Genomic DNA, 144,179 nt, shown 5'->3' with positions numbered 1-144,179 from the left:
TTATAATTATGTAAACCTTTGGCCGGTATTCTCAAATCAGAGTTACATCGGCCTAGGCCATATGATATAAAAATATATAGGAAAGAGAAAACAAGAAAAAGAAAAGGGGTAAGATGTAATAAATTTGATCATCTTGAAATAGGGCCTATACTATAAACAAGTGAGAAAGGGGTAAAGAATTAACCCTTTTTGCGATGATGTTGCAATTTTGCACATTCATTCAATTAAATTCAACAACCGTAATAATTAGTTTTCTCCCCTATCTTCAAAATCGATAAATTATCACAAGGCAATAGGACTTGAATAATATATAAATGATAATAACAAGTATCAATGGTGCAATATGGAAATTTAGATTTTTTTAAAGAAAATAACATGGAGGCAATCTCCATTATTATCCCCCAAAATTAATTCAGCGTGCAAAGAGTTAAAAGATGGCTAAATGGAACGGGAATTGATGGCGGCAAAGGGAAAACAAAGAGGGCAAAATAAACGAGAAATAAGGAAGAATTGAATGAGCAAAAATGCTTACATAAAATCTGAATCGAAAGGGGGTGGGGGGGGGGGATTAAGAACATGACCGGACAGCCGATTGAAAAAAAAAGAATTGGAAGAAAGATGGATGGCATAAAACATTGCGTATGTCTATTTTGCTAAATTTCATGAAATGAAAACGGTTGAATCAGGACAAAAAATAATGAATTTAGAGAGGTTCCAGACGTATGGTGGCCCTAAAGGGACATCGCATATAGACCAAATCGCGAATATTCACGATGAAATTGGCGACGAAATTCACGACGTCGCCAATTTCGTCGCGAATTATTCACGACGTCGCCAATTTCGTCGCCAATTTGAATATTGACGACGAAAATAACGACGAAATTCGCAACATCGTGAATTTCGTCGCGAATTATTCACGACGTAGTGAATTTCGTCGCCAATTTGTTTTGCTTGCATGGGCGGTATGCGGTCGGGTTGAAACCAACTCGCCTGCTGCTAATTCGTCCACTCACAACAGGGTCTACATTCATTTAGTATAATGCAAGTCTGTCCATTAACTTTTCGCCTAACAACCATGGTCCAATAACCTTTTATTTCAGTCATCTCTTCGTCTTATCACCAGTTCGTCTTTGACCATTTCGTCTCATAACTAGTTGGTCTAATATCAATTTTATTTTCCTTAATTTTGCCCAATTTACACTTGACATTACTAACCTTGGCATTAGACCACTTGAAAATAAACCATTGAAACGACAGAACGATGTCCACTGCTTTCCATATGCATAGGCGGATCCAGGGAGACGAGGGGCCCGCCCACCCCCATTGGCGGAGCAAAAATGGGAAAAAAGGAAAGAAAGAAAAAAGAGGGAAAAGATAGTAGAGAAAAGGAAGAGGAGACGAGTGAATAAAATAAGATGAGGGAAGACATGGAAATAAAAAGAATCTTTCATGTCACTATATGAATTTTCCGCTCGCGCTTCGCGCTCGCATCAATTGTTTAGTTACATAGCTATCCTGTTTACGATTACAAAAATTGATTAAAAATTTCCATTCTTTATGTAGAAATGTCAAAGTTTTTAGCTCGCGCATTGCGCACACATCAATTGTTTATTATACTAGTATACCTTTCCTGTTTAAGTTACAAAAAGTCCTTAGAATTCTCAATTTTAGGTAAAAGTGTAAAATACTCCAGCTCGAGCATCGCGCTCGCATTATTTGATTTTTAAAATATATAACGTCTTCGTGACTGTAACTGCATGCAGTCTTTAACAGGTACCTTCAATTTCCACCAGTTCATTTCTGCTCGCGCTTCGCGTTCGTAATAATTATTTATTTGCATGCACATCTTTTTTAGGAAAACAAACATTGCAAAGAATATTAAAATTTTAGGAAAAAATACATTAGATTTAAAAAAAATCAGCTCGCGTATAAATAAGGATTATGATATATATTTATGTTGATTTATAAGAATAAAGCTAAGAAGGCTCCCTCTTCACAGAAACCAAAAATCATCTTCGAGCGGCCGATCGGGGAAAATATGACTGAAAAATGATGCCCCCCCTATTGGCGAAGGCTGTTTTGCGGTCATTTCTATGACACTGTATACACAAGGAACTAGTGCTTTATTCATACATTATGAACCACGCAGGGTCCATGGTATTATATAACTCTCTACGCGGTTGTGAGAGGTAACCATGGGAACAGATTAGATAGGGTAGGGGATGGAATGTGCTAACCCAGTGAAAAGTCTGCTACTGGGAAATGATGACAATATGCCAATGCATGGGAGCCTATACAAACACAACAGGCTGGATCCGCCCCTGGAACACCTATAAGTCAATGCGAGCGCGAGCGAAAATTTGATATAGTGACATGAAATATTCTTTTTATTTCCATGTCTTCCCCTCATCTTATTTTTTTCACTCTTCTTCCTCTTCTTTTTTTTAATTCGCTATTTTTTTAAATTTTTTCTTCCCTTTTCATGTTTTATTGCTCCGCCAATAGGGGGGGGGGGGGGGGGGTGGGGGGAAGCGGGCCCCTCAGCCCCCTCCCCCCGGATCTGCCTATGCATATGGATAGCAGTGGACATCGTTCTGTTGTTTCAATGGTTTACTTTCAATTGGTTTAATGTCAGCTCGTCTGCTATCATTTGGTCTACCATCAGTTCGTCCATTATCCACATGGTCTAATTGCCATTTCGTCTAATAATCAAGTTGGCCCAATTACCATTTATTCCATGTGCCATTTGGTCTAATTGAACTAAGTGTTATAATTGGGCGAAATTAAGGAAAATGAAATTGATATTAGACCAACTAGTTAGGAGACGAAATGGTCAAAGACGAACTGGTAATAAGACGAAGTGATGACTGTACCAAATGATTATTGGACCATGGTTGTTAGGCGAAAAGTTAATGGACAGACTTGCATTATACTAAATGAATGTAGACCCTGTTGTGAGTGGACGAATTAGCAGCAGGCGAGTTGGTTTCAACCCGGCCGCATACCGCCCAGGCAAGCAAAACAAATTCACGACGAAATTGGCGACGAAATCCACGACGTCGTGAATTTCGTCGTGAATAATTCGCGACGAAATTCACGATGTCGCGAATTTCGTCGTGAATTTCGTCGTCAATATTCAAATTGGCGACGAAATTAACGATGTCGTGAATTTCGTCGTGAATATTCGCGATTTGGTCTATATGCGATGTCCCTTCAGGGCCACCATACAGATGTCCCACTCAACCCAACAGATAGACATGCCCTTTCAGTTACATTATTAGAATTTCATTTTCATAAGGCCCAAAACTTTCTCGCTCGCTTTGCTCACTCGGGACATCTTGGAAATGTCCCATCTTTATTATGTTTAGTTTATATAATGCCAATAAATCAAAATGGCTGACTCTTTATACAAAGTGGCTCTTTCCCTATCCGAACTGGTTCTCTCCTTACTCAAAATCTCTCTCATTCTTATTAGCTATGTCAGTATCATAATAGACCAACTATCATTATGTGCCAAATTAAATTAAAATGGCTATGGAAATATCGACGATCACTCCCCTTCACCCCATCACCAAAACAAATCGCCACCATTGTCCTCCGTGCTAGATCAATTTGTTTCTATGTGTGGGTATGTATATTATGGAAGTAATGTAGCATTTAGTATAGTGTTAGTATGTTCGTGAAAACTTGCAAAAGATTGTTTTGGGGATGCATATTTTCATTGTTACATTTCCGTGTTCATAAAATTGTTCAATATTTTCCGGTTTGGTCGAGTCGTGATTCCTATGTAGCCAAGGTCCTGGGAAGCAGTGGTGCTGGGTGTTTTATTTTAGGCAGCCCCCTGGAATCCCGGTAGGTGTGTCATATTGGAGATATTTAAGGAAAATAGCCAACATATTGTGTTGAGACCCATACATGTATTCATATTTTGTTTGCGTGTTAAATTTTGGGGGACCAAAAAGACCTTTATTTTGTAGTGATTTTTTTTGCTTTGTCAAGTTTCTTCGGACTAAAACTACTTTCATTTTGCATTCAAACCTTTACTTTTTTTCTCTGTTGCTTGCTGATTAAATACTTTAGCACCCCCGGGCCCGGCAAAAAAAAAAAAAAATCACAGGGCATAGTACAGTGTACGTAGCCCGAGCGTGCACATTTATAATACCTTGGTCACATTTGTTCTACGACTGATTTAAAACAGCTGTTTTCGACTCGTCGTACGGCTGCCGTAGAGCAAATGTGACCGAGGTATAAGTTAAAAATACCCTTCATGAATATGCACCAGATCGCACAGTTTCAAGAAAAAAAAGAAGAGGGAACATCATACAAAACGATAGAAGGCGTACTCCGTAAACCCCGTGGAGCAGGATCAGGGCTCCGTAACACAAAGGTTTGCGATGAATTGCAAATATGAAAGAACACTTCTGATTGGCTCCTGGTCAGTATTTTGCGCCAAATTTGCTTGTAAACTTGATTTTGATAGGTCAGTTCATTTATCGGTTGATCGCTAATCTTTGTGATACGGAGCCCAGATGGGGTATAAGTTTAAAGGTCTCAAAATGGGTACAACGCTGGTGAAACGTCCGGAGGGAGGGGCTAAAAATTGCCATTGATCAGATATGCATATACTATGTCAAACCCAGAAAGTCAAATAATTAACAGTTAAATCGTTTTTTAGTTCAGTTATTTTCATTTTTTTTGAGGGGGGGGGGGGGTGGGATAAGGTCCGCCTTGTACGTAGAACGTTGTCAATTAGCGTCGTTCGGCACTCTGATCTAGAAAGAGTTTCTACTTGTCTTGTCGAATTCACCTCCAGCCTCATGCATTTGCTTTATACCGATGAAGAGTATATTTTTGTACAAATTACTTTAACTGCAAATCAGAGTTCTACAGTGCGAATCAAAAAAAAGTTTACACTTTGAAAAAACCCTGGGAATTAAAAAATATATAACATGTGGGTAATTTTTTCACATACACTCTTGGGTTTGGGTCTCATCTATCCAATGAAAGTAAAAGTTTTTACAGAATGTTACACTTGAGTGAGCACTGTCCGTTTTTGTAAAGCTCGCAGAAATCTGTTTGCGCAGAATTGCCCGTTTTCACGCTGTGTCAAGGGGAAAGGGCAAAATCAAACTTACCCTGCACAACGTTTCTCACACATTTCCTTTGCAATTTTAGTCAACTGAAATTAAACAGATACATTCAAGCATTTTGTAGCAATTTTGCCCCCAAATTAAAATTTCAACACTTAGTAAGCACAGCCTTCATTCTTTTTTGTGCCAGCTGGATCTGAGGACATAACTGATTCTGAACAAAAGTTTATATCAGACATCTCCAGCATTTTTCACTAAGTTTTTATCATTTATAGTGAGTTTACATTCAATTTTTCATTTAATACTAGTTCCTCCACACTTTTTCCAATCTTGAAAAATTGTTAACAAAATAAAAATCAAGCCTAAGCAATTTCATGTAAATGACAGCTTAGTGTAAAGCAAATATCGTCACGATGGCCTCGGTGTGTGGGGGGAGTGGGATGGGGCTCAATGCACTCTTCGAAGTGTTTCGGGTAAGGAAACAAGTTTAAAAGGGTAAAAGATATCTTCAAATCAATTTTACAATTAGATTCCATGTGTTCTCCATGATTATGGTCTACTTTTATTCGCATAACTATTTCAAAGTTCTGCGCAAATCATTTTTCACTAACTTTTCAAAAGAAAGTGGTGCTCACTCAAGCGGAAATATTTTTTGACAATTATATCGTCATTTGCTCAAACGGATCTGTACCAATGATAAAATATGGAAAAATCTTCAGAATATGACAAATGTATGATTTACAGCATTTTTTCTAAGTGTAAACTTTTTTTGGATACGCACTGTAGACGACGTTGTCTTCCTGCGAAAAAACTGCATTTTGCACTAAATCACGACCAAAGGCTACACATCGGCAAACCTCCGACTTCATGATTAGTTATTGCTGCCAAAATACTTTGTGTGAATTGGAAGTGAATTGCACAACCAAGAAAAAAAAGAGGATAATGGCGCAGTAAAAACCTCACCGATAGAAACAATACATTTGATTTGCTTGCATTTTTCAGGAAAAAAAAAACACGTCATACCCCATTGTGGAGTTACCATCCGAAGGTTCGTATTCCAAATGTTCGTAATCCTGAAACACGTAAATTGCCTATACATGTTCCTCGATATCCGTTAATCCGAAAACGAAAAGGGGTTCGTTATTCCGAAGGTTTATTACTTCGAAAAGGAAATAAGGTTCGTTCCTCCGAAAATGAAATAAGGTTCTTTATTCTAAAGTCTCGTTAATCTGAAAAAGAAATGAGGTTCGTTAATCCGAAAATGAAGTAAGGTTTGTTTCATTTTCAATTGAGGATGGGAGGCATGCGCGGGGCAGAAAGCATTTTTTGATATTTTTACCATGAGATTACACTGTTAAAAACCCGTGCATTTTACAGAAAAAAACAGAAGATTTTGCAGAAAGCAATAACAGAATCATTCTGTAAATTCATAAAAAAGGAATTTTCTGCAATTTAACATAACAGGTCTGTTAAAAAAGGGGAAAAGGGTGTTTTATTCAAGGAAATTTGTAAGATTTCATACACCAAATACCAAATTCCTGTAAGATTACGCAATTCAATAAGATTACAGATGATCTCGAGACTCTGCTGCAGGAACTTCTTTTATTTTAAGGATAAATTCTAACAGTGTATTACAGTATCTGTATGGTGTATTTGTGTTTGTTGCACTTATTTTGAGCAAAGCTTTTTTGTAGTGTCTTCTGATTATCATTAATGTTATATTTAGGTTTTTTACGCGGTTTGGAAAAAAAATCAAATCTGAACTTCTAAAACTTGCTTATTACTCAATGTTATGGGTCTAATTAGGCCATACTGTTAAAAATGCATTCCGCGCGAGATGTTGCGAGCTCCAATCGCAAGCTAAAACTTTTGGGCAATGAAAAATGGAAATTAAACATTCCGAGCGGTTCACGTAATCATGAACAAGATGTGTATCTAACTAAAGATTTAAAGCGAGCACGAAGCGCGAATTGAAAAATTATGAAATTCCTACCTGAAAACTTAACATTCTGAGGATTTTTATAACCGGAAAAAAAGGTTGAGTACCTGCTCTTCATGAATTCCTAAATTCAGTCCTTAAAATATCAATTTTTGTGTTCTCAGAATAAAAAAAATTGTTCGAGGTTCGCGCTCGCATCATTTGGTTAGTGAAATACGTACGGTCTTAATGAATTTCTGCAAACAATCCTTAGAATGTCTCTCTTCAGGTCTGAATTTCCTAAATTTTCAGCTCGAGCTTCGCGCTCGCAGTATTTGTTTGTGAGATGTGTATGACTATGACAACAACATGTGCTTCTTGGATTTAGATGTAATTCTAACAAAATCAGAAAGTGCTTGGCACTTGCATTAGATGGTTATGGTGAGATACTCTTAATGGATTCCTAAAATAGAACAGTCCTCAAATTTTCCAGGTTTGGGGTCAATGTATGAAAGAAAAATCAGCTGGCGCTTTATTTGCTCAGTGAAATACGTACGGTCTAAGTGAATTCCTACAAACAAGCCTTAGAATGCCCCTCTTCAGAAATCTGAATTTTCTAAATTTTCAGCTGGCAGTAATTGATTAGTGAGATAGTGAGATGCGTATGATTATTATGATTACAATGGCTACAAAAAGTGCTTAATGTGTTTAGATGTCATTCTAACAAAATCAGCAAAGGATGGCACTAGTATTAGGTGACTATGCTAAGATATGTATACTCTTAATGGATTCCTAAAATATATTCTTCAAAATGTCCGTTTGGGGTCAGTATATACAAAACTTTCAGCTCGCGCTTTACGCTCACATTATTCAATCAGTGAGATACATATCTATTTAATGGCCGCTGCATGTCCTTAAATGTCTCTATTATGTCAGTATACCAGGCAACTGAGCGCGCTTCGCGCGATTGAGCTCGATTTTTTTGCTGGTGCCCCCCAAATGCCGTGACCCACGGTACGCCACTGGGCATGACTGACAATTTTCCTAGATTGTCACCAATGCGAGCATCTAAAAAAAGTAGTGTTGGTCTAGCAGTGAGGTTTTATAAAATTGTATCGGACTCACGGACCCATTTTGTGTAATTACTGTCCGAATTTGAGCCATCTCTAATCGTGTAGTGCCTGCCGGACACGATAGTCCCGACTCGTAGACCGTTTTCATTCAATGTCAGATTCGCCGGCCTTTGTTTACTGTCATGTCGAACTCGTGTATTGTTAAATTATGTTTTGAAAAATTATTTCAAAACAATGAATTTGAATTTTCCTTAACCCTAATTTTACTGGGCTATTTCAGACAAGGATACTGCTGCTGATTGCTCGATCGCCTCGAAAGTTCTCAAGCGCACGGAGCAAGGTATAATCTACAAAGACTTTAGGCCTTTAATGAAATTTTCAAAAAATAATTGTTTATATTTTTCATTTTAATAATTATGCAATAAGCGTTAATGTGATATTTCGTTAATGCTTTTGCCTCTAACTGACAAAGCTAGTAGAGTGCTAATTTCTGGTAAATATATGAATTTTTACATTTCCATCAAAATATTAAAAGCATTACCATGACATAAGCAATTATTTCGTATGTATTTGCTTTAAAATAAAAATGGCAGAGGCAAAAGGGTAGAGGTAAAAATTGCGGAGTTAAAAATAATAGAGGTAGTTTTAAAGATGTGAGAAGAAGTGGCAGAGGTAAATATGGCATGCTCAGGCGCGCCGGAACACTTTCATTTTTTTTTTTGGGGGGGGGGCAAAATCCCGAAGGGGGCACAATATTTTTGACAGTGTGAGATACCGAAGCGATCAAGTGGGAGAGGCTGTGGGACCCCCCCCCCGTGAGGACTTTGTGTAAAAATGGAGTATAAAAGTTGCGTTTCTATGAGCATTCAAAAATAAATTTCTGAGAATTAAACAGTCTTGAAGTTCTTTTTGCTCCTTCTGTTTCCTCACTTCTGACCCAGACTGGTGTGTCTTCATGATCATGGTCGCAGTTCCAGCAAAATACGAGCCTTATTGCAAACGAAATTTATTTAAACCAATGTAATATCATGAACATAGGCCTTTTAAAGACTTTAAGATGGCAAACGTGACCATACGCAGCCGGGGGCCGCCGATCGAGAGGGTAAAATTCACAAAATTCACCAAAAGTGTGCACGAGATCCTTCAATTTTATTCTAGAAAATTTTTAAGCTCCACCATCACAAACCCCCTCGCTCTTAAGTTTCTTCAAAGAGTTAGGTCTTGCAGCCCCACCCACTCCCGGATTTTTTTTCATTTTTGCAAACGTCCATGAATAGCAAAAGCTGGGATGAACCAGAGAACATAGCTGCCATGTCGATGTGATTAGTAACAGGTAATGGAAATAAGTTTTGGAATCTAAAATACATAAGTGCTATATCATATGAGCTGAAATAGTATTAGATAAAACTCCTTCCAATCATGCCAATGAAAAGGAATGGAGGAAAAAACAGGGCTGTGAAAATATCTTAAGATTTTTTTTTATAGTAGAGCAGTACTGTAACGCTTATTTTTATTCATATCTCGGATAATATGAGTCCGGTCAAGCATAGGCGGCGGAAGCGGGGGGAGGGGCGTGTCCCCCTAAATTTTAGGTGGGGGGGACGGCCCCCCTAAATTTTTATTTTTTTTGCTTCTCAATTTTTTTTTCCATCGTCCCCCCAAAAAGTCACGTGGACCCCCCCTGAAACGTGTATTGTCCCCCCTAAAATTTAGGTTGATGACCTTTTTTTTTTGCTTGTCAAAAAAATTTGGTTAGCCACTCCTAAAATTTACCAATTTTTACCTGTGTCCATCCCAAAATTTCAGGCGGACACCCCTTAATTTTTTGGCTTCCGCCGCCAATGCGGTCAAGAAGACACTTTAACAGATGATGTTATTTTTTCATGTCTAAACATTATCTCAAGTTGCTTTCGAGTGGAATTCACCATTTTCACAAATAATATATTATAATCCTCTATACATGAATATTCTGCGTGTAATTTTCTGATGACATGTCTATATTGAGTTGAAATGACATTGGTATTTTCTTTAGGGCACTGACTTGTTAGCACTGTATTAACTCAATTTATATTTAGTTGAGAATGAAATCATTGAAACAAGTTTCTCGAGATGTTATGGTTTCTGGGCTTGACAGCTATGACATAGATTCCATTATGTTGCTCGAGTAACTAGCGTTCACGCACGTTAGTGATATCGGGTCCGGTCTGAGCGTTTCTGGGCGACCGCGCGTTTGTTAGACGACACAGCCAGCATCATAGAGTTATAAACCTAATCAATGGTGAACCACTATCAATTTGCCATTCGCTTTTAGTCTGAAATATATTCATTAAAAGGTTACACGTTATCACACTGTAATATAATGGAAAAGGAGCTTATTAAGGGTATGTTTCACAGAGGAACTGTTCGTCGAAAGACGCGAGGCATACTATGATAATGTATTTGCCCCTTCAGGGGCCAATTTTTTCATTTTTGACAATGGAAATGACAATTTTCAGGCAGAAAAGTGCCTTCGTTTGCTTTTGTCCTTAAATAATTTATCCTTTTTCTTCTTTCAGGGGGGCACATTGGGGGTGGGGGCAAAATCTCGTTTTGCCCCCCAAAAATTTTATTGGGGGGGGCAAGTGCCCTCCTGCCCCCCCGCTTCCGGCGCCCTTGGTCATGCTACATCAACAAGGAAAAGGGAGAGCCTCTTGCCTTTGAACCGACTCTTGTCGACGAAATGAGTAATATGAACTAATTACATACTATTTGTGTTATTTCTCATCAGATCTATAATTTGTGATTATGACTGAACTCAAACATTTTCTCGCCAATTTGTTTTTCAATTAGTGAGTGATGAAAGGATTTGTCTTGGCCCGATCGTAAGCAGAACAGCGCTTCACATGCATACCCAAAGATTTTTAATGTTAACACCAATGTGTGCTGCAATTAACCCACTAAAATAGACTGGTTCGGGATTACTAATAACATAACCGCAGTATTACCTCTGCCATTTTTACCTCTGACATTTTTACCTTTGCCATTATTACCTCTGTCTTGGCCATTTTTTCCTCTGTCATTCTGACCTCTCGCATTATTACCTCTGCCATTTTAACTTCTGCCACTTTCATCCTTGCCATTATTGCCTCTGCCATTTTTACCTTTGCCATTTTTAACTCGCCATTTTCACTTTTGCCATTATTACCTCTGCCTTCATTACCACTGCCATTATTGCCAGGGGTCGTGTACAAAAACGTAAAAATGACCATATGATTGTGATTTTCTGCATGGTCAGCCCTCCCCACTTTGGCTTAGCCCCCACCCCACCACTTTGAAAACCATTCCGCGGCCCCTGATTAAATCTGCCATATTTACCTCTGCGATTTTTAACTTTGCCATTTTAACATCTGCTATTATTACCTCTGTGATTTTACCATTTCCATTTTTTCCCTCTGTCATTTTTACACCTCAAACCCAAAGCACCACTCTCTACAGTAGTATGTATTGAAAAAAACGAGAAATTACACTTACATGCTGCTCCGACAAACATCCAACAGAAAAACAAAGGAGTCAACATGCTGGTAGTAGGCCCAGACGTGAGTAGGACTTCCAATTTATTAGTCCTTTTCCATTAAGTCTTAATTTGCAGAAAACAACCACAAACTATATCCTTATTGAGCGTTTCTAATGGGCTGGAAATAACAGCATTCGATATTTCTGCGTGATATACTAAATAAAAAGATTTATGGAGCGATATCTGCGGGAAAAAAAAAAAACACGAATAAGTTTTCGTTCGTAAAATCTTCCAAGACGCTTCCAGACCTAATCCAATTTAGAGATTAGATCGAACAGTGTTTAAATCATAGAAAGAAAATGACTGTATCGGTTGTTTGCAGCTGTAATCTAGTTATCAATTTTCCAGAATATCAAGAATTTGTCAATCATTAACCTGCACATTCGAATATGCAAATAACTTTGTAACATACAGACAGTCACGTTTAATCGCTTTAATCACAATTTGTTTACGGAGGTATCGATATGAATATGTTTATCTACTGATAAGAAATAAGTATATGACTTCTGATATATAGTTTCTCGATTCCTCCTTTTTTGATTGCAGTGAAGTACTGAAATGAGTTTATGTGTTAGCAATATTATTCTTCTTGTCATTTCCCAGTGGTAGATTTTATCGTAATTTGTTGATGTTATATGGGTATAAACTTATAATCTGGAGTTTTTATATGTTTTACACGGGGGCATGTAAATAAGTAAGTAAATACAAGTAAGCAGGTGGGGAAAAATAAAAGTTTTCATGTAATGAGGATGCAATTAAAATAGCTAATATATCACGAAATAAAATACAAAAGAAATGGTGAGTAGGTGATGTCATCAGTTCGCTCACTTGAATACCTGATAAGGGTGTGCATACAACTTTTGTGCGAAATTAAGCGAAATTGAGCTAAATGCCTTAACTTTTTATTTACATCCGATTTTGATGAGATTTTCAGTTTTATGCTTGTTAGAGCTTTCCCTTCCTTTTCAATTAACTAGAAGAAATGACCTTCAATCTCAGAGTAACTTATATACAATTAATAATTTGGTACCCCCCATTAAAGATAATTAATTTGTCAAATAGACATGTGATATGATTTTCGTGAATAATAAAATGAAAGTGAACTGAAATAATTAAAATAATTAAAATCATCATGACGAGTGGTTTGCAAATTGGTATTTGATTTTCTTGTTACTATAAAATATTAAAATAAAACGATGTATTCTAATCTAACTGTAAAACTACAAACTGCCCATCACAAAAAATTGTTCTTTTTCTAAAAACTGCTTATCAGTCATGACATTGAAATCTGTTATTGTGTTCCGTTTTTGTATATACTTTATTACACCATTTGTAGTCTAATGTAAACCTTTGGCTTATCATTATTGCTAGTAATAGAAGTAATGATTCTAAAGTCTTCGTTACCTTTACCCAGGCAAACCCTTTAGCTTGTTATTCTTGTGTGCTTTTACTTGTCAATTATTAACATGCACAATCCAAATATGTTGTTTGATAACTTCATTATTGCTAGGAATATCAAATGTAATCAGCCAATCAATAATACTAACATGGCTAAAGTCCTCAATTCCTATCACCTAATAAAGCCTTTAACGCCCTTTTCTAGCCTCCTCTTTCTTGTGATAAATTTCACCGAAATAACAAGAGTTTGGAAATTATTTACCTGCTCATTCCGACTTTGCAAAAAATCCTTTGTCATATTCAAACAGTCATATCAATGGTTTTTTAAATCATAATTTATTAAAAGAGGCAAAATATCAGTCTGTTTATTGAAGCAAAGTTTGTTGATTTACTCGATCTTCGGCACGTACCTCTCGAGCTTTGGAAACGCAATGTACAGAGTGAGTCAGAAAGAATGTCTCATTAGCTTGAGGTTGTCTTGTCTGAAGTATGAACAATTTTATTAATATGTCCTGGTAGAATTATCCTCCCTTCATAATTTGATATAATTTTCATAATGATATTTCCATGACTGACTGACTACGAAAAGGACGTAAATTTTTAGTTGCGCCAAGTGGATGGTGAAGATGAAACAGATTGTGAAAAGATTAATTGATGCAAGCGGAAAGACTCCTACCCATTATTCCACCCCATTAACACACACATCCATGCATGACACATTACCTCTCTCTCTCTCGAGCACACACACCCGCACATCAAACTATACTCCCTCCCCTACCCACACAACGCTTCATAAAAACTTGTTAAACACTTCATAAATCAGTGCTTACATTTCGTAATTTCCCTTTATTTCATTGGTTACGTTTTCATTGATCAGCAATTGCCAACTTCCTCATTGTCTAACTTTAAAATAGCATGCCTGATATGGAAGCATTTACTTAAATTCACAAGTGCACTCTAAAAAATGAAGTGCTAATTTAGCTCTTAAAGAGCGTGTATAAGTGACTGCACTTCGGAGTGCTGATTTGTCTAGTTCAAATTGAACTAGACAAATCAGCACTCCGAAGTGCAGTCACTATACACGCTCTTTAAGAGCTAAATTAGCACTTCATTTTTTAGAGTGTGTGTGTAATCTAGGAAAGCGTGTGACAGGTGGTGTCAGTGGAAGAGGTGATGTATTCTACAAGAGTGTGTGTCTACGTGTGAGAGGGTGTGTGTTAAGTGTGTGTGTGTAGGTGTGTAGGTGTATGTTTGTAAGGATTATAAGGTGCTTTTAAATTATTATAAGGTGCTTTTAAATTATTAAATTTAAAAGCACCAGTGTTTTATTTTGATATGTTAAGGGCTTGGCAAGATATGGAGGAAAATCGGAATTTTAGTGCAGGAAAAGCTAATCCAATTTTTTTCAATAATAAAGATTATATTTTGAGAGGTAAAATGATTTTTGATGAAGACTTGTTTAAGGAAAATATTTATCTAGTAGGTCACATTCTCGAGGAAGAGCAGGTGAGAACAATCGATTATTTTCATAATTTAGGTTTGAGTGCTGAAAATATCATGGAAATTTGGAAGTTAACTGATGTAATTTTGAAAAGCGGAAAATATAATGGGAATTTCCACCATTTATGCTCGAATGACGTACACAAGTACAATATCTCTTTGAAGATGTTTGGAAAGATAATTTTACTGAAAGATGTACCTTCTAGAAAGGTTTATGAAAATTTTGTAATAAATTTACAACATCTCTATACTTTACAAATAAGGGATGGCCACAATAATTTTGATGTCTCGAAAAAAGAAATCTCAGGAATATTTATAAGACCTAGAATCACAATAATCTTACCAAAAGTAAGAGAATTTCAATATAAATTACTTCATGGTGCAATATACACCAACGAACATTTGTTCAAATTTGGTTTTAAAGATACTAATATCTGTTCATTCTGTAAACATAACCCGGAATCTTATGAACATTTATTCTGGCTTTGTAATGATGTTAAAGCTTTATGGCAGAGGGTCATTGAAAAACTTAGTTTGATAAAGCTTCAAAATGCAGAGTGGAAAGATATACATGTGGGAATTAATGGATCCGATCTTGAAGTGAAATTTTGTAACACGGTAATCTTTTTAATGAAATATATCATTTTTAGATCAAGGTCAGAAGGTAGAGTTCCTACTCAAGAAGAGAGTATTCAGAGAGTCGTAGAATATCGAAATGAAGAAAAAGCAATAGCTATTAAAAGGAACAAGTTAGACAAGCATTTATTAAAATGGGAGAGAATGTACCGAAATGGCAGGACTGAGGGCGATATCCAGGTGTGATTTGGGAGAAAGTGACTGTGTAGGTGTGTGTGAGGGTGTATGTGAGGGTGTGTGTATGTGTGTTTTGGGGGGGGGGATAATGAAGTTTTCCTTTGGGATGGGTGATTCTTTGGGATGTTTTTTTTTATTTATTTATTTATTTTTTTTTACTTGTCGATTTCTTTTTTTTTTGATTTGCTTTGTCTTTGATGAGTGCAAGCCAAGTAATCTCATATAGTTTTAAATCATTGTTGAATATTTGATACATGAAAGGAAAAGTGTTAGGCATATTATATGTATTTTTTAAGGGGATCCTAGTGTCAGTATATCTATTTGTTAATTGGTTTGTTTTGGATTTGGGTCTACTTTGTTTTGTTCTTTCTTTGTATTCCATGTATAAATAGCCCTCCACAAATGTGCAAGGGAAGACTTTTTGATTGGGGCGGGGGGGGGGGGGAGGAGTGGTGTTTCAAACATTTTTATAACTGATTTCATTGTTTCTCCTTTAAGTTATATATGATTTATGCTGGTATTAAGTTAGTGAAAAATGTCCAAATATGAAATGTAAAATATTATGTGTTTTGAAATGTTAATTTGAAATGTTAGATATTTTTGTTCATGGAATCAGAATAAAACAATATGAAAAAAAAAAAATGGGTAGGTGTCTTTCTGTCTGCACGCATTTTTTTACACCTTGTTCTATTCTTCATCCAGAAACTTGGCGAGACTAAGATTTTACGTCCTCTTGAGATCATCTCGTGTAGTCAACTATGCATGCTAAAATCTTTATAAAAATGTTACCAAAATAACAGGGGTGATACTCTATCAGGACATCTCAATAAATCAATGATTAAATGTTCTTACCACAGACAAGAAAACTTTACACAAATGGGACATTCTTTTTTCTGACTCATTATGTAGGCGTATGTATGCATTGTAATAAAACTTTTTAGAATAACGATAATTTGCAGATTACTAACACGCACATTTCGAATATGCAAATAAACCTTTGTCATATTGAAAGTCACGTCAGCCATTTGATAACAATTGATTATCTAAAAAAAATATGATTAGTTTATTTACTGATGTGGCAAGGCGTGCTGATTCGTCAATATTGGCTCTTATATTCCGAACTTTCGACGCGTTCTAAGACATATTTAATAACATGAATTGTAAGACGTCGACTGTGCAATGTGCAATGCCGCACAAAGAAAATATCTGAAGGGGGATCGGGGGGGGGGGGGGTACTTCCATTGACGAGTGGATATCATGCACAACCTAAGCACCCTAAACACATATTTTCAATATTCTGAAAATGCACCCCTTAACCATAACAAATATTGGAACCGTAGCGACACTTGCCAAGTATTCCCTGAATTGACCCCTAAACAAGTACAGTGATATTTTCATGGTAATATCGGACGTTGGTCGTCGGCTTTACCTTTACCTACATCACTGGAAGCCCAATAGTCTAGGAGCCAGGGGGCTTTATTCAGAATTTTTGGTGGGGAAGGTTTGACAAGCTTATCCGGGGTAAAATTGTGCGCTGATTCCAAAAATGCCACTCTTATTGACCGTACTCACGCCATTTTGGTCATTTTGGCCAAATTTTGGCCAAAAATGACCATTTTGAGCACTCTCGGAAAATCGTCCCTTAACAGACTGCTTTTGTAGCCACATGCAATTAAAAGGGTCTATCTTTAGTAAAAATGCACACAGATTCCAGATATAGTGCTTTCATTTGCCAAATCACAATAGCAGAGGTCATTTTGGCCATAATTTGGCCAAAAATGACAATTTTCATGATTTTTTGGCCGAAATGTGTTACAAATATTGATCAGAGCTACGACTGGATGTTTTTAGAAATCCACATTTATTTTCAAAATGTGCGCTGGATCATAACCATCAACCTCATGTAATTTATTCCGTCAGTTTTGACCTATGAGGGTCATTTTGGGTACTTTAGACATAACTGACCATTCGCGCAATTTGCATTATTAACTGTTCAAATAGGCAGGAAATTGAGGTCTTCAGCATGTTTTTCTTCTTCCTTTATAAAATGAGAATGCATTTAAATGTCCTTAAAGTGTAAAATTTTATGCTGATTCCAAATACATCATTCATAAATACCCTATCTAATAGCTTGTGGTAATTTTGACCACTTATGGCCCTCAAAATGGCCAATGACATCAGTTCATTTTACCCCCAAATATTTCGAACGTTACCAGAACCATTAAGGTGTGCTGCGACACCTAACATTGGTGTGTTATTCCTTCAAATTGAACATCTCACAAAGTATTTGACCTTATGTAATTTATTCCATCAGTTTTGACCTATGAGGGTCATTTGGGGTACTTTATACATAACTGACCTTTTAGGAAATTTTGCATAATAAATTGCATATATACATGTAGGCAGGAATTTGAGGTCTCATAGCGTGATTTATCTTCTTCCCAATATAAAATGCAAATGCGTTCAAAAATCCATCTTGTGTAGAATTTTATGCAGATTCCAAATATGTCAGTCTTATTGAACCTTTTCAATAGCTTATGGTTATTTTGGCCACTTATGGCCCTTAAAATGACCAATGACATCAGATCATTTTACCCCCAAATACTTCGAACGTTACCAGAATCGTTACAAGGGTGTGTTGCGACACCTAACATTGGGGTTTGTTAATCCTTTAAATTGAACATCTCAAAATTATTTTGACCTCATTCCATCAGTTTTGATCTATGAGGGTCATTTTGGGTACTTTAGACATAACTGACCATTCGCTCATAGGCAGGAATTTGAGGTCTTCAGTGTGTTTTATTTTCTTCCCTTATAAAATGGTAATACATTTAAATGTCCATCTTGTATAGAATATTATGCTGATTCTAAATATATCAGTCTTAATGACCCTACTGAACACCTAATGGTCATTTTGGCCACTTATGGCCATAAAAATGACCAATAACATCAGTTCAATTTATCCAAAATACCTCAATGTTACCAGAATCGATGTGCTGTGACATCGAACATTGGTGTATTAATCCTTTAAAATGAACATTTCAAAAGTATTTTGACCTCATGTAATTTATATCATTAGTTTTGACTTTTGACCATATTGGGTAACTGACCATTCGTGCAATTTTGCATAATAACTGTGCAAATCGGCAGGAATTTGAGGTCTTCAGTGTGCTTTATCTTCCTCCTTGATAAAATGGGAATGATGTATATGTCGTTCTTGTGTAGAATTTCAAGCTGATTCCCAATATGTCAGTCTTAATGACCCCATTTAACAGATTATGGTCATTTTGGTCACTTTTTGGCCCCAAATGACCAATACCATCTGTTCAATACTTCAATTTATCCAAAAATACTTTGAATGTTACTATAATCGTTACAAGGGTGTGCTGTGACACTAACACTGGTGTATTAATCATTTAAATTGAGTGTCCCAAAAATATTTTTGACAACCTTGGTCATTTTGGCCAGATTGTCCCCTGCCCAATGTGTATACTAAATTAGCCTATAGTCATGATAGTGAACATAGTGAGGAGACAATTCAGGATTGTGTTAATATTAGCATCAATTATTGCTAAATTGGAAAAGTTTTAAAGCTTTGGGGTGAAAATCGATGCAATGATTCCATATAAATCAGTGTTATTGGCCGAACTATTGGACTTTGTGGTAATTTTGATCACCTTTCCTCAATAATTTCTCGTGACCACACATTATTTGATTTAAAATAGCTCAAATGTTGCTTTATATTACTACACCAATATTCAAGAGTTTAATGAATGTGATAAAAACCTTTACATCAAGTACACATAAGGTTGTTTGACCATTCACTTTGGTCATTTTCATGATTTTAGGCACATTAACCATTTTGTAATTCATGGAAACGAATTCAAGAATGATGTTAGATAAGACATATTACAAAAACTTTCTGCACCAGATTAATACAATGATTTAGAATATATCAGTCTTAATGACTACTTAGTGGTCATTTTGGTCCCTACAATTAGCAATGACAATTACATGTATCAAAAGTATTCCAATATTCTTGCTCTATATTTTTGTAAGATTTGTTGTATCAATCATTTTCAATGACAAATTATTTAATTCAATATGATATTTCTAATAGTACATAATCAAAATGTGATCACTTTGGCCACTTTGACCGTTTATCCAATGTGTGAATTTTGAAATAAACATGACTTAGCAGCAATTGTAGGTCTATGAACATGATGAAATGCGTAATCCCTTTTCATGGGAAATATTAAAGGCTCACCTTGAGTAAAAATTGTGCCAAATATCATGTGACTGTCTACTGTGGCCCCTTTGATCACTGTATGTTCATAAACAGCCAGAATTATTTTCCTTCTTTAAAGTCAAATTGTAATGAAAATCATTACAAAGCAAAATAGGTCACAGTGAAGTTCACAAAGAGTTTTGACTATCATTCATTTTTACAATCTTTGTTTTTTCTTGTACAGTGATTCACAAAGCTCACATTGGCTTGATTGGTGAGCAGCAAACTTACCCTTAATTCTTTTGAAGACGTACTGGGAAATAAAATACATTCTCTATATGAAATTATTCTCTGTGCCGAATTTTGGTCACTCTTTAACAATTTAGGGCAAGTTTTCCACTTTCAACTTTACCAATCATGTCAATGTGAGGTTTGTGAAACATTACACAAAATGGCAAAGGTCATAAAAATGCACCATGGTTAAATCTATTCGTGAAATCCACTTTGACCAATAGCTTTGTAATGACGCCCCTTTGAGTTCAGGATTAGTGCCTTCCTCTAGAATATAGTTATCTGTATAATTTAAATATAAAAGGAGGGAATGATGTTATGGCTACTCAATGACCACACAATGACCAAATGGTGAGGTATTTGGCACAATTTTTTTTTACTCAAGGTGAGCTTTTAATATTTCCAATCAAAAGGGATTGAACACATTTCCACAATTGCTCCTGTCATGTTTATTTACAAAAGTCATATATGCGATAGATAGTCAAAAGGGCCAAATTAGTTTCAAAATTTTGATAATGTGCTATTAGTCATATCATATTGAAATCAATAATTGATATAATACATCTTATTAACAATACGGAGCGACGCACAACATTTGAATCCTCTTTGATACATGCAAATGTGATTGGTCATTGTCGGGACCAAAAGCGACCAAAATGACCACTAGCTCATAAATGTTCATTAAGACTAATATATTTGGAATCATTAATCTACATTAATCTAGAAAAGTGTCTTAAAATAACATGTAAATGATGCTAAAGTGTCTCATTCCTGAATTTACTGCCCCACATATGTGAGGTTTCCATAAACATTTACTGTGTGGTCAAGGTGGCTAAAATAATGTAAATGACCACAGTGCCATGGTCAAACAACCCTATGTATGCACGATGTAAAAGATTTTATCACAATTATCGTCACTCTTCACCTATTATTGGTAGCTCATGCTGATAATGATACTGACCGGCATTTGAGCCCTTTTTGACTCATCAAAGCATGCAAGGTCTCTCTCTTAGCTGGAGATTCCTAGGGTCCATGGTCACTGGTCAATATGAAGGGAAACGTGGTCAAAATGACCACAAGGTCCATTAGTTATGGTCTGTGTGGAATAATTTCATTGATTTCTACCAAGAAGCTTTCAAACTTCCCCATTTAACAATAATTGATGCTAATATTTACGCAATCCAAAATTTCTCCTCACCATGTTCGATATCACCTAAATTGACATACACAATGAGCAGGGCTGGCCGGGGGTCAGGGTGGCCAAAATGACCAAGGTAGTCAACTTTGGGGATGCTCAATTTTAAGGATTCATTCACCAGTGTTGGGTATTACAGCACACCCTTCTTAAGATTCTGGTAACTTTCGAAGTATTTCTGGATAAATTGAACTGATGTTATTGGCCATTTTAAGGGCCATAAGTGGACAAAATAACCTAAAGCTGTTAAATAGGGTCATTAAGACTGATATATTTGGAATCAGCATCACATTTTACATAAGATGAATTTTTGAATGCATTTCCATTTTATATGGGAAGAAGATAAAACACGCTGAAGACCTGAAATTCCTCTCTATGTGCAGTTTATTATATGCAAAACTGCGTGAATGGTCAGTTGTGGCTAAAGTACGCCAAGTAACCCTCATAGGTCAAAACTGATTGAATAAATTGCATGAGGTCAAAATAATTTTGAGATGTTCAATTTCATGGATTAATACACCAATGTTAGGTGTCACAATATGCCCTTGTAACGATTCTGGTAACATTCAAAGTATTTTTGGATAAATTGAACTGATGTCATTGGTCATTTTAAGGGTCATAAGTGGCCAAAATGACCTTAAACTGTTAAATAGGGTCATTAAGACAGATATATTTGGAATCAGCATAAAATTTTACACATGAAGAACATTTAAATGCATTCTCATTTTATAAGGGAAGAAGAAAAAGCACGGTGAAGACCTCAATTTCCTGCCTATTTGAACAGTTAATAATGCAAATTGCGCGAATGGTCAGTTATGTCTAAAGTACCCCAAATGACCCTCATAGGTCAAAACTGACGGAATAAATTACATGAGGTTGATGGTTATGATCCAGCGCACATTTTGAAAATAAACGTGGATTTCTAAAAACATCCAGTCGAAGCTCTGATCAATATTTGTAACACATTTCGGCCAAAAAATCATGAAAATTGTCATTTTTGGCCAAATTATGGCCAAAATGACCACTGCTATTGTGATTTGGCAAATGAAAGCACTTTATCTGGAATCTGTGTGCATTTTTACTTAAGATAGACCCTTTTAATTGCATGTGGCAACAAAAGCAGTCTGTTAAGGGACCATTTTCCAAAGAGTGGTCAAAATGGTCATTTTTGGCCAAAATTTGGCCAAAATGACCAAAATGGCGTGAGTACGGTCAATAAGAGTGGCATTTTTGGAATCAGCGCACAATTTTACCCCGGATAAGCTTGTCAAACCTTCCCCACCAAAAATTCTGAATAAAGCCCCCTGGCTCCTAGACTACTACCTCCCACATTTCGCGCAAATCGTACTCTTAACACGTAGCTTTCCTAGCGAAAACAGATACAATTTTTCATTATTTGAGTGTTTTTGACACCCTTATTACGATACGTAAGTAACGTGCCCCATCCTGAAAAAGACACCCCTTTTACGTGTTTTGGGGGTCGCACATGGTATCCACTCGTCAATGTAAGTGTGTGTGTGTGGGGGGGGGGGGAGATCGCACATCAGAGGTTAGATGGTGGTTCACAGCGGTTGGGCTATTCGCCGAGCTCCGCTAAAGAACACGTTGACGCTGTTCATAAAACCTGGACATCCGTCACTCATCCGCTATAAATCTTAAGAATCCTCGGGAACTGCCAACGTAATTAAACGTGTTTTTTCGTGTTGATCTTGGCTTTTTGAAACTGAACTTGTTCTAATCCGCCAGTCAGATTTACTTTCTCTAATCTTCACGATGTAAATACGGTATGAGCGCGAATATAGTAGTTGCTATGGTCACACCGTGATTTGAGAACTGCCATAAACATGATAAACCACTATCTTACATGTCTAAAGGGGAAGCTCACCACGACAAAAAATTGGTTAGTGAAGATTTGATGAAAATCCATCACAAAATAAGAAAGTGATTAATTTCTGTTACCCATTATATCATGTAACATAAATTCCATGAATAAATTATATTTCATGGCACAAGAAGTATATTATTCATATATTTGTTGTAATGAAATGGGGGAAAACACAAAGTGTCAGCTTATACATCCGGCGCATTAACGAAGTCACTTTTGATTTTCTCTTTATTTGTTGAGGAGAGTGCATTTTGGGGAATTGATATCGCACGACATATTACAGAGAAGCTGCTCACCTGTGACGTCACAAAATAAGAAAAAATCATTCATAACTCCGTTATTCTAAGGCAGATTTTTATCGAACCTTCACCAATATTTTACATTATATCTACTATTTTATTAAACCCAGTTGTCTGACCGCCCCTTAAGACGCCCTTTCAGATGAGATATCGCGTGTGAAAACGATATTTGTGTGCAGGAAAAACCGATAGCTTCCTTGGTATGGGTCTGGGTATAGGGTTGGTGAAGATCCATTGGATCTTGAACTCCTTTGCTGCCCCCACCCCTTTCCATTCTTTCTCTTCAGAAGTATCCTATGAGTATGTATACATTACCTCATTGAAAATTTGTTCAGATACAGCAGTGTCATTTTGTGAAATGACAACCCGACCCTAGATTCTAAATTCGAGTAAGGGAATTCTGAAATTTTCCCCGCCCCACCCTCGGATCCAATTTACGAGTTCGGTTTTTATTTATGCGCCCTCTGGTGTGACTTCTTATCGCATTACCATGATTTACCATGATTTTCAGAGCGTTTGGTAAAGAGAGTAAATTACTCTTTCAGAACATAATCTTTTCTACAAATTTCGAAAATATAATTAGTATTTTATAACGGAACTTATTTACTTTTGAATTATTAAATTATGATAAGTGCACGTTGAAAAAAGAATTTGGTTAAGACGCAACTCATGCATTCAATCGAAAGTCCCGAAATGCACTTTTTATTGGTTTGAAATAAAGTTGCGTTTGATTTTTCAGTTAAGTTTGATCGCATCTCTATCTTATCTTTCCATAATAACGATAATTATGTCTCATTATATTATTTCCGAAACTAAGACACAGACATAGGTCATACATCTCTTTGCACTATTGATCACTGAAAAAAAAATCGTATTTTCAAGAATAAACTGAAGATATTAACAACAAGTGTATTTTAGCTTTACGTTAAGCCACATCTTACGGTGAAAATACGAACTAAGCAATTTACGGTAAACCGTGAAAAGATTGGATTGAAAGTTTCGCATCAATTTGCCGGATATTTACGATTAAAACTTGATAATTAACCATACAGGGCTCTGGGAACGATTTTTAACAGGGGGTGCTAGTGTAAATTCGACAATCATGAAAAAAAGGTTTTCACTACAAAATGGGGGTTATGTTTGTCCCGAGAATTGTTACCCCCCCCCAAAAAAAATGTCACTTTGCATACATTTCCTCTTTGTTTAACACCTACCAGCATTCATAGAGGTACTGAATATGGAAAATAATACACACAGCACCCCATCTTCCCAGGGCCATGTAACTGTACTTTCCGTTCAGTAATATTTTATTCAAAGAGATGTCTACCTCTCACACACTGACTAGCCCTTCCAATTTCATTTTTAAGGGACTAGATACGAGACATGTAGGTCAACAGTTAATTTAGGAAACACATTAAAAAATGCAAAAGACATGGAGAGTACATTAAAAAATTGCATAGTGATTTGGGTAATTATGATGGCATTATTAGAATTTTAGGATTCAAGGGGTATAGTTCTGAACTTAAAAAAAAACAATTATAAGTGATTTCATACGACAGATCAATATTCCATCTTCATGTTTTTTTCCAAGTTGTAAAAATATAAATATTGTTTTATTCATAGCCAAAATTGTCAGGGGTGTTAAAATCAAAGTTACTTTGAAAGGGCCGTGTGATCGTTAACATGCTTAACAATCTTTAATATTCCATAGTTCTGAAAAATAGAAAATAAGTTTATTTGCAAAATCAATATTTTGTGATTTTTCATAATCCTGATCCACTCGCTACAATGTCATGAATTCGATGGCTACCATTATACAGATTTTCAGAGCGTTTGGTAAAGAGAGTAAATTACTCGTTCAGAACATAATCTTTTCTACAAATTTCGAAAATACAATTAGTATTTTATAATGGAACTCGTTTGACTTTTATCAGAATAGGTGTTTGGGAGTTGGCCCAAATATCACATAAACTACAAATCCACTCGAAAAAAATACAAAATTTATTTTCTTTAAAACGTACATGCACTCTAAAAACAGTGAGTAAAATTTTACCCAATATTGGATGGGAAGGGAGCATGTATGTTTTCTGGGTATGATTTTACCCCGTATTGGGATATTTCAAAGAAACATTGTGTAAATTTACAAAATCTTTTTACCCAACCAACATGCATGTTTCCATTTTACCCTATATTGTGTCAATCTTTTTTTAGAGTTGTTGATTTATTGCAAAATACAAGGTCCAATGAGATAAAATAATCTTAAAATTTAAATGCATAACATTGGTTTTCCTTAAGTACCATTTATAGAAAAAAATCTTTAATCATGATTCGATTTCATTTCCTTTATTTCAACAATACAAAAATTCACTTGTATGTTGCAAATTCAGAATACAGCATTTCAACTATACATTGAAATAACACGGTCGCATACATTTACTGCATTTAACGAATTCAACAAGTATAATGACGTTATTGATGGATAGTTCTGGAAAACTTTAAAAGTCACTGTTTGGTAATCAGGTTGGCAAACTTAATGGTATTCAAATAACCAATTTGGGTACGGGTAGTGCCGTTGCACAGCAGTGGTCTCAGCGAGCGCGCAGTACACAAAATCATATGGATCTAAAATTCCACGTAATATTGACTGAGTGATCGATATCAAACAACTCATCAAATGACAAGGATCTATCTCAGTGCCATATAATGTCACTACTATTCAAATAAGAATATACGAAGATCAAACAATACGAATTAGAATACCAAATACAATATTGGAAGGTGGCACGATGAAAAATATAATTGTCTATTTGTGCTGTTGGGTACTATAATACAGTTTTCCCCATAAACATGCTCTGCACGACTACCAATGTGTGTGTGTTTGAGTTTGTCAGACGTGTATCAATCAGAAATGATTATTTACGTCTGGGATCGACCTTTAACGTCACCATCCGAAAGGCGTGACCAGGGCTCGAACCTCTGCATCAATTTGTAACTTCCCCACAGCTTGGATTACAGGCACACGCCGCAACGCCCAGTTATAAGCTTTTAATTTCAGTAGTTGGTCCATGCATACGACCACCAGTGTTGCAGGGGCGACATATTTATCGCAAATGACATCACAGTTATCATTTGAGGATAATGATAACGTTTTTGAATACACATCGAACTCATTGATCCATTACTAAACAATCGGATAATTATGATATAAGCTTTTAATTTCAGTAGCTGATCCATGTATAAATCATTCATTCTGAAAAATGTTAAGATTCACATTTCACATCTAGCTAATTTATACATAAATCTACAAGACTATAATGTTGTAAGTTATTCATTTTCAATAGACAATGAAGAGTTGGTGTGTCTAAGCTACCTCCGTGGTCTTAGCCAAGTCTCTGTGACTAACGATTTCTATCATTCCTTTTTAAGCGGTCTTCTGTATAAAGTACCAAAAAACACACACGTTACGTGCAGTTCCATTATAAGTTTTCTTAATTCTGTAGAGATAACACACACGAGGAATTTAAATATCACATCCATGAATCATTGCTAGAAAATTAAAAGGACATTCTAGTTCATATACACAAAGGCCTACATTTATTATACAGTAGTACAAATGCATGTCATGTCAATCATGTCAATACACAGAATGTGTTTTTAAAAATGTGATTAAATACGGAGCGATATTCTCACCATGGTATCACAATATAACATACATCTGTATCATTATTTCAATAATTACCCTGTGTAAATACAGTATAATATGAACAACCTGTGCCCTGTATAGTAACACAAAGGTTGCGATGAATTGGAAATATAAAAGAACCGAACTGATTGGTTCCCAGTCAGTATGTTAAACAGACTACGCTTGCAACGATGATCATGATTGGTTTATGTGTTTTTGAAGAAAAAATCCGTGGTTCAATAAAGGTGGCTATCTTGAATTTTCCAAGGTTTTGGGGGTCTGCCCCATACCCCACATACATGGCACTGATGTACAAATTGAAGGCATTTGGGGGCGTGGCCCCGGAAAGCTCTACAGCCAAGAAAAAAAGAAACAAAAAGAACCACAATGAAAAGAAGGAAGAATAGAAAAAGGACCGGAAAAGTGTAAGATATGACATTTTCTGAATGTAATGTCTAAATATTTTTCTAAGTAAAAGTTCAAACAAAAATTCTTGCATGCTTCGCATGCTCGGGACTTTAAGAACCTTTTGCCACAAGCTCCTGCCATACCCCCTCATTAAAAAATAATCAGCTTCACACCACCGGTCACGAAAAATCATGTTCACCAGAGGCATACACATGAGGGGGGGGGGGCTCAAATCAATTACAACCAAGCCCCCCCAAAAAAAATAATAAGAAGAAAATAAAAAAGAAGAAAGAAAAGGAAAGATAGAAAATTGAATATCGTATAATTTTCTGAATGTTATATTATTTTCATAATTAAAATATCAACATTTTTACTAGGTCGCAATTCCTCCATAAAATACACAATAATTGCCCCCTCGAGATTTTGGGCTCATAATGCCACTGCTTTTCACATCATGATATGATTTTTTGGGTCTTGCCCCCCCCCCATTCTACGCCTCTGGTTCAAAATGCGGGCCTTTGTGTTAAAGATATAAGGGTGGGCTCAGCATGCTCGACACGTAATCTATGCTGCCAAAATATTGTGATAGAAATGTTGATTCTGATAATTATTATTATTTTTACATTGAAATTATGTGTTTGTTGAATTATAAGAATTAAATTGTTGCTGAAAAACATCCAAATAAAATATAACACTTCAAGTCAATAAAAATTTACTAGTACACAACAAATCAATTACCACACCGAAAAGGGAGCATATCTAAAAAATAAATTATTTTGACGTAAAGAGTGCTACATGAGATAATCAATCAGTGAATATTTTTTGGACTTAAATAATCAATTGTTGAATTCTCAGGGAAAAATTCTTAAAAATAATAAATACAGGACAGATTATAAATTTTCGTCAGGTCTTCCAGACATGCGTATATAAGCAAATATTTCTTGCCGTTGTATGTGCATTTTGTACAATTTCGATGTTATACATTGTATCTAGGGTCAGGAAAATGTTGACGTATGAGGCGTGCCGTCATGCAGTTCGCTCACTGGTTTTAAGCAGTCTGGATAATGCAAATTCTCTTTTGATTAATATTAATGTTTCCGACTTAGATAGACTACAACGAATTCAGAATCGTGCAGCTCGTATTATTTCAATGGCTAGAAAATATGATCATGTGTCTCCTTTGTTAAAAGAACTTCATTGGTTACCGGTAAGAAAGAGAATTACATATAAGATTGCATTGCTTGTTTACATGTCCATGAATAACCTAACACCACAATACATATCATGTCTGTTTTCTCCAGTTCAACAAAGTCAATATTCATTACGTTCTAGAACAGACCCTTTTCTTTTACAAGTCCCAAGAATGAACTCCAAGAAAGGTCAACAATGCATAGGTTTCACAGGTCCCAGTATTTGGAATAATCTCCCTATCAACATCCGCTCATGTCCTTCACTGCAATTATTCAAAAACAAAATAAAGACCTATTTATTTTCTTTGTAATATCCATTTGATTTATATTGTTAGCACTTGGAAGGCAGAATATTCAACATAATTATCATATGATACTGTAAAGCGCTTTGAGCATGTTTACATGGAAAATGTGCACAGTTGAACAGGGAGGAAAGGAACAAAGCGATGGAGAAACACAAAAACACAGTCGGCTAAATTCGGTTATGCTGTTTTCTACAATAGCAAGGACCAACGTAGAGGTAGACGTAACAATACAACAGTGAGTTTAGTCATCCGTATCATCATGATCGTGGCAGAATAATAATGTTATCACATATCGTGGTTGATATGTACTCAATGATGTTGATAAAATAATTCATCTATCAACTCCCTGATTACATGTAGTGCTAAGTGTGTGTAAAATATCCGAAAGAACGTATAGTCATAGTTTAAACTTTATGGATTGTTTTAATGACTTTATTATTGCATGGACATTTATTGCTTAAATTTCATTCATGAAATATTTTTCAAGAAAAAATTATAAAAAGGGCGGTGAATAAGAAATATATTTATTGGTTTATTCAGAAAAGAGCAAAATCATTAAGTGGGTGGTAAATGTTTCAAATTAAAACAGATGAATGTGCAACTATCCTATGTCAAAAAAAAAGAGAAGAAGAAATGAAGCCTATATACATACACCTTATCGATCAGAAATCACATGAAAAGGGCTTTGTTCAACTTCATTAGAACAAAACATACAACTTCTTCACGCAGATGATAATCCCATGATGAAAATCATCCGTTTGCACCTAAATGCCCATTTCGACATAATTATGTCGATGCCTTTTTTGGCTTTGCCCCCATACGAAAATACGTTCCACTGCGTGTGGCGTCTAGTCCGGTCAAATGTCGTCTAGTTTTCCCCATTTAGGCTTTCCATGTTTTCTTTGTAGTGCAGCACCACTGCATACCGGTTTGACTATCGTCGTTTTCCACATACATGAACAAGGAAGTCATGATTCCAAGTATATTCATGTTCTCATTCTGCTTATTAAGTTTATGATATGATTTTGATTTGCTTTCGATATTCATAATTACATGTACTGTAATATTTTACTATGATACCTAAATTTTAAGTCATAACCAAAAGTGAAGTCAGAGTTGTTTTTAGGAAAACAATGGAATTTTGAATTTCCAATAATTTTACTGATTAAATAAAACATTGCCTGAAACTATTATTGATATGCACAGTTGAACAGGGAGGAAAGGAACAAAGCGATGGAGAAACACAGAAACACAGTCGGCTAAATTCGGTTATACTGTTTTCTACAATAGCAATAACCAAAATAGAGGTAGACGTAAAAATACGGTTACACTTCGTAATTCCGAAGGTTCTTAATTCTGAAACACGTAAATTGCCTATACCTCGATGTTCGTTAATCCGAAAACGAAAAAGGTTCGTTGTTGCGAAGGTTCGATAATCTGAAAACGAAATAAGGTTCGTTGTTCCGAAGGTTCGTTAATCCGAAAACGAAATAAGGTTCGTTGTTCCGAAGGTTCGATAATCTGAAAACGAAATAAGGTTCGTTGTTCCGAAGGTTCGTTAATCCGAAAACGAAATAAGGTTCGTTGTTCCGAAGGTTCGATAATCTGAAAACGAAATAAGGTTCGTTGTTCCGAAGGTTCGTTAACCCGAAAACGAAATAAGGTTCGTTGTTCCGAAGGTTCGTTAATCCGAAAACGAAATAAGGTTCGTTGTTCCGAAGGTTCGTTAATCCGAAAGCGAAATAAGGTTCGTTTTTCCGAAGGTTCGTTAATCCGAAAACGAAATAAGGCTCGTTAATCCGAAAACGAAATAAGGTTCGTTAATCCGAAAAAATAAGGTTCGTTAATCCGAAAACGAAATAAGGTTCGTTAATCCGAAAAAAATAAGGTTCGTTAATCCGAAAAATAAAAACCGGGAAAGCAGAGGCAGAGGCAAGGGGGACACTGTTGCCGTTTAATTGTTATGAGGATCGGAATGCAAGGGCGGCCGAACGAATTTTCGTTTGGGGGGTAAAGCCAAAAAATGAATCTCATACGTCAAAGTGGACACTTTGGTGATATTTTCGCCCTAAGATTATCATCTGATTGAAGTAATTGCGTGTTTGATAGTGATTAAGTAGAGACACACTTTTTGAAGTGATTTTTTATTATGGCAAAACGTATATTTAGGCTTTATTTTTCGGGAGAGTATAATGAGCTAGCGGCTTGGTAAAACAAATTCAAAGGTGAAATTGTAAAACGTTTTTGGGGTCAATTATTCTTAAAATGGCATTATTGCGAGGTGTTGCGAGCGTGAATCACAAGCTAAAACTTTAGGGTATTTCAATAAAAATGAAAATAAGTTGTTAAAAATCCGAGCAAAATTTGTGCTGTCATTAAAAACATGTGCATAACTAAAGAATTAACACGAGCGCAAAATACAAGCTTAAACATACTGACCAAAAAAGGAACCTGTTAAAGAAAGCATTTAGTGACCTCTTTAGGATGCATATTTCACCAATCGAATGAGTGTGCGAAGCGTAAGCTGAAAATTTGCAATATTCTAGCCTGAAAACGTAACTTGTATACTTTAAAAAGACTATTTTATTTCGAAAAAACACGAAAAACAGCAATTTATTTTTGAAAAAGGAACTTTCCCATTTTGGAAAATATTCATTTCCCTGTTTTTTATTTCATTTTGGGGGTGCAAGTGCCCCCTGCCTCCCTCCCGGCGGATACGAATTTCATCAATTAGGGGGGGGGGGGGGGAAATTTTTTCAGCCATATTTTCCTCGATCGGCAGCTTAAAGTTGATTTTTGTTTGTTTCTTTGAAAGGGTAGTCCTAACAGTCAATAATTAGCTTTATACTTATAAAATAAAGTTAATATGTAATAACATGATAAACCCTTTTTAAATAATGCGAGCGCGAGCTATATCTTTTGTTTTATATGATGGGCAATATGTACGTGATCTTCAAAACGAGATGCCTGTGTAACTAAATCAAGATAATAACGGCGAGCAAGAAACGCAAACAGAAATTTTAAATAAATAAGCTCTGACCTGATCTAAAGGGGACATTTTAAGAACTTTTTGCAGTTAGCCATGAAGACGATGCGCGTTTCGACCAGTGGCGGCGGAAAGTATTTTCCTTGGGGGGAGGCAAAGCCCCAGAAAAGGGGCCAATAGGGGCAATTTGGTGCAAAGGTATATTTTCACCATTAGATTATCATCTGTGTAAAGAGGTTGTGTGTTTTGTAGTAATTGAATTGAGCAAAAATTTTTGATGCAAGTGATCACTGATTGATAAATCATTTATTTACGTTTCATTTCTGTGAGCGGTTTGGGGGAAAAATCAAATCTGAAGATGTAAAATTTGCCATTTTCGTCAATTACTGTTAAAAGGGCATCCTTGTGAGATGTTGCGAGCGTATCACGTGCTCAAAATTTTGGAAATTTCATGTAGGCCTAGAATGATAATAATAATCATAATGATATAGATATTATTTACCCAGGGAAGCCACTTCAGTTCTGAAAATTGTTCTAGCTATTATTATTTTTTTTTACAAGAATGCTAAGAATGTCCAGTTCTTATGTTGGAAAATCGGAAAATTTTGGCTCACGTTTCTCGCTCGCATCATGTATTGTTTACTGAGGAACTCATTCTGTTCCTGGATACAAAAAAAGTCCAAAATGTCAAGTTTTCAGATGGAATATCAGAAGTTTTAAGCTTGCGGTTCGCGCTCTCATTATTTAGTTCGTGAGATATATATTCTATTCATGAGTCACTAAATGCAGTCCTTAAAAAATTACTTAGAAGCCTGTTGCATAAACCTTTTTACCTGAGAAAACTGGTAAAAACTGAAAACTAAGGTTTGTCTGATTTCCGCCTTTGACTTTAGCACAGGCCAAAAACTCCGGTAAAAACAATCTGAGTTTTCTCAGGTAAAAAGTTTTATGCAACGGGCCCCAGGTTAGTATATAAACAAATTACAGCTCGCCCTCGAGTTAATTCTTTAGAAAGATACACATCTTTCTCACGATTACAAAAAATGCTCAGAATGTTTAAGTTCACGTCTTGTTACATGAAATGTCTACTAGTTTGAGCTTGCGATTCGCGATTTCAACATCTCACAAGGATCATTATTAGTATTAATTTTATTTTTATTACCAGCAGAAGCTGTTATTAAAAATGACATCCCATCCAATACAAATCCTATTATCTAGAGGTTACTCGCAAGCGACCAACACACTTGATCCCCTGCATCTTTAAACCATTTGCTTAGGCAGCAATTGCTTAGATAAAATCGAAATTAGCCTATATATGCTTGATCGGGGCGCCTATTCTTAATGAAATATATGCTTTTGGCCACAACAAACGCATGTATCATCGATCGTTATTACTATCATTGCATAATATCGTGTAATCTTGTAATGACAACACCGTTTCTGTTACCAAAATGAATAATTCTCATTTTCGGAAATACGAACCTTATTTAATTTTCAGATTAACGAACTCCTTTCGTTTTCGGATTAACGAACCTTCGGAATTACGAACCTTATTTCGTTTTCGGATTAACGAACCTTATTTCGTTTTCGGATTAACGAACCTTATTACGTTTTCGGATTTACGACACAGTGTGTGGCGTACGGGACATGTCCCGCACGACACACAATATGTACTTTATTTTAAAAAACGATCAAATGCATATTAGAAAGATAATGAGTATAACATGTCTTTAAAAGATTTCTAAACGTTTTTTTTTTCATTTCTCACCTACATTTTTTAAAAACATTTTTTCATTGTTTTTGAATGGAAATTGTTGGCACAAAAAAGTATAAATCATGAAACGGTACAAACTTCGGCCAGAATTCCCGATTGGCTTGATACGTGAAAATCACGTTTTTGAGCAATTCGGGGCCTGACATGCACTTGTTGTGTGTACGACATATCGTACGGGACAAATCTTAATAGGACAATCATTGAAAAATGAAGGGCAATAATGAGACCCGTATAATAATAATAATAATAATAATATATATGATTTGTATGGCGCCAAATCCATAAGAATATCAAATGCTCTAGGCGCACTAGTGTAAAGTAGAGGTGAAAAAGAAGGAAAAGCATTTAGATTAAAAGTGCTGAAGACAAATAGAAGGGATAAATATCAATTGTAGGCCATATAAAAATATAATTTAAGATTAGATTTAAACATTTCAACAGAGCTACTATATTTAATGGTCCGAGGAAGAGAATTCCATGCGGATGGCCCAGCATGGGCAAATGTACGTTCCCCCCACTTTGTTTTGATTTTAGGGATAACCATCAAACCAGAGTCTTGAGAACGAAGAGATCTAGAAGGGTCATATTGGTGTATCAAGGAGATGTTATAGAGAGGAGCGGATCCATGTGTACAGTGAAAGAGAAATAAAAGAATCTTGAAAATAACGCGTTGTTCAACAGGTAGCCAGTGTAGCGATTTCAGAACGGGTGTGATGTGGCTGTGCTTATTGGTGAGGGTCACTATACGCGCAGCAGCATTCTGTAATTTTTGAAGTTTTGCAAGAGCATTTTGAGGTAAACCAAACATTAGGGCATTTCCGAAATCTAGTCGAGATGATATTAGAGCATGGGTGATTTTTTCTGTGGCGTTGCGGGTAAGGTATTTACGGATGAAGCCTAGGTTGCGAAACTGATAGCGAACTGATTGAGAGGTACGTTGAATCTGTGTGGACATTGTCATTTGGGAATCAAGAAAAATACCTAGATTACGGCAGGCAGAAGATAAGGACACTACATGCCCGGCGAGCGTGACTGAGTTGATCGAAATCTTTTCTAATTGAGGTTTGGATCCATACATGATAAATTCACATTTTGCAAGGTTTAATTTAAGTGAATGTGAGTTCAACCAGATATGGACATCGTCAACGCATCGCTCAAGATTTTGGATAGCGCTAGCTGCATCGCTCTGATTGGGTTTGAATGACGTATATGATAAATCAATCGTCCATGGGTCAGAGATAGAGAAACTGCCATCGTAAGATAGCATCATCAAAAACAAAAGTATGGAGACAATTTTTGCATTTCCATGTGTTGTACGGGACATTGCCAGAAATAAGTTCGGAAAAATCAGAGCTGCCCCTATTAAGGATCATGACAACTTTGTAGATATTGTTTGGAACCATCAAATAATGATAATAATGATAACCTTTATTATTTTGACCTGCAATATGTTCAATCTTCTTGTGCTTTACCAATAATAGTTTCAGGCAATGATTTTATCAATTTATTAGTATTTTTTGGAAATTCAAAATTCCATTGTTTTCCTAAACAAAACAAGAATTCTGACTTCACTTTTGGTTATGATTCTTAGTTTTCATAAAATTTAGGTATCATAGTAAAATATTCACTACATGAAATTATGAAAATTGAAAGCAAGTTAAAATTCATATTTTAAGGTTTTAGTATAGAATTGCCAATGAGAATACTTTGAACCAAAGATATTTTGGAAAATAAACATCACTACCTTTTGAACCCAGAAACACTTCCTATATTGGCATTAGTCTCTTCACTTTTCATTTCAACTCTCACAATTCTTTGCTTATAACCATATATTGCACGGAAATTATCTGAATTGTCAAGATTAAGTACACAATACCACAATACCTATGCATGCATCCCCCAAATAATATTGAATGATTATGGTGTGGCATGTCATTTACATGTATTTATCACATACATTTTTGTGGGGGTCATCAAAGTACCTAGCTCATTATCTTATTCTGTTTAAAATTTCACCTGTTTTGGGGTGCACCATAAGAGTACATTGCCAGTTTTACAGTCTACATGGTATTTGTTTGTGTATACTTCAGCAACACTTCCATTTCATTCAAGTATTACTATTACATGTATTCGAGCTTATTTCAAATAGTGTTTCTTTCCATAAAACCCCCACAACAACATTACTCATAAGCATTTGTTAAAATAAAAAATATTCTTAATATGGATCGATGTGCACATTCGAACAAGGAGGAAAGGAACAAAGCGATTGAGAAACACATAAACACAGTCGGCTGAAATCTGTTTATATTTTTTCCACAACCGCAACAACCAACGTAGAGGTAGAAGTAAAATTACGGCAATGAGTTTAGTCATCCGTATCATCATGATCGTGGCGGAATAATGTTATGACATTCCGTGGTTGATATGTACTCAATGATGTTGATATTATAATCCATACGTCTACTCCCTGATAACATGTAGTGCTTAGTGTTGGTAAAATATCCCCCAAAACGTATAGTCATAGTTTAAACTTTATGAATTGTTTTAATGACTTTATTATTGCATGGACATTTATTGCTTACCTTGAAGTGACCTTGAAGTTACCTTGATGGCCACATCTCACTGTCTTCACGACGAGGGTGTACAGATGAGTGTGGCAGGGTTAAAGAGGCTCTTAGAGCCCATTTAAAAAACCAATTTTGATAATTGTGTCTTAAATTGCAGGAGTGTTGGTGCCTCAATTGTGGACTTATTTTTCAAGAAAAAAATTATAAGATTGGCAGTGGGCGGTGGTCGTAGCCTGCACTACGTAATAAAGACTATCGACAAAGTCCCAGTCTTCTTGTGTGTAGAAGTAGATGATGCTGGGTGGCACCAACATGAGGAGGACTAAAAGATAGGCCAAAGTTAAGTTAGCAAAGCCAGCTCCGACCTTCGTACAACACCTGAGGCATTTCTGCCGGCTGGTTGTGAACCTTGTGAGGCATAGATCCTGGAGCATTTGACCGACAAGGAGCAGGATGCTTCCAGTGAGTAGAATGCCTGCCAAGGCGTAGAACACGCAGAAGATATCACCGATTCCTGTGCGCTGGGACGCATAGCCAAATCCTGGACAAATGAATAGTAGACCATAATAATGTGGATGAATAAACCTTTGGGGCTAGGTTCACACGATGTTAGATTGTCAAGGATAGCTATGCTTTAAGAAGTAATGCGCATGATAACGGTTTTAAAATTGAATCTCATATATGGTGGCTTCGAATTACTCATGCTCCTGGCCATGTCTGACCAACACTGATATTGCACCCACTTGATATTTAAGTAAAGCTTAACCGACACAACTGTGGCATTTCACTTCATACATGGTACTGAGTGCCCACATCCCATTTTTTTCTGCAGAGGAATGTCAATTATGGAGTATATCTGGGCGATATGACATCCATTCAAATATTGCTGAATGAAATGACAGAAAATCTGAAAGGTGGAAATTTCATTTATTTTAATCAATTCGATTTACATTCTACGCTCTCTTTTGCTATAAAACGACATTTTGTTACAAAAAATAAGCCAACGCCACACAGGTGCCAAAAGAGGACGCGAACTTCAAGGTCAAAGTCAAGGAGGCCATCATTTTGAAGAAAAAAATACATTCTTGACGTGAAACGCTGTGTTGACGAACCTCATGACAACGCCTAGTTCTCCACAAGTCTTATTTTTTTCTAGTGGCCCTTTTTATAAGCCTTGCTTCTCCAGGGTCACCTTACCATCATTGTAATTTCCGATTCATTGTTGTTAATTTGTTTGTATTGTTTTTGTATTTGATGGTTAAACAATAAATTGAATTGAATGAAAGAGTATTTCACTGCTTTGTGTATGATTCCCCTGCTCACAAATTTACCATAATTTCATGATCAGTTTATCATTTACTAATTCATGTTTTCTTACAAATAGTGTTGTCCCGTTTTCTTACAAAATAATGTTGTCCCGTTCAAGCCAAGTTGGTCTGCTTTGCAAGGGAGCCCTATGACCAACGATTGATAAATTCGCTCTAACTAGTGGGGGGGGGGGCGTTTTATGAAAGAGCTTGCCGGACGTTTAGCATGACAGGTTCTGTTTTATCCGACATTTACCATAGTAACAGCGCTTCTCAGCCAATCAAAATCAAGAAAAGTTGTCAGATCTGACAACAATGTCAGACAAAAATGTTCATGAAACGCTTCCCAGGTATAACTGAGGAACCATCTAGGGATATCGCTTAATACCCAACCCTCTCTTCTATCTTGGCCTACCCTCTTTCCAGTTTAGTATATCTTTCCCAAAATGATGTTCCACTCTTATAATAGAAAATACGTTTTTTACTTATACCCTTTTTACACAGGATTTTCTTAGCCCCGAACTATCGCTAACCCAGTACTATCCTTAACCCCGTACTATTTTTTTTCCTTTTCACACATGCCAAATTGTTATTGCTAACCCCGGATGCGCTTTTCCGTTTTACACCCTGGCGAAGGCAATCTTCGCAAAAATAGCTACAAAGCGACTAGTGAAGAGTCTATACACATCACCAAATATAAAAATAATATTAATGAATAAAATTGTTACCCCACTTTTTATACAGTGAGTGTCAAAAATAGTCAATCATGACTTATTGCCAAATAAAAACAAGGAATGGAATGGAAATGGAATGGCATGCAACAGTCAGCGAACTCCAGCACAGAGTTCAGTGCCTACTACACGGCCATGGCACTTCATGCACAGAGAGCAGTCATGAATTAAATTCGAACATGCTTTTCTTTCAAATAGTGTTGTCCCGTTTTCTTACAAAATAATGTTGTCCCGTTCAAGCCAAGTTGGTCTGCTTTGCAAGGGAGCCCTATGACCAACGATTGATAAATTCGCTCTAACTAGTGGGGGGGGGGGGGGCGTTTTATGAAAGAGCTTGCCGGACGTTTAGCATGACAGGTTCTGTTTTATCCGACATTTACCATAGTAACAGCGCTTCTCAGCCAATCAAAATCAAGAAAAGTTGTCAGATCTGACAACAATGTCAGACAAAAATGTTCATGAAACGCTTCCCAGGTATAACTGAGGAACCATCTAGGGATATCGCTTAATACCCAACCCTCTCTTCTATCTTGGCCTACCCTCTTTCCAGTTTAGTATATCTTTCCCAAAATGATGTTCCACTCTTATAATAGAAAATACGTTTTTTACTTATACCCTTTTTACACAGGATTTTCTTAGCCCCGAACTATCGCTAACCCAGTACTATCCTTAACCCCGTACTATTTTTTTTCCTTTTCACACATGCCAAATTGTTATTGCTAACCCCGGATGCGCTTTTCCGTTTTACACCCTGGCGAAGGCAATCTTCGCAAAAATAGCTACAAAGCGACTAGTGAAGAGTCTATACACATCACCAAATATAAAAATAATATTAATGAATAAAATTGTTACCCCACTTTTTATACAGTGAGTGTCAAAAATAGTCAATCATGACTTATTGCCAAATAAAAACAAGGAATGGAATGGAAATGGAATGGCATGCAACAGTCAGCGAACTCCAGCACAGAGTTCAGTGCCTACTACACGGCCATGGCACTTCATGCACAGAGAGCAGTCATGAATTAAATTCGAACATGCTTTTGCAGTGGCGTTTGTATATACAAGATGAAAAACCTAGAATTCGGCAATAGCAAAAGTTAATTTAGTAAGCAGTAATTATGATAAGACAAGAACAATAACAAAAGTACAAAACGAAGGAGAATCTACTTTCCACCTTAATTGTTTCATAATGATTTTAAACGATGGATTAAAATATACTAGTTCTACTACTCCTACTACCACCGATACTACTATTCATTGTTTTAGATTCATTATGAAATAAGTGGACAACTTCTACATGCTGTAGATTCTTCCTTGATTCTCCTTCGTTTCGTATTGTTATTACTATTATTGTCTTATCATTATATGATAAACAAGCAGTAATGATAATGATAAGACAATAATAACACTAAATTAATTTTGGCTATTGCCCGAATTGTAGGTTTTCACCTTCGTGTATATGCAAACGCCACTGCACAGTGCCGTGGCCGTGTGCGAGTTTCCGTTTTACACCCTGGCGAAGGCATTTTCCGCAAAAATAGCTAAAAAGCGACTAGTGAAGAGTCTACGTTTGTTTACATTATCAGCTGGGCGCGCGATGCAAGAGTCCGCACCGAAGATAACAACAGAACACGTTCTTGTTCAGCTGTATTCAGGTTCAACACCTTGTTGATCATTTGCCTTTGCCGAATTGCAGGTAATTTGCACCATGGACCTATTACAACGTAGTAGTACAGTTAAGTGGTAATTTGCCCCCTCACTATCATGGAAGAAGATGATATTCAACGTTGTATGACACTGCATTCTATGAGTATAAAAATAGACCTATTAAAGTTTATTTTTTGATGAAAGAAAAACAATCATCATAGCCTATAGGGTATACGTAAGACAATGTTTGTTGATCACTGCATTTTTAATGTAAGATTAAGATTCATACAAGCTTGATGAATACAGTATGTGTTCAAACAATTTATTCGTATTTTATCTATTCACTTGTTGGCAAGAGATTTTTATGTTATTTTTTAAAACTTTGATGTAAAGTACTGTATACTTTGTACCTTAATTTGACGATTGTATTTGGGGCCGTGTATTAGCGATAAAAGACATATAAAAACTCAATAAATAAGGTAAAATTCGAAAAGCAAAATGCTGGAAAAGTGATCAAGATCGGATAACAAATAACGAAGTTATTGAATTTTAAAGATTTTCATCATTCCAGTGAAACAATTCTTCATGAATATTCAATAGATGGGCTGATGATGTCATATTTTGTATTTCATTTCATGAAATTTGGTTTATTCAATTGTTTTTTTCTACCAAGAACTAAAACAATTGGATTGACAACTAATTTAGCGCATTATTTATTTATTGCCGCAACTTATTTCATCATAATAGACAAATCATTTACAGATTTGCGAAAAAATATATAATTTCATGTATAATAACATAAGAAAAAGGAAAGTTGGGATGTGACATCATTAGCCCATGTGCACCTTGATGATGTGCATATAATTGTTTTCACAAAATATTAATAAACTTTTAAAACTTGTACGATTCTGATAAAATTGTCAGCATTTTGCTCTGATGTGAATTTTACTCTATTTATTAAGATTTATTAAGAAATATTTTCAGCCTGGACGATCCCTTAAAGGGGAAACTAACTGGACAAATTATACTTTGTTGATTATAAATTGCTACAAGTAGTTTTTACTTTGTTTTCAAATTGTAACTATAATTAGTTGTAGTAGTAATATTAGTAGTCGCCGCATCGTCGTCGTAGTAGTAATAATAGTGGTATACATTTAGAAGTTAGTTATACATTTATTGTTATATTATAAATTATTATTATTAGCATATTTTTATCATGGTTAGTAGTAGTAGTAGTAGAAGTATAGTATACTTTATTTTCATTAGCATCATTTTGAAACTGTTATTATAAATTGCATAGTTTGTTGTCAATATTATCATCACTATTATCACTATTATTATTATCATTATTATTGTTATTATTGTTTGCGTCATTGTTATGAACAGTACTAGTAGTTATACTGTTATTAATTATTTAAGTATTACCGTTCGTCTTGTTCTTGCTCTAGCTTCTTCTCCTCCGGCCTTCTTCTCAGTCTCCATCTTCTTCTTCACATTCTTTTTCTTCTTCTTCTCATTCTTTTTTTCTTCTTCTTCTCATTCTTTTTTTCATTCTTCGTCACATTCTCCTTCTCATTTTTCCTTTTCTTCTCATTTTTCTTCTTCTTCTTGTTTTCCTTTTTTTCTTCTGCTTTTTTTCTTATCATCGATCATCACTATCATTATTAAGCCTATGTATTATTATTATTATGTATGTATTATTATTATGATTATTATTATCATTAATAGTAGTAGTAGTATAGTATCATTGTTAGAATTAGTCGTAGTAGTAGTAGCAGCAGTAGTAGTAGTATCGGTGGTAACTAGTACATTTTGAAACAATTTGAATCGAAACAACTGGACTTCTTTCTACATGCTGTAGATTCCCTTTCGTTTGGTACTATTTCTGCTATTCTTGTCTTATTATTCTGCTAACTAAATTAATTTTGGCTATTGCCCGAATTCTAAGGTTCTCACCTCCCTGAGTACACAAACGGCACTACAACTTTAGTACAAGACATGTTCGGATGTAATTCATATGAAAGCTGTGTACATACGAAGTTATGTGGCCGTGTAGCCACTGAACTCTGTGCTATCATTGGCTGTGTAGATTGCTGTTGTGTGTGGGGAAACTCGCCAGTGTCGGACCCTCAGGTCTCACGGGCCTAATCACTAGTGGCAGGCCCTAGATATTCATTCGAGCCAACCCATTGCTTTTTTTTAATTTGATATGGCTGATTGACAAAGTGTATGCATATGATTGTCCATCTAACACTGATTCTATTTTTGGTAATTACTGAACTTCCTTTTCCCTAATTGGGAAGAAATATCACCAATTTTTGACTATATTTTGACTGGCGGAAGGATTACGGCTATTTTGCTGTTTGAGTTGATGAATCTGCTCCCCCCGATGGTGTCTTCAAACACGCCAATTTATTTTTAAAATGAGCCGGTCGAGGGACCCTTTTCTGGTCAGATATGGATTGCCAGATATAAATCCTATCCACTGGTAGTAAACATTCGACCCCCGAATTTCATCCTTATTTTTTATGAATTTTTTAAAGTGCCAATTTAACACATGAGTCTATGGGGAATGAATTAGGCCTGTGAGACCCTCAATAACCAGCGACGTGTGTAGACTCTTCACTAGTCGCTTTTTAGCTATTTTTGCAGAGAATGCTTTCGCCAGGGTGTAAAACGGAAACGCGCTGGCCGTGTAGCCACACGGCCAGAGTTGTAGTGTGGGGAGAAACCAGTGACGTGTGTAGACTCTTCACTAGTCGCTTTGTAGCTATTTTTGCGGAAATTGCCTTCGCCAGGGTGTAAAACGGAAACGCGCACCCCGGATAAGGAATGCTTGCTTTTCACACACGAAAATCGCTAACCCCGGACTAGTGGTAGCTCATGCTTGAAATACATTTGTCGATCATTCGTAGTTTAAGTACTTCACTCATACACTTTTTACACACGCTAAAATTTCCTTAACCCCGTACTATAGGTGGGGCTAAATTGCCATTTAGCCCCACCTATAGTACGGGGTTAGGGTTAGCCCACTTTCGTTTTACACTATCGATCTTAACCCCATACTATCGCTCTTAGCACCGCAATTGCTGGGATAACCCTGCTTTTTTGTAGGGCCAAATAATCCCGTACTAAAGGTGGGGTTAGCCCAATGTGCAAAAATGCTGTGTAAACAGAAAGTGGGCTAAGCTTAACCCCGTACTATAGGTGGGGCTAAATAACAATTTAGCCCCCCCCCCCCCTTCGTACGGGGTTAAGGAAATTGTATACCCTTTTTACACACGCTAAAATTTCCTTAACCCCGTACTCTAGGTGGGGCTAAATGGCCATTTAGCCCCACCTATAGTACGGGGTTAAGGAAATTTTAGCATGTGTAAAAGTGTACGAGTGAAGTACTTGTACTATGAATGATCGACAAAAACCACTAGTCCGGTGTTTTAAGGAAAAAAAACATAATACGGGGTTAATGATAGTACCGGGTTAGCGATAGTCCGGGGCCTTAAGAAAATCCTGTGTAAAAAGGGTATAAGAATATAAGGGGATCGAAAGTACTCCGGATGGCACCGATCTATTCATCCATACTTCCACCAAGAACTTACCTATCGTAGTCACAACTGTGATTACAAAGAAGGTTTGTGACATTCTCCACGGATGTGTGTAGTAGGTGTCATTGATCGTTCCCTCGCTCAGACGAAAGGCGTAAGGTTGACCAGTCGAGTAGCCTCCTTCACCTATGGCTCGTGTTACGATCATCATCAAATCGGCAACGTCCCCATCCTCGATGCAATCGCTTTCGGATGAAAGCCGTCGGAGAGCTCCATGGAAGTTCTTCGAAGCCTTCAATGCTGCGGGACGCTCGAGGGCGCGGAAGACCAGCGCTCCGGCGAACAGGTATGCCAACATGACGAGAAGGAAGAAACATATTATCATCCATTTCGTCCCCATCGATACTGATATATCCCCTTCTTCATTATCTTCTTCTCCACCTTCACCCCGTTCTAAGTGTTCTATGCTCTCATTTTCTTCTTCAAAAATGGCGTCACTTTTAATTTCATTCACACCATTTTCTGCCATTTTACCTAACTTTTAAAAGATCAATCTGGCAAATGGCCCTACTGTCTGTTTATTTGTCTCTACTGTCTACCACCTTCAGGTCACCGTTTTGCTTATTGGGATTCTATATCCATACTCACAGAAACAGTTTCTCAACATCTGGATATTATGCTGAGAATAACATTCATGTTGACCCTGTAGATTTACCCTCGTTGTTCTGACCGATATCTCACCAAGACAACAGGCATCTGTCTGTGTTCTGAAGTTGGTTGCCGTTGTGGTTCAGCCTCGAATGCAACCAGAAGAGTTTTCCGACAGCTCAACCTATTCAGCACACATCATTCATATTTTAATTAATTATTTACTATCAATCATCCATAATTGAGAAAGCACTATTATGACGTGAGATTGACTAACGCTTGACCTCATCGACACCAAGATCGAAATATGCTGGTATGACTAAGGTTCGCTGCAAGAAAAGTTAATATACGCTTAAGTGACCATCGCCACGTAACACAAAGCTTAGAGATTAATCGTACGCTTGATTTTTACGATTGATTGTACATTGTAGTCAATGCAATCAATCGTAGACAAATGTTCTACGATCAATGCTAAGCTTTGTGTTACGGGCCCCATATCATACGTCGTGACAGTATTTGCAGAGCTCGGATAGCCAATGTATTTGTAATAGATCCATGGATAGCCCAACCCACCCAGCAGCAAAAGCAAGGGTTTGATGGGGTTGGGGATGAGGGGTGGGGCGGAGGTTGTTGTTTCTCTTCACAAAACTTATTTTTTTTTAGTCTTTTTAATACTATGTTCACCTCCTTTATTCAACATTCGCATCAAAATATACATACAAAAAATACTTCAGTAAAATTCATTGCATCCTAGAATTTTCTTGACTTCTGATTTGATTCAAAATGTTCATTCGTTGACAACTTTTCTACAGGAGTATAGTGCCTTTTAATTGGTGAATGGGCTGGTACAACTGGCGTTTGGAAGGGGGGTTTAACGTTATTCCATAAAAACTTAACGAGAAAGAGAAGAAAATATTAGTAAACAAACAAACGGACAAGGAGAGAAAAAAAGACAATATGCAACTCAATTATTTTCATGAATATTATGCAAAAATATATCCCAAAATTTGACTGTCAATATGATAAGGTTACTTTCTTTTCCAGTTAAGGAATGCAATATAGCGTCCCTCATAATCTTTGGCTCATTCCGCCCCTCGTTCTTCCAAAAAAGTGAACTTAATATGTTGACCTATCAATGCAATGAGACAGTATGAACTACAGAGTTTGAGTGGTTAGGGTATGCCTTAAGTATACAGGCTATGTAGAAGTGGCAATGGGGATTTATTTTTTTATGTATTTGGCTAGGGGATATATTGTCAGCCATTGTGTAGCGTAATGAGCCAAAACTCCTTGATTTTTTTTTTCGTCTGAAAAACTTCTTTTGCGATAGATTTTGATATACCATTCAGGAAATTATATCATATCTGTATCCTTTTCTTTCTAGTTCTCTTTGTTTCATGATGATTTATTATAATTATTTATTATATTATTATTATTTTTTTTTTGGGGGGTGGGGGAGCCGGGGCATGCCTCCAAATACCCCAATCTGTACGCCATCTGACAGAATAAGAAATTACAGGCATCACTCTCAACATCATCAGATACTGGCAAACACCTACGTCCTAAAAAGTGTTGGAAAGGTACGGTCCCTTTTAGGCGTTGACATAGGTTGATTGCAAACGCGACTTAATGGGATGGTCCGTGCTGAAAATATTGATATCTTAATATATAGAGTAGAATTCACTGAGTAAAATGCCGAAAATTTCATCATAATCGGATAACAAATATTAAAGTTATTGAACTCTCAAGTTTAGCAATATTTTGTGAAAACATTCATCATGAATATTCATTAGATGGGCTGATGATGTCACATATCAACTTGTTCTATTATATATTATTGTATGAAATTAGGTTCATTCAATTTTTTTCCTCCAAGAACTAGAAAAATTGGATTGACAACTGATTTAGTGCATTAGATATTTATTGCTGCAACTTATTTCATTATGATAAGGGAGACTTATTATTCACACAAGTATGAAATTATGAAAAAAAAATTATGCAATAGCATAAGAAAACGGAAAGTGGAGATGTGACATCATCAGCCCACCTAATGAATATTCATGACGACTGTTTTCACAAAATATTGCTAAATTCTAACTTCAATAACTTTATCATTTGTTATCAGATTTTGATGAAAATTTTGGCATTTTGCTTAGTGAATTATACTATACGTATAAGATATAAATATTTTCAGCCGGGATCATCCCTTTAAGCTCACCCTTTTTCATCAAGCGATTCAGAAGTCCAATTTGAAATTTGTTCCAAATGAAATTTCACACGCTCTCTTTTATCTTTTATAATTATAATATCTTTTATATTCTGTTATATTAAATCATTTTTTTAGTCACTAATAACTCTCGTCTAGTCTGTCAATGCGGAGTACTGCTGTCCATTCTCTTCTGATTGGTCCTTTGTACAGCATTTCCCCTTCACAGGGAGAGGAACCAAGCTATTGCTTGTTGTCGGGTTAATTGCCAATAGGGGCTGATGAAAATTTCTTGAAGTCGGATACACTGGTGTAGGTATAGCCAAGGGAAGCAGAGGAGGCGGCGAGAGGAGTGGTGGACCTTTATTGATCAGCGATCGCAACCCAAACGATCAAAAGAAAGATCATCCACTGAAGCTACCCTTTCTTTGTGAGTTGAATTAAAATAAGATTTGAAGAGCTACATGTATGATTTTACTAGTGATTTATTTTTTTTGTTGTTGCTGCCTCTGAAACAAAGACCCTTCCAATTCAACATTCTATCATATACCAATTTGTTGTTTAGTTACAGTGGTGAAATTCTTGTTCATAATGCTTCTTCGTTGGATTTGAAGAGATTTGATTTTACTAGTGATATATACATTGTACAAGCATTGCTTTTTAGTGGGTCCCTCCATTTCCATGTTAATTTAATTTCTATTGAAAAATAGTATGCATATTTAAAACCTACAATGTGTTGCCCAAATTGTCTAAGTGTTTTTTCACATCATAAGTATCATTAATTTTTTTTTGCAACGGATACAAATATTTATGTTTATATATGGTATACACAAACATAGGGTCGTGGGTTCGAATCCCAGCCATGGCGTAATTTCCTTCAGCAAGAAATTTATCCACATTGTGCTGCACTCGACCCAGGTGAGGTGAATGGGTACCCGGTAGGATTAATTCCTTGAATGCATGAGCGCTGAGAGGCAGCTCGAGCTAAAGCCGGGGTAATAATAATAATAACAACGCGCCTCGGAATAGATTATTTCTAGATAGATGGCGCTATATAAATGCCTATTATTATTATTATTATTATTATACAATTTGTTTTTGTGTGATGGAAGTGAAATAAATTAATTTGAATTTTAATTATATTTTCTTCTTGTTGTTGCTGCCTCTCAAACAAAGACCCTTTCAATGGAACACCTTTTTGTATACCCCTTTGTTCCTGTTTGTGGTTCAGTTACACCAGTGAAATTCTCGTTAATAATGCTTCTTCGATGCTTCTTGTATGTCTTCTTGTATGCTATTTAGTAGATTTAAAATGATTTATACCTCAGTCACATTTGCTCTACGGCGAGTCTAAAACAGCAATTTTAACATTTTTTTTGTACCAGCTACATATAGATGGTTTGAAATAAAATTAATAAAACGGCTGTTTTTTTTAACTTGCCGTATACGGCCGCCGTAGACTAAATGTGACCGAGGTATTACTGGTGCATGAAAATAGTAAATTTATTTGCTAGGATGAAATATACTAAGATTAATAGCTGATAAAATCAGGAGGTAGTAGGAAAGTATTCCAACAATTTTAGCGAATATTATGAGAATGTCAAATGGTATTTTTAAAAAATCAAGATTAATTATCAATGATAAAAAATGATATCTAAATGCTTTTTGTTGCTTTCCTTGCTACTTCTTTAGCACCATAAAAAATACAAGGGGTTGGGGATTTTCAAAGATATTTTACACTAAATATAAAAATGTTATATGAGATATATGACATTTTCTAAAACGTTTAGAAAAAACATATGTCATTTTTTTACAATTTTTTGAAAATGTATAGAACTAAGCCCTGGGTTACACCGTGACACTGTCGGTCAAATTGAGAATTGCGAGTCTTGTATTATATTGTTCAGGGGATCGTCGGAAGAATCTGCCTTAGGTGACTGTCAGAAATTCCAATGTGATGCTTTAGTCCTGACTTGTCGCATTTCACTACGAAGAAACTCTCTACAAAGCACCAATTCTTTTGAAAATGCAAGTTAAATCACAATGGTAACCCCAAGTTCCTTACCAATTCACTACAGCTCAAAGGACATTTGACGGGCATTGTCATTGGATTGAATTTGTTCTTGAATCCTCCGTACATCATTGAGGGAAACTCTTTCTGGTATACCACTCCCACATTTACGCCCACTCCAAACAATTCAAAATACTGCTGCAAGGCTTGTTACTCTTTCAAGAAAATCTGAACATGTTACACATATTCTGAAATAACTTCATTTACCTCAAATACGCTAGCAAATCATTTTCAAAGTTCTCCTAATGACGTATATACACTGTAAAAATTCTGGTGTTGATTTAACACCAGCTCGGAATCTATACATGTCCACACCAGAGAAGTGTTAAACAACATCAGTTTCGTTTTGGTCTAACACCAGAAATGTGTTAATATACAACACCAATTAGTATCAAAACAGCATCGGTTTGATTCCAAACTGGTGTTGTTTCAATACTTCTCCGGTGTGGACATGAGTCTGGGCTGGTGTTAAATCAACACCGGAGTTTTTGCAGTGTATAAAACATTCAATGGCCTCGCTCCTGAATATCTCTCTACATCTCTCTACGCTCTTGTAGCTCATGAGACCACTTCGTTCTTCAACAATCTTGCAGCTAACCTTAGGACCACGTACAATACCAGTTATGGTGATCGAGCCTTTAGTTATCAACTTACATCAACATTGCCCACTCCCACTATTTGTTATATTTCTGATTTTTCTGATTCATTTTGTACAACTTTGGTTAGAACTGGTATGGGGGTTCAATGAATAAAAAAGTCAAAATAAAATAACGAACCAATTTTTTATATATGATTAGGAATCACCACTAAAATTTTAATTGTATTTTCATAATAATTTCATTAAAAAACAAATATTTACAGCTAATTGTAATACTAATAATAATGATACAAATAATAAATAATAATAGTGAGGTCTTACAGAGCACACACACCGCCCAATGACGCTCATGGCGCTAGCGCAGCAACATTTCTTTTTTATACATAAATACATTACTTAAATACATTACTACAAATATCAATGTAAATGAAGTAGCAAATCTTAAGTTACAAAAGTAGTTTTGCATCACCCACTGGAATTCATATGTACATCTTAGTGGGGACTGGTGTCCTCATGCTTGCTGCTCCACTTTTTAAACATAAATACATTACTACAAAATATCAATGTAAATGAAGTAGCAAATCTTAAGTTACAAAAGTAGTTTTGCATCACCCACTGGAATTCATATGTACATCTTAGTGGGGACTGGTGTCCTCATGCTTGCTGCTCCACTTTTTAAACATAAATACATTACTACAAAATATCAATGTAAATGAAGTAGCAAATCTCAAGTTACAAAAGTAGTTTTGCATCACCCACTGGAATATATATACGTACATCTTAGTGGGGACTGGTGTCCTCATGCTTGCTGCTCCACTTTTTAAACATAAATACATTACTACAAAATATCAATGTAAATGAAGTAGCAAATCTTAAGTTACAAAAGTAGTTTTGCATCACCCACTGGAATTCATATGTACATCTTAGTGGGGACTGGTGTCCTCATGCTTGCTGCTCCACTTTTTAAACATAAATACATTACTACAAAATATCAATGTAAATGAAGTAGCAAATCTCAAGTTACAAAAGTAGTTTTGCATCACCCACTGGAATATATATACGTACATCTTAGTGGGGACTGGTGTCCTCATGCTTGCTGCTCCACTTTTTAAACATAAATACATTACTACAAAATATCAATGTAAATGAAGTAGCAAATCTCAAGTTACAAAAGTAGTTTTGCATCACCCACTGGAATTCATATGTACATCTTAGTGGGGACTGGTGTCCTCATGCTTGCTGCTCCACTTTTTAAACATAAATACATTACTACAAAATATCAATGTAAATGAAGTAGCAAATCTCAAGTTACAAAAGTAGTTTTGCATCACCCACTGGAATTCATATGTACATCTTAGTGGGGACTGGTGTCCTCATGCTTGCTGCTCCACTTTTTAAACATAAATACATTACTACAAATATCAATGTAAATGAAGTAACAAACAGATCTTAAGTTACAAAAGTAGTTTTGCATCACCCACTGGAATTCATAGCTACATCTTAGTGGGGACTGGTGTCCTCATGCTTGCTGCTCCGCTTACCGACATTAAAAATTTGAGCTCAGTACTCAAATGAGCTCTAGCATAAAGGGCACCATCCCCAATAGAAAGCTAGTCGATCAGTGAGTGATGATATATAGAATGCACTTTACATGTCTACAAAACAAATTTTATGTTTTCTACGTTCAATATAAAAGAACTCTCGAAGTAAAAACAGTCTCGAAGTGTAAACAGCCTAAAAACAGTCTAAGACCATTACACACACGCACACACACAAATCACTAAAATTTAGAACAAGTGTTAATATTCAGACAGAGATATAAGAAATTTATGACTAAATCTAAGTGCAAAAACTTCACATACGTAGTACCATGACACCTATTAAAAAGAATTATATTCACACAATATTCTCTTTTTGAAATCACTAAAAATATACAAGCATTTTTTTTAGATATTCAGCCAATGATACAAGATAATCACCAATACTATGACGGGGGCTCAGGTTATATGTATAAATTATGATTGCTAATGCACAATTTAAAAAAATCAGGCCTAAGAAGTAAAAACCATTATATTCGTATATTCATCTGACCCTCGTGTCTAACGTTAGGTAAATGTGATTATATCCTTGCACAATAGAAGAGAAATCACGCCTACGAAGTAAAACAAGATTATTCATACAAGATTTTCTTTTTTGAGTTACTGAAATGTAATTCTCTGAATACTAGTATTCAGTCAATGATATACAACATTAACCAGTACTATAGTGTCTAACGTTTAGTTAAAGTGATCATTTTCATTTACAAAAGAGGAATTCAGTCTACTAAGTGAAAACGATGATATCCACACAAGAGTTTTTAAATTAATAAATCTACAAGTAGTTTCTCTGGATATTCAGCCACTGTAATAAACCTTCATCAGAACTTGAGATTAAGGATAAGAGATAATTTTCATATTTCTACAAGAATTTTTTTTATCGAATTCCTTTTCAGTTTTTGCATCCAGATTATTCATTTTCTTATTGCACATCTTCTTTTGGTCTTGGTATTGTCAGAATTAAAACATTTAATCGTGAAATCGATATCATTATATGTTCTCTGTCTGTATTTTAGTGAATTCATTTTCAATTTCTAAATCCAGACAGTTCATTATCTTTTTGAGATTTACGTATCTTTCACTGGTCGATAATCTTTCATTAATCGATAATTGATATCGTTCTATGTAACTTAATTTTGCGTCAGTACACATTTTTTTTTTTCAAAATTTTGGGACACTATGACAACTTAGTTACAATTACATTTGCACCTTACAATTTTTATCAGTCAGTATGAGCATCGTACTGCAGTGGCGTAACTACGGGGAGGGGGGGGGGGCATGTGCCCCCCCAATCGACTGGCAAAAAAAAGAAAACAGGGGAAAAGGAGAAAAGGAGGGAGAAAGGGAAAGAAACGTAGTTGGGGGGAGAAGAAATTGTTGCTAATTATGATTTATATTATATTATGATTATGTTATCTTACATTAAACAATCATAACTTTATGAATCATAATTTGCGCAGGGCCAAGGCTATTTCTTCATTGTACCTGGTGCTCGCAATGTCTGTTTAACAAGATATTTAATCCTGTTGTATTAAACCTCCCGGCTTCAAGTCAACATACACAAATTATTATTGTTTTATGTAGTGACATATGCTTTTTTTACATGACTACTTAAAGTGACTGCCCCATTTTAGGGTCTAAATATAAACCATTTCCTGTCCATGCTTATACGTTTGCATTCGTGGATTGGTGAGATAAATCTTTTCTTTATGAATTCCTAAAATCAGACCTTAAAATGTCCCCTTTTCGTATCTGAATATCAAAAAATTTCAGCTTGCGCTTCGCGCTCGCATCATTTCGTTAGTGAAATACCCATGGTCTTCGTGAATTCTTACGAGCAGGCCTTAGAATGCCTCTCTTCAGGTCTGAATTTCGTATATTTTTGCGCTCGCAATATTTGACTAGTGAGATGTGTATGAATGTTTACAATTACTACAAAAAGTGCTTCATGTGTTAAGATGTGATTCTAATGAAATCAGCATGCGCTTGGCACTCGCATTGGATGACTATGATGAGAAATGTATACTCTTAACGAATTCTTTAAAAAAGATATATGCCTTATAATGTCCCTGTTTGGGGGTTAATATATACAAAACTTTCAGCTCGCGCTTTGCGCTCGCCTCGAATGTTTTGCGAGACAGGTATGTATTGTGATTACAAAAATTTGTTTACAATGTCCCTTTTTACGTCTGAATTTCAAAAAAAAAAAAAAATTCAGCTCGCGCTTCGCGCTCGCATTATGTGATCAGTGAGATACATATCCGTTTAATGACACTGTCCTTAAAATATCTCGATTATGTCAGTATACCTGGCAACTGAGCCCGAAGGCGCTCTCTTAATGCTGTGATCTACGGTACGCCACTGTCGTACTGTATCCTTCACCAAAAAGGCAAGGTACTAATTCTCAAGCACTGTAGCGCTCTCTACTAATAACCCGAAACAAACTCCCGTCGTTACTTCTTTATAAAAGAGGTACTCTTTTTGCTATAGGTCATCTTCAATGATCTAAAATTATTTTATCAATGATATTGTTTTTAAAGGAGGAATTATTTGTCCCTTTCTCGGTGAGATCCTTTGCAGTTTCATTTTCAACATTTGGATTTAATAAGAGTGGAGGGATGATTCTTCTTTGGTTAATCAATGTTGCGTGTTATTTTATTAGTTACGCAATTACCAAGCTCGTTCTTGGAGGCAAGTTCATTAAAATGGATTTACTGAATTCGTTTTCAGTTTCTGAGTCCAGATGATTCAAATTCTTACTCAGGTTTGTATATTTTTTTGTTTAGTCGTGGTACTGTCAGAATTAAAACACTGTTAAATCGATTTCATTGAACTGCATTTCAGTTTCTGAATCCACATAATTCAAATCCTTACTGAGATTTGGGTATCATTGTGCAGTTTTTGGTATTGTCAGAATTAAAACGATATCTTTCTACGTTATCTGTCTGCATTTCATTGAATTCATGTTCAGTGTTTGAATCAGCTCCGCAGTTATCTGCAAACTTTGAATTGTAACTATTATCCATGATTGTTCTTAGAGGTATAGAGAAGTGGTTTCCCGTTGCCTTCTTCATCGGAATATTATGACCATCAATGGGATCACCATAGCGCCCATCAGTAAAATCGAGATCTATTATTGTCTTAGGATTAGATCTTCCGCCAATACCCTCGTACTGCACCACTGATGCCTTTTTTCGGGTCACTACACAAGTCATATCCTGAAGAGGGTACAAGATATGGCTTTGATGTCAGAAGACTCCAGATCTATGGCAGTGCACGGCTCTGGTAAGAGAGGGCAGACCAAAAGGTGTTGCATCGTCTAATCCTCCCCACACCAGCAGGCAGTGTCTCCATCTATGCTGTAGCCCCATTTCTGCATAGAAACTTTGCACCGTCCAGTTTCAGGCGATTGAGAAATAGCAGCGTTGGCAATTCCTCACTTGATCCTCGAGGAAGTGATTCACTAGGTCCATAGGAAAACTTCTGTGTCACAGCCTGGAGGTGGTCGGACCATAATGTTGACCCTTTGATTGTGAGCAGAGCCATCGAGGGTTCAGGCGAGTGAAGGAAGCTACGTTTTGACTTGAGTTTCTTTTGGCTGGTTCAGAGGGTGGATGAAAAGGGTTATCTTCTTGCTTGATTTTTTCCTCCTGTGCTGACACCTCACTTCTGATGTGTGGAGGAGCAATGCCACACAGTAGGTAAAGATCATCTACTCTTGTTGGTCGCAGGCAGCCAGTAATTGCTCTGTAGGTAGCATTCATGGCTGGATCAATCTTTGCAGCATGGGATGACGTACACCAGGCAGGGGCTGCATACTCAGCAGTTGAGTGGTATAGAGCAAGCGCTGTTGTACGGATGGTTTTGGCATCTGTTCCCCATTTCGTATTGGCAAGCTTCTTCAGAATGTTGTTCCTTACTCCAACTTTAGCTTTGTCTTGGCAACATGTTCTTTGTTTGTAAGGGAACTATCGAGGGTGACGCCGAGGAAGATGATTTTTCTGGTGTGTACCAACCATTTTCCAAACCATCTGACCCTCAGTTTCCCGTCTGCAGGGGAATGAAAACTTCGGAACAGGTGGGTTTGTGAGGAAACAGAAAAATCAAAGAAAGTTTGAGGAAAATAGGACAAATAATGAGAAAGTTATGAGCATTTGAATATTGCGATCACTAATCGTATGGAGATCCCCCCATTGTCAATGCGAGAAATATGTGTGATGTTACATGAATAACTTTCCCGTTCATGGATTATAAAATACCCCCGAAATGTCTGTATTTGATCTTTCTAATGGTGATACAACTCTTCATCCATAATATATTCTTTGAAAATCTGTATTACATGCCCTATAGAAAGAATAAATGATCTACTTATATATAACAGAGGTAGTTTAAGTAAAATATATACAAATGTAATAGCAAAGTTGTTCATACGTGACATCATACATCTTTGTCACATTGCCATTGGGATGATGTACATAACCAATATGATCTAGACTTCAAATGCTCATAACTTTCTTATTATTTATTCAATATCCTTCAAACTTTCGTTGATCTGTTTCTTTTGTTTATCGGTTTTCGTACAAGCTATCTTGTTCCAAAGGTTTCATTTTCCTTTAAGGTTGAAAACAGTGAGTTGGGTTTTCTCTGGATTTCCCCGAAGATGATTTGCAGCACATCTAAGCGTCAGGCCTGCCAGAGGATCGCTGATTGCTTTTTCCACTTCTTCAAAGGACTGCTTCTGCCAAGCAAGGCGAAGGTCATCAGCGTACAGGTAGCTTTTAGTACTTGAGTGGATTGGTTGTCATTCATATAGATGTTAAAGAGGAGTGAGGCGAGGACGCTTCCTTGTAAGAGATCGCTTATCTGTCTCTGCCATCTGCTTCTGAAACCAACATTTTTGCAAGATTCACAAGAAAATCGCCGATTTGAAAGCATGTTCTGGATCAACTGTGTCAGCTTAAGGTCCTTCGTCACCTCAAAGACTTTCCTCGTGACTATCCGATGATTTATCGTGTCATAAGCTGCAGAGAGTTCAACAAAGCTGCTCAAGTTATCAGCCCTTTCTGAAACCCATCCTTGATGTACTGTGTCAGATTTAGCTTTGCTATGTGTGACATAGCAGAGAGATGGGTTTTTAGCTCTCTGGGCTGCTGAGTCTTTGGCTTTTTTATTAGTAAAGCGACTACCCTTGATTTCCTCACTATTTTTGGCATTGTGTTTTCACTCAGACAGTAGTTTAACATGTCAAACAGCCATTTGAGGGCAACAAGTCCAAAAATGTTATAACTGCTCATAGAGGACAGCATCTAACTCAGCAGCCCTGTTTTTCATTGCTGTGATGGTATCACTGCGCCTACTGCAGGTGCGTGGCCAGAACTTGCCTTTACCACAAGTCATTGGGGGATGTGCCGTTTTGAATTACACTGTCAGTGCAACCTGCTAGCGTTTGCCCCCCCTGTAAAAAAAAAGTTTACAGAAGAAAAGAAAGAAGATTTTGCAAAAAGCATTAACAGAATCACTCTGTAAATTAATAAAACAGGAATTTTTCTGCAATTTAACAGAACATGCCTTATTAAAAAAAGGGAAAAAGGGTGTTTAGGAAATTTGTAAAGTTCCATACTACACGAAATACCAATTTCCTATAAGATTACGTACGTAATCTGGTAAGATTGCAGGTGCTCTCGAGACTCTGCTGCAGGAACTTCTTTTATTTTAAGGATATTTTTTTATCAGTGCATGGTCCTCCTTAAGTCGCCTTAATACGACACGCGGAGTTTAGGAGGGGTATTCTTTTAGGCCCACATCCCCAGGCATAATATCTCTTAGTACTAGAATAGAAAATCACTGAAATATCTATATAAGCATGTTCTCTGAAAATTCAGTTAGCATGGTTAGAGATAAGTATGTGAGAGCAATAATATTTAAATAATGACAAAATAATCATTACAATAACAACACTATTACATGTGACTTATAAAGCGGCAAATACACTCTATAGAGTACTCAAATATATGAGAATGTGAATAAAAATGTTTTAAGAACATCTTTGAAGGACTCAGAGTCCCAAAATCTTGTGTATCTATACAATCCCAAAACAAAATTTTCGGTCGTTTCGTTTTCTAGTTTATAGAGAAAACATAACAACCTCTGGTTTATACAACTTACAGTTCTGGGTCCCGTAACACAAAGGTTAGCGATTGATCGCTAATTTCAAAGGACAATTCTGATTGGTTCATAGTCAGTCTACTTAGCAAAATGCGCATGCAACGAGGATCTTGATTGGTCATTTCATTTAGCGATTAATCGCTAACCTCTGTGTTACGGCGCCCAGGTCTAAAATATCGTTCAATATGAATTGGAATTATTTGCAGTACATCGATTAGGACAGAAAAACTAAATGAACAAGCCATTGTCCATTCTTTATCTGAATCATATCTACTAAAAATACAATTGGAAATTGTATTTCCAACATATGTCGTTATAAACATGGTTTAAACATACTTACTGGAAGTTAGTATTTTTCTGGTACCATAGGATCATAAAACTTGCTTTTTTTAATTTGTTCATCTGTAATAATTCAACGGGGGAAATGCTATCTGATGTGATATTTAAAAGTCGACTGCTTAATGTTTCTTCATTACGCAATTGCTCTATAAAAATTAAGGCTCATTTGGAGGCCTCGACGGGGGCGTACACCAAAGCTGTACTACAATACCAATGTGCAATTTTGTCAATCAGGCCAAGGTTATCACATGAAGCTAAAACAGTATAGGTCTTTTAATGAACACTATGATTTTTCCTAAGTCACCATGCCATTATTCTAGAATTATTTCATATACATTTACTACCAAATTCTAACCCCTTTACCATAAAAACCAGTGACAATGGAACACCCTCCCAAAGTTCTCGGCAACAGGGCCGAAGTCGTCAGAGAAAATGAAATAGTTTTCACAGTTTTACCCCAAAAGAATCATCAGAATAGAGATCAGTACCCAATTCACCCTCCCCTTAGTCGTGCATTCACATTAATAACAGACAGATTATTTATTCCAGCCGTCTTAAGAATGCATGGTCCTCTGAGCTCGCGGTTATCGCATGTAATATACATTTGAGAAGGAGCAAAATGTATTCTTGCAGAGATTTTACTTATTAGGTGGTCCACCGTCATCTTCGGGTTCACCAGTAAAGGAAACATGCTTCCGTTGAAACTTCGAATGAGAATCTCCCAGGTACGACGGTCGATTGTTCCAACTCCTGGGAGGAGTAAAGGAAGCCGGAAAATAACGCATTTTGGATACACAGTAAATATCAGTTTTAGTAACGGTAAAATTAGTTCGTTAAATCCGATAAAATGACCCCCTAAGTGCCTGTTTGCATAAATAGAAATACATGCCGAAAACAACTGGAAGAAAGTGCGTCATTATTGAGAAATTAGCAATATAAGTATTGGAATCAAGACAAACGTCTGTTATTTTTCCATGCCAGCTAAAGTTCAAATGCATACATTAGGGCATGGAATTAGAGTAAGGTTAGGCCGAAGTATATAAAGTCACATTTTTTTTCATATTGATCGCGCAACATTTCCGCACTTCTGGTCAGGTTGGCTTCTATCCGGGCGGGTAAAATCTTTATATCAATAACTGCCGTCACCCTTTTAAAATTCGTGTCGTATTAAATAAAAAAGTACAATATCGTTAATTCTATGAAACTTCATGTCATTTCCCTGCACATTCATCTCTCGTCTTGTCTTGTAGACGATCGAGGGGCATTTTCGAGGGTGCCTGGAGGCTTAACGTGCCCCCCTGAGCCATTAAATGTGGCCCCTGAAATTTGTTTAGACCCGATTGTGAGTCAAGAAATATCAGCTGTGGCACTTTGGTCGGGTAAGGTCTCCAGGAACCCTCGAAAATGCCCCTCGATCGTCTACAATTTGACGCAGCGAGCCTAGTGACTGAAGTAAATGATGATAATAATCTAGGTATAGGTAGGTTTTCCGAAATTTGGCACATCCAGTAGCATTTTTGTACATGAAATCGTCGCGATTAAAGATCAAGTCCATCCCAGAAAATGTTGATTTGAAAAAAAAGAGAAAAATCAAACTAGCATAACGCTGAAAATTTCATTAAAATCGGATGTAAAATAAGAAATAAGAAATGTGGCATTTTAAAGTTTCGGTTATTTTTCACAAAGTAGTTATATGCACAACTCAGTGATATGTAAATGAGACAGTCGATGATGTCCATCACTCACTATTTCTTTTGTTTCTTAATGTTTGAATTATACAATATTTCAATTTTTACAGTTTGGTAACAAGGACCAACTTGACTGCAAAATATAGTATTAAATAATGTTAATTCCACATGTTCTGGGAGGAATAATCGTTGTTTCACTTGACAATGAGGAGAAAATTTGAAGATCTCATATTTCATGCAATAAAATACAAATGAAATAGTGAGTGAATGACGTCATCAGTCTCCTCATTTGCATACCGACCATTCCTTCTTTATTTTACATCCGATTTTGATGAAATGTTTAGTGTCATGCTTGTTAATTTTTTCTCTCTTTATTCAAATAAACTTTTTGTTGGGGTGGACTTGTCCTTCAAGTATTGTTTGAATGATTTACAAAGTCTATTCCATTTCAGACTTTTAACAGCAAATTGAGGCAAAATATAGAATAACATAAAAATATTGTATTGGATAGGGAGCCAGCTGGGAAGCACTAAATAGTTTTAAAATTTTACTTCAATTCCATTGAAGAAAAAATGATTCAATTGTCTTCCAGAACTAATAATAAATAAATATATTTATGCCTTCGTCTTTTATTGGCAACTTGATCTTTATGATAACTATCTTCAATTAATGATTGAGGGGTCTTTCATTTTTTGATTTGAAGAAAGTGTCTCACCTTGAGTTTTCAGCTTCTCGACGATACTATGTGTATTCTGCCACTTTGATTCGATCTCACGTTTTTCCTCTTCAAACGAAGCCCGATCTTCCTTTCTTTCGTTTTCCAATACTTCAATTTTCTGACTGAGTTTTGTCACGGTAAGCTCTGTATTACGAAACGACAAAGGATTTAAGTGATATATTTGCTTTTTTTTTGGGGGGGGAGGGGAGGGGAATAATTTCTTCATTCATTGTGATGTCAATGCACATACTGTAAATCATGAGTAGTATAGGATGCACATACTCAGAAGAACATCTTTTTAGACCTTTGAGATCAGCCATGGATTCAGAAATCTGGGGTGACGGATTGTGATATTTCTTACTTTATACGAGTTAGACAAGTCACACGCTGTTCTGCAACCAAATCAATTGAAAAAAATGTTTGACGTTGTAAAGAGTGTATAAACATGACTCTCAATTTTTCATACATAATGATTTGGTAACGTTATTCCCAAATCAACTGCTGAGAGGAGACGTGGGATTATTATCATGGGATAACTATTTACATTACATGATTAATGGGTCTTTAATATCATATTCTTATTTGAAGAAAGGGTCTCACCTTGAGTTTTCAGCATCTGAACCTGATCATTTACAATCTTCTTCCATTTTGATTCGATCTCACGTTTTTCCTCTTCAAACGAAGCCCGATCTTTTCTTTCGATTTTCTGACTGAGTTTTGTCACGGCAAGCTCTGTATCACGAGACGACAAAGGATGAAAGTGATATTAGCGTTTTCACAATTTTATTTTTCGGAGGGGGGGGGGATAATTTCTTCATACATTGTGATGTCAATGCGCATAATGTAAATCATGAGCAGTATAGGATGCACATGTTCGGAAGAACATCCTTTAAGACCTTATACATGAGCCATGGATTCAGAAATCTGGGGTGACGGATGATAATCTTACTTACTTTATACGAGTTAGCTTTATCGCAATTTTGTTTCATGAATTTAATTTTATTGAATTTATTAATAAAGTCACCACTTCCATTGAAAACGGTTCTCATACTGTCGGTATTTTCCCGGACTTCTCCAGGGCCTTCGACACTATTAATCATGAAATTATCTTACACCAAACTGTTTAATGATGGACTTAGAGTGAATGTCTTGGAGTGGTTCAGGAGTTACCTCACTGATAGGACCCAATTTGTATTAATAAATAATAGCAATTCGTCTACCAGGTCTACTCTCCCAATAAGTTGTGGTGTGTCACAGGGTTGGGTAGCCTTCTTGGCCAACTTATTTTTATTACTTATAGTACTGATTCAATGATATTCAAAATACATCAAATTCCCTCTGTTTTACGATTTTCGATGATTACTTAAATAATTTATTTTCTTTTCCCATAATGGGGTTAACCAACTCATTAGGATTGTAAATTCTGAAGTAAACAAATGACACATACTCGATCAAGGCCAACAAACTTTTGCTTGATCACCACAAGACAAATTACATGCTCTTCAGTAACAAAATCAGTATCACAACATGTTTGACATTGTAAAGAGTGTAAAAACATGACTCTAGAATTGTCCATAAGTATTGATTTGGTAACATTATTCCTAAATCAACTGCTGACAGGAGACGTGGGATAATTCTCATGATCCCATGATTATAATTTATATTTTATGTACATTACATGATTGAGGGGTCTTTGATATTCTGTTTTGAGGAAAGCGTCTCACCTTGAGTTTTCAGCTTCTCGAACTGATCATTTACAGTCTTCTGCGAGTTTGATTCTATCACACGTTTTTCCTCTTTAAACGAAGCCCGATCTTCCTTTCTTTCGCTTTCCAATGATTCAATTTTCTTACTGAGTTTTGTCACTGTAAGCTCTGTATCACAAAACGACAAAGGATGAAAGTGATATGTTAGCGGTTAATTTTCTGTGGGGGGGGGGGGGGGTAATTTCTTCATACACTGTGATGTCAATGCGCATATTGTAAATCATGAGCAGTATAGGATGCACATGTTCAGAAAAAACATCCCTTAAGACCTTTTACGTCAGTCATGGATTCAGAAATCTGGGGTGACGGATGATAATCTTACTTACCTTATACAAGTTAGCTTTATTGCAATTTTGCTTCATAACCGTTTTTTGATTGAAATAATTAAGGGACAAGTCCACTCTAACAAAAACATGATTTGAATAAAAAGAAAAAAAATTGCAACAAGCATGATACTGAAAATTTCATCAAATTCGGATGGAAAATAAGAAAGTTATGACATTTTAAAGTTTCGCTTCATTTCACAAAACAGTTATATGCACATCTCGGTCGGTATGCAATTGAGGAACTGATGACATCATCCACTCACTATTTCTCTTGTATTTTATTACATGAACTGTCAAGAGAAACAACGATCAATTCCTCCCTGATCATGCGAAATCAGCATTGTTTAATACTATTTAATTCAGTTAAGTCGGTCCTTATTGCCAAATCTGTAAAAATAAAATATTGTATGATTCAAACAATAAAAAACAAAAGAAATAGTGAGTGTGCGACATCATCGACTCTCTCATTTGGATGTAACTGGCTCGTTCATATACCTTTTTTTGTTAAAAATAAGCGAAGCTTTGAAATGTCATAACTTTCTTTTTTTACATTCGATTTTGATGAAATTTTCAGCATTATGCTTGTCTGAATTTCCTCTACTGATTCAAATCATCTTTTATCAGGGGCGGACTTGACCTTTAATCATGAAATTATCTTACATCAAACTGTTTCATGATGGACTTAGAGTGAATGACTTGGAGTGGTTCAGGAGTTACCTCACTGATAGGATCCAATTTGTATTAATAAATAATAGCAATTCGTCTACCAGGTCTATACTCTCCCAATAAGTTGTGGTGTGTCACAGGGTTAAGTAGCCTTCTTGGTCAACTTATTTTTATTACTTATAGTACCTATTCAATGATATTCAAAATACATCAAATTTCCTATGTTTTATGATTTTCGACGACTACTTAAATAATTTGTTTTCTTTTCCCTGTAAATTTTGAAGTAAACAAATGACACAGACTCGATCAAGGCCAACAAACTTTTGCTTGATCACCAGAAGACAAATTACATGCTCTTCAGTAACAAAATCAGTATCAAAACATGTCTAGAATTGTCCATAGGTATTGACAAATCAACTGCTGACAGGAGACGTGGGATAATTATCATGATCCCATGATAATAAGTATGTACATTATATGATTGAGGGGGTCTTTCATATTCTGATTTGAAGAAAGCTTCTCACCTTGAGTTTTCAGCTTCTCGAACTGATCATTTACAGTCTTCTGCCAGTTTGATTCTATCACACGTTTTTCCTCTTCAAAAGAAGCCCGATCTTCCTTTCTTTCGTTTTCCAATAATTCAATTTTCTGACTGAGTTTTGTCGCGGTTAGCTCTGTAAAAAGAAACAAATAAGGGCAAAAGTTATAATTTAGGAGTTTTCCCACTTTTTTTTGGTGTACAACACAAATAATGGTGTCGTTTACCCGAGGGCCCTTAACCAGCAGTTATCTAAACTCCGTAGTTGAATTAACATGGATTTAAACCTTGCTGATACCCTTGTATAGGTGAGCAAAATAATCATTGTGGTTAAGTAAAGGACCACCCACCGAGTTGCAAAACCAAGACTCATGTGGACAAGCAATGTTATAGAGGGTTTAAGATGAGCAAATAATGCGTCATTTGAATGCTCAATGCAATGATGCTAGAATTATCTTCTGTTCACACGACTGAGGTGGCTTCGCAGTTTTACGTTTCACATCGACCATGTTGTCGACAAGAAGAGTGGCTTCTTTTTGGTACCCAATCAATCACTCGTGCATAGCCAAAATTGGGCAACCGAACAAAAAATAACACGTTTATCTGCGGAAGTGGTTGAAAGATCACCGTAAGATCCGCACCAGAATGACGTTTGGAAGGTCAAAGCATTCTACGGCTGTTCACTACGTCATTCTCGAATTCCGTTACTAGAAAACACCTTGATACATCATTTGAATTGCACATTTCAAATTGCGCGGTTTTGCCATAGAGATGTTATATTATTGACACTAGAGCAAAGACCTTATAATATATTACTAGACCGAAAGCTGCGCGCGCGTTCAGCACAAAACAAATGAGATTACACTCCGCCTACCGCGATCATTTGAAGACAAAAATAAGCCCCCATTGACATTCATGAGCGTAAATATATTCATATTCCGGCCTTGTCATTGGCTAAGAGCGTCATTAATACGCGATTTCCCCGATTCTTTGTCATCGATACTAGTGGTATCGTGTTACAGAAGTAATTATTCATTTGACCTCATTACGTCAACTAATTTATTCATTCTGAAACTTTTCTTTCCACACAAAAATGGACCTACGAACACTCCGGTGAGTACGTATAAATTGATCTAACCACATGAATTCAGTGGACTATTTACAAATTTCACACTGTATTTTGTGATCTTAGGTTATTTCTCTACCAAATTAGAGAGTTTACTATCATTCTTCTGTTAAAGGAAAGCAGAATTTGGTCTTTGAAATTGAAGTTAGATTGTCATCGTCGCCCAGTGCAGCCTGTATGTTGCTTGCAGTGTTGCGGTTATGCCGCTGTGTTAACCACATGTATTTTGTACGGGCTCCTAGCCGATTGGGCATCGAGAGAATTTCGGGCCGGTTTGGTTCACCTCCAATTAACAAGGACCAACCCACGATTGATTAAAGCAAGAATGAAGCTTCTTTTTGTACACTGTAACGTTAGATCTAGAGGGAGATCTGCATCTATCTTCAGTAGATCGAAACCCAGTCAGGAATAAACTGTGAAGTGGAGTGTGGATGAAGATATATTGCCTGTCATTGTGTCAATCCTCACTTTCAGTTTCAGATATAGGCCTATATCAAATTTATTTTGCATAACTTCAGGCTTCTTCATTTAGCCCCCACCCATTTTAACTTATTGTTATTTATAAATAGGGTCTATAGTTGGACTCCTAGACCAAAAGCTTCAGTCTCTCTATTTTGGTTGTTCCGCTGAACTGTGTTGGCTCACTCACGAATAGTAAAAAAATGTCAGAAATTGTTGAATAAATCCCCAGAAACGACGGTTATTCCTGTATACGAAATAATATGCTGCTCTGCATGCATGTTTGTCTTATTATCAATAGGCTAGATCTAGATAGGCCTAACGTTAGATCTAATTTCTAACTTGGTTAACAGAGGATCTAGGCCTAGTGTTACTGTTGCTTCTTATTAATATTATTTTAGACTTAGATCTAGGCCTACGGTACTTCACTTTTATTCATCGATGCTTTCTAATTCTAGGCCAACCTAATTCAAATCGAGTCATCTAAATTATACTTTCCCAACCCGCGACACTTACCCCAGGCCCAGGGCTTATGATCTAGGTCTGTAATTTAGGCCTAGATCTAGGTCTGGGCCTAAACGACTCCATTTACATGTACGAGTATGCCTGTCAGTGTCAGTGGACCAAGGACTAGATCTAATCTTGGTCAATAATGGCAATGAAGTTTAAACTTTTAGCCAGGAATAAAAGACATCAAATCCATATAGGCCTAGATCTCAGTTTAGAACCAAAGCTTTACTTTCTAGGTCTAGATAGATCAAGAGTCCATCGTTACTATCTAGATCTAGACCTACGAATGCTGTTGCACAGCTCTGAGTCTTGGACTAGATCTATACTTTCTTACAAATAGATCTAGACCTAGTGCATTAGATGAAATTATGTTAAAGTCAAATGAAATAAGATTCGGAAATAAAAAGATGCAGATGTTTCTTTTTGGGGGGAGGGCAGTCATTTGAAAATATTTAGAGAAACCTAAAATTCAGAAAGCAAGGGCCAGAAGTAACCAATATTACCTATGGCCGTTTTGTGCATTTTCTAAAATAAAATTGAAGGATGTCATGCAATTCTTTTTTTGATGAAGGTTTTCACATTTCATCTCTTACCCAAATCCCTCCCCTATACATACGGCCATGAAAAATATCGCTTCTTATTATTGTACTCTCTTTTCTTTCACAAACAGGTTGAGTTTGAAGAAAAAGAAACAAAGGTTGAGTTTGAAGAAAAAGAAAAACATGTTGAGTTTGAAGGACAAGAAAACCGGTATAGAGGTCTACCTATATGGTTCAAGATGATGATCATAATTGCATGCATCATTTTGCAGATTCTCATCCAGGTATAAAAGTTAAACTCACCCATTCAAAATTACAGATACATTACATGTATTGAATGTTAACCATGTTTACATTAAATAAAAATAACCTTAGCCACAAAGAGGTAGGATCTGTACGGAACATACACTTCTTAAATATACAGGCTGTCGAGTCTAAAGTAGAACCAATGTCAAAAGATGTACTTTGGGCAAATTTATAAAATTAGGACATGTCCTTGATCTACTAGTAATTAAATTGCCTTTTTATTTCCTATTTGTTTATAAACAAAGCAATATTCATTTTTCATGAGTTATATTTTATAAAATTCATTTTATTCATGCTTTAGTGTGATATTCATATTTCATATTTGTAGATTTACTATTTTTTTTGTTTTACATTTTGTCTAATAGGATGATGCAATTTGACAATTTCCATGGAGGTGATTGATGATGATAAATAATTGGTGAAGTAGGCCTAATAGAACAGTGCCTGGACCACAGAGAGAAATACAAACTACAGCAGTTATATGAGTGAGTTAGTTAGTGATTATTTTTGATAATAAAGGTTGTTCACATTTTTTTGGCAAAAATAGACCTGCCTTTGAAAAACCCATTTCAATTTTGTTTCTAGATTATAGTTAGTGTCGTTTTTAATTACAGATCAAAATATTCTGTGCAACAAAACATATCAACTTTAATTCTGACTATTCATATAATTTACATATGTTAATTTATATATTCATATTTACAAAAAATTTCTGTCATTTTTTCGAAGAGTACATGTAGTTAGAATGGAGAGTGGTATGTAAACTGCAGAGAACATGTTTAAGTGATATGCTTTATAGAAGTACAACTTTATAATTAGAAGTAAGATTTCCTATGGTATGTGTTGAAGAAACATATATACCTATGCATAGTCTCACTTAAAACATTTTTTTTATAAATCATGACAATTTAATTGATTTTCTTTCTCTATTTTTTTTCAATCTGCAGGACTGGTGTAACAGATGTTTTCATTCAAGAAATCCAACTATTCAACATTGAAGACTTAGGAACCACGTGATGAAGATGGAAAAGGTTTTTTTTTCCAAGTCCAATTTAAAAAAAAAATTATCACACCCAAATTCATGACGTATGAAATTTCTCATTGATTTTCATTAAAATTGGTTGCAAAAAGAGAAGCTATAAACATACAAATAGGAGCAGCGGATTGAAGTTGCTTGAAAGTGGGGGGGGGGGCAGGGAAAATGCTGTTTTATGTGACATTTTTAAAAAGTTGCGAGCAAGCAAAATTTTGACATTTTAAAAAGAAATATCCAATTTTGTGATAGATTTCGACAAAATATTCAAAATGATATATTTCACCCTTTGCTTTCCTTTTTCTTTTTTTCCCCTTGGTCGTGATTTTTTTTTTTGGGGGGGGCAAGAGCATTGGCGGCGGAAGGCAAAAAATTTAGGGGGGTCCACCTGAATTTATCCACCTAAATCTTAGAAGGGACCACAAAAATTTCCAGCAAAAAAAAGGTTGTCAACCACAATTTTAGGGGGGGGGGCACAACGATTTTAAGGGGGGGGCCAACCTGAATTTAGGGGGGACGCAGGAAAAAAACTTGACGAGCAAAAAAAAAAAAGATTCTCAACAAAAAATTTAGGAGGGGGGACTGTCCCCCACCTCAAATTTAGGGGGGACAGGTCCCCCTATCCCACCGCTTCCACCGCCTATGGGCAAGAGTCCTTCAAGCCCCACCTCCATCTGTACGAACCTGCTTATATACCCCACTCACATGAATTATTAAACTTATTGCACACAGGATTTCCTTCAGAAGTATATTATAGAAATGAAAATATTGTTTTCTTGTTTCAAAGGGCACTCGTCATGGTGACCATAAAACAGATCCTTCTCAAGTGAAAGGGGCACAGAACAAATTCTTTAGAAGCGCTCTTCTTGTGTAAAAGGGGGCAGTGATTCAAGAAAGGGCACTTTCAAGAAGGCGAGGGGGCACTTTGTATTACATGAAACGGGCTCTCAGATGGAAGGGCACAGAACACGTGGGGGAATTTTTGGGTGAAAAATTGCATATAAGGAAGAGCACTAATTGGTATTACCTAAAACAGGTTCTCATCAGGTGAAAGGGACACAGTACACGTTCGTGAGGGGGCATTTTCTTGCATAAAAAGGCACTTTTCAGTGCTTCAAAAAGTAGGGGGAATTGTCCCCCCCAGCATACAAAAACATATTTATTTTGGTTCAAACTATTAACATACGCTGAAGAAAAAGGTAAAGCTTAATCCTCTGATAATGTGATTTTTTTTTCTGGATAATTAATAAAATTCACCACTAACCAGAAAATTCCTTCATGTCTTTCATTTGTGTTCATATAGTATTTGTACCGAGCTAAAATGAAAGGGATTTGGAATTAGCAAAATTCAAAGTGAGACGGAGATCGAGAGAGGGAAAGAGTGATGAGAAGTGGGTTGAAAAGAGATGAGAAAGAAATGGAGGGGCACATAATTATGAAGAGATAATTTAGAGGAGGTGGTGAGAGAGCTGGTGTTGGAAGTAGGAACAAAAGGGGTGGAAGAGAAATAAGACGAGATTTTGGAAACCAGGAGACAGATAACAAGTGGGAAAATAAGAAGGAAATATATGAAAAGTTAAGTTGCAAAAGGGGCTAGGGCCACTCCAAGAAAATTATTTTTTTTATTCTCCCATATTGCAATATTCTTATGCGAAAATGAATTTTCATGATACCCTACCATTAGAAATTCAAAATTGGGTATAAGAGAAATCTACTTATCTTCATATTTTTTTAAGATATTTTTTTCCAGAAAAATTATGAATGGACCTAACCCCTTTTGAAAAAAGTGAATTTTCTTTTTTTAGTTCACTTTTTTATGGGAATTTCAAGTTTTCTATGGTATCATCTTATAGAGCTACTAAAAATCAATTAAGACATAAAAATCAAATTTGATTAAAAATGGACCTAACCCCTTTTAAAAGTGAGCTCTTCATATGTAGGAGAAGGGCGGCACAAAAGAACATGAGTGGGAAAATGATTAAATGGAAAAAACAGAGTAAGAAATGCTGGAGAATAAAGGGGACAGGAAACATATTGAGCATGATAAACTGGGGCCCGTTTCATCATGAGTTACAAGTATGGTAACTACGAATACCAATCATAATCAAGGTTCCCACGGTTATCACAATAATAGCGATGTTTAAATAGCTGTGTAATTCATTATGAAACGGACGCCAGAAGAAAGCCGGCACGGGGATCCATGAAGATTTTTTTTTTTACTTCTCCAAATTAACAAGAAATGACTCTGTTAGTGGTGAAAGTTATTTTTTTCAGTATTCATACTCAACCAGTGAAAATGAATACCATCATTGTAATAACCATGATTCCCCCCACCTCCACCTTTTTACCTAATCGCGACTTTATCTACTCTTTTCATCTTCCCTTTTAGAATTAGCATAGGCCTATAAGACGCAATACAAACATTGTTTTGTTTTTAAGTGATATCGCTTGTGATATCGATACTTTATAAAGCGCAACGTATCGTCTCAGATTTGCGCTTGCTTGATTCGCTGAATCATTCGCGTCACGAGCGCGTAACAAAATGAATACATTAATAAATTTGCCAAGTTGACCTTTGTCATTGCGCTGGTGTGCGTATTGTCTAATACACGTACAAAACCACAGTTGACGAGGGAGCATCGTACGAAATTAATATTAATGGGGGCTTATTTTAGCTTCTAATGGATTAAACAAAATGGCGGTAGCTTCGGGGGCCTGCACTAGAGTAATCGCTCGCATTGACGTGCGCTTAATGCGGCTGTTATTCCATGTATTGCGCAGCCGCCATCTTAAAGAGGGCAAGAGCGCGGATGTATAACACACGGCTCTATGGGAGAATATCACATATTTTATAAAGGAGATGGACTAAACATCCAGAAAACGGGGGGAAAACGACGCCGGAACGACAAGGTCGACTGAGCTCAGTCGACCTTGTCGTTTCGGCGTCGCTTTTTCCCCGTTTTCTGGATGTTCAGTCCATCTCCTTTATAAAATATGCATGGTTATAAAACATAAAATGTTTTGCCTTATGATTTTAATGTTGCATTCAGCATTTAGTAGTAGTTATTCAATATAATTATAAGCCATCATAATAGCATATACCTTGACAAGGGTGTCAGATAAGGTCAACTTAACACTTAAGAGTGTTCATATGTTCTCATTATTTGGTGCTCATTTGACACTCAGTGTTCAAGCAATATACTGTGTTGAAACAACACTTAGAGTGTAAAATAAACACCAAATACTCAGAAGTGTTGAAACAACACCGTGACAGGTGTTGGATAGAAATATTTTAACAAAAATTATTGTTGAAGTTACACTTCACTGGAGTAACCTAATACTGTCTGTTGTTGGGGTATATATTAAAAAAAACAGTGTTAAGTTACACCGTCAGGCTGCAGGTGTTGCCCAAGAACTTGAAATCGGACACCAAATGGTGTGAATCCGAACCGTGAAACAACACCAAAGCTGGTGTTGGTATTTTTTTTCCAATGGGTGATTTAAACTTTCGTTTAAATTTTCGTTCCTGCAGGTGTTCGAGGGTGTCAAATGAACACCAAATGGTGTCAACTTCATAACATTCTCCGACTCGTGTTCAAATCGAACACCAAGACTGGTGTTGATATATTTTAACATCCTAAATGTTGGTAATCTTAACACCAGTGGCAGTGTAACTCCAACACCAGATGGTGTGGTCCTTTATTGATTGTGCTGATGTTAGATTTAACACCAGTGGTGTGGCTGAGAATGGGGCTACTGTTATCTTTTTTCTAACTTCTACTTATTTCTAGCCCCATCCCTTTAGAATACAAGACCTTTCCCCCCCGTCTCTCTTCCACCCCTTGTCATATAAAGATGTGAATGTATAGTACGCTTGTATGTTGATTCCCTTTTCTTTTTACTGTTATCTCATTTAATTCACGTAAATCTGGTATTTATATTGTGGGTAGTTCTTGCATCAAGATATGCACACTATGCATATTTACACTTTTGCATTACAGGATTTTGGGTCCTAAATTGCATCCATTGTTAAACTCCATATAGGCAGGTAGGATGTGTGTAAATCCATACGGTACTAGACATTTAGGAGTAACGTTAAAGTTGGTCATTACATTACACCATTTCCTTTTGGATATCTAAAGAGCAACATATTGTAAGCACTGTGCCTTCTTAGGTTTCAGCTAAAATTTAGGTTACAATGGCCCTCTAATTTATCAATTATGAGAACGCATAAAGAAGTATCAAAATGACTAAAGGTTAATGGCCATTATTGAAAATTTTACCTTCCTGATCCGTCAAGGGTTGTGATTCGATATCACCAAGTTGTTCTGGCTTTTGAAGTTTCACAACTGTAAATTTGAAAAGTAAAGAAAAGTATCAAACTTTAGAGGTAGTCTTTCCTGCATTATATTTCATCGAATGAAATTGTACGCTACAAATATGCACATTGTATGCAATTAATGATTACTAATAGAGTTAGAAGCAAACAGTAACATAGTTCTAAGGCTTCATATCGAAGTCTCTAAAAAGGGTAATCGAATCTAAAGTCACATTAATTTACAATTTATTTGTGAAATAAATTACATTACATGAATAAGTATTCCATGACGATATCATGAACAACATGATTTTCTTTCGATCCTTCTGACAAACTGCACAAGTAGGTTGAGATCAAAATACCTTTATAAGTGAATATGGTTACCATCATTTTGTATCTTATGACACATTTAATACATATATTTTATCTTTAAATATTAATAACATTAATAACTGATTATAATAGGATTATGACTACTAGGTCTACCGATGATAGTCAATAATGTGTAGATCATTATAATGAAATACATCATCATCCATAGACGATTTTCTTCTCTGAAAACTAGGTATTTATTAGATAAAGAACTAGAAAAACAGATATGTACCTCCTAATGGACCGGGGGATCCATATTTCTTGTAATAGATCAGGCATGACACAAATAGGATTAGTAGAATGAAATTAATAACGATGCTGGTGATAAGACTTTTGTTGATCCCACGATCATGAGAATCTGTAGGAACATGGATATAAATATAAAGCTAAAGTGATATTTTTTTTTAAACAAGTGCACACCTAGTTACCAATAATGCATATAGCATTTCCATTCATTTGAAAGCAAGATAAAAGAGCATCGTAGATTAAATGCCTTGCTCACGGGCATAGGTGCCGCAGCCGGGGATCGATCCCCGGACTTTCCATGTATAGCCAGGCGCCTTAGACCACTCGGCCACGGCACCTCCAATATAAATGGAAGGAGAGATCTATAACATATACATTTTTCTTGTTATTTAATAACTCGGGTTTATAGGTAGCCTTTATTTCAGGAGATATGTATCAATTAAATTGATTAGTTAATCCAGCGTCTGAATGTTTTCGACGAAAATATGGCGCGATATAAATGATCTGGATCATCATTATGCTACTTGCCTTTCGCAAACGACAAAAAGTGGGGTATAAATTGGGGAGAGGGCGCTTGCCCCGATCTTTTCAGGAGAAAAGGAGAACAAGGAAACATAGAGTAACAGAAAAGGGAAAGAAAAAAGGAGATGGAGAAGGGTGAAATATATAATTTTCTGAATATCATGTCAAAATCTATCACAAGATATTCGTAATGAAAATGTCGAAAGTTTTGCTCACTCGCAACTACTTTTATTATATGAATTAATAAATTTTTGCCATTTTTACTGTCTTTTTATTATTTCATTTTTTTTTGGGGGGGGGAATACTGTAAAAAAACGATAAAATAATGATTTATTGAAATAGATATTATCCACGAGAATTATAATAAGAAAGATCCATCTCGAAGCTCACAGAACAAAATATTAAACTGCAAATGTATGCATAATAATGCGATTAGAAATTGTACGCAAATTGTTGTATTCTAATTTTTACGCCCGAAGCGCGCCATTATTTTTCGTAAGTTTTCCATTCCCCCAATCCAAAATATGGATCGACGCCCATGAGCCTACCTGTTGCAACATCACCCTCAATTATAGTAATTTTCATTGACGAGGTTCCATTTACGGCATCTCCATTGGCTTCACAGGTATATTGTTTATCAAAATCAGCCTTCGTTACCTGTCAGTAAGAATGCAACCATTGTACGTGAAAATATTACAATGAAAAAAGTAAAGCGGCCCAACACAGAGTAATGTAACTTTAACTTAATACAAAAGTTTTTTAGTTTCATATACCTGACGAGATGACGATAATTGCCAATTGCCAAGTTGAATTAATAGACTTATGACGTTGAATTATTAACTTGTAGGTTAGTAACTGGTTAGGTTAGCAATGTATCTTGCAGAGTAAATTTCTAAAGCATTGCATATTGGAATAAGCTTATTAAGAAATTTGTCAACATGCAAACATGCGACTTTTACAAGTCGACTTAAAAAAGTAACATGTTTGCATGTTGACAAACTTCTTATTAATTAAGTCGAGTTACATTAATGTAATAAGAAGAGGACTGAATAAGCTTCATACATGTACCACGAAGAAAAAAAACACATTTTAGGTTTTAACTGTAAATTTTACAGCTAAATATTTCATTTCATATTGCATAGTTGTGGGAAAATTTCTTTTTATGGTAACTTTTATTTTTCCGTCAATTCAAACAATAAAAATATGTAATGTTTACAAAATATAATCCAATCAAATCGACACCATCATAAACGTAATTTGAATAAATAGAGAAAATCAAATAAAAATAACCGTAAGAATCAGATTAAAATAAGAAAGTTTATTGGGTGGAAATTTCCATAACATTTTTTTTAACAGTAAAGCACAATATGGATAACACAAATGAGACGCAACATATTTTTTTTTTCAATAATGTATATATTTCATGTATTGTAATTACAAAGGTTTGATATGGAATAAATCTTTCTTTTATATTCCTAAAGGAATTCATCTGATTGGTAGAAATCAATTCAAACAAGTTTTATCATTTCATAATCGATTTTAGTTTCTCATGAGTTTGCAGAGAAAATCAGCAATTTCACTTTAAACAATGATGAACTATTGGTTTCCTTAGATGTTGTGAGTCAGTTTACTAACACTTCTACTTCGTTTTCATTGCATGTTGTAAGAGACCGCCTCTTTAATGACATCACACTGACAGAAAAGATTAAATTGACTGTTGACAATATTGCCAGGCTCCTGCTTCAAATTTGATGGAGGCATATATCGTCAGAAGTTTGGAATAGCTATGGACAGCAGTGGCGTAGCTAACGGGGGGGGGGGGCACGTGCCCCCTGAGATTTGGTGTGCCCCCCAGGTGCCCCCCCCAGGTGCCCCCAGGTGCCCTCAAGAAAAAAATTGGCAGAGCAAAAAAAAGGGAGAAAGAAGAAAAGAAAAAAGGAAAAGAAGAAGAAAGACAGAAGAAAAAAAGAAGAGAAAGATAAGAGAAGGAAGACGAGTGAATGAAATAATGTGAGGGGAAGACTTGAAAAAAAAATCTTTCATGTTACTATATAAAATTTTTGCTTGCACTTTGCTCCAGAATTGCCTGTTCAATGAGATTCATATCTTGCTCAAAAGGCTGATATGGAGCAAGTTTTGAAGTCAATATACAAAACATATTTTAGCTCGGATATCGAGCTTTCATTATTTTTTTTCCTGTGCTCTGTAAAATGTCCGTTTTATGGTCTACATAGCAGCATTTAATCTCACTCTGCGTTGTCACATTGTTTTATTTGCCAAGGTATATTGTCTACGTGTATTCCATAATGTTCCATTAAAGAAATGTATTCAGAATGCCCAGATCTAAAACATGCGCGATAGCCTGCATGTTGTTTATTCAAAATGTACTTAAATTATCAAGTTTCACATCAGAATATCAATAATTGTCTGCTCTCGCTTCACGATCGCATTATTAATGATACCCAATTAACTATATCCTATTAATGATTTACAAAATATGAATAGAGTGTCCTGCTTTTAGGTCTAAAATCTCAATTTTCTTCCTCTCGCGCTTCGCGCTCGCATAAATTTTTTAGTTACATTCCTATCCGATTTATTAATAAAAAAACTGCTTAGAATGACCATTTTTTAAGTCGGAATGTCAAAAAAATATGTTCGCGCATCGCGCTCGCATTATTGAAATATATACCATTTTCGTGGTTAACTGTAATCCTTAACAGGTCCCTTTTAGATAATGCTAGAACAGTTAATACAAATTTCTGCTCGTGCTTGGCGTTCGCAGTAACCATCTAGTTACATACGAATCTTGTTCAGGATCACACATAACATTGCCCAGAATATTAAATTTTCTGGACAAAGTACATGAAAGTAAAAAAAAAAAAATCGATCGCGCTTCGTGTTCTCACTTTTTTATAAGGCTTATTGGATTATTTCATGTTCATGTTGTTTTATAAGAATGAAACTAAGAAGTTACTGATCGGGAAAAATATAGATGAAGATAATTTCGGGCCCCGTCCCCTATTGGCGAAACTCGGATCCGCCCTTGTGACACATACACACACATCGGAAAAAATGGCCGGTACCCCCCCCCCCCCTGAGAAAGCAAGGACCCCCCCCAGTTCCCCCAGGAAAAAAATCCTAGCTACGCCACTGATGGACAGTCCAGCATCTCCCACCGTGGACAACCTGTTTACGGAGAACTGTGAGAGTAGCATTCTTTCTACTAAGATCGAGAGAGAAGGACGCTATATCTGTCGATCTTTTTGAAGTCAGTGATTAGTGACCATGTAGCCCCAAGGAACCACACAATAAACTGGAATAAGAGCCAGATCCCAGCTATAGATGACAATAAATACACAAGATTGATTAGGGAGGCGATTCACATCCAGAAGAACCAGGCACATTACATGAACATAGACGCTGGATGATATACGCAACGAATATTCTCACAGAATACTATCCCATCTATGGCAATTCAGCGCTAGTCTGAATGGCTCGTCAAACATTTCCCATATACTCGTGTGTTAAGGTGGCACTGTTAAAAATTCAACAACAAAGGAAGATGAAATTTGAAGATCGATTGTTAGCTACCAGTAGATAGGATCAGATATTCCATATCTGATCAGAAAAGGGTACCTTAAACATCTCAATATAAAAAATAAATAGGAATTAATGAAGACATCTCCTGACGGGATCAAATTCATCACCTTAAACCGTAAATAGCCTTAGTAATAATGACAAAGCCTTAGTAATAATGACAAAGTCTTAGGCAATAGTAGCTCCATGGGCAAAGGAAATTCAGCGTTGCCCTTCCTGTAATCAGTGTAAGGCGGCAAAACACTTTCACACACTTTTGTCAATCAGCACATATCAAATAAAAAAAAATGGTATGGGTTGGGTCGAATGAATATCTTTTGCCTTCCCGCTGTAATTAGGCCCGTGGCATCTGAAGAATCCTGCAGAAACGAGTAGGCGAAAACTCACAAGGTAGAAACCAAATGTTAAACATGTTAAAAGATGAAAATTTGTTAGACTTGGTTTTACAATCTTTAATATCAAACATTGATATGTGATATAATATAATGCAAAAATATAAGTGAGCATGGTGAGTGAAAAAAAAAACAATAAAAAAGAATCGTTGTTCGATAAAATGATATGGCTATAATAAAGCAAGGCTCATCAAGAAAGGTATTTGTCGATGTGCCCATGACGTAATGCACCAAAATCTAATATTATTATTGATCGGGATATACCTGAATTTTGGAAGAAATATTGAAAAGCCCATCTTTCTCCTGCATCTGTTGAGTTGCATTTTCCGGTACTCTTCCATCACTTCTAACCCATGTCAGACCTAGTGGAGGTCGAACGTTATAGACCATACAGACCAGTGTTACATCCTCTGGCGAGTTCTCATCAACGGTATAGATGCATCTCCCTTGCGCTGTGACGTTACAAGACTCAACGATCGGTTCGAGAGGCTCTGCTAAAGCTAATTACATACATGTAAATAGTTAACATTTTGTGATAAAATTTGTTCATCCAGGAGTAAATAAAAATAACTTGGAGAATAGTTTGCGGAACACAAGGAGGTAACCCTCGCCAAATATGACCTTATTATTTCTATTACTTAAATAGTTTTCGTCATTAATAATGATAATAATGATATTATCATCATTATTATTATATTTATTACTACTTTTATTGGAAACAACATCAGCTCCATCTTAAAGCCTGTGTGTAGCTTTGGTAAAGGGTCAATAATGTGATTGATAATCGAATATCATCTAATATGACAGTCTTACTGAAGCGTAGAGACCGTTAGATATTTTTCCAACCGCACTTCTCTGAGAAAATTTCAAATATTCAAATCTTGGATATATAGCGCCCTCTCTCGGCGATGCTTGTTTTAAATTAAAAAAATAGGCATTCAAGCACTTATCTTATAAATTTAGTGATTAGATATCCAAAAGTTACAGACAAAGAACATATCTTAAAAGTTTCAGCCCATTCCATGATTTGGAATAGGATTTAATTGAAAGACAAAAACACACAGATATTTTAATTTGATCGGGTGACCCGATCAAGATAAATTTCCATGTAAAATCGCAAAATTTATCCTGTAAAACACATTTTCATTTCATATCCTCCACATCATAACTGTTATAGGGCATATCCATTCATATTAGCTAGCAATGAATTGGAATAGTGATAGGTGCATTTTGGTGGATTTACCAAAACTATACACAAGCTTTAAGTCTGAATGGCTGTCCAAATGATCTGTAGATATTTCTTCTTTATCAGTATAGTAGTGGTTTAGTACTGATTTTGTGGGATGAAAAGGGTTTACATGTATAAAACAAGCAGTCACATATATTCCCCAACTTGTGTCGCCCTTACCTATAACTCTTAAGTCCGTATAGCCTCTTTCCCAATCAATCTCCTCAACTAGGCATGAGTAGGTCGTCTCGTCGTGAACAGTGATGTTTCTAATGAACAAACTGTAGTCCTTGGTGATGCTGAACCTCTCAAAGCCCTGTAAGGGATCTGTAAACCCGAAAAAATCTCGAGCTACGAGTGATGCTCCGGCATATGGTGCTCCAGTGAAGTTGTGTTTGTACCAGTAGACTGCATGTGCTGGAACGGAGACCTTACAGGGTACGGAGATTATTCCGCCTCGCACCGCTGTTAAACTCTCCTCTGTTTGAAGCCTGAATGCTGTTAATGAATGCAAAAGTACAATTATTGATATTTATATCCTCAACATGTTTGAATGAATGATATCTTCCAAATTCGATTAGATAAGTATAACTGAAAGTAATGAACAAATATCAGCAAATCTGTTACCTTAAGCGCCAGTTGCGAAAAAAATCCGAACTTCTTAACAACCATCAGAAAATCATTTTGCAAGCAAGAACCATCAAAAAGATGTTTGTAAAACGTAGTATATTAACCAATTTTATAACATTCTGCAGTCTACCTGATATTGATAAGCCGATAAGCATATCTCACTCATTATCTCAGCTTGGCTTTTTGTAAAAATCTCCACAGAACTTTTGTCAGCGAAGTTAGATCATACATGTTTTCAGAATCGATTTCCAGCACATGCACTCGTCGATGGGAAAATAATAATAAGACGATGCCGATCTTGGCCTACCTGTCGTCAATATTCCGTAATGTTGCCGTCAATTTGGGAGCTATTATTTGAATTGATTATATATAGAATGCAAATATTTTGTGAATGAATTTTAGCATGCTGAATATTTTTGAAATGTCTGCGAAGTATGTCACCTAGTCAAGGAGCGAATATTAGCCCAGTCATTTTAGCCAAAATTTGGCCCAACTTGGAACACATTGCAGCATTTGTTTTCATCACAATGCATTTTTCTATGATCACTAGTATACTTAAAGTCCCAAACATTCCGGAAAGCGCAAAGGCAGCTTAATTGAATGGATCCAAGATGGCCTCCAGAATTCAATGATTTGCATTATCGCTGATAGATGATTTGTTGAAATGATTTAAAGTTCCAAAGTGGGAGCTTACTGTTCAAAACTACATGTATATTTGGAGTGGTTTTATTAAAAGGAAATGAAACCGTTGGAATAAGTGGGCTTGTATGTAAAAATAAAAATCAAAGAATAAGATCAAAGAAAGTTTGGAAAAAAATTGGACAAATAATGAGAAATTAATGAGCATTTGAATATTGCGATCAATAGTTTTATAGAGATCTTTCCATAGGCAATGCGACAAAGATGTGTGATGTCACATGTGAACAACTTTCCCTGTGAGGGACAATAAGATACATGTACCTAATATGTAATTTTTGCTCTTTCCTATAGTGATACAAACTCTTTATCTATAATGTATTCTTTAAAAAACATATCACATGTCCTCTTATAAAAAGAATACATGATCTAGTGATAGATGTGATAAAAGAGTCAGTTTAAGTGAAACATATAGAGAAGTAATGGGAAAGTTGTTCACAAGTGAAATCACACATCTTTTTCGCATTGCCAACTAAAGGATCACGGTACATTATAATAATGATCCACACTTCAAATGCTCATAAATCATAACTTTCTTATTTATTCATTCTTATTTATTCAAATTTTCTCAAAATTTTGTTGATCTGTTTCTTTGAATTTTTTGTTTTAACACAGGCTATCTTGTTTCAAAGGTTTAATTTCCCTTTAATGATAGCATTAAAAAGTAATTTCAATTTCATATTAGCTTTGAAACTTATTTTACTGAATATTGGACAATTATATAAAGATATATCAATATTTTCAAAGATCCATCGTATAACTTATTTTAATGACAGTGATGTAAGCACCAGCCCGAGTCTGTCAGATCATCACACATAAGTGAACATGTATAATACTTTCTTCAATGCTTCTGGCATACACCCTTACTTGCACTCACATGAACCACGCACCTCGGATACTTCTTCAACGATTGCAAACATAATCTTATCTATTCTCTTTCAATAGAGCAGGGGCCTGTTGCATGACGAGATGAGCGATACGTAGGAACGTCCTAGGACCATTCTTCCGAGATAGGAAGATTGGCGACAAATCAGCGCTTTCCGTTTCACGAAGGCAATTTTGTCTTCCAAGTCCGCGACATCGTTTGATATCGATAGTATCGGAAAAATATTTAGTCTTCATCGTCACCTGAACCTTTTATTTCAGAATGACGACTTTTCATAAAATCATTTATTTCAATAAAAGGAGATCAAATGATGTTTTATTTATTACTGATTGTAGAATTTAAGTATGGAGCTTAGTTTATGAGGTAAAAAGAGAAAAAACTTTAAAGATTCACAAACATAACTGAATAAAATCGAATTTTTCATTATTTCACTTATTTAGAACACGGTGTCCTTTTAGAGACACCTTTCATTGATATATCAACGAAAGAGACCCTTGTCAAAACAAAAATCAACAGTGTCTGATTGTATGAGACTAAGGGGAAATATGAGAGGCTGCGTGTGAAAAATCTAATTTATTTATTTTATTTGTCAGATATAACGCAAGAAATACAAATGTGAGTGATTAGAGTATAAACATACCTCAGTTGCATGATGAGTAACCGAAGAGAAGGAAAATATGAACATTGCTGCAAACATTTCCAAGTGAATAAAGTAGTGCTTTGCAATAATAATTAAAACACAGAAAAAATTGTGCAATCCGCTATGGAGAAAATACTATTAACCGAAAAAATGCTTAAAAATTACAACGATCATAAACGTTGGTCATATTTAAAGTTGATCACTTGATCTATGGAAGTTTATATAAGAATATAAGGTTTGAGAATATACAATATATATATATATGTTCAACATTTCAAAGTTAAGGAGTAGAGAGACTACCGTGATTCTTTTAACATGACATAGGAGCCGAAAGTGGGCCCACCCTACGATTTAAAATGCGCCTCTTTGTATGGACTTTTCATAATATTTTATTTAATGAACTTATCTTCATGTGATGGATTCGTATATAGGCCTAATCTGTATCTCGAATTTTTATTAGCTATTTTGATACTGCAGATTTTTTTTTTGTTTTACTGTTTCACATCTCAAGTTATCCCAAATCCAAGAATTAATTTTCATTGATTAAATTTAATCTCATCAAAAAATAATAATCCTAATGAAAATTAAATAAAAATAAATAAATGATTTAGATGTTTAACATTTTAGTTTTGTATCGTTTTTTTTTTTGCTTAACGTTATAAACATGTATTTTTTCCTTACAAAATTTATTTTAAAGAAGTCTTTCATGTTGTTCAATTATCTATAATGAGAAAGCATGAGGGGTCAGAGAGATAGTGCCGCCCATTTCGATAGTTCAAGTTTATTTTTTTAATGGAAAAGGGGTGGGGATAGGACGGAGGAAGAATAAACGAAGACATATTTTAAAAAAATATTTGGGCCTACATTACCCCCCTGCATTACCCCCGGAGAAGTTAAAATGACATCCGTTTTTGGTCGTCTTGTCGACGTGAAATTGATGACAACTAGCCCCCATATAAAAAATAACTTGGCGCCATCCCAGATAAAATGCATCATCAACCCCCTAAAAAATATGTTTAAAGGTGATATGTCAGTGTGGCTTGCCGTAAACGCATTTTCTCTCAATGCCGACGGTGGCGGGCGGTGTGCAAAGAAGATCATGCCTACGTAGGACATGTCTGGAGGTGTCTTTCCAAGGACCATTCTTCGTATCGCCCAAATCGGCTTTGTGAAACAGTTGAGCGATATCTCGTTCTTACGTAGAATGGTTCTACGAAAGACCATGACATGCAACAGGCCCCTGATGTATTAAACGGGGAAACCTTATCACCCCAGTGCAAATATTATACAGCCAATGAATTTAATAAGGCTTTTCATAAATTAGCTCAAAGTGATATTCCCGACTTCTTTAGTTTAATGCATTAAATATAAGAAGCTTACAATTTTTTTTATACTTTCTGCGAATTTTTATCCACATTAAACACATTTCCATGTTCTATTATTGGTCTCACGGAGACATGGTTGCATCCAATGTCTCCTCCAATTTACAAGATTGATAATTACAACTTCCTCCATATAGATCGAAAAGTTGGTAAGGGAGGAGGTGTCGCTCTCTATGTACATAAAGATCTTAATTACAAAGTAAGACATGATATTGAACTTCAAAATATGGAATCCTTATTCATTGAAATTCATAACGCTAAAAATAAGAATAAAATATTCGGTGTAATCTATAGACCCCAACCAATAATGCTGATATATTTTTAAATGAATTGGAATTTAGTCTCGAATCAGTTTCTCGAGAAAACAAAAAAATCTATATCATGGGCGACTTTAACATTAATTTGTCATTTCCCTATACTACAATAGGTCAACATTTTACTAATTTACTATCATCATCTGGAATACGACATCTCGTTAATAAACCAACTAGAATTTCTAACATATCAAATACAATTCTTGATAATATTTTTTCTAATGCACTTGATAAAAGTGATAATGGAATAACATACTATGATATTTCAGACCATCTGCCTATTTTTTGCAATGTATCCAAATGACAAACGCCCTCACCAACCTAGGAACAAAGAAAACATAACCAGACGGAATGAAACCCAACGTAATATAGAATCACTTAAGGTAGATTTGGCCGAAGAAGATTGGAATGATATTTACCTAGAGCAAAATGCAAATGACTCTTATGTAATATTCTTAAATCAACTTCTTTATTATTATGATAAAAAAGTGCCATTACTAAGAGTTAAATCGAGTAAAAAGAAGATCAAACAACCGTGGGTTACACGAGGTATAATTAAATCCATTTTTACTCGGAAGAGACTTTATAAAATACCCATTAAATCGCCTACAATTCAAAACATAAATAAATACAAAAAAATCCCCAACAAATTAACTTCAGTTATTCGCCTAGCTCGCAAATCTTACTTTTCTGATCAAATTGAAAAAGAACAAATAGATTAAAAAAATTCATTATGTAATTCTGTAAATGAGGTATAAGGTAAGAAAAAAAGAAAACTATGATGACATCAATTTTCGTAGAAAATGGTCAACACTTGCGAAACCCAAGTGATGTTGCTAATGCCTTTAATAACTTCTTCAATAATATCGGTCAAAATTTAGCTTAAAAAATAGTATCTAATGATAATGACTTTTCTGAATACTTAAACGACTTTCCAGAACATTCTTTATTTTTTAATCCGACTAATACTCATGACATCTTAGAAATTGTTAGGTCTTTGAAACCAACTTCAGGGCATGATGGAATAAGTGTCTGTTTATTAAAACAATTCATTTTATAGCTTCACCGCTCATGCATATTTTTAACCTCTCTCTGTTTCATGGCATTGTTCCCGATCCACTTAAGATTGCAAAAATAATACCAATATATAAGAAAGATGACCCATGTCTCACTTCCAACTACCGACCAATATCTTTATTACCGAGTATCTCTAAAATTCTTGAAAAAGTAGTTTACATGGTTTACAAGCGATTGTATTCATTTTTGAACAATAATTATATATTATTTCCAAATCAATATGGTTTCAGAGAGAATCATTAAACCAATTATGCAATTTTACAATTATTCGACAAAATATCTGATTCTCTCTCTAAAAAAAGAACACAATGTTGGGGTTTTTATGGACTTATCAAAAACATTCGATACAATGGATCACCGCATTTTACTTTGTAAATTAAAGAGATATGGAATCAGGGGTTTGTTTTCACTTGGTTCAAAGATTACGTAAGTAATCGACGCCATTATGTTTCTTTCAAATAAAAAACATCCAATATTTGTATCATGAAATGTGGAGTACCACAAGGATCGATTTTAGGTCCCTTGCTATTTTTGATTTATATGAATGATATTGTAAATGCATCTCGAGAATTAACATATGTTTTATTTGCAGACGATACAAATGTCTTCTATTCCCACAAAGACTTTAATATACTCGTACCGACACTTAATTTAGAATTAAAGAAATTATCAAAATGGTTTAAAATTGAGAAACTCTCCCTAAATATAAGCAAAACAAATTTTAAGTATTTTAAACACATTCAAACTAAACATAATGTTCCTTAATATATACATAGATGACATCCCTATCACTGAACAAGTGGAACGCCTCTGGCCGTATTACTTGCATCACGCGGTTCAATATAGCAGCAGTGCTGACTTTGAAAACTACTCTAACTCGAACAAGATGTTCAGTGATACATGGTTACTCTTATGTCCACTTTTTATGAACTAGACCAATAAACTTACAGAGATATGATGGTAATTCAACAGATACACCCCATTCGGCCAAAGTTCATTGACCTTTGACCTTGGTCATGTGACCTGAAATGCGCACAGGATGTTCAGTGATACTTGATTACTCTAATGTCCAAGTTTAACGAACTAGACCAATAAACTTTCAAAGTTATGATGGTAATTCAACAGATACCCCCAATTCGGCCAAAGTTCATTGACCCTAAATGACCTTTGACCTTAGTCATGTGACGTGAAACTCATGCAGGATGTTCAGTGATACTTGATTAACCTTATGTCCAAGTTTCATGAACTAGGTCCATATATTTTCTAAGTTATGATGACATTTCAAAAACTTAACCTCAGGTTAAGATTTCGATGTTGATTCCTCCAACATGGTCTAAGTTCATTGACCCTAAATGACCTTTGACCTTGGTCATGTGACATAAAACCCATGCAGGATGTTTAGTGATACTTGATTAACATTATGGCCAAGTTTCATGAACTAGGTCCATATACTTTCTAAGTTATGATGTCATTTCAAAAACTTAACCTCAGGTTAAGATTTGATGTTGACGCCGCCGCCGTCGTCGGAAAAGCGGCGCCTGTAGTCTCACTCTGCTATGCAGGTGAGAAAAAAACAAGAAACCAAATTTCTAGGTGTATGGATTGACTCAAATTTAACCTAGAACAGTAACATTCACAATATTTGCATGATGGCATCCAGAGGAATAGGAATTTTGTTTAGATTATAATATTATCTCTTAAAAAAAAATCGTTATTTATGCTTTATAATTTGTTCGTTTTATCCCACTTATCTTACTGCAACTTAGTATGGGGGTATAGTAGTAAGGTAAAAATAGAAACGATTTTCCGTCTCCAAAAGAAAGCACTCCGCATATGTACTCATTCATATTTCATTACACATACTGATGCAATATTTCACAACTTAGAAACATTGAAAATTGAAGATATTAACATTTATCAAACGGCCATATTTATGTTTAAATTTTCATCCAATATTATCCCGATTCCATTTCGCAATTTTTTGTTCACAACAAAGACATTCACAATATCCAACACAGCATTCGACAGATCTTCACTTAACCAAACCAAGAATATTACTCGCTCATAAGACGCTACGTCACCATGGCCCAGATATTTGGAATGCATTGCCACATGATATTAAACAATGTACATCTCTCTATTCGTTTAAAGCTTCGTTGAAAAATTTCTTATTTCTAAGTATACCTAATTTGATTCACCTGCACTCACCCACATGCACACACTTGCACTTCTTTTTACCAATTTTTTTCGACCAATGTATATATATTTTTAGATCTTATATTTCGTGACGATCAGTTTATCAAATATAATTTATGATGGTTTTCATCTCCTGGCTGCTATTGCTTCAAGCACCTCTGTGCTTATAATAGCTAGCCCCTGTATTTTACCGAACTATATCACATGCTTAGGTATGATTTAATTATCAGTTTTCTCTGTATTATTTACAATGTGTCTTTTTAATCGTCACATTTAAATTGTATTCATTCAATTATTTGAACAAGTAAATTTATCATTGATTTCTGAATAAATGCAGAAACTCCTGCAAAAAAAAAATATTACGTAGGTCATATTCAACAAAGTAACCATCAAATCTAGATTTTTTGAATGCAGAAATATGGACTGAAATTTCCTGCCAGCCTTGTTCACTATTTTGATAAGGGAGGTTACTTATCTGATGAGTAATAAATATGTACTGAAATTATGTCTTTTTTGAAAGATAATTTCTGCCAGCCTTATTCACTATTTTGATAGGGGAGGTTACTTATCTGATGAGTAATAATTCCCCTTTACAATAGTGAAATACTTTGGATTTGATTTTTTTGGTGCATAAGAAAGTAAATTTGCTTTTGTGTCGATCTACAAGAGGAGTTGATACATTTATGAGCAGGTGAGGGTGTGTGTGTGTGTGTATGCACATTTGTATCATATTGTAACATGTTCAACCTTGTTTTTCTTTTAACCAATTCGGGGGATTATGCCCATCAATATTTCTAACTTTCATCTAAGTCTCCAATTTCATCATCGGATTAAATCTTGATTGTTTCATACTACCAGTTTATGTGAAGAAATGTGGATAATTTAAGCCTCGCACATCGATGTCATTCATTCATAACAGGTTTGTTTTTAAAAGTCACAAGCCAAATATCCATTTTATTGTAACGAATTCCACATTCTCATGGAAAAATCTTCAGAAGGTTTGTAAAAGGTACTTTCTAAAATACGATACACCTTTTTGTGCTAAATTTCACGGTTGAATAAATACAAGTTAAATGTGCAATTATTTGATTTTTTTACACATTTCTATCGATAAAAGTGATCGAATATGATGACAGATATTTTTTGAAGACTCTCTTCAACAATATTCATCATTTAACGGTAAAAAAAATACGATTTTCAAATATCATAGGTATTACTGTTTCATTTTGTGAACTAAAATTATCTTATCAACATTTTTTTTGTTATGTTCATGCCAAATTAACATGGTTCGATGATTCAAAGGCGTTTAGTTAAACATTCACGCTTGAATAAACATGTGGAATGTGAATATCTCTTTTTTACGTTTTTGGAAGAAATGAAATTGCTAACTATGGATATCTGTCTATAATCTTCTTGCATAATATTTGATTTTTATAAAAATCCCGATGTTTAATGCTTCAGTAAGCACACGATATTCGAGAATTATGCAATTGAGAAGAGAGTTCAAGGCATTACAATTGGCCCCACTCTGTGCCTTATCAAGTGCGCGCCTTTTGGATAGTGTCCCTCCGAAGTTATGTGCGAAGTTTCATGACAAAAAATGTTGGCAGAAGTACCAAAATTCGTCCATGAAACAATACATCATGTCACTTTTGTTAAAATTTCCCTTTTCTCTCTCATAGACATGGGGGGGGGGGGGGGGGGGGTTTGGGAGCCGTTCCGTGCCCCCCTTTGAGAGGCACAATTAAAATTTGTAATGTAAAAAAATGTCGTTAAAAAGACACTTTTGAAAGTAAAGACTTTGTTTCGCTTGTCAATTTTTTTTTTGCCCACCCTTTTGGAAAATCATTGATTCGTCCCTGATATATTATAAACTCCTAAAAAAGTTTTGAAATCTGACTTTGATCGATAATCCTTTCTCGGTTTTAGTAAATATCAATGTGTAATTAATATCAACGAATAGATTGTTTAAATTTCTTTAAAATGACACCCTACATGATATGATCGTTCACATGGAGGTGCAGTGCTTTGAAATGTGTGGCAAGGTGAAAATTCAAAAGTTGCAAAATGACACAATGTTGAAAGTCACTGTTCTTTCTTTTAGTGGTGATGAGTGAGTTTCTCAGCGGTTTCCTTTAATCACTTTCATGCACCTTAACATCAACATGGAATCAAACACACCCCTGCACAAGCAAACAAATAACAAACAAACAAACATGCATGGGTATTTCAAACCATGTTATCTCACAGAACATCACTACATAAACCTCAAGAAAACATTAAAAAATGATGAAGCAGGGGCTTGATTTGAATGGATTTTCATCTCTATTGACACAGACAAAAGGATCATGTTCTGTATAATTGACGCTTCATGACTATTTCTTATCGTTTTGCAGTTTTTCAATTCAGTCCTCATCCAACACTTTTGAATCCTGCTGTTTTCATGATGGCATGATCATAAAAAGCATGGTATCATTTTAAAGAGAATCAAATAATCATTTGAATGAAGATAATGATGGCATGATCATAAAAAGCAGGTATCATTTTAAAGAAAATTAAATAATCTTTCGAATGATGATCTTTTCAAATATGCATTGTGTAAAACTGGCAGTTGGAAGAAATTAATAGCCAAACTCAGATTTCCAAACTTTTTTTGCTCGTTTTGCTGCTTTTCAATTCAGACCTCATCCAACACTATTGAATCTTTTCGTGATGGCATGATCATAACAAGCATGGTATCATTTTAAAGAAAATTAAGTGATCTTTTGAATGATGTCAAATATGCATTGTGTAAAATTAGGAATTGGGAGAAAGTAATGGCCAAACTCATATTTCCAAACTTATTTTGAGGGGTTTATATAATATGTTCAACAGCTTTGGCAACTTTTGAATTTAAACAAGATGTGAAAGAAATGAATTAAGAGAACAAAGGTACATGTACGCAGAGCTTAGCTAAAAATCAAGGTCCCCAGGGCTATCTACCCTTGGAAAAAACTGATGATACCGGAAAAAGCCTCTCCCGGGAATCCATTCCGGGCCCCCAGCTTTGAACGCCTTGGTGACACCGGCGCGCCGGTGTCTTAACCACTAGTCCACAGAGAAGGGTTAGTGGCTAGGGCGATCCCGATCTAATTGACCGTCAGACAACCGATTCTCGACACAACCATGACAACCAATCAAATTTCCATTGTCGGGTTTAGGCGAGTCTTAAACAATGCCAAGCTGCCAGATATTTATACATATGATACATATATCCATAAATTCTTTTCTTTCATTACATATGATATATATACATACACACACACATATATATATATATATATAAATATATATATATATATATATATATATATATATATATATATATATATATATATATATATATATATATATATATATATATATATATATGTGTGTGTGTGTGTGTGTGTGTAAAGTTATACATGTACAACAGCTTTTGGCAACTCTTTTTTTATTTAAATATTGTAAAGAAATGGATGAAGAGAACAATGGTAGGCGTAGCTTAAATCAAGGTTCCCCAGAGCTATCTACCCTTTGGAAAAATTGGTGATGCCGAAAAAATGTCTCTGCCGGAATCGAACCCGGGCCCCCAGCTTTGAACGCCGGTGCCTTAACCACTAGACCACAGAGACGGGTTAATGGCTAGGGCGAACCCAATCCGATTGACCGTCAGATAGACAGATTTTCGACACTATACCAATTATAATTTCCTTTGTCAGGTGAAGGTGGGTTTAGAACAATGACAAGCCGCCATGCCTCAGCTGGATCAAAGCTATTGCTTCGATACAGTACATGTATGGGGGAAGAAATACAAATGTGTAAAGTTATACATGTACAACAGCTTTTGGCAACTCTTTTTATTTAAATATTGTAAAGAAATGGATGAAGAGAACAATGGTAGGCGTAGCTTAAATCAAGGTTCCCCAGAGCTATCTATCCTTTGGAAAAATTGGTGATGCCGAAAAAATGTCTCCGCCGGGAATGGAACCCGGGCCCCGGGTATATATATATATATATATATATATATGCATATATATATTTTACTTGGAAATAAACTTTGTTGGAACTGCAATGCATTACATTTTTTTTATTTTTTATTTAATATATATATATATAATTATATTATATTCTGAATGCTTTACATATAATTCCATGAATATTAATGATCATGTTTTAATTCATTGAAAATTAAAATGACTATCAATTCGGAATAATCCAGGGAACCCTTTTCTATATGATATCTTCATTTCCATATACGTTTTATATTTTGTACAGCTTCATAAATTTTGCCTGATATACTATACCTTTCCATACCTCCACTCTCCTGGCGGGGATGCAATCTATGACAACCAAACGTTTGCATCATAGCGTGTTGTCAGCTGGGGTCAAATGTTACGTGGTTTTCCCCAAACCGATCAGGGGCCCGTTGCATAAAACTTTTTACCTGAGAAAACTCAGGTTGTTTTTACCAGAGTTTTGCCCTGTGTTAAAGTCAATGGCAAAAATCAGACTAACCTAAGTTTTCAGTTTTTACCAGAGTTTTCTGAGGTAAAAAGTTTTATGCAACAGGCCCCAGGTGTCTATATATATAGGCGATCGTTGTTCGATGTCTTTGTCATGTTTGAGTACAGCTTTAGATGTACCAATGAACACAGTCTGATTGTGAAACCTATTGGGGATATCATATTCGTGCATACAACATCATCGTATTGTATTTATAACATACACATTATTGGAAAATTTCAAATACTTGTATGTTATCCCATAGTGTACGTTATAATTATGTACACCGTTGGCCGGTATTCTAAATTCATGTTTACATTGGCTTATGCCATATGGTATAACCATGGACTTATTACGGAATAGGTCCATGGTATAACTCCGTGTTAAGATTGGGATAAAGCAATACATATTAAAACTGAATAAGCATGATGTGCTTCCTATTTTTACTTGTCACTTTTATAATGTTCTTCATAAAGACGGCAACTATTTTGGCATTTATGTTTAATCAGGTAAGTCATATGAGCTGACTAATTTAACTTTTACTGCTAAAGATTCCTAACACAAGTGGATATCCATTTATGCAACTCCATCATTTTGTATAAAATAAAACAAAACGGAAAAACTTATTCAGATTTTATTTTGTATTGAGATGTGCACTATTAAAAAAAAAATTATTTACATATTATGTGAAAAATTCATCTTATATAGTGCACAACTAAATAACTAAAAATACCCCCTGAATATATTTTTCGTTTTGCCTTGATTAGAAACGTCTGATTAACTTATACGTGTAGTTATATTATTATAATTTTCATATTTACACTGTACTGGCGGGAATTCTATTCACAACAACAAAACGTTGATGTCGTAGAGCATTGTCAGCTGAGGTCAAATGTTACGTGGTTTTGCCCAAAGCGATCAGTAATGTGTATTCTGGTTCTCGATGTCTGATGTCTTTGTGGTGCAGGTGTACAGGCGTGTATGCAAAATACAATGTTATGATGATATCTTTTGGCATATCATAATATGTGTGCCCAACATTATTGGATTGTATTGTTACAAATTTCAAGTTGTAAAATAAACTTGTTTATCATATTTTGCACTATAAATTTGGCTGTATTCTGCAGGCAGGTTAACCTTAGGACACGGTATAACCCCTCGAACTACAAATGATACATATGAGCCCCACCAAGAACGAGAATAGAGGGCTTTGGACCTTAGCTTTGGTCTTAAAATGGAGGCTTCCGTAACTGCTCTAAGATTGACGATTGCTCAGAATGCAATGCTCTCCGTTAAAATAATGGGAAGTCAATGCCAAAAATAAAAAAAGAATTCATGTTTGCTATCTTTACCCGGCTCTTTTCTTATGTTTTAATGACGAATAATGGAATTTTCAGCATTAATTCCAAATACAGCTATTTCGTATGAGTACTGTAAAATATTCCTTGCACAATCGACTACCCATAGTTAACCCACAACTGTAGACCAGAGTTTAAATAAAACCAGAGTTCAAAACAGTGGCATAACAGGCAGGGGGCAGTCTGCCCCCCCCCCCTCCCTGGCGAAGCTGAGGGGGGGAACGGAAATAGAGGAAAAGGAAGAAATAAACGGAAAGGGAAAGAAAAGGGAGAAAAAGAGGAAGGAGGGAAAAAAGATATAGGAAAGAGAAAACAAGAAAAAGAAAAGGGATAAGATGTTATAAATTTGATCATCTTGAAATAGGGCCTATACTATAAACAAGTGAGAAAGGGTTAAAGAATTAAAAGATGGCTAAATGGAACGGGAATTTATGGCGGCAAAGGGAAAACAAAGAGGGCAAAATAAACGAGAAATAAGGAATGAGCAATAATGCTAACATAAAATCTGAATAAAAAAAAGGGGGGGGGGGATTAAGAGCATGACCGGGCAGCCGATTGAAAAAAAAAGAATTGGAAGAAAGATGGATGGCATATAACATTGCGTATGTCTATTTTGCTAAATTTCATGAAATGAAAACGGTCGAATCAGGACAAAAATAATGAATTTAGAGAGGTTCCAGATGTCCCACTCAACCCAACAGATAGACATGCCCTTTTAGTTACATAATTAAAATTTCATTTTCATAAGGCCCAAAACCTTCGCGCTCGCTTTGCTCGCTCGGGACATTTTGGAAATGTCCCATCTTTATTATGTTTAGTTGATATAATGCCAATACATTGAAGTAATGTTTTTTTGAAAAAAAAAATCCGTGGTTCAATAAAAGTGGCTATCTTGAATTTTCCAAGGTTTTGGGGCTCCGCCCCATACCCCACATACATGGCACTGATGTACAAATTGAAGGCATTTGGGGGCGTGGCCCCGAAAAGTTCTACAACCAAGAACCACAAAAAAAAAGAAGAAAGAAAAGAAAAAGGACCGGAAAAGTGCAAGATATAAAGATATTTTCTGAATGTAATGTCTAAATCTTTTTCTAAGTAAGAGTTCAAACAAAAATTCTTGCATGCTTCGCACGCTCGGGACTTTTAAGAACCTTTTGCCACACGCTCCTGCTGTACCCCCTCATTAAACCACGCTTATCTTGAATAGAGCTTCGCACCAACGCTTACGAAAAATCATGTTCACCAGGGGCATGCACATGAGGGGGGGGGGGGCTCAAAACAATTACGACCAAGCCCCCCAAAAAAAAATATATAAAAAATTAAAAAAAAGAAGGAAAAGTTAGAAAATCAAATATCGTATAATTTTCTGAATGTTATATTATTTTCATAATTAAAATATCAACATTTTTGTTCGGTCGCAGTTCTTCCCCAAATTACATAATACAATACACAATAATCCCCCTCGAGATTTTTGGCTCATAATGCCACTGCTTTTCCCATCATGATATGATCGGGACATTCTTTGGGTCTTGCCCCCTCCCCTTTCCAGGCATGGCTACCGACCCCAGTTACGCCTCTGGTTCAAAATGCGGGCCTTTGTGTTTAAGATATGATGGTGGGTTCAGCATGCTAGACACATAATCTTAGCTGGCAAAATTTAGTTATAGAAATGTTAATTCTGATAATTATTATTATTTTTACATTGAGATAATGTGTTTGTTAAATTAAAAGAACTACATTGTTGCTGAAAAACATCCAAATAAAATATAAAACTCCAAGTCAATAGAAAATTACTAGTACACAACAAATCAATTACCACACCGAAAAGGGAGCATATCTAAAAAAAAATCAATTATTTCGCCGTGAAGAGTGTTATATGAGATTATCAGTTAATAATTTTTGGACTTAAACAATCAATTGTTGAAATCTCGGGGAAAAAATTCTTAAAAATTCTTAAAAATTAAAAATACAGGACAGATTATGAATTTTCGTCAGGTCTTCCAGACATGCGTATATACAACGGCAAGAAATATTTGCTTATAAGCAAATATTTCTTGCCGTTGTATGTGCACTTTGTACAATTTCGATGTTCTAAAAAAGTAGAATGCTTTCAAATAAATGTATATGGGAAGTTATTGATATAATATTTTATATTGAAACACATTATTATAGAAACACTGCTTGGAATTTGATGATGGATCCAAACAAGATAATACCATGTATTGCTTACTGGTGTTATTTTCCAGCCTGTTACCGATCCCAAGTATAATTAAACAGTTTTTTTTATGAGCAAACCAGTAAAATTATAATAAACAGAAAGAGCAATTAAACCGAACTTCGGAATCAAGGTAGATATATTCCATTAAATTTTCCGTTCATATATTTCTCAATAAATTTAGACGCCAGTTCGTCGGATTATTCATAAATATATTACCGTGTTACTATGCTAAATTGATCAAGTGGCAAAAATTACCCAAACGGTAAACATTCTTTTTGGTATGATTATGTGAGAATGATATGTGTACAAGTTTAAAGGAGAATGAAACCTTTGAAACAAGATAGCTTGCGTGAAAACAGAAAAATCAAAGAATCAGATGGAGGAAAGTTTGAGAAAATCGGACAAATAATGAGAAAGTTATGAGCATTTGAATATTGCAATCACTAATGCTATGGAGATCCTCAAATTGACAGTGCGACAAAGATGTGTGATGTCACTTGTGAACAACTCTCCCCATTACTTTAGTATATATTTCTCTTAAATTGCCTCTTTTATTCAATCTATCAGTAGATCATGTGTTCTTTCTAGTTGAGGGCATGTATTACAGATTTTTAAAGGATACATCATGGATAAAGAATTGTATCACTATAAGTAAGAACAAAAAGAGACATTTTGAGGGTATTTTATAGTCCATCAAAGGGAAAGTTGTTCATATGTGACATCATGCATCCTTGTCGCATTGCCAATGGGAGGATCTCCATAGCATTTGTGATTGCAATATTCAAATGCTCATAATTTTCTCATTATTTGTCCGATTTTTTTCCAACTTTCTTTGTTCTTATTCTTTGATTTTTCTGTTTCGACACATGCCTACTTGTTCCAAAGGTTCCATTCCCCATTTAGTTCAAGTTTATTTTATTTTCTTTAAACTTTTCATCGAATACATAAAAAAATACAAATACAAATCAAATGTTATCAAAGTTCACAAATTGCACCATAATGATAGCAAAAGCTTGTATTGAAATGAAGGGATCCACTAAGAAAAACTTATTGTAGAGCCTGGATCCCCTATCATAACATATTGAACAATTAAAAATGGAGGACTCATTCGCATGTATCGATACGACGTCTTAAGAATTTGAAAATAAAATATGTTGATATGGAAGTATAGGAATAAACAAATAAAGTAGATGAGTAATGCTGAGGAATAAAAGTAAGCTGACGGAAATACAGGACGACACTTTACACCAAAGAGAACAAAGCCATGATGAAGAATAAACTGGAGAGAGAAGGCAAAGACATGTAGGGAAAGACAGACATACATGCACGCTGACTCATAAGGACGGATCTATAGAGAAAAAGGGTGTATGAAAGGGAGAGAGATAGGAAGAGAGAGAGAGAGCAGTGGCGTAACTACGGGGGGAGGGGCACGTGCCCCCCTGAGATTTGGTGTGCCCCCAGGTGCCCCCCTTAAAAAATTGGCAGAGCAAAAAAAGGAGAAAGAAGAAAAGAAAAAAGGAAAAGAAGAAGAAAGAGAGAAGAAAATAAAAAAAAGGAAAATAAGAGGAGGAAAACGAGTGAATGAAATAATGTGAGGAAAAGACTTGCAAAAAATATCTTTCATGTTACTAATTTTTTTTTTGCTGGCGCTTCGCACCACAATTGCCTGTTCGATGAGATTTATATCTTGCTCAATTGGCTGATATGGAGCAAGTTTTAAAGTCAATATACGAAACATATTTTAGCTGGAACATCGACCTTTCACTATTTTTTCATTTACAAATGTAAGTGCTCTGTAAAATGTCCGGTTTATTGTCTACATATCAGCATTTTAATGCTGAAATCTCTCCTCAAGGGTAGCGGGGGGGGGGGACACAATTGAATTTTCCATAATTACACACACACACTCCCCCACACACCCACACACTATATTTATATATGTATGTATGTATGACAGTCACTTCTTAGCTTTCTTCTTATAATTAGATATGTCAAGCGCGAAGTGCGAGCTATTTTTATTGGGGGGGGGGGGGAATTCATGTAATTTGTCCTGAAAAATTGAACATTTTGAGCAATGTTTCTGATCCTGAACAAGATGCGTATGTAACAAATAATAACTGCGAACGTGATCAGTGCGAGCAGATATTTTTTCATGCGCTCTGGTCTGATCGAAAGGGAAGTATTATGAGGACTGTTTGAATTTACCCATTAAGACGATACATACATCTATATGAACAATCAAATAATGCAAGCACGAAGCGCGAGCAGAAAAAATGACATTCCGACCTAAATACTGGACATTTTAAGCACTTTTTGCATGAACAGGATAAGTATATAACTATACAATTGATGCGAGCGCGAAAACAAAATTGAGATTTCAGACCAAAAACGAGACATTTTAAGCATTTTTCTAATAATGAAGAGGATATGTATATATTGATGAGAGCGCGAAGCGCGAGCAGAAATAAAAATGAAATTTCAGACCTAAAAACGGAACATCTTAAGCACTTTTCTAATCATGAACAGGATAGGTATATAAATTGGCCCGAAAAATATAAAGAAAAACATTCATTAAAAATGAATAAAACAAACTTCTGAAATATTCTGAAGCCACTACCACTATTCTTTGTACATCTTGTATGTAAATCGTGCTTGCTGTTATTTTACTTTGCTTATTTTGTGGTAATACAGTATATAAATTGTTCTATCATTGCAATGATTGAAAGAGAATAAAAGGATTGTATTGTTCCCAGGTTGTGTAAACTTATCTCCGTATAGACACACACTCATAATGGCAAAGTAAATAAATAGTGCATATAGCAAACTCCGATAGATTTACAAAACAATGATTTTTCCTTTCTTCATTTTTGAACCTAAAACCTAGATTATGCAGGCCCCAATTCCAGTTTATTTTCTTTTCCACAGAAAAATCACAGAAAAATATGCTGCAAAATTATAACAATGTATAAAAGGGGGAAATAAAAAAATAATTTTGAAAATGGTATATTGAAAAAAATTATATAAGTGAAATAAAAAATGAAGGAAAAACAAACAGGAAAAAAATAGAGAAAAACAAAAGAAAATGGAAGTAAAATGAATAAGAGAAAATTATTAAAAAATGGGGAAAATTATTGATATTCAGTAGAAACATATTTTATTTTTTAATCAGGCATATTCAATGGGAAGGGGTATAAAAAACGAAAGAAAAAAATAAGAAAATGGCAAAAGTTATATCTGGAAAAAACAGTGAGAAAATTCCTTCCTGATATTTGACAAAATGATGGAAAATTCACATTTCATATCAATGAAATGCCTTCCCAAAGTATTTACTTCCTTAAGAGTGGTTTAAGAAGTCATTTATAAACTAGAAAGAAATAAGCTGTCTATTTATTTTTGGCTAGAAGAGACACAGCTTCGAAAGAAACCAAATATCAACATACATACAAATGCACACGTGGGACTGTGATGTACTCACCTATGTGTTTTATGTGTATTAAGGCATTTGGAAATCGGTCTTTTTGAGTCGAAAGAGAGGTCATAATTCCTCCTTTTACTGCTTGCAAATTATCAGGTTTCAGTAATATGGACTGTAGAAGGGCAATTCATTGGTGTAAAATGTGACTTTGACGTAGAATTTCAAAGTTCTGGGAAGATTTCTTAGCAGTGACATTTTATATCGCGGGTCCATGAGTCTGAATAGTCTGCTAACGCACAGCTAGTTGCAGTGGCTTCATGCATGCAAAGCTCAGCCAGACAGCCGGCGCGGCTAATAGTTACTGTGTGCTATAGCGGTAGGCCTACATACTGTCATGACTATGCAATCTTTGTGTGTGTGTATTTGTGTATATATTAACCAAAAAGGCGCATGACGAATTGGCTTGCATTTTGAATTGTAGAAAGTTGATAAATGCATGCAAAATCGGGAGAAAAATTGCGCTACTTTGAAAATCATTGGTTGCCCGATTCGGGCCACCAAAACTTAACATTTTTTTCAATAATGGTTGCCCGAGATGAATTTCTGGTGGCCCCGGGCCACCGCTAATGTCGAGCCTTACTATACAATAAGTATAGTATACATTAATGATAGTAAATTTATCTTCCATTCTTTCTTTCATCTTATTCGCCGATGATACTATTTTTTTGTTATCTCACAAGAACTTACCAGAATTAATAAATATAAAGAATTTAGAATTAAATAAAGTTTCATCATGGTTTAAATGTAATAAGTTTTCTCTTAACAAAAATAAAACTCATATTATGCATTTTCAATCATCTCATAAAAATTTAAATTTTACACAAGATATAAAAATTGATAATGTGCTTTTAGATAAAAAAGAATAAGTAAAATTCCTTGGTATCACAATAGCCAAGTATTTATCATGGACCCCGCACATAATCAACGTGTCTTCCTCTGTAGCGAAAGGAATATGTAAACTAAAAAAATCTTACCAGAGAAATCTCTTTTTATGATATATAATACATTGATGTTACCATATATTCACTACTGTAATCTCATTTGGGGAAAAAGCTGCAAGACAAGACTTGATCATATATTTTTATTGCAAAAGAAAGCGGTTAGAATTTGTTCAAAATCCACATATCTTTTCACATACCCTCTTTTATATCGTTTGAAAATATTTAAGATAAATGATATTAAAATACTTTACAAATAGCGCTGTTTATGTATAGATATAATTATGACATGCTTCCTCCAGTATTCACGGACTTGTTTTCATATAATAACAATTTACACTCTTATCCAACAAAAACATGCAATAAATATTTACTTAAAGAATCCCAGGACACTATTTGCACATAAACCATTAGGACATCATTGACCTCATATTTGGAATGTATTGCCAAATTCACTCAAGCTGAAATTTCGTTGCTAAGGACCAAGCATCTCCCTTGACCCCCCCCCCCCTCTCAGTCCCTCATGCACTTGCACGTTTAATGACAACAGATATTCATTATTTTTCAGGGCTGTTACGTTTTCAAGCTTTGCTTTTGTGACGACCCTTGCAACTATCCTATTCACTGTGTAACAGAAAATACCACTTAATATTTTTCATTTATGTAAGATATACTTGATGATTTATATACAAATTATTGTTCATTATCTTGATGTCAAATTTGAGATATGTATTTTCTTGTCCAGAAATTTGTTATGAAAAATGTTGCAAAAACTAATAAATGAAATGAAAAAAAAATCAACCAACACGGGGCAACATACTGCCCACCTACCCGTATCCATTCTTCAATTAAATTTAATTCGTTATTTCATTTCCATTCAAAACATAATACAAAGTAATATGAATTAATACAAATCAAATACAATTTTACAGACGAATATTCTTACTTCGTATAAGCAAGTTTCTAATCAATTATTGTTTCGACAGTGCACTCTTTGTCCTTATCTGCATTATTGTACATTTTACACGTGCCTTTGAATAATGGTTTGTCTCATCAATCAAGGATATATCACTTCTTGAATGTAATACAAAAAATGAAAAAAAAAAACATGATTAAAGAGAATGGTTTCTACACTGTAATACGAAGACTATCAAGGATCATTCCATCTGGATTTTAAACGACGCAATGGCCCTTTGAAAGTTGGTAACGTCCATTTTTGTCAAAGTAAAGAGAAAAGAGCGGGCCGTTGAGCGAGAACCGCCGGGCCGTTTGCATTATATATTTTTTGGGTTTTTTGCTTGGCCCTTGTGAAATTTCATGTGTACAGAATAAAAAAAATAAATCCGAGAACATGGGTGCAATATTGCATATTCATAGGTAAATTGGCATAGATTGAACCCTTAAAAATTAGAACATTTACTCACATTGTGATACGCAACACATGACCATGAAAACGATGAAGATGACATATATTCTGTTTGGTGTGAGCATGATGACTGCAAAGTAATATACTTTTGCTGATATGAAATGAATGGTACAACAATGGTAGATGGTGACTATTGAAATAACATTGATGATATTCCGTTTGCTGTAGCCGTTTCTTATCACAAGGCTGCAGTCTTTACAAAATTGGTAAGTGATGGTATCGTTTTTGATGAGGATACACTCAGAATGGCAAAAACTCAGACCACAGACTCGGACAAAGAGCAAAAAATCAATCCAAATAAAAATTAATGGCAATCCGAGCCGAGCTCAAAGTGTTAGAACCTCGAACGACAGGTTGCAAGATGAATTTTAGATCCGAGTTGATTTTGTCTTGATTTCTCGTTGGGTAGAAACTTTCAAGCAATTTCTAAATCCATGCTCCGAGTGAGCTCTCCTACAGAAACACAGTCGGCTGAGAGATACTGCACAAAAGCGCAGACCAATGGAGAGGCGTCAACGGAATACTGAATACCGTAATGTGGAGGTACTCAATATTGTTCTCACGCATAGACACTCCTGGTTTTCACGACGTTTGTGTCTGTATAGTGTGGATAAAAAAAAATCCCAAAAGAACATTGAGCCACGGTTTATTTTATTTTGCTATAGCTTATAAAAAATCAGTCTCACTGTTTCTACTCATTTATTTATAAGAATTCATTCATCTTAAAAAAGGATGAAGGCGGATGGTTAAAAAAAAAAGAAAAAAGTGAATCTTCTGCAGGAATGTGTAAAAGATAATCACTATTATACAACCCCTACTTAGCTTGTTGTACGCGAGCAAATGGGAGACTGAATGTCAAACATTCGTACCGGTGCACACACAACGTACCATTGATCCAAAATGTATTATGCAACTCCCAAGAATGTTCTGTAATCTGATTGGTCCAAATCGGATCACAGGATATTCAACTCTCACTTCAGAGTGCAGGATAGTGCAAGGTCGGGAATTATCTAGAATTATCTAGAATTTATATATATTTCTCTATACATTCATTATTTTTTTAATTAGATATCTGCAGTAATTCCCTTTTCACTACATAGGGGTGGATCAGAATCTGTGGCCGGTACAGGCAATAGTTCATAAAGCTTATTCAATTTATTGGATAGTTGAATGGTTGCCATTCCCTAAACATAACTTCCTTTTTTTAATCACACTGTAGTAATGGTGGTAAACATTTATCCACACAAACATGACAAAAGGCTTACGTCATGACTATGGCGTTGTCACATGTCTGGTTTTCCCGATTCAGTCTCTCTGTGATCTTTATGTAGTGCAGCACAATGGCATAGAGCAGGGGTTCTCTACGGCTCGCGGGCCGGATCCGGCCCGTGGAGCTTCTCTATCCGGCCCGCGAGACTCACTAAAGTCACAATATGAAACATAGCTCAATAATTATGATTACATTGTGTATCCATGAAACCGTAATAAAAGTGACAGCAGTCAAATCAATTTGACTTTAAACAAAGTTTAGTGGAGATTTTTCTGTCTGTTCTCGGGTCTGAGGCCCGTTGCAGAAAGAGTTTCGTTTAATCGCTAGCCAAAAACCAATCCCAAGTCCCAAATACACGCTGTTGATTGGTTGCAAATTAAGCTATGCATGATTTTAGAGTTGCGATTGATTGCAACTCTTTCTGCAACGGGCCCCTTAGATGAGCGCGGCGCATTGAAAAAAATAGTTTCACGTCAAACGTCGGACATCACGTTGGATATGAAAGCACATGCGCACACATTCTAACACGCGATCAATTTGGTTAAAACATAAACTTAATTGCCGGTTCAGTTTTACAAATCTTCTCAGGGGTACATTAGTCATAATTTAGCCAGGTCAAGATGGCATCAACTTCTGCAAAGAAAAGAAAGGTGGATGCTGAAAATCGTGTTTTCCATGAAGAATGGACAGACAAGTATGCATTTTACCGCAATCGAGCACAAGGCCAATGTGTTGGCCAATCTAATTTGACTACAAACAATTAATAGGCCTACTCCAACATGTCCAAAACATCTGTTTCAGTTCTAGGTATGTCTTAAAATTGACATAGGTACAATATACATTCCTTTTAACAAAGAACTACAATTGCACCAGACAGCATCTAGGACCCCGGCCGCAAGGGTCTTCGCGCACATTTTCTTTTTCTAAGTATCCATACACACTGGCCCTTTCAAGTTTATTTTGAGTCTCATTTGGCCCTTCAAAGAAAAAGTTTGAGAACCCCTTGCATAGAGGTTTCAGGTTTGACTCGATTTCGAAATGCATGAGCAAGGAAGCGATAAATCCAACTCCGAAAAATACATATTTTCACTCTGCACATTAATCTGTATGTTTAGAATATGTATAATATTTAATGCTTTATTCAATCTCATGTTCAATCAAATATTCAGACCTGGAAATAATAGACCCTTGTTGTAGACTTACCTGTAAAGGCTGTGTTAGTTGGTCTTTACAACTCAGATAATTTCCGTGCGATATATGATTATAAGCATACGACTTATGAGATCTTAAATGGAATGTTAAGTGACTAATGTAAACAGTACTAAGAAATGTTTTTAGGGATATTTATTTCCTACAGAATATTTAATCTTTGATGCAGATCATTTCTCATTGCATGCGTTTGCATGGACGAATCAGGTAGGCCTGTGTATTGAAATTTTAATAAAGAACAAACTGAAATAAACACAACTAGTCCAGGATAGAAGAGGCATAACCTTGTTTTTTTCATAATTTTTTTATATACAATATTTCTTAAAGGTTTCTTTTCAATTCGATGGTGCTAATTACGAATCTGAGTGATGCCACTTGTGTAACCTTAAACATTTTCCTCAAATTGGCAAAATCCAATATGGCCGCTAAATATGCAAATTACCCAATTAAATCATAAAATTGCCAGCAGATTGGCTATAAAATGTATAGGCCTACTGTATAATTGTGTTGCAGGAGGAAATACTCTCTGAAATAAAATATTTTCTTATCTGTTCTGGTATTCTGATCTGAAGAAGGATCAATTTAAGCAATATTTCAAGCACTGTGTAGGGATCTTGTGAGATGGATATGGCTCGCACTTACTAAATAAATATCAAATATTAATAATCAGGGGTGGATCCAGCTTCCGCCAAAGGGGGAGGGCTGATTTTTTTTGCACCCATATTTTCCCCGATCGGCCGCTCAAACTTGATTTTTGTTTGTTTCTTTGAAGGGGTTGTCCAAGTGGCCTATTGAGCCGGCAATATTGAGCGGGCTCGATGTGGCGTATCGTGTAAAATTAATGAGAAGTGCGAGCAAGTGATTTTTTTACATTTTTATTACAAAAATCTAAGTTTGTGATAGAATTGGACATAATATTTGAAAAATAATATTATATTTTACCCTTTTCCCTTTCCCTTTCTCTATTTTTTTTCTTTGTCGTGATTTTTTTATTTATTTATTTTTTCTTGGGGGGGGGAGCAAAACGCCCATGTCTTAGCAATCGTTTCTTAGCTTTATTCTTGTAAACAACGTAATGTGTAATAACCTCATAAGCCCTATTTAGATAGTGTGAGCGCAAAGCACAAGCTATCTGTTTTAATTGGTGTGTATTTTGTCCTGAAAATTGAACATTTTGGGCAATGTCTTTTGTATTGTTTTCTTCGAATTTCATTCAATTCAACAGTATCCAATAATGCAATTCATTTCAACAGTATCCAATAATAATTTACCGTAAACAAAGATGCAGAATCGAGTGGAGGGGGGGGGGGTCATGCTTCTCCAGTGTCTCAAAAAGGCGTTGTGTCTTCAATAATCAATTTACCTCCTCAATTTACTCATTTTAGTAGAACGTAAAGTTAGTAAACCTTCTTTTTGGGTTGTTTTAAGCTTGTAAGGTGAGGAATTTAATGCATTTACATACATTCCTTTGTATTTACCACGGGCGTGTTTTTATCTACCCCTACTTTTATTTCATTCTTATTTCAAAATTTATTTTGAGCTCTTCTTGCATGATCTCTTTGTATGATCTCTCTGCCTTGATTTTGGTGTTCATATTATTCAGCAAGTCATGTTTTTTTCATTATTTTATAAGCAACTAAAATGTTATTCGTAACCAATTTAAATGGTTGTACAAGAATTTATTTTACTCCAATCATTTTGCATCATATATTAATTGTACAATAATATGTTTTAAAGGATGCAAATGTTCATTTCAGTTCAGTTAAATTTATTAATTTTGTCATCATAAAAATGATATTTACAATGTATATATATGCCATATGTACAGGAATGACTAATAAAGTCAGAGAAAATGGAAACTACAACTTGTAAGTTGACTTCCCTGTACATTAAATTCAATAAAACATTGAATGAACAATGCACACACAGCATCAACAAAAACCAGCAAACTCACAGGGAAGGTGAGGCGGAAAAATAATCATTTTGCATATACATGTATATACATATATATATATATATATATATATATATATATATATATATATATATATATATATATATATATATAGATATATATATATATATATATATATATATATATATAGATATATATATATATATATATACATGTATATATATCTATATATATATATATACATATATATAAAAATATATATATATGTATATATGATATATATATATATATATTTTTAAAAGAAATTGATGAAGAGAACAATGGTAAGCCTAGCTTAAATCAAGGTTCCCCAGAGCTATCTACCCTTTGGAAAAATTGGTGATGCCGAAAAAATGTCTCTGCCGGGAATCGAACCCGGGCCCCCATCTTTGAACGCCGGTGCCTTAACCACTACACCACAAAGACGGGTTAATGGCTAGGGCGAACCCAATCCGATTGACCGTCAGATAGACAGATTTTCGACACTATACAATTATAATTTTCTTTGTCGCGTGAAGGTGGGTTTAGAACAATGACAAGCGGCCATGCCTCAGCTAAATCAAAGCTATTGCTTCGATACAGTACATGTATGGGAGATACAAATGTGTAAAGTTATACATGAACAACAGCTTCTAGCAACTCTTTTTTATTTAAATATTGTTAAGAAATGGTTGAAGAGAACAATAAATATATATATATATGTATATATGATATATATATATATTTTTAAAAGAAATGGTTGAAGAGAACAATGGTAGGCCTTAAATCAAGGTTCCCCAGAGCTATCTACCCTTTTGAAAAATTGGTGATGCCGAAAAATGTCTCTGCCGGGAATCGAACCAGGGCCCCAGCTTTGACGCCGGTGCCTTAACCACTACACCACAGAGACGGGTTAATGGCTAGGGCGAACCCAATCCGATTGACCGTCAGATAGACAGATTTTCGACACCGGCATTCAAACCTGGGGGCTCGGGTTCGATTCCCGATTAACTTTACACACACACACACACACACACACACACACACACATATATATATATATAGAGAGAGAGAGAGAGAGAGAGATTTTTTTTTTTTTTTTTGGGGGGGAGGGTCACACATGAATAAGAGAGTACAAGTCTGCATGATTCGCAGGGGCACGCCAAACGACGTTGTTTTTATTTTTTTGAGGGGGTGTTATCATTCTATATCATTCTATTTCCTCCGCTTCCACTACGAGAAAACTTTTAGTCCGTTTGAATAAAATATTCATGGCAGAAATTTTCACCTGGGAGAGAAATCGAGAAAACAAATATTCTAAAACCCTACCTATGTTCAATTCATTTTTTTAACACGACAAACATTACAAATGCAAATGAGGGAACTAGTTGTCTATTTGTAAATCTTTAGAAGTAAATATCCATAATCGCACTTATGGTTTAGCATAGTACATTAAGGTCTCTTCTCCTTTTCTCCTATCACAATTTGAATTTTCTATTATTTCTCTCAATCTTATGCATCTTCTTTCATCCCTGCATGTATCATCACCAACGAGTATTTGATGTAAAATCTACGATATTTAATTTAGTTATGATCTATTATACGTGGCAGTTACGGGCCATTTTTCAAGATTTTATGATTGCCTTATCAGGCCCAAAGAACAACCTCAAAAAAAAAATTCTGAACAAATTGCCATGATCAACTATCAGAGCCTACATACATGTACATGTACATTACTATACAAGGCTGTATTATTTCCATGTTTGAATGTCTGATTGGACACGAGATTGCGTACAATAATAGAATCGTCATATATCTGCACATCTCAAACAGACGAGAGCTAAATGTGCAGTGCGAGACTTTTGTTCCTAATTGGAGTCATCACTGAATGCAGTGGTGCTGCACTACAGGGAAATCATGGAAAGTATGAGCGGGGAAACCAGACGACATTCAACCTAACTATATAGGTGACAACGCGAACGTTAATATTCCCACCATGACTATAGTGTGAGTAAAAAAAAAACACTCGGGGTAAACCACACCCATTCAAATATGAAAAAAAAACTGTAGGATCCCTTGATTTTTCCCGCCCACTGTTTCTAATCGACACGTATTGTAAACGTGTAGAAGAAAAGAAAGTATTGAAAAACTGTTATAAGAAAATTAAAGTGTAGAAAAAAAAACTGTAGAAATAAGTTCAGTGACGTTGGAATAAATCACGCGCATGTCTCATGTTTATTTCGTCTTAATATATACGGAAAAGGTTTTGACAGGATTATATTTCATTTATCTGTTCTCATTGGAAACATTACCACCAATTGTTTCTCATTGTAATTATTACGCATTGTAATTATTACGCGTAGTCAACATCTGAGCGGGTAATTGGCAATACAGTATTGGTTTGGATTTTCTGAATATCGAAAAGGGATAGGTTTATTATTTGTATTTTTGTTTGGTCTCTATGCGCGTACTCACTTTGCATGCAGAAACGACGCAAATTATACCTATGTATACTCCCTGAGGGCGTTTCATCAACATTTTTATCAGGGAAGTTGACAGATCTGAAAAGTTTCCTTGATTCCGATTGGCTGAAAAGACAAACATCCTTTATTGGAACGCTCTCTCACATCTGCGCATTTGATGATGCGCTCCGTCACAACAAAGACAACGCTTGATCTGGGGACTGGAGATATGCGCCTCTAGGGATGCGATAATTACATGTACATCAACATAGTAAAGAGCAGATCCTTGCGCCTGATATAAGCTTGACACAATATAACCATATTCTTAAAAAGATAAGATATCTTAGCTTATCTTAAAAAGAAGATATCTACATCTTAATGATTTTTGCTCTGGATTTACGATTTAGATAAAGGCAATAAATATTGACTGACTGTTCATTCGCGGAACAGGAAATAATTGCCCTCGAAACAACCATACTGCCCTCGTCTAAGAACTAAGGCCAATATTGCCCTATTGCGGGCAGTTTATTTTGATGTTCTCCTCAAGCATTCAAAATTATATAATTATCTTGTGCAAATTCATTTACGAAAATCATTTTTTTAATTTACCACCCGCCCATCCTTTTTTTTTTGTGTGTGTGTGTGTGTGTGGGGGGGGGGGGTAATGCATGAATTAATTTTAATCGATGAATGATTGAAAACAAATGGCAGCGTAATGTAATGCATCATATTAGATAAAAGTAAAGTCGAAACAAAAATACATGAAGTTAAAACTGTGTCTCTAAGTTATTTGGAATTTTTATACACACTGTACCCGCTTTCAATAGCCATAACAACAGGGGATTGCTATTTATGATAATATCAACAGCATTGAGTTCATGCGCACATTCTTATGCAAATGAAATGAACCCACTACGATTACCTCTACGTTGGTCTTTGCTATTGTGCAATGTCATAGAACCTGATTTCAGCCGTGTTTGTGCAGGAGAACGCACTTGGAGCATGAACCCCAGTTGAAGAGTAGTTTTAGTCTACCTGGAGCCTAAACCAAAGAAATCTGGGTCTACCAAAAGCTACATATGCCGCATTTATTAATTTGAACACGTCTTAATCCCCGTACGAATCGCGATAGCCGGATTTTAATAGCCTCGTGATGCTGTGTATCAAAATTTGTTGTTTCAAGCTTGCTATTTGTCTTAATGTATCGAGAGCGAGAAACAGCTTAATGAGGAAAAATACTGCAGTTTTCAGTTTATAAGAAACAATCGAAGACGGTTGACAGCAAATAGATAACTGAATAATAATCATCGATATTTTTAATCATTCATATTGATTGCATATCACAGTTGTGCATTTCATCCCAAATGAATCATGCTCAGTTGTTCTACAGCCACCATGCTCTCATCAAACACAAAATGCTTCATCTTTATCGTTTTCATGGTCATGTGTAGCATTTCAGAATGTAAGTAGGCCTATATTTTTTTATCGTGCAGTGTATAATCTACCCTTAGACAAGACCCATATGGGAAAAATAGATTTTCGAGATCCATTTGGGGGTAAACGTTGAGAACCAGTTTACATGTATATCAATTTTAATGTGCTCAATCTGGCAAGACCAGTTCCCAGCCGACATCTCATGTTTTGACCAAATAATTTGTATAAACAAAATGGCTGCCAAATTGGCTATGGATAATCTTATTTCTACAATATTATTTTTGAAATATTCGCTTTCACAGACATAGATAATGTGAAATCTTGCATACATAATATGTATGCCTTCAGAAAAAAATCTATTTGAGGTTAGCCATGTCAGTTAATTATGCAGATTTCCCTTATAGGCCTATATATTTGCAATATAGGGTAATTCTGTGTCATATCACCCCGCCCTCCGCAAGGAAATCTAAATTGTACCGACTCCAAATTTTCTCAATTTTTTTCATATGAGGTAATTGACGATGTAAAAGCCAAAATAATTTTAAGCGCGCTGCGCCTTACAGTTCTCGCGCAGCGGCTATGACGCGCCATTTTTTGGTATTTTAAGTCAAAATGGGTGCTGCTGCCACTTTTCTAATGGCCTCGCTTGCGCGGCACTTGCAAAACTTGAAAGTCAAAAGGTCATGGCAGTTTCAACTGCTCGTTTATCGACAAAAAAATCAGGAATAGATTTATTTTCTCCCCCTATATATAGCGGAAGAAAAAAAAATATATTTCTGATTTTTTGTCGATAAACGAGCAGTTGAATATGCCATGACCTTTGACCTTCAAGTTTTGCAAGTGTGTCATATTATTTGGAGTTACCTCGGTAAACATGATATTCATTACCTCCTCTGCAAAATATTGAAAAAAATAGATGTATTATTTCTTGTTTGGCTTTAAGCTCCTGTAATATCTGGCATTTATGATGCTTTCAGAAATTAGTACAGTCCCACACATGGGACATACTGTTGGATATAGCTACAAAATACTGTAATATTATCTACACATATATACAAATCCTTGTTACTGTGACCTTATTTACAATTTCAGAAAATAAATTCTTACCTTGTAATTTTTCTGGTGCAAGATGCCTGATGAATGAAGCTCACCTAGATGAAATTGTTTTCATTTGTTTTATATGCAATTATTACAATATAAGTATAATTACATCCATAGTTCTTCAAATATTTTTTTTAAAAAAGTTTTATTTCAAATTGAACATTGAATTGTGAAGAGGTTTTTTCTACTAAGTATTGCATACTTGCATACAAGTATCCATTATATCAAACATTTGGAAAAATATGACTCATAATCACCGGGATCTTTGCTTCTAAGATTCTAGGCATTAAGTTGACAAATGTTATAGAATCACGACAATAATGAAATTATGTAAGCCTACTAGAAAACAAGTGGTAGAAATAGAAATGAATAAATAAGAAATTCATAGAAAAATAGGCCTATATCACATAATTTTTCAAAATGATTTTAGGGCTCGAACAACTATTCATAAAGCTGTAAATCATATCTGTATGAAAAATAAAAAAGTATTAGAGTTGAATTTATCAGGTTATAGCACGATTCTGCAAAATATGCATAAATTTGGATAATCAAGTAATTTTAAATGAGAAGAGCAACCTTTCACAAATGGTACACTTTATGAATGTAGGACTTTGCATTATCAACATGTAAAATGTAATCAAATATTATAAATCTGCTAGAAAGAAGATTATAAATATTAAATTTGCTAGTAATTTGTTTATGCAAATTGGGTGTTAAAAAACCCCCTGAGAAGTCAGACTGGAAACCGATCTAATCGAATTGAGCATATTGGGATCATGTGAAATATTCTGGTTCCTAACTTTTACCCCAAAATGCCTTCAAAAGTTTATATAGGCCTCTTTTTAAAGAATGGTTGTAGTCCATTTGACATGGTGTAGAAATAATATCTTAAAAGGTGTTATATATGGTAGACTGGAATTCTAGGACGGTAATGAGAAAGGGGTCTATTAACCACGTTCTCATTATCATCCTAAAACTAGAGAAAATGAAACTTGTTTCGTAGAAATTAGTTAACGTGTGATGAAAACGCTCGAAGCGGTCTTTGAAGCGATCTTCCAAACATGTTCGGAAAACAACAATCATGACAATGGTGATGTATTTTCCATGATCGCTATACGCGAAGTGATTACGAAAACCACTTTCTGGTGGGAACACTATAGCAAAGTGATCTTCAAAACTGGTTTCTTGAACCAGTTTCCAAAGATATAGTTTTAGAAAGTATAATGAGAAAGGGCTCAGGATCATATTAGCGACAAACTAACCCCATCCAAAAGTTTATTTGAATAAACTTGGAAAATAAATTTGGAAAAATTCATGTAAATCCAAACAGCATAGCGACCAACATTTCATTAAAATGGGATGAAACAGCTTATGACATAAATTTAACTTATTTTTATCAAACAATTATATGCACATCCTGGTCTGTATGCAAATTAGGGGACTGTGGACATAGCTCTCTAATACTTCTGTCGTTCAGTTTATTAAATAATTTTCTAAACCTGACTTTAAAAGATCAGCCAAATGTTTGAAAATAAATGTACAATATTTAAGCATGTGAAATTCGTAGATAATGTGTGTGCTAAAACACAATAGTGTCGAGCGTGGAAAATGAAATGAACGAGATATAGCATAATCAGACTGTATTCATGGATGCATGTACAGCTGCACCACAATCTTGGCAAGGATATCCACCATTGAGAGCCTAAATATAGATTACTGATCGGTTTGGGGAAACCCACGTAACGTTTGACCCCAGTTGACAACGCACTATGACGCACACGTGTTGCTGTTATGAATGTCGTATTTTCTTGAGTTCTCATCACAACTCAGGTTAATGTACACGTGGAGATTATTGATACAGCGTTCTAAGGCTTTGTAATGATAATTGACTTCATTAATTTTATTTAAGTAAACAGAAATTATATATAACAGAGAAAGAAGAACTGGTTAAAAACATGAAGAATGATGAATCATAGTAATAAGGGTGCCAGGTAAAAATGGCAGAGGTAATAATGGCAAAGGTAAAAATGGCAGAGGTAAAAAATGGCAGAGGTAAAAATGGCAGAGGTAAAAATGGCAGAGGTTAAAATGGCAGAGGTAATAATGGCAGAGGCAAATATGGCAGAGGTAAAAATGGCAGAGGTAATAATGGCAGAGGTAAAAATGACAGAGGTAAAGATCAGACATCCTATAGATCAGCAAAGGAAAAGATAGAGCCTTTCCAGTTTATATTAGTCATAATTATTGACCTCGAATGACTCCTATCGACAAAAAGTGTATTAGGAACTGATGAGATATTATTTGGATTAAAATAAATCATTTTAGGTCTATACTTTATCCTTTATATGATTAAACATTTTCATGCCAAAATTATTTCAATTACTAAGTGCTGAAATGTTTTATCTTGGCCAGTTTGTATAGTAGAACAGCACTTTATGACATACATGTATATCAACGAATTGTAATGTAAACACCAATATGAGCTACCATTGACATACTGAAATAGACGAGTTCGGGATTTCTTTGAACCACTTGCATAACTTGGAAAACAGAAAAAATAACGAAACGTTCTGTAATAAAAGTAACTTTTTCATATTTCAACATCATAATGGATAGAAAAGATATTGATATGATACATTTATAATTTAATGTAAATGATATAATAACAGCAACTAGTGTTATTTTTTCAGAGTAATACCTCATTGCAGCTAGTCCCAGTGGATATCAGGTTCCTTAACTAGTTTCTATGGTAACGGTTACCGCATGAATTTTGAAATGTGTAGCGAATCAGGGATTTAAATTTGTAGGTGTTTCTATAGGTACCATCCTATCAACCTGTTTTGAAGGGGAAATTCACCCTGAAAATGGTTTACTGTGAAAATAGCAGAAAAGATAGATTGGTGAAGGTTTGCTGAAAACCCATCAAAGATTAAGAAATGTATTAGAAGTTTGAGTTTTTTGATCTGTGACGTCATATACTCGTAAATACCCCGTATTTTATGCACCAAAATGTCTACTTCAAACTTTTTTAATCAGTGGTTCATGATTGCTAATAAAAATACCTTTCAGGAGCAGATGTGGAATTATTTGTATGTCAATAAACTTAAGGTCCAATTAAAACCATTGCGAATTGAAAGTTTAGGTCTAAGTCTTTCAAATCTAGGTACCCCCCAAATATGTCTCGACCTGAACATTCAAGAGATGTATATCTGCATCATTTAAAAAATTCTTTACCGTTATTATAGAAAATGATCGGAGTAGAGTCTAATTACTGTGAAGCCAAGCACTAGTTATGAATGCCAGGTTAATTGCTCATACAATGTTCTTAAAAGCGAATATTGTGACAGAAATCTAAAACGAATCCAGAGACAAGCCCGTTGTAAATAAAAGCTGCAAATATTGCAAATAACTTTTGAAAAATATATTCTCCACTCTTGTGCTAGATCGGCCTTATCAGCCTCAGGCTGTTCTTCCGAAGGGTCCAGTGAAAACGTTTATTTGGTTATTCTTTTTTTTATTTGTTGTTTTATTTATAAAGGGTGGCATTGACAGTTTTAAAACTGCTTTCCACAACGGCCCTGTCATAAAATACAAACATACAATAGTAAGAACAAAAGAAAATATAGATCAACAACAAAAATACATGCACGTAATTCTGGACTCGATTCTTCTTGTGAGTTTGAAACAAACAAAAAACTTCACTTTTAAACTTAACTTTCCTCTTAAACGAGTTTCTGAAAATGATCACATCCAAATAAATAGAATAAAATTTACAAAGAAAAATGATGAAAGCACCATAAAAATCGGATTACAAATATTTAAGTTATTGAATCTTCAACTTCAACATAAACGTCTTAACCCTTCATTAGGTGGGCTGTTGATGTCACATCTGCACAAATCTTTTTTTTACGTTATTAAATGAATTCATAATTGTTTCACATTTCCTTACATCGTGCACGATCAATTTCTCTTTTATTTAAACAAGTTATTTAAACAAGTTGCAGCAATGAATATCTGAATGCATTTATCAGTTGTCAATTCATTCCTTTTGAGTTCTTCGTGGAGAAAATGTGAATAAACATAATTCATGTCATGAAACACAAAAGAACAAGTGATGATATGACATCATCAGCTTGCTCATTGACGACTGGCGAAAGAATTATTTTAGAGGTATAATGCAAATCTTTAAAATGTTAAAACTTCGTGATAAATAGTTCGATTGTGCTAATTTTTCATTTTTTTTTCTGATTTTCCTTTATCTGTGCAAGTCATATAATTTTATGTCAAGCCTGGAGTACTCTTTTTTATGGGGGAGGCGATTTGAATATTGAAGGCATAACGCCACTCTGAGAAAATAAGGAAGGATTAATTAATAAAATAATGCCCCTAAAATGATTTTTTTTCTTTCACATGCTCTCGATAGGCATCTTATCAAATCTATTTTTCAAAAGTTTCAACATCACATTTATTTTCTTATGTTTTTTATTCTTTTATAAATTTCTTATGTATTTCTTTGTGTTTTAACTTTTTGTTTTTATTTTTTTTTTCATGGAAATCGTCAGGGACTTTATTTTGACCATAAAAAAGATAAAATTAATTGATTTTAAGCGTTAAAGGAAAAATAATGATACATTAATGAATTTTGGCTAAAAACACCATTTACATTGGATTTATACACAAATCCACGTTTTTAAGTAATTTTGGGTCCGTATGCACTTACGAAATGTTGTGTAATTTTGAAATCGCGTACCTGGTGGACACAATTTTGGTCTCAAAAGTTGCGCGAGACTTGGAAGTAAAAAGTCAGAGAGTGACGCGGTCAAAAGAATTTGCGCGGCGGATTAATCGCGGAAAAAGTCGTGTGGGGGGGGGGTCTTCTTAGGGTTAAGCCGTGACTCTAAGACCTTTCGGATTTATTCACGCACACCTGCGTCACATGATCAATGGGTTGCTTTATATCAACAATATTGAGTCCATACCCATCCAAGGAATATGAATACCCATCATGCCGATGATATGGAGGTCTAAACCTTTTGTCGTAATTGTTTACATCTACCTCGACGTTGGTCTTTTCTCTTTTGAATAACTTAGAATGAAAAGGCATGGAAAGAAGGGGATGTTTCATTCCATACCGAGTTACGAACATACCGTGTAACACGTTTTTATACCGGTAGTTGAATGTATTTGGGTGTGTGCTTGTGTGTAGCTGATTGGATTCATTCACGCCACATGATATTCAGATGAATCAGTTGTAGCACGCCGACACATGACAGCCATGCAACAGACGCCTGCTGCACGCTCGAGAAGTGCAACAGACCCAAAACTGAATAAAGGTGCACAGTCTGCGCACCATGGCCTGCGCCTACGAGGGGTTTAACAGGCCATTAATGTAACAGCTATGAAACCATACATGCATTCCAGATTTGTCCAATACATAGTTTTAACCAAGCAGAATGCAGGAAACTAAATATCTATCCCACTGACCCAAGCCAAGTTCATTTAGCGGCATGGATAATATTAAGCAGGCCAAACTGCCATTATTCCGCGCAATCACACATCGATACATCCACACCAGTCCCGCTAATATTTGTAGCCAATCAGATCACGAGAAACTTTTCATATATGCCTCTATTCCACTCCACTATAATTTATGCATCATGCCAGTCTAGCCAATATATGTATAGTTTTAGCCAATCACATCACGAGAAACTACCTATGCAACTATTCCGCTCAACTATACAGTCATGCATTCATCATGTTCATGCAAATCCAGTCAATACATGTATAGTTTCAACCAATCAGATTGCGAGAAACTATGCATCTATGGCATCATTCCGCTCAACATCTAGGCAATCATTCCAGTTTAGCCAAAGACAACATAATTATTAAATCAATCCATCACTTTTCCTCAGTAGGACAATGACCCGGGGGGGGGGGGTGGGTGCAGCCAAATATATTGCTGTACACTCGCGTGACCAAGGAATTTCCAAAGACCCCCTAAACGAGTTTTTCTCTGTGTGCTATTAATAACCCCCTAAAAAGGTTTTTCGCGGGCATTATTTACACATTTTGGCCCCTAAATAAGTTGTCGCCAAAATATGACCTCAGGGGAAAAAGCTTGGGGGTAAAAAACTACCCTAAACACTTTTGGCTAGTCTTAAATTTTTTTTTGGGGGGGAAATACCCTTAATACGTTTGACCTCGCGATTGACCATTGACTACTCTTTCAAAACCACCCTTTTTCTTGAAAATCAGTGTTTTTGATACCCTTAAAGAGTCCACGCGCGGACCTCGTCCAATTTACTGAAAAAAACACCCCTTTAAACGCGTTTTATTGGTCATGAGTGTGTACGGCAATATAGTTGACTGCCCTTTTTTCTTAAAAATCAATGTTTTTGATACCCTTAACGAGTCCACGCGCGGACCGCGTCCAAAACTGAAAAAACACCCCTTTAAACGCGTGTTTTTGTCACGAATGTGTACGGTAAAATAGTTGACTGCCCCCCACCCCCGGGATGACTTCATTGCCTGCGAGTGGCATAGGTCTGGAGGTCGAGTATTGACCTTTTTTCCAACGAGCACACACACTGAACTCGGTGACTAGGTTTACCAAAAGAACTTTATTATACCGACAATCATCGTCAGCATAGATGTATAGTTTTTCGTTTTCTGATTTGTTAAAACGATACATGTATTGGTTGGACTGCCATGGAATGGATGCATATTTGAGCGGAATAGTGGTATAGATGTATAGTTTCTCGTGATCTTATTGGTTAAAAGTAAACTATACATGTATTGGCTAGATTGGTATGAATTCATGGAATAATGGCAGCTTGGTCCGCTTACTCCATGCAACTAAATGAGCTTGGCTTGGGCCCGGGCTTGGGTCAATGGGGGCAGATGTTTAGATGAATAGTTTCCTGTGTTCTGATTGGTTGAAAGTATGCATGTATTAGACAAATCTCGAATAGATATATGGTTCCATAGTTGGCATATTAATGGCCTGCTTAGTGCCTCATACGGACTTTCACAATAAATGGATAAGCATATACCCCATCACTGCGCTACGTACACACGCCATGCGCAGGTAAGATAATGTTTTCAAAAGAAAAAAAAGCTTAAGTTAGACCAGAGTAGATCTAAACTCCTACTAGTCTCCTATTCAGCGACGGGAAGCCTCATCGTTGAAAAGATTCTTTTATTTTGCACGCTGATGTAGTATTCGGAACTATTGCACTCATGAATAATAATCATTAAACAATCGTAATGAAAATGTTTTAAAATGGATTTTAAATGCAACCCTTGTGGTATTGTAACATTATCAACACCTGGGGCCGATTGCACGAAAGGGTCTTTGCAAGAACCGTCTTTCGTGTCGCCCATTTATTATGATGCTCCATGTGAAACGCATTTTAAATAAACTACCAGCAAATATATTTTCTTCATTCGTTGAAGTTAACAAAATATTTGTATGTAAAATGATGTGATATATCATGAAATCGTATCAAAATTGATTTGAATGCTAGCTATTGAATTTTATTTGTTTATCATACATTTCAGAAATACCCCGCATACAGCTTATCATAAACGATGGGCGACACGAAAGACGGTCCTTGCAAAGACCCTTTCGTGTAATCGGCCCCTGAGTTCTTCCATTGTTGTCATACCTTACTTCGGCACAAATCAAAATTTACATCACTAAAATAATACTTTCTGATCATCCAAGCGTTAACACTAACCATATAAAAATGGCTTCAAATCATTTTGGACAACCATAGTCTTTCAGGCCAGTATAATAACTATTTGTTCATGACATATGTTTTCCTTACATTGGGGATCTGTGATTTGAGGATGTGTGTGTATGTGAGGGTGTGCGTTTGAGTGCGAGGGTGAAAATAAAGGGTGTGGATGAGGGTGGGTTTGGGTGTGTGTGTGGGACTATATGTATATATGCGTCTGGTGTGAGTTTGTTGGCGTATACTGGTATATGATTGCCCTTTTGTCCTCATTTACATGCAGCATTCAGGCTTCAAACAGAGGAGAGTTTAACAGCGGTGCGAGGCAGAAATATCTCCCTACCCTGTAATTTCTCCGTTCCTGCACTTGCAGTCTACTGGTACAAACACACCTTTACCATGTTTACAGGAGCACCAGACGACGGAGCATCGCTCGTAGCCCGATATTATAGGGGCATTACAGATCCTGTAACGGGCTTTGAGAGGTTCAGCATCACCAAGGACTACAGTTTGATCATCAGAAATGTAACTGTTCAGGACGAGACAACCTACTCATGCCAAGTTGTGGGGATTGATACCATGGATGTTGATACGGAAAGAGGCTATACGGACTTGAGAGTTATAGGTAAGTGATTAATGTGGGGAGATATTACTCATGCCTACGAATATCATAGAACCTCAAAAAAAATAAAGTTTAAACTAAAATTGGACACAGAAAGATAACCTTAGTGTAAACAGATCATTCTTACAACCCTTGAACAGGTGAAATATTGACAATAAGGCAATAAACCAGTCTTCGTGGTCACAGAGCTTCCAACGGAAGACAAACATCACTATATAACAACAATGCGGGAATCTAGTGACACGATTTTAACAAGATGATAAACAAGCCCCTTTCACAATTAACGTACGACCATTTGCGACCTTTTGGTCGTGCAACAGGCATCAATCGCCAGTCATCTCATAAGATCGCACAGAGGCTTTCACAGTTGCAACAGCTGCCGCACAACAAAAACAACCAGTAAATCCCATTGCACGAGTAAGTCGCATATGCTTTTATTGTGCTCGTGCGATCACATGCGAGTGATGCACGAGGGATTTCTAGTAGAACGGTCGCATATAATGAAAAGGTAGTGCAATGTTGGAAGCCGTTGCGACCGGTCTTGCTACAATTTTATGGCCCATATTATTGCCTCCAGTCAAGTAAATGCGATTACTTAGTTGTGCCACCTCTCGCACCAAATCGTACAACGTTGAACAACACTTGCACGATGATCGCCCGACCGATGGTACGACCCCGGGTACGGCCTGATGCGAGTGAAACGATCGTATTTGATCGCGTTTGGATTTTGAACATGTTCAAAGTTCAGATGCGACCAGTCACGACCACCTCCGACCACCTCGAGTTCGTGCGATTGTCTACAACGACTGCGAGTGCTCGCAAGACACCAAGGGATCGATCGTGCAACAACAAGAAAAAAATTGTTGCAGGCGGTCGTAAACAGGTCGTACATCAATTGTGAAAAGGGCTTAAAAGCATTGCTCACAAGATGACCGTTCATACAGGAAGCATTATTTTTATTTATTTATTTATTTCACATCTTTATACAGGGTGGCCAATTCAGCTATACACGATAAAAAAACATTAACAAAGATAAAAAGCTGGTTTGCAATTGGGCCCTGTTAATCAAATTACATACAAATTATAAAATACATAATATGCAAAATATACAAGAAATAAACCTTTAAAAGTCCCAAACCTCATCAGAAACACACAAACACACAGAAGCACCCAAACCCACACACACACACCCCATTACACTCTGCAGACTTACTTGTAACATAAATTCAACATTATGATTACATTTGACATAAGCGAAAACAAATTTTACAAATAAGATACAATTAAGATATAAATGGTGTGGGATTATTTTCAAGAATTCAGAAGATGGCTAACTCTCTTTTACAACCACAACTACCATGACTACATGCATACTACTTTATTAAGCATGGCCGTCGTAGCGTGAGGTGTCCGTTTAGTGAGCTCCCGCAGAAAACCACACTTTTTAATGGATTGGTAGCTGTTTCATCCGGAATTATCATTCTTTTTCACCTTGGCAATCTACTATAGACATTGACTTTCATCTTTGGGTAATCTTTTCTGGCATTTTCTCGTTTTTCATGTCCAATATATACAATTTGAGAAGTAAAGGCTTGTCTGCCGAAAGCATGGATTCAACGAACCAACGCCCATGTTCTTCGCACGACCGGAGTACAATGCAACAGACCGTGCCCAGCGGTGAGAAACCGCCCGGTGAGGTTTCGAACCTCACTCTCGTTGACCTACACAAAACTCTCACCGAGTTCTCAACAAAAGTGTGTCAGAAATTGGACAATATTCAGACTAATATTGCTTCAATTACGAAAAAAGTAAACGACTTAGAAAAAGCAGCAGAAGACAGCAACGCTCACATACTGAATCTAGAGAAGAAAACAATTCCCGAACTCGAACAGAAGATGCAGAAAGAAATGAAGGAAATTAAGGACAAAATGATGCTGGCAGAGATTTACCAACGAAAGAGTAATCTGCTTTTCTACGGAGTCAAACAGAAAAGAGAAGAAAACGTGTACGAAGTCTTAAAGGAAACGCTTGTCTACATTGGATTAACGAGAGAAGAGGCGGATTCGGTAGCTTTCGTAAATGCCCACCGCTTGCCCCAGAGGAGACAGACGGAGGGCATTCCCCAACCAATAATTGCCAAGATGGTATACATGCACCAACGCAACAGAATTCTGTCAACCTTCGAATCCAGACGCCCCCCTAGAGTAGAGGGACAAGAAGCTAGAAGGATCTCTGTACGTACAGATTTGCCCCCAGTCCTGAAAGATCGTCGTAACATCCTCGCGAAAACTGCGTACAACTTGAGGAAACACAAGAAATTGTCAACAAAGATCGTCGTAGAGGGGATTAACGTCGTACTTTACTGCAAGGAAAAGGAGTCCAGGGTGTGGCAAGTATACACTGATTGATATGTCTGAGAGCAGTGAGGAAATTGAGAGGTCTTAACAACTTTATATTTTGTCGACATGTATCAAAATCATTAATCTTTTATAAGCAAGCAACTTAGAGGTCCATCGGAAAAAAAAAATATATACTATATGTTAGCCTACATACTCTTATTATGCTTCTTCTTATAAGCAATGCCGTTGATGCTGAAGAGGAATAATGATTCGAAAAAAATATAAACCCAAATGTTCTCATCTATATCTTCGTTGACACACGTGTGCAAGAATTACCTCGATGGCCAAAGGAGAGAGAGAATATTTTTTTGCTGCAATTTATAGGAAGTATAAGCATTGTAAAATATCTATAACTTGTCTAACTCCTGGCGGTGTTTTAGTATTCATATAACATTCTCAGTTTCCTTTAAATTTAAGAAAAATAATCATTAGAAAGTGGTAAATGATTTTGTAAGATCTACATGTAACTTAGAATTTTAACGTAAGCCATAGAGGAAACAGCATTTCTTCATCTTACTCTTTATGAAAGCAATGGGAGAGAAAGTATAGTTCTATGACTGTGATTTCTTTTTTTTTCAAAGATAGTAAAAGAACACTTTTATCTAGATCTTTTATTATAAACTCCTCTGGATTAGTTTTAAAACTTCAACTGAGTAGGAAGTGGACATGCTTAGTGCAGGTTGAAACTTGGTGCTTTTACTTTAGACCAATTGAGGAAAGAACATGATCATTTAAGATGATTTTATTTTTTTCATTTCTTTCCTCTAGGGCCTATTAATTTACAAAAAAAATTATGTCAGAACATATGTGCATTTAAAAAAAGTGACTTTTTGCTAAAATTTACAGGAAGTTAAGTATTGAATATCTTTAACTTGTCTAACTCCTGGCAGTGCTACATGCATAGTATTCATATAACATTCTCATTTTCCTTTAAATTTATGTAAAAATAATCATTGGAAAGTGGTAAATGATTTTGTAAGTTGTAACTTAGAATTTTAACATAAGCCGTAGAGAAAACAACATTTTCTTATTTACTGTTTATGAAAGCAATGGGAGAGAAAGTATAGTTCTATGCCTGTATGAGTTTTTTTTTAAAGATAGTAGAAGAACATTTTCATCTAGATCTTTTATTATAAACTCCTCTGAATTAAGATTCAAAACTTCAACTGAGTAGGAAGTTGACATGCTTAGTGCAAGTTGAAACTTGGAATTGTTTTTTCACCTTCGTGGCCTTAATTTCTCATAATAATGCTCTGTGAGCATGATGGGTTCACAATCCAATAAACGGTCGGTCATGAGCATTCTAGACATGTCTTTGAATTTGAATCTTGATTCATTTATATCATCATGTGCATAGAAATGTTCGACCTCTTGTATTACAATTGATTACAGTTTGTATTGACATAGTCATTCACATGATTAACACAAGCTCTTTTGATAAAAATATAGATTTTAATCATGTTAATCATGGTACTTTTACTTCAAACCAATGGAGGAAAGAACATGATCATTTATGATGATTTTTTCTTTTCATTTTTGTTGTAAATAGTATTGGAAAGAAGATGTAAGCTAGTTCAATGATGAATTGAATTAGATTTATTTTTTTCATTCTACATTATGAACATGACCTGTAGCCAGCAGAACATTCTTTTTGTCCAAATAATTTATCCGGTAATTGAAACATGATAACGATGTGTTTTATAGGTGTCGGTCAAATTTTAGAATTGGTTCCTAACTTTGTGGTATATTTATAAATGTACATTTTTTTTAAGAGTTCAAACAGAAACATTGATTGTAACTCTGAATTTCAAAAAAGAGAAGATTTTCAGAAATCTTTGAGGAGTATTAATTGATCCAGTGATCTATTGGTGCTTGAATACTCTAGACTTATTTTTGATTACTTAAGTGTGAACATGACCTAGATCTCAGTAAAATATTCCTTTTATTCATTTCTCCGGAAATGTATACACATAAACAAGATTAACATTTTGCCGGTGGACTTAAAATAAAATCTCTCGGTTCGTTTCGGAGTAAAAAAAAAGGAATATATCATACTAAGTCTTATATTAAAAAAAACCCTGTGATTTTGATGAATCCTAAATTATCCAGTAAACTGCTCATATTGGATTTATTTTGAAATTTTGGATTCAATGACTATCTTGTTTTAACCTTTGCGTACACGCCATGCTTGTCCATTATTTATAAAGACTTTTTTTGTTTTGGAGAATAAGAAAAAAGAAGGAAAACAAATAATTATTAATCATAATCATAAGTGTACATTGCTCTGTAAGGTCAAAAGAGGAAAGAACTTTGTAATTGTCATGTAGGTTTATTCTGTTCACTGAGGACGTATAGAAGACATATTTTTTGTAAAAGCAGCAACCATTCTACCTAAAAAAACAGATAGCTTTAGTAAAATTAATGTTTTTGACAAATCAGTGTGAACATAGTCTGGATCTCAGATGATTATTCTTTTTATTCATTAATTCAACGGTATTTCGAACAAGGCAAACAAATTGTTATACCAGGTGTAAGAGTTCAAGTTATATTTAAATGTACGAACACCATAACTACATTCGAATGCCTTTCCACCTTCATTCAGTTTTCGGGGAAGCATGCCCTGAATAATTTGAATTTGTGTTATCCCTTATCCTATTCTATACAGGGGAGGCTTCCCAGCTTGTTTTATTCACGGGAGCTCACCCAACCCTTTTATGCTTATTTAGTACAAAATATTTACAATGCAATTGACATCGTATAATACAATTGCCAATGATTATCTGATGACTTCTCATGTGTTTGTGTTCCTTTTCTTCATAGGAATGTGTATAACCAGTTTTTCTTTATCTAATTATTATTCTCTCCAGGTCTTTGCCTTGCTGACACGAGCACGCGGTCTCGTCGATCTCTACAGGAAGCGAATTTTTTGCATTTCGTGTTTTTCTCTTTCAATTCCCAGTGATTGAAAATTTCCCCTTTTCAGCGTTGAATGATGATGAGTTTTTCAATTTGTTTAGGCCGAACAACGAAACCCAAGATACTAACTGCAATTCTTCGTTTGAAAATCTCGTATCAATGGAGATGAATTTAGCTACTGATTTAAATGAAATTAACGACAATAATTATCCAAGTTCAAATTACTTTACAATAAATCAATTTAATTCACTTGATAAATCTACACATACACTTTCAATAATGCACATGAATATAAGGAGTTTGAGCTCTAATTTCGACAATTTACGCCTTTTATCCGATTCATCTTCACATAATAAAATGTCCATAATCGCGCTAACTGAGACATGGTTATCTCAGGAATCTGATGGTTTATATTCACTTTCTGGTTATACGTTTGTAGAAAACCATAGGGGTAATAGACGGGGAGGAGGGGTAGGTATCTATATCAATGAACAGCTAGAATATTTTACTCACAATGATCTTAGTTGTATGAATGAAATTGTAGAGTCTCTTATCATTGAAATTCGGGTACCAAACTCTAAAAACATACTGATCGCAGTATTTTATAGACCTCCTAACTCCAACACAAATTATTTTTTTGAATACTTGCAAGATTTTCTACAAAATCCGTTTTTTTATAATAAAGACTGTTATGTGGTAGGTGACTTTAATATAGACATATCTAAATCTAACCACAATAGATCGCATGAATTTTTGGATATCATGCTTACATCATCATTTTTACCATTGATAACAAAACCCACTCGGGTTACTAACCAATCTGCAACCCTTATTGATAATATTTTTAGTAATGTCTCTCCTTTACCCGAGTCTGGAATAATTTTATCTGATATCTCTGACCATTTCCCGATATTTTCAAGAACTCCCTTTAGGTTAGCAAAAAAAGATACCCAGCAACATAAATTCCGACGACTAACACCAAATAATTTACAGAGCTTGAAAGATGGTCTTGAAGACGCGGATTGGTCTGAGGTGTTCAGTTCTCAAGATACTAATGCAGCATATAATATATTTATGAAAATTTTACTTCACATTTAGATAGACATGTACCATTGGTTAGTAAATGTAATAATTATAAAAAGAGTCCAAGACTTCCATGGATATCGAAATCAATACTACGATCAATAAATCGCAAAAATAACTTGTACTATGCTGATAAAATCAGTCGCTCAGAAAAGTCACATCGTAAATATACTACATATAAAAATACCCTCACTAAACTATTGCGGAGTGAAAAACGAAAATATTTCACAAATCAATTAATTCGTTTCAAACACGACATCAATAAAACATGGAAAACAATAAACACTGCCATAAATAAACAAAGCACAAAAGAACGCATAAAAACAATAAAGCACAATAATGTTGAAATACACGATTCTTTTCGTATAGCTGATATATTCAATCAATACTTCACACAAATTGGAAAAAGTCTTGCAGATAATATACCTTTAACCCAAAAGAAATATACGGATTTCATTCACCAACCAAATCCAAATTCTTTATTTTTAGTACCTGTACATAGAAATGAAATAATAGATATGGTGAACAACTTAAAAAACAAAAAAAGCTGTGGTCACGATGGTATTGACAATATTTTATTAAAAAATGTTATAGAATACATTGTTGACCCATTAGTATACATATTCAACCTTTCTTTAAGTAATGGCGTAGTGCCTGACAGTATGAAAATATCAAATATAATACCAGTGCACAAAAAAGGAGAAAAGATTAACGTATGTAACTATAGACCAATAGCCTTATTACCTACTTTGTCTAAAGTTATGGAAAAGGTAATCTACACAAGATTATTAAAATTTTTGAATAAATATGATATAATTTCCGATTTTCAATTTGGATTTCGCCAAAAACATAGTACATCTCATGCCACTCTCTCATTTATTGACAAAATCACAAAAGCTATTGACAACTTTGAACATACAATAGGTGTTTTTCTGGACCTCTCCAAGGCCTTCGACACCATAAATCATGAGATACTGCTCTACAAACTTGAAAATTATGGAGTTCGTGGGAAGGCCTTGGAGTGGTTCAGAAACTACCTTGTAAATCGCAAACAATTCGTAAGCATAAATGAACAAAATTCTTCTCTACAAAATGTTAACTGGGGTGTTCCCCAAGGTAGCCTCCTGGGCCCTCTTTTATTTATTATCTATATAAATGACATCCAGAACTCCTCTGAAATATTATCTTATGTCCTTTTTGCAGATGATTCAAATGTACTCTACTCTCATCCTAACCCCAATATTTTAATTAATGTACTGAACACTGAACTGGATAAATTGGTACAATGGATTAAGGCTAACAAATTGTCAATAAATATTCAAAAAACGAAATGCATGCTTTTTAGCAATTCTTTAGAACAATTGCCATTTAATATCAAATTAGACAATGTAGACATTGAAGTTGTTACTACAACTAAATTTTTAGGCCTCATAATAGACAACAAATTATCTTGGAAATCGCATATTGACTCTATATGTCGCACAATTTCACGCAATATTGGTGTTATCAACAAAGTTAAGTTTTTTCTTCCAACTTCCTCCCTAAAAATGCTTTATTCAACATTAATTTTACCATATCTAAATTATGGAGCAATTGTTTGGGGAAACACACACTCAACCTACCTAGATAGAATATTGCTTTTACAAAAGAAGGCATTGCGTGTTATTTTCAACTTGTCCTGGAGATCTCACACAGATGAGTTGTTTTTAAACAATAACATTCTAAAAATAAAAACACTGTACCAATATAATTTAGGTCAATTCATGTATCAGTTAAACAATAATATGTTACCACCCATATTTAATTTTTCATTTAACAAAAACAAAACCCTTCACAAATATCCCACACGTCAATCGATGAATTTCATTTACCACTACCCCGGACCATCCTTTCAAAATCAATTTTTACTTTTGAAGGCCCTAGACTCTGGGGAACTATCAATAGTAACATCAAAGAATCTCCAAGCCTTAATTCTTTCAAATATAAGTTCAAAAAATTTCTTCAAGATAACCATTGAATTTAACTCTTCATCACTCAAGCTCTTGTATTTTTTTAATCAAACATGTTTATCATGTCACGTACACTTATACATCTCTTTCGTTTTCCTGTTGATCGGCGAGGTCCGTCTGTGAGTGCTGGGGCTGGATTCTGGAGACCTTTAATCTCTCTTTTTCTTATTTCCTTTTCTATTTTTATTTCCAATTTTTCTTTTTAATTCAACTGGTCATGCTCAAGTTGGTACCTTATTTTTTTTTATATGCTAAACAACTGCAAGAATATTTATTAGGAGGCTGCACTCTACAAGCTCCGCTTTTTAGCAGCCTCCTCCATTTTCAACCTGATTTGTAATAATCTTGAATATAATTTTCTGTACAGGAATAATTGAAATATGTTTTGTTATGTATATATGTCAACATGTACAGAAGAAACTGTAATTGTTGAAAATGGAAATAAACGAATGAAATGACATTTTATTGCGCCGTTCCACATCTTTTTCACATGCTCAAGGGCGTTTCATCAGAGTTCTTGTATTAAGGCAATGGAGAGGCTTTTAGTCAGCTAATGGTGATTGAAAACCATCAACGTGCCAATTAAATATGTCACCATAAACATCGTTATTTACTTACATCAACCAAAATTGTCTATAAATATAACAATTTATTGGCATCGAAATATAACTGACGTGTAAGTATACTGATATTTAGGGATCCTTTTGTCAGCTTCCTGGAGGGGGGGGGGGGGCATTTCATGCCAATCAATTACTACCTCATTTTTATGACAATTTAGACAGAATGTTAATTAAACTAATTTCATTTCACCTTGACGTAATTTTTACGCATGTCAATTTTTATTATGTCCTTAGCTTTAGCAGAGCCTCTTGAACCAATCATCGAGATTATAGAGCCCTGTACTTTCACAGCGCAAGGGGGATGCGTCTACCATGTTAACAGGTCTACCATTGGCAAGGACACGTCGGATGATGTAATACTTGTTTCTAAACTTTTCAATGTTCGACCTCTACCAAATCTTACTTGGATTCAAAGCGATGGAGGATTAAATAAAAATGCAACTTACCAGACGCAGGAGAAAGATGGGCTGTTCAGCATTTCATCACAAGTTCAGGTCTCTACATGTATATCTTTCCAGACGTTGAGTCTAAAGGGGGTATCTCACTGGGCTTGAAACTAGTTCGCGACTACAAATTTTGCTAGTTGCAGAGACGTCTCCGCGACATCTCTGAGACGTCTCATGAAAATTACAGAGTCTCCGAGGAGTCGCAAGAAGATTAAACATGTTTAATATTTTTGGAGACTGTTTCTAGTCTCCGCGACGTCTCCGAGAAGTCTCCATCAGTTGCTGCGACGTCTCGGAGACTAATGATATCCGCGACTGCTGAGACGTCGCCGCGATGTCTCCGCGATGTCTCAGAGACGTCTCAGAGACATCGCGAAGACCTGCTGGAGACCCCCCAAAAAATTATAATACATTGCGGAGACGTCTCCGCGACACTTCTTCACACTGTTTGACCCACTTCAGAAACCACGTGACTGAACGCGTGCTGATATCCCTCCTCCTGCTCCAAGTCAGGTGTATGATCTTTCAAACGTTCCATCGAGACGTCTCCTTGGTGAGAGCGCAAGCCATTTTTGTCTCCGAGACGTCTCCGCGACTGCAGCGACTGATAAGTTGGAGACTGTCGCGGCGACGTCTCCGTTGGTGAGATAGGGCCTTAAGGGCACAAATTTGGGGTGTATACTTTTGAAAATGTATATTTCTTAGAAAACTTTGGAAAATATGAATCCGCCTTTTATACATACTTATTACGCTAAGAATAATGAGGAAATCAATGAAATAAAACATCATTCACAACAGAATACATTTTCCTTTGATACATCTCAATGACAGGAATGAGGATGTAATGTATATGAGTATCCGTTTTATAATTGCGCATATTGATCGGCTGTCGTATTAGATGCATCTTCTTTCATGCGGATAGCGACCCTTTCATAGTTTTACAAATTTGTAAGGAATTTACATGAGACGAAATTACAGTAAGCTGTGCCCATGGCCTTAAAAACGCAGATCAACATGCAGTCTGCATCGTGTATCGGTAAAAGTAAATACATGTATTATTCTTGTACGTACTTTGGATCTAATTCATAGAAAAAAAGAGAGTAATAATATTAAAAAAGGAATAATGTTAAATATGCTAACATCTGTCGCCAGATCGACTTACATTGTTAATAAAGTTGACATTCATAATTGCCATACCGTCAAGTAGATGGCAAAGTACGCTTCCGCATTGCTATATATTTCATTGCTATGTTTTCAAGGAACAATTGTTACATTCTTATTGACAGGTACCCAAGTCTCATCTTGATCACAACTATACTTGTCAAGCTAAAGGGGAAGCCGTGAATGGAACCTCATTAGTGGTCATTTCTTTTGAGGATTCTGCTACACATGGTATGATTTTTTTATCTATAGGAATAAATAAATTCGTATCGTCATTACGTTCGACCTTTTCCAGAAGTTCCAGAACCACTCACCAGTGTTTTTTCTCTCATCCACTGGTGAATAGTCGTACATTCACCCAAGGTCCCGGGTGGATGTACATCCACTTCAGCGAGGGAGGTGTCCAAAACGATTCTCGCTCTTTGATACGATAAAATTGCACAATCCTTCACTTTCCGAGTGAGTGATGGTAAAGTATTTACAAAATTTGTACCTATAAATCTTTCACTCACTCGACTGAGTGATGATAAATGACTACAAATCATTCACTCACTCGATTTTGTGAATGAATTACAGGCCGCTTTTGGCACGAACGATCCTTCATTACAAAAAGCAAATTGAGTAGGAATTGCCCCATGGAGGATTTATTTCCCAAGAACGATTCACCGCCCTATTTCTAAAACACAGACACCATATAAGTAATATAAAGCTATCTACACCTTTCAGTGTTTCATTTCTTAATGAAAAGTTAGTGAGTTTGCCACTCGACTTTTTTTTTCATATCTAGCTCAGCCTGACTTTTCAACCTTTTGCTTTTACTTTTGAAAGTAATGTCCAGAAGTCCTAATCATTGTTGGAAGTAAAGTTGTGTCACCTTTCTTGCCTATATTTGTTGTCTCAAGTCGAGCTTCTCTAATGAAAGCTCGCCATTAAATTGAAGAGGGGCGGGGATAAAAAGCACCCCTGTCTATCGCCTCTCTTTGTGACAGAGAAACTTATGGGCTCAAGCACAAGCGTGATAGAGCCTCCATTGTCCCCAGACAATCTGGCCCATGAAATTTTTTGTAGGATCTGATGCTGGATACGCGCCTAAACTGTCAGCCCAAATTGTGACAGAGCCCCTTCCCGCCAAAAAGGTGTGCTATACCCCCTCCCTTTATCAGTCATTGTGTTTTGTTCTAGTGCGTATGCTTACTAAGTGAAGCTATAGGTCTTAGTTGCATGCAATGATAAAGGGCGGAAGTGAAGGTAGGGGACCAGATGCTGGAAAATTTGACAAGCAAAAAAAGTTATCACCCCAAAAATCAAGGTCATCTCGTCCAAACGAACTTTTTATCCGATTTCGAATCTTCATCATTAAAAGACTAAAGATAATAGGGGAAATTTGATCTTGTGTCTCCTCTACTATTTTGGGTAGGGGGCGCGACCCCTGTCACTCTGGGATTTCCGCCCATCGTAGTGGTAACTCTTCATAAGATTTAAAGGGATTGTCAGGGATGACAATATTTATAACTAAATAAATAGAGTAAAATTCACAAAATAAAATGCTAAAATTTTCATCAAAATCATGAAAATCGGATAATGAATAACAAAGTTATTGAATTTCAAAGTTGATCAACATTTTGTGAAAACAGTTATATGCACATCGTCATGGATATTAATTCGGTGGGCTGATGATGTCATGCTTATGTTATTAGAATAAATCATAAATATTTCATTTTTCCATACATGTGTAAATGATGTGTCTCTATTATGATGAAATAAGTTGCTGCAGTAAAAAACAATGCACTTAATCAGTTGTTAATCCTATTGTTTTAGTACTTGGTAGATTATTTTTTGAGTAAACCTCAGTTCATATGACAAATATACAAAAGTAGAAGTCGAGATATAACATCATCAGCCCACCTAATGAATATTCATTACAACATGCCTAGAACTGTATAACCGGAATAATGCAAATCTTTAAAATTCAATAACTTCGTAATTTTGTGAATTTTACTCTATTTAATGAGATATGGCCCAGCCTGGACCATTCCCTTAACGATTCATCTCAACTGGTGTAAGACAATATAAGTCGCATTTCCTAACCTGAAAGTATGCGCTATGCTTTCGGGTTATCGAATGACACTAAACTGTATTTACATCTAATATGATAAGATCACGTAAAGATGATATTAACAATTTATTTTATTAATACAATTTATCGATGTATTTCATCACTATCTCCTACAGTTTCTAATGATCGTGTGACCACTATGATTATAAGCGTGATAATCACGATAATTTTACTAGTGGTTATCATGGTTATTGTAGTCCTGTCGGTAGGCCTGAGTTTTTACCGAAGACATGGCAGGTGGCCCTGGTTTACAAAAGGTAACGTTTGCGTTGCTTTGATCATCACATATTTTCTATATTCTTATCTTTTCTAACCAAGAAAAATTTACTGTTTATTATGATACATACAGTATGGTTATTTACGATCAACCATCGGACATCTTTAACATCAACATGTAACTTGATAATTTCTTCCAAGAGTTCCATCCAACGATATATTGTTTTAATGAAATTAATCACTGGTTTACTCTGAAAGAGATCAAGATCTATAATTATTTTCATGCAAGTCCATGCCACTGGTCGTTGGAAATGGGTATCTATTTCTAACTCTCTCTCGCTCTTTTTTTTTTTTTTTTTACAAAAGTTAACACTGGATTTACAACACAAGACTAACCAATAATTTGAGTCGATTGTTATCTGAAATGCTCGGTTTAATATTCCCTATCGAATATCCATGAAAAAATACTGTGTCGAGATATCACTGGACGATGGTCTGTAGCCTATATTATCATTGTCGTCGACGTGCAATCGTGTAATGCAAGGGGGTACGGGTTAATCAGTAATTAAAATTCCTTCCGTCCTATACTTTTCAATATTAGATTTAGAAAAAAAATGGGTAGTGTACCATAATGGTCTTTCAGCCAACTAAAAACACTCCAAAATACTCCAAAAGGTCAACATGGCCAAGCGCACACAAAGTTCCACATAGTTTGTTTTTTCTCTTGTGTGCGAGTGATGTTTCTTACGTGTTGATATCGCCCCATACAGGCCTCCTGTTAATTGAGCCATGGAACACTTTCCCTGTTGCTCCAAGGTCGTGTGCGACATCATAAGACGAGCTCTATCTATTTTTCATATTTTTTATATCGATGTTTTTTTTTCAGAATACAAAGATACCGAAAGAAGCAAGACGAATGGGATATCCATGGCAGTCGAAAATTATGATAATGATGATGAACCTGACCAAGATACCAAGAGTCATGAAAGTAGGGAGGCGGATGGGATGTTAACGACAGTCAGGTATAATGGTGACGATGAACCTGTCCAGTATAGGAGGGAGAACAATCGTTGGTGTTCGTGTGGGAACTGTCCTGTGATGCAGACTGATGTAGAAAGCCTCTGTTGCCGCGAACTCACGAGATGTCGGGAATCCAGACCAATGGATGTATCATTGATTCTAAAGAATTCAAAGTCCTTTGTCTTGACACACCTTCTCTGCATGTCTTTCTCTCTTTGAGGAGCAAAGACCATCAAATTCCCGGATATATGGAGAACAAGTAAGAGCTTATCATTAATGTAAAGGAAGGAAGAATTTAAGCTACAATTTTCAAGCAATAGAGGGATGGAAATATCATAAAACAAAATTATGAACAAAAGACAACAAACAACAAAATATTACAGATAAGTATAGTAATGATTATAAGATAAAAAAGGAGATTATCATGATAAGGTGATTATTAAAATGCTAACGGATTATGCTTTTGGACGTTTCTGAACGCAACATTTATTTATGTTATTCTTTAGGAGCTCCGGTGTTGATGTAACACCAGCCCAGAATCTTTATATGTCCACACCAGAGAAATATTGAAAGGGCACCAGTTTGGAATCAAACCAATGCTGTTTTAAAACTACCTAGTGTTGTATAACTCTTCTCTGGTGTGGATATACATGTATATAGATTTCGGGCAGTGTTATATCAACACCGGAGTTTTTGCAGAGGGGAATCCCTAGTCCACCTCCTGAACTGTTGCATGGTTTTTCTTATCATTTTTCATTTTGTACATACATGTACTGTACGTAAACATAGAATCATCACACGACTCACAGACAGACATGCACCCTCACACATAATACAGAGAACAGTCATGCGAAAGTGAATGAGTACGAGATGCACGGGACGTAGGTGCACCATTATGTGTTGGTCATATGTACCGGTCTAGATGCAAAGGGTTTTCCCATCGATTCCCATAAGCTAGATTGAGCTCGACGTGCGCTGCCGCAAGCACGACCCATGGGCAAAGGAAAAGTACTATAGCACACCTAAAGGCCTGGTCACACCGCCCAAGCGTTGTTGGAGCGGTCGTGGAGCGGAGAGAAAAAAAAATCATTGCCGCTCGCTACCGTTCACCATTTTCGATTTCGATTGTTTTTAATTTGTTTTCGAGTTTTTCCCCAATTTATGAGCGAAATTCGACCCTCTCTCCCTACCGCTCCACGAGCGCTCCAACAACGCTCAGGCGGTGTGACCAGGCCTTTAGTGGCCATAACAACTCATTATAGTACTCCACACGCGATGTTTGCACACGCATGCGCAATAAAAAAAGGGTGTGTGACTTTGTTCCTGCTTTGACCTGTTGGAGTACTTTTGTGGACCAAAAAGAGAGTTGTAGCTCTATCTACCTTTTGATATCGATGGATTTTCCCAATCATTAAAAATCGTCCAGGACTTGGATTAATCTATCTGAGCTTTGCCCTCCCCGTTAACTGTCACATTTCTCATTGCTTCATTTGGGTGTGCCCAGTGCAATCTCTATATTTGTGTTCTTATTGTCTTTTTTTTCTGATGTTCCATGGCATTTCAGATCATATCGGTTTGCTGCTTTCAGGATTTGGTCAGATTACTTGCACGGATACATGGGTAAAGGAGTTCGATGGCCTCTTCCAGCGTGCGTGGTGACACGAGTTCGGCAAGAGTTCCCCAATAAGACAGGTGTCTACGATGGCTTCAAATTTGGGAAACAAGGGACAGTTGGAAAGGTAATCTAAACGTCTCAACTGTTATAATGCTCATTGTTTTTTTCCCGGCAGATGAGGCACCCAGCAATAATGTTGTACAATGAGCTACCACATCTGCCATGGCTATTAAAACTTGAGCACATTGTACCTATTATACATAGGTCAAATATAAATTGATTAAAATTTTGCTGGTCGATTGGAAGGATAGATAAATGCCTCATAGTTTGTTCCGTTGTCTTGTGGCAATAAAGTTGAATATTATTATTTTAAATTGCCAATTCGTCTACTACCAACTTGTCCACTCACCGCAAAAAATGTGATTTCTAACCTAAAATGGATTATGTTTTATTTCAAAAAGGGTATTTCATTTAAAAAACATTTTCTTCTACGATAATTTTCTGAGGGGAGGGGGGGGGGGGGTTAATGCCCCCTACCCCCGGTTACGCCCCCCAGAATACAAGTAGTAACATGTATGCAGTTAACTTAATTATTAAACTTCAAAGGTATAGTCTTTTCGTCCCCAAAACATAAACAAAAACCGAACAAGACACATTGTACCATGTGGGCAAATGAAATACAGAGGCACATGTATACCCTTTCAGGTGATCCATTTCTTGGTCATAATTACCCCGATTCTCATCACGATCCTATCAAATAAACATTCCCAGGCAACGTACTATTATTTTAATGGTGAAACGATGGTGTGAACATGTATTTATTATATCAGGTGATACTTTTATATTTTTTATCTACTCATAGAAATTCGTTTCCTTCGTCCCCAACAATCCAACAATGATGAATATTTGAGAGACAGCAGTCATATAGTATGCAGAGACTAACACGGATTGGAACTTTGTTCAACATGTGGACCTACAGGAGAGAGAACTAGCACAAGTACATATTGCTGTTGTATTACTGCACTCCTTTATGGCCATAGGAAGAGGGTGTTCTTGCGTTTACTAGTCAGCACTAATCAATCTATTGTTATTGTTTTAAAGAAAAGGTTTTGTGTCTGAAATGTCTTTTTTTTCTCAATTTCCCTCTCAACCCAACCATATTGAAATACGTAATAAATGCGCGACCATTTAATCAAAGCAACGGGGCTTTGGGGGCTTTTCTTGGGGCGCTTTTTCATTTTTAAAATAAAATTGATTTCAAGAATATTTTGGATGATGTTCGTGATGACGTTCAGTAAAAAAAAATGTAAGTTTTCAAAATTTCGGGAGGGGGAGGCCCCCGCAGCGTTCGGCCACGATAATTAATATTGTACATAATTACAAATGACTATGTATAGTCGTGTATGTATATATGATTATGAGCGTGCAGCGAATTGTTTTTCTAGGGCTCCATGGAATATACTCTGGCGACAATTGCTCCGGAGTAAATTCGGCAAACTAATGGAATAACCAAACACAACCCTTGATTCAACATTATACCCTAGCCTATCAAAGCCCAATGGTAATGAGGATGATGATGATACTACTAATAAATACATAGGATTTATTTGAATTTGATTAAATGCTCAAGGCTCCAAAAAAAGGGCGAAAACAAAGAAGTAAAGGTATAAGAAGAACAAGAAGAGGCACATTACAAATGAGGAGAAAAATGTCTGTCTCCTAATCTAGTACCTGCAGGTGAACAAGTCCAAATATTAGGTTTCCCATAAAGAATGTTGCAGAGTTAGAGGTCTTAAGCTCCTGTAGTGGTGAATTCCACAGGGCTGGTGAGGCATAACGAGCAAAGGCTCGATCGCCCCGGGATTTTTTGTAGATAGTGTAATATGTAAAATATTTGATGATTTGCAGTGTGCGTACATTTTGATACTGAAAAATAAGAGACTTAAAATCAAAATATAAAACCCCCTTGCAATCCTAACCCCAACCCTATATCTCTGAAGAAATTAAGCCCGGAACAATTGTATAAGGTTAACTGTGTATACAAGCTTAGGTGCCAAAATGTGTGTACATAGCAGCTAGAATTACAAGACAGCTACTGGTCTGACTTCTAACTCATCCCTCCTTACCTCCAGTGGCTTCCAATTGACAAGCGGATCCGCTTCTAGATCCTCCTCATCAACCATACGTCTCTTTCTGGTTCAAGCCATTTATATCTTTCTGAACTCATCAACACCTACACTCCTTCCCGTGCTCTCAGGTCACAGAATAAGAATCTTCTTCAGGTTCCTCGTTTTAAGACACAGTACTACGACCGTAGCTCCTTCACCTTCAATGCCACAATCCTCTGAAACTCTCTCCCGCTTGCCATCGAGACTGCACCCACCATCCAAACGTTTAAGACTGGACTTAAAACGTACCTGTTTAACAATTGATTAATTGTATTTCTTAATTGTATAACTTGAGATATTTAATTCTTGTATAAAATTATGTGAAGCGCATAGAGACCTTATGTACATGTATTATGCGCCATAAAAATGTAATGTATTATTTATGTTATTACATTTATTTATATGTATATATATATATATATATATATATATATATATATATATATATATATATATATATATACATATATATATGTATATATATATATATATATATATATATATATATATGTGTATATATAAGTATAAATATATATATACATATATATATATATATATATATATATATATATATATACATATATACACACTCTAAAAAATGAAGTGCTAATTCAGCTCTTAAAGAGCGTGTATAGTGACTGCACTTCGGAGTGCTGATTTTCCTCTTTCAAATTTGAACTAGACAAAACAGCACTCCGAAATGCAGTCACTATACACGCTCTTTAAGAGCTGAATTAGCAGTTCATTTTTTAGAGTGTATATATATATATATATATATATATATATATATATATATATATGTATATTAAAAAAACTAAGTGGGCCCTTTTGCACAAAGTGTGTTGCAGCGCGTCATATTTTATGTAGGCGTGATATAATCCATGCAATTTCATATTTGTTTGGATTAATGATGGAGAGCACATTAAAGTTTATTAAAAAATGATTGTGTATTTGATTATGCTCGTTTATAAAAAATCTCGTAGACTTAACTGAAGGAATTTTATAATTTTGAATATAAGTATCGAAGTAATGAGACAAAATATGTTAACGTTTAAGGTAAATTATCATGAAACGTGTTTTTTCATCATTCAGAATTGGTTCATTGGTAAGGAATCACCTATATAGTTTTTCAGTTCCAGATTTATTGAAGTTATATATCAAAATCAGATCATTTAAATTATTACGTTACAAACACAAATAAGTAACATGTGCCCACAAGTATAGTTTTAGATATTACGAACATATGGTAAATTATTTATAAATATCAATAAAGAATTCGGTCGAACACAGAATTTTGCGGCACAAAGACATTTCAATTCAATTCATTTGGCAAAAAATGTAGAAACTTCAATAATTTCATCGACACTTTCGAAAGTAAATATTTTGAAAATATATCTTACTTTAAATAGGCTAGGACGATTGATAAATCTCGATGGTCTAGGCTTTATTGACACATCCACAATCTGAACAAAAATTAGCGCGCTGCGCTGGAGAGAGCGGTTGAAAAGAGCTTACTTATCTACTTTTCATTCAGTAGTGCGATCAAAGGTATCTGAAAAGCGTCTGTGCCGTCGCTTTACGGGACTTGCCTGGTAGAGACAGATCGCTTTCCGGTACGTCCGAGAGATGATCTGTGACGTCATTGATGGAATATACCACTATGCGCTGTGACGTCAGCATCTCAATTGCACGTATTCGACTCAAATTATTTGTCCTGCCTCATCTTCTTTACAAATGCCACTCTAACCCTCTCCTATCTATTCCTTTATATCTCCATCCTTAACAAAATTAATATCTTCTTGATCAGTAAAATATATCATGTAAATGAAAAATAACATGCGAAGTTGATTCAGCAAGAACAAATCAATTTTCATGATATTCAAAACAATTCTTATTTCTGGTTATAGAATATTTAATTGATGACGGATTTTACATTCGAAAAAACAGCTCCTAAAAACTGTTCTTAGTTAAAATAATTTAATCCGATAATGATTTATCTCCAGAAGAGTGGAGGGATCAACTAAGAGAGAGAGAGAGAGATGCCATATTGAAACGCACATCAAATGTTATCACACTACAAAAAAATGAATGCATGATAATCAATAGTAATATTAATAATAATAATAATGATAATAACAATAATAATAGCCAATTTCTATAAAACACTTTTCCCAGAACGGCTCAAAGCGCTTTATAGCAAATTATTACTAGTACCCTGGTCATTGTATATACATCTGTAAAATATATCATACTTTAGATAATTTAGGACGATGGATAAGCCTCGCTGATCTAGGCCTCATTGACACATCCACAATCTGAACCACAATTGGATAATTGAATGATAAGGTTTATATTGTTGGCTTGTATGTCAATAGAACAATTGTAATAAACGGGTAGCCGGAATATAGGTCTAACTGTGTTATAGATTAACGTTTTAAAATTAATTTCATAAACTGGTATTATGAATTATCGACACTTGATGGGAATGGTAATCAATAATACCTTTTTGATGAAATAATGTATAAATAATTAAAATCACAACTCTTCTTCAGTTTGTTAGAAAGTATGAATCACAATTGGCTTCGGTTTGCATATATTGGTAAGACAAATTGACAATGGACACATTGTCAGTTCTATTGGAGATCTGCTGAATTTTGTTATGAATATTTCATTGTATTTAATCGTCCATTGAATCATATTCCTTTATTGGTGGAAAATTCATCAGAACACATTTGCATTCTGCAAAAGATCTGTCAGGTGAAGTTGCCATGTGTGGAGCGTTGAGGCCCAGTGGATTAGTCTTCGGACTTTGAAACAGAGGGTCGGGGTTCAAATACCAGCCATGGCGTAATTTCCTTCAGCAAGATACTGATCCACAGTGTGCTGAACGCCTATGAACGCCTATAGCTTAGCCGGGTAATATAGGAGCGCCTTGAGCACCTAACAAGGTGGATATGTGCACAATATAAATACCCTATATTATTATTATATCAAATCGTCAATTACCCGCACACCACTTTCACCTTCACTTACCACTTATTATACATGTACATTTATCAGCCTTTGTTTAACATCAGACCTTTTCTTCCCGATGTGCAAGAAGTAAAGGAAATTCTCCCTGTAATGAACATTAGCGTATGCATACAATATGGGGTTGATGGCGGAGTTCGCCCATAGAATGAAAGTCATCGCCTCCGTCGCCACGTTGTTCGTTTCACCACCATGTATGAGGACATAGCATTCGTTGATGTAGTAGGGGAGCCAACATAAGATGAAGACTAGGAGGAGGATTGTGAGGAGTTTAGCGGCTTTTTGATGACCCCCACCCGGTGTTGGCGTACGATGGACGCGCATTATGGGTAATCCAGAGGTTTTTTCTCGATCATTCTTGCTATCCCGTCCGGAGACGACTTTAGAATTTGGATCCTCACCTCTGCGCCCTTTTAATTGTATTCCGGTTTCCTTCCGCTTCTGTATTCTAATAAAAACTTTCAAATTTAATAGAAACAGAGTCAGGACGGGCAGTACAAACTCAATGATGAACATCGAAATAACCAGAGTCTTTTCACGACGGTATTCCAAATTACACGTTTGATATTCAAGGTACTTGTGCTCCGTCCACGCGGAATAAATGAAGGCAAGGCTGTTATGTACGAGACTGCAGAAGAACCAGACAACGATGAAGATGAGGATGATACGTCTCCGAGACTGATGAATCTGGTATTTCATTGCATTCCTCACCATGAGGTACCGGTCCACGCTGATGGCGATGACGGTGATAACGGACATGTCGGTTGAGATGTAACTGATGGCCCATACGATGATACAGAACTTCCTTCCAAATAACCACTTATCCGTGATGAACTGGGGGATGTATATAATCATAGTGATGCCAACAAGGAGATCAGCGATGGCTAGATTAAGAATGAACGTGTTAGTCCTCCTCTTTCGTATTCTCTCATCACGTTTGTAAGCAGCCAAAACATACGCATTTCCAAGAATAATTAGAACTGTTGAAGGAATAAACAAGCACACCAAAACGACCCGAAGAGCAGTCAACTCTGTCCCATATGCTTCAGGTCCAGGTAACGATCCAGCGAAAGTAGACGTACCAGTATCCATCGCTGTATATATTTCACCACACGGTGACTTAAACAATACAGACTACTGATTAATTGACAAGGTGCTAGCAACATGTATATATCCTTTCGGAATATTCTGATTGGAGAAGGGAATTAACTCCCTAATGCCGCAGGATCGAATCACTCAGTAAACATGGTAAAGGTACGGCCTGAAATGGAAAAAGAGAATATCTTTATTGGCGCAATCTCGCCATACTGCTCGGATTGTAAAGATGTAGTCTCACTATTCATGAACTGCATCAATTACCCATTAGTAAACGCTTATAATGAATTGAGGCGCGCTTCGTTCATGTAGCTCTGCGTGTTAAAATCATCAAATAGGCAAAGAGATCCCACTCATTAAGATGTCAATCAAAGGTGCACTTAGTCTGCAGGCCCCTTTGCTTAATGATCAAATGAGCAACATTTATTCAAGTCCTCTCATGGCCGAATTCATATTCCCGCAAAGTCTCGTGAATTGTGAGACTTACTTTCTCTAAGAATTTAGCCATTTTCTTCTCAAGTATATTGATTTATTTGTAGAATAGGAAAGAGTAAATATTGCTCTATTATATAGGTAATTAATGACCTGAGAAGATGCCTCAAACGAAATGTCTTTTCATGTTTTTTTCTTGCAAATTATGCAAAACCTTTTTTGTTTTGGGCACGAATGCCAGTTATATGATCCGAAAGCTCAATTTTTTTCAGTATTCATCGCTTCACGGTTCAATGAACATTTATTGAAAACAAATAATACTGATTTTCAAATACTTTCTTAAAGTGTCACTCGTTATATGATACTTTTTTGATGTGTCAGCAGCCAGCTTTTCCCATAATAATACAAGACGAAATTTTTGAAAATTCTGAGTAGCAAGAAATCCAGAGTTCTGAATGGCTGAAAAGATTTCAGAACATTAGAGGGTAATTTGAAGAAATTACTACATGATGAGTGCGACCTTGGACAGGCCCTAGCAATGAAATATTGGAATTTGAGTGGATGTGTGGTCTATATGACCAACCATAACGAAGCAGTCTTGTTTTAAGCTGCTAGATGTACTTTGCCTATGAAAAGCTGGCTGCTGACCCATCTTGAATACATCTTCCTTTAATCATATTAAAGCATCATAATCTAAAAATCATTGGGGCCCAAACAAATATTAAGTGTAAAAAGAACAACCTTTGTTGCATTAAAAAAAATATTTTATATCATATTTCAGATAAAAGTTTCACCTATATCTAAATTCACAAAATCTTCTTTAAAATACTGACGCATGACCTGAAAGAATAAAATTTCTTGTTTATAAAGATAGCACAAACGTGATATTCGGTCGATATTTAGAGCAGCAATATTCTAGGTGAGTGGTGAAAAAAATGTTCATAAAAAGGTACAAGCATGCAAATTGGCACAAAGGTAGAGCAAGTTATTCTAAACATTTTTCGTTTTCAGGAATATTTTCTATAGTTGCTATGAAAAAAAATGTGTTGCTTAGCAACTGTTGCTACAACGTATACATGGTGGGAATGTTGCATCACACATGTAGGTAATTGTAAAATGGGCGCTTAGAAGTCAAAATATAGCTTTTAAACTGCAGATAACATTCCCAGAATGGTGGTTGTTAAACAAGGGGTAAATATGTTACCTAGTAACTGTTGCTAAACAAGGAGGGATCAGGTTGGCATCCCCTGCTGAAAATGTTCAGCACTATCTACTCTACATGTTGGCCAAATTTCATGCTTGTACCATATACTGAACAAATCCTGCTATCTTTTGCACCGATCATCTAGACTACAATGGCCAAATGAAAAGAGGTGTGTTCGTCCGGACCAAGCTCATCAGCGATGCAAAGACACTCTAGCAATGAATATTACTTGAATAAAAAAGCTTTTTTGTGGACATGCCGACTGACTGTATGATGATGATCTGATCACCAAATTTCAAACGGATCTAAAATGTTCCACATAAAAGTTCTCACATCGATTCATTACTGCATCGATCTGGCCATTCTTTGTTTAACACTTCGAAAGCTTAATAGTGTCATTTATTTGACGAGATGGTGAATCCTCCTAACACTCCCAATCGACTTCTAAAATGTTATATGTCATCGTAGTGAGCAATAATCGTTATCTTCAATCGCTTGATTGTTTTATTTCAATTATTCTCACAGTCTCCTTGTCTTTCAACGACTCACACTCTCTTTCGGTTTTCAAAATGGGGGGGGGGGGCTGAAGCCACCCCAGCCCCCCCCCCCCCCCCCGCTTCAGCGGCCCCAGCTCTCTTCCTGTTCTCTTTCCAATCTCTTTCTCAACTGTCCTTTCATTCTAAATAAAATTATACACCTTGTTGTTTTTTAACCAGGGGCAGTTTCATTACGCTGTCCGTAAGTTAAGAGTGACTTAAAAAAACGACTGGTGATTCTGGTTTGCAATTAATGATATTCATTCTTAAATGTTCGTTGGTGGATATTTAGCGCGTAAGATAGTTACACTGGTCGTTCTTAAGCCCCTCCTAACTAACGAACAGCTTTATGAGACATATTCATGATATGTACAGTATGTTGCAATAGCATGCGAAGGTGACAGAGCAAAACAAATCGATATTCAGAACTCAATATTATTTGTTCATATATCATTTATTTGTTTAACTAACATTCAGTAGTTAATTCCACCATTTCTTTCAATGGCAGACACCAGCGCTGGCTTCACTGGATGGAAACTGTTTTTAAATCAACTTTCCTACAATAATTATGTGATTTCGATATCAATCGATCGATTGGAAGACGGAGTCATTGGGCAGGGTCAAATTCTGGAATTTACATGTTTTCACCACCAGCAGCACCTATGAACAAAAAAATATCAAGAGTCAGTGAGGATGGGTGGGGCATGAATGGAATTCGTGAATAAATTATTTATCCACATTGCAAAATTCATCACCCAAGGATCACTTTCTCCCTTGCTCCCACTTTCCCACCATTAAAATATTGATTGATTTTGGACCATTACGGTTTTCTTTATCTAAATCACGATATAACTATATTTGAAATACAAGATAACAAAGGGAACAAGAGAAGCAACGGGTAAAATAAAACGGCCAATATCGTTTAAAATAATACTCAGCATTTGGTACCATAAACTATCACATTGGTTTTAAACATTACATTAACAATTAAGCCATCGATCAAAACGACAATAGAAATGCATAAACAAATGAGATATAAAATGACTTAGTTAAAAAAGAGAGGGATGTTTTTGAAATTTTCTTAAGATTTCTACCAATGCCTATCTCCATAATAAAATACACATTAGTATACATATAAGACAAACGGGTGAAAAAAAAATAGTGAATGACTGACAGATTGGAGTGCATTCTTATTTCAATAGAGAAATTATTGATCATCGATCGCAAATTTTCTTACCACTGCAGAAAGCAAAGGCTCCGTTGCGGCGATTGCAATAGCAGGTTTGTTCTGCGCTGAACTGCCTATCACAAGCTGAAAACAAAATCAAAACGAAATTAAAATACAATGAATAACTAGGTCTATGGGCACATGAAAAGAATGAATATCTCATCACAATAGTATACTCTAGAGTTATCAATAATAGATCATATAGAACTATATTAGTTTGTGTTTCACGAAAAATCACGGTCAAGAATTTGAGATTCTTTTCGTTAATGTATAACAAATCATGACAAACCAAGTATATGAGCATTGGAGACGTCTACGGCTAATTAATCATTACAAAAGTAAAAAAAAAAACATTTGTCTTTACCTTATTTGTAAGAACATTTTCCAACATTATAGATAACTGATTTAAACATTTTCCCCTCCGTTCAATTCCGCTTGTATGACAGTATGAGGCTAGTGATATAGACGACCCTCTGACATGTCTGACTCGACCATTGACTTATTGTTCAAATTTAGATAAAAAAAAATTACCAAAGTAATAAATAAAGCCCCCTCCCTAAAAAAAGAATCATATCGGAAATGATACATTAATTTATATCATATGTATCTTTTAATTGGAAACAGCACGATCTACATCATTTTCGAAATTTCATGGATTTTTAAATAGTTACTTTGATAAATAAGGGCACATGACGCATGTAAGTTTTTCTTTTCGCTACAGGAAAAGAATTCTTAAGAAAAATATATACTTTTTGAAATATATTTCAAACTCAATGTTTAATAATACTTTCATATCTTTCATCTTTACATTCTGTCCAACTGATTATCATGTATACTCAAAGTGAAACCATGCCGATGAACAACTGGACGACAAAATAAAATTTACCTTTGTATTTCCTCATGGCCTTTCCCCTCTTCTCAGCCATGAAGTAATCTTGGAGTACTGGATCTCTCTTGATGAAAGCAACATCAGCATCCATCTCCTCTTCTTCGAAAGCTGAGGCAAGGACAACTAGGGCCATGAGTGCGATAAGGACCTTCATAATTGGTTCTTGGTTTTAGAATATGAACACAAAACAAAAACAGTCAGTGGAAAATTTGCTTAATCCAAACTCCCTCAAGAAGAAGAAGAAGAAGAAATAATCAACATCGGAACGCATTAAGGAAAGGCCAGGTGTGTCGACTTAAACGACATTCTGTATAGTAATTTTCACTTCCTAGATTATTTGAAACATTTTTTTAGATAAGATAAAATAAATACTATTTACACACACATGCATAACGCATACATTCGAACCAATCTAAAGAATATTTTTCGTGACCCCATTCTCAAGGTAAGTGCGTATATAGCAGAGTCGTGTAAAACACCACCCCCCCCCCCCCCCTTTAACCCAACACACGCAATGCGATCCGATGGGACGCCATTTTCTAATAAATTGCATTTTTTCATTTAATGTGAAAGACCCAATAATAAAGATAATTTCATTCAGTTTGGCATAATGTTGGGAAAATAAAATCATAATTTTATTTTGCGGGTAAACCCTGTGGTCCAAATCGGCTTAAGGTAGCATCTTATGACGTCATTACGATTTTAGATTTGAATTTTCTTTTATTTTTTACAAGGAGAGTCAAACTAGACTGAATTTCAGTAGTCCTTCCCTTATTATGAACTCTCATGGTTATATACCATGGTTAAGATTTATGTTGGTTGAAATGTCCATACAAATGTTTTCTACGATTATTTTGACGTTTGGATCGCAACGAAATGCTTAGACTTCTCGCACTTTTTTGGACGAGCGTGATGTTCACTATTAGAGGGGAAGAGGACACATGCTCTCCATTATGCCATCAAAAGCATAGTCTCCAATGGATATGCTTATAAAATGCTGTTTGAAAGAACATGTATTTTAGATGGCGTCCCAGATTTACAGCGTCGCATCCCCGGCTGAAAGATTGAGTAAAATTTGAAAATGAACACGTGACGTAATGTGCACGTACGTG

At 35.6% G+C, this 144,179-nt stretch overlaps 5 protein-coding genes across 5 annotated transcripts; 1 reads left to right on the top strand and 4 right to left on the bottom strand.

The window, feature by feature from the left end:
• Positions 1 to 36,337: 36,337 nt before the first annotated feature.
• LOC121419665 (potassium channel subfamily K member 4-like) lies at positions 36,338 to 43,914 on the bottom strand. Its single transcript, XM_041614124.1, has 2 exons — positions 43,440 to 43,914; positions 36,338 to 36,696 (listed from the first exon to the last, which is right to left on the bottom strand). Exons 1-2 carry the CDS (start codon positions 43,912 to 43,914, stop codon positions 36,338 to 36,340), a joined length of 834 nt encoding a protein of 277 aa, XP_041470058.1.
• Positions 43,915 to 53,991: 10,077 nt separating this feature from the next.
• LOC121419664 lies at positions 53,992 to 76,664 on the bottom strand. The gene is made up of 9 exons (XM_041614123.1): positions 76,394 to 76,664; positions 72,689 to 72,797; positions 71,605 to 71,730; positions 70,966 to 71,031; positions 62,696 to 62,845; positions 61,138 to 61,287; positions 60,014 to 60,145; positions 59,411 to 59,557; positions 53,992 to 54,434 (listed from the first exon to the last, which is right to left on the bottom strand). The coding sequence occupies exons 1-9, from the start codon at positions 76,517 to 76,519 to the stop codon at positions 53,992 to 53,994; spliced, it is 1,449 nt and encodes a 482-aa protein (XP_041470057.1). The 5' UTR covers positions 76,520 to 76,664.
• Positions 76,665 to 76,864: 200 nt separating this feature from the next.
• Positions 76,865 to 99,641, bottom strand: LOC121419663. The gene is made up of 3 exons (XM_041614121.1): positions 99,116 to 99,641; positions 77,538 to 77,855; positions 76,865 to 76,881 (listed from the first exon to the last, which is right to left on the bottom strand). Exons 1-3 carry the CDS (start codon positions 99,180 to 99,182, stop codon positions 76,865 to 76,867), a joined length of 402 nt encoding a protein of 133 aa, XP_041470055.1. The 5' UTR covers positions 99,183 to 99,641.
• Positions 99,642 to 106,938: 7,297 nt separating this feature from the next.
• Positions 106,939 to 132,618, top strand: LOC121419662. Its single transcript, XM_041614120.1, has 7 exons — positions 106,939 to 107,453; positions 116,546 to 116,887; positions 126,146 to 126,405; positions 127,644 to 127,749; positions 129,751 to 129,891; positions 130,737 to 130,872; positions 132,435 to 132,618. Exons 1-7 carry the CDS (start codon positions 107,363 to 107,365, stop codon positions 132,616 to 132,618), a joined length of 1,260 nt encoding a protein of 419 aa, XP_041470054.1. The 5' UTR covers positions 106,939 to 107,362.
• Positions 132,619 to 137,692: 5,074 nt separating this feature from the next.
• LOC121419661 (histamine H4 receptor-like) lies at positions 137,693 to 138,775 on the bottom strand. Its single transcript, XM_041614119.1, has one exon. It carries the CDS (start codon positions 138,773 to 138,775, stop codon positions 137,693 to 137,695), a length of 1,083 nt encoding a protein of 360 aa, XP_041470053.1.
• Between the last annotated feature and the right edge of the window lie 5,404 nt (positions 138,776 to 144,179).

This window comes from Lytechinus variegatus, chromosome 8 (genome assembly GCF_018143015.1).
Source record: "Lytechinus variegatus isolate NC3 chromosome 8, Lvar_3.0, whole genome shotgun sequence".
Taxonomy (NCBI): Eukaryota; Metazoa; Echinodermata; class Echinoidea; order Temnopleuroida; family Toxopneustidae; genus Lytechinus; species Lytechinus variegatus.
Note: the sequence above shows the minus strand (reverse complement) of the source record. Positions and strands in the feature narration are given on the sequence as shown.

What these genes read in the sequence shown, in the direction of transcription:
- LOC121419665 (XM_041614124.1), bottom strand. Translation starts at nt 43,914, where the DNA reads ATGGCAGAAAATGGTGTGAATGAAATTAAAAGTGACGCCATTTTTGAA. An exon ending in CACAGTTGTGACTACGATAG is followed by an intron (nt 36,697 to 43,439) that starts GTAAGTTCTTGG and finishes TCATTTGTCCAG; the next exon opens with GATTTGGCTATGCGTCCCAG.
- LOC121419664 (XM_041614123.1), bottom strand. Translation starts at nt 76,519, where the DNA reads ATGGTCTATAACGTTCGACCTCCACTAGGTCTGACATGGGTTAGAAGT. An exon ending in CGAGAAGCTGAAAACTCAAG is followed by an intron (nt 61,288 to 62,695) that starts GTGAGAAGCTTT and finishes TTTGTGATACAG; the next exon opens with AGCTTACAGTGACAAAACTC. An exon ending in CGAGAAGCTGAAAACTCAAG is followed by an intron (nt 54,435 to 59,410) that starts GTGAGACACTTT and finishes GCCAAGACAAAG; the next exon opens with CTAAAGTTGGAGTAAGGAAC.
- LOC121419663 (XM_041614121.1), bottom strand. Translation starts at nt 99,182, where the DNA reads ATGCTCACACCAAACAGAATATATGTCATCTTCATCGTTTTCATGGTC. An exon ending in CATGTGTTGCGTATCACAAT is followed by an intron (nt 77,856 to 99,115) that starts GTGAGTAAATGT and finishes ATTCATTAACAG; the next exon opens with CATTCAGGCTTCAAACAGAG.
- LOC121419662 (XM_041614120.1), top strand. Translation starts at nt 107,363, where the DNA reads ATGCTCAGTTGTTCTACAGCCACCATGCTCTCATCAAACACAAAATGC. An exon ending in TACGGACTTGAGAGTTATAG is followed by an intron (nt 116,888 to 126,145) that starts GTAAGTGATTAA and finishes TTATGTCCTTAG; the next exon opens with CTTTAGCAGAGCCTCTTGAA. An exon ending in GTGGCCCTGGTTTACAAAAG is followed by an intron (nt 129,892 to 130,736) that starts GTAACGTTTGCG and finishes TTTTTTTTTCAG; the next exon opens with AATACAAAGATACCGAAAGA.
- LOC121419661 (XM_041614119.1), bottom strand. Translation starts at nt 138,775, where the DNA reads ATGGATACTGGTACGTCTACTTTCGCTGGATCGTTACCTGGACCTGAA.